This window comes from Dipteris shenzhenensis, chromosome 3, assembly GCF_047967505.1.
Source record: "Dipteris shenzhenensis isolate YYH24624 ecotype China chromosome 3, Dip_SZ_1.0, whole genome shotgun sequence".
NCBI classification, from domain to species: domain Eukaryota; kingdom Viridiplantae; phylum Streptophyta; class Polypodiopsida; order Gleicheniales; family Dipteridaceae; genus Dipteris; species Dipteris shenzhenensis.
Window position 1 is genome coordinate 54,259,850 of NC_141598.1, and position 144,179 is coordinate 54,404,028.

The 144,179-nt window shown below is 42.2% G+C and overlaps 1 protein-coding gene across 1 annotated transcript; it reads left to right on the forward strand.

The window, feature by feature from the left end:
- Window positions 1–17,409: 17,409 nt before the first annotated feature.
- On the forward strand, window positions 17,410–98,827 carry LOC147904011 (uncharacterized). Its single transcript, XM_087372371.1, has 4 exons — window positions 17,410–18,090; window positions 97,292–97,439; window positions 97,579–98,069; window positions 98,213–98,827. Exons 1-4 carry the CDS (start codon window positions 17,410–17,412, stop codon window positions 98,825–98,827), a joined length of 1,935 nt encoding a protein of 644 aa, XP_087228497.1.
- Window positions 98,828–144,179: the final 45,352 nt, after the last annotated feature.

Genomic DNA, 144,179 nt, shown 5'->3' on the forward strand with positions numbered 1-144,179 from the left:
CTAGGGGGAGATTTGCAAAATGGTTGTCAGAGCTTCAAGAGTTCTATTTCTCTTTTGTCACTGAAAATACTACTAGGTCCACTATGGTAGATTTGCTCACAGGATGGGAGGACCTAGGAGAAGAAAAGAAATGTAAGGAGAACATTAAAGATGAAAGGGATACACCACCAACAACTTTTGTTTTGTATTTTGATGGGGCTTTTAGTCCTTCACGCCAACAAGGAGCCGGGGGGATAGTCTTGATGAATTTTGAAGGTCAAGAGGTGTAGGCAAGAGGATAAGAGCTTCCAAGTATCACAACTAACAATGCAGCTAAGTATAATGCTTTGATTCTTGGTTTGGAGGGTTGTCTTCAAAGTCAAGTTAAAGAATTGAAAGCAAGACGAGATTCTCAGCTTATTTAAAGCAAATGCAAGGGCATCACACGACAAGAAGTCCTCATTTGAAGGAGCTTAATCAAAAGGCTGTGGCACTATGTAGTCAGTTTGACTTTTGCAAGTTTATTCATATAAACAAAAAAGAAAATCAAGGGTAGATGAGTTAGCTACTCAAGCCATTGTAGTATAAGACTCGGGGTGGTTTCTTTGGTAGACACTGGATGGCTAGAACTACAAGATATTCAGCAATATGTGGAAGAAGACATGTTTCCTCGAGGGTTAACTCCACAACAAAAGTAGAGATTGGTAAGGAAGGCTTGTCCCTATACTATTATTGATAACATTCTTTATAAATTGGAAAAAGATAAGGTGCTCTGTCAGGTGGTCCATCCCATGGAGACTAGGAGAATCCTAGAGATGTGCCATAAATTCTCCAGTCATTTTGCTTCAGCGAGCATAGCTAGGAGAATTCTTAATGCAGGTTACTTTTGGCCACGCCTCATAAGGATGTATATGAATGGTGTCGAAGTTGTAAAGTATGCCAAAAATTTGGAAGGCGATAGTTGATACCTGGGCCCTTGAAGCCTATTCCAGCATATGGACCATTTGAGAGGTGGGGGTTGGACTTTGTGGGACCACTCCCTTGCTCATCTCAGGGCAAGCAATTTTTATTGGTGGCCACAGATTATGCAACTCGATGGGCATGATGAGATGAGCAGCTGGTATAAACCAGTAAATGTGATTGATGATGTAGATGCACAAAATGGTAATGCTGCACAGAATTCACATCAGCAATCACAAAATATTAGTGGACCTATAGTGTCCTCTAGCAGTGGTTCATGTACTTGGCCATGGACAAGCAGATTGTCGTGATATGCTAGCATGACCATTGTGCATTTATGTCACCGACTTGTTAGCTGTAGATGCAGTTGGTACACCACCCATGAATAATAGCTAGATGATAGCTATCTTTGAATATTTTTTCCCCACCCATGTCATGTCCTATCTTCTCACTGAATCTTTGCATGCTTGATTTACACATAATTTAAATTTAAAAATGATGCATTGTGTTTATTACATCCAAATTTTTGGTACATTTGAAGAAGATACTTTAAAAAATGTTAAATAATTGACAAAAATTATAAAAGAAAAGTTTTTTAATACATATTCAATTATAATATCCCCTCTAACATATATTATTCATAAGTCAAAGTTATTAATTGAATTAAAAAATCAATCTAGCTCTAAATATAAGCAATACCTATTTAGATATCAAGCTCTACTCGTGATATGCCAGGGTGACCGTTGTGCATTTATGTCACCGACTTGTTAGCTGTAGATGTGGTTGGTACACTGCCCATGAGTAATAGCTGGATGATAGCTATCTTTATGTACTCTAGTTAGCGGCTCAGTTAGTATGCCACCTAGATTAGCTGAGTTTGGTTTGAGACCCATATATAGGGAACACCTATTCCTTTTGTACTTAGAGAGAGTTCTTTTGGCTTTCACAACTAAGAAGAGGACAATTGTTTTCAGCCTCCATCTTTGTGTGTATTTCCCCATTATGTATGTGAGAAAGCTGCAAGTGAGACTCCTTACTTCTCTCCCACTCTCTTCACATGGTATCAAAGCTCAGTTTATGGTAAGGAGCTCAAGAAAGCAAACTAAGTTCACGGTGTCTTGGTAAGAGGATCAGTGTTGCTTTCCTTTTTCGAGTTTGGGAGCAAATCTCTGTAGGTAGCACAGCCGAAAAGTGCAAGAGTCCATTGTCTCAGATTGGGACACCCTTCACGGTATGACATTATTTTTTTGATTCGAGGCCATTTTGAGGCCCGTTTTGGTGGCAGAAGTTTTTCGCAGGCACTCAAAAAAGTGCCCTGTTTTTGTTGTGCGACCACTGTTCCGCAGGTCGGTGAAAAGTTACCACAAAAATTGCATCGTATGCCTATGCACAGAGATATTAGGAGTGAGAAAATCATTCTTATTGCTTGTTGATGCAAAATCGTTCACTAGAAGTGACTGTGTGGTCAAATACCACTTTCGTTAGTTTTGCAGATTTGCCCTTGTGAGGCAGAAGTTGTGTTTGCATTGTTTTGTAATGGCGTCTGATGCTCTTTCACAAACAGTCACTGAAAAGCTTGACAAGAACAACTTCCAAGCATGAAAGTTTAGAATGATGAATTTCCTTAAGGGAAAAGGCTATTGGGAGTTCATTACTAGAGCTGAACAAGAACGAGTTATTCCTAATGTTCCCAATCAACAAGAGTTGCAGGCATTTAAAGCCTAGCATGAGAGAGCCAGAAAAGTTATGTACTGGCTGTCTATCAGTATTTCAGATTCTATGATTGTGCATATTCAAGATGCAAGCATGCCAAAGGAGGCATGGGATACTTTGACAAAAATGTATAGCACAAATATGCAAGCTAGGAAAATGTAGCTCAAGAAGGAGTTGCATAATGTGTAGAGAGAAAATATGAGCATCAATGACTACCACATGAAGGTGAAGAAGATTACAGATGCACTTGCTTCTATTGGGTCGCCAGTGGAAGATGATGATTTAGTTTCTGTGACCTTGAATGGTCTAGGAAAGGATTATGCACAATTCCATACATCTATTGCCATCCGTGAGAATTTTCCTGATTTTAAGGAGTTGATTGCTCTTCTAACTTCTGAAGAGTAGAGAAATGGTGGTGCATCTTCTTCAGGAGGAAGTTCAAAAGAAACTGTCTCCACTCAAATGCTAGAAGAGGTAGAGGTAGAGGTAGAGTAGGCTGATTTGGAGGCCATGGCAAAAATCAGAATATGCAGCAAATTCAAGAAAACTAGTCCTATGGAGGAAGATGTGGTAACTTTAGAGGTAGGGGGAGCCAAAGAGATCCTGGTGGATGGCAAAGAGGCCAAAATGCAAATAGCAATTTTGAATGCTACTACTGTGGTAAAATGGGTCATATGGTTAAAGACTACTGTAAAAAGTAGAATGACATCTTGATTGAAAAATTGCAACAAGGCAATTATGCATCCTCTAGTAAACAGGGTGATGATAGAAATGAGCATTTGTTTATGGTGCAGCACATGACCAATTCTGTGACAAGTGCAGAAGAAAGCAATGATGTGTGGTATGTTGACTCAGGTGCGTCAAATCACATGACAGGTCATGCAGAATGGATGCAGGATGCAAGGAAAATGGAAAGACCAGGATTTTGGAGACTAGTGATGATACTGCACATCCTATTGTGTAGATTGGTAAAATTCCTTTGTCTATGCAGGATGGGAAAAAGAAATACCTATCTGATGTATTTCATGTCCTGAATATCATCAAGAACCTGGTTTCTATTGGTCAAATGGTTGAGGAGGGCTTGCAAGTTAGATTTAATCCTCATGGATGCTTTGTTGAGGATATGAAAAATAAAGGTCGCTTGATAGCAAAAGGGAAGAAGAAGGGTAGGATGTTTACATTGGATGTGGACATGCCTGAATTGAGTGCAAAAATGTTTGCACATGGGACCAGGGTAGTTGCAGATATTGATATCTGGCATAAACGCATTGGTCATGGTAATCTACAATGACTTAAATTAATGCATGCCCAAAATATTATTGTAGGATTGCTTATGTTCAAGGTTGCAGAAATGCATAAGGTATGTGAAGTCTGTCAATTTGGAAAACAGGCAAGGAAACCATTTCCTAGACATGTTTAAGAGAGTAAGAGGCCATTGGAATTAATCCATTCTGATGTGTGGACTACTAAAGCTACATCTATTAGAGGCTATCATTATTGTCACTTTTATTGATGACTACAGTAGAAAAGTTTGGGTGTATTTTATAAAAAAGAAAAGTGAAGTGTTTGGGCATTTCAAAGCTTTTAAAGCTATGGTTGAGAAAGAAACATGCCTGCAAATAAAATGCCTAAAGTCAGATGGAGGGGGAGAGTACCTCTCAAATGAGTTTTCAAGGTTCTTGCAGGAGCATGGCATAAAGCAGCAATATTCATGGTCATACCCCACAGCAAAATGGACTTGCAGAAAGGAAAAACATGCATATTGGAGAGGTATCTCGTGCCATGCTCAACGAAAAAGACCTGCCAGATTATTATTGGGCTAAAGTAGTTGCTACAGTAGTCTACATAATGAATATGCCTCCCACTATAGCAATACACGGCATGACACTAGAGGAGAGGTATACTGGTAGGAAACCAGATATTTCTCATTTGAAAGTTTTTGGTTGCATTGCCTATGTTCATGTGCGAGATGAGTTGAGATCCAAGTGGAAAAGCTGAGAAGTGCATCTTTATTGGTTATTCTCTGTAGTAGAAAGGGTATAGATGCTATAACCCTTCTACTTGTAAGTTTACAGTAAGCTAAGATGTTGTTTTTTATGAGATGAGCAGCTAGTATAAACCAGTAAATGTGATTGATGATGTACATGCACAAAATGGTAATGCTACATAGAATTCACAGCAGTAATCACAAAATATTAGTGGACCAGTAGTGTCCTATAGTAGTGGTTCACATACTTCACCATGGATAGGCAGATTGAGATTAGGAGGATCTCCTCAAAGCAATGCAAATATCGGTATGCAAGTATCACCAAAAGGAAAAGAGAAAGTAGATTAGCGCATGTTTGATGTGGATGCAGGTCACTCTTATGTGGATGGTGAATCCAGTGGCTCAGAATAGAGCCTTGATGATGAGTTGGGTATTCCTTTTGTTGTTACACTTGAAGTAAGGAAGACAAGGGATGTTTTGAGAGCACCTAGTAGTGAGCCTATTTTGCATAGGTCTATCAGAGTTAAGTATCCTATGGATAGGCTGAAATATGATGGATTTACAGCCATTCAATATGCCTATATGGTCAAAGTGATACATGAACCAGAACCCACTTCTTTTGAGCAAGCCGTGGGAAAAGAAAAATGGGAGAAAGCCATGGATGAAGAAATGGATGCCTTGGAAGAAATGCTACATGAGAATTGGTGCCTTTGCCTAAAGACAAGAATGCAATTGGCTATAAGTGGGTTTATAAGGTGAAGCACAATGCAGATGGTTTTGTGAACAGATACAAGGCAAGATTAGTTGTGAAGGGGTATGCACAGACATATGGCATTGATTATGAAGAAACATTCAGTCGGATTGCAAGGATGGCAACTGTAAGAAACACCTATTTTATTAATTTTGGACTTTTTCTGTTGTCTTTAGATGAAGCCCAAAAATCCTTCCCAAATGAAAAGTTTACTTTGTGAAAATATCCTTCCCAAATCAAAATTTTACTTTCTGGAAATATTCTTCCCAAATCAAAAGTTCACTTTGTGGCACTATCATATTCACATAAAAATCTTGTTTTTTCAATCTATACTTTTGCATTAACATGCAAGAATTTGAAATAATCCTATTTTAGAAATTCTAGCTATTGTAAGAAAATAATACAACGTCTCTGCTCAATAGATAACAGGATCTCGTACGCAAGAGAGAAAACAAGATAGTATGGAGAATAAAAAATTTGATTACTGTAGAACTGATACAATAGATGGTGCTACCTCCCAACCATGCGCTCCTGTGAAAGAAGCTTCGATGGCATGCCAGAAATAGTAGAAGACAGAGGCTGGATGCTAAGGAATTAGGGTTGTTGTAGCCAGTGATGGAATGGGCTTCACGAGCTTGCTCTTATATAGCCACCAGTCATAGTCGGTTAGGCACAATTGGGTGGCCAACCCAGTTTGCCCAAAATGGTCGACTGGGGGTCGGTCCAAAAATAGGCCACCGACCATATGATAGAACTGGTGCGCAAAATAGAGCAACTGACCTACGGTCATTGGTTCAGCCCATAGCCATCCAAGATCATCTGAGGCTCCAAACGGGGCCCGCAACCCAAGAGTGGGCTGCCTTGAGAAATGCTCTGTCTACCCTCAGTGTGGTCAGTCAAGGGATGCCTTCCCACACTTGCATGTAACCTAGTTGGCGGTGTGCCAACTCTATCTGAAGTTGTCTAGCCATCAGGCCATACATGGCCCCCATATGGTGTCCAAACCAGGACCTACCGTATAACCGAGCTACTCAAATGCCTTCTCCTCATATGGGGGGCTTACAAGTAGAGTTAGCTGGTTCCCGCATAGCTACATGAGAGTGGAGCATTGATATCTAACACCCCCCTCAATGTCCACCTACAAGTGAACTTACTTTTTCGGCCCAATGCCAAGTCGATGAAGATGCCTCTTCATCAAGTCTCTTCCAAGAGCCTTTGTGAAGATGTCCACAGCATTCTCTGTAGTTGGATAGTACACCAAGTCGACCTCTCCATCCATGATCAGCTTGCATACAAAGTGATATTGAATCTCAATGTGTTTTGTGTGAGCGTGGAACACCGGGTTCTTTGCAATCACCATGCAACTCTGATTGTCACATGATAACTGTATAGGCTTGCACTACACCCATGTCCCCCAAAATCCTCCTCAACCACACTGCCTCGCAAGAAGCAAAGCATGCAGATTTGTACTCGGCCTCAGTAGAAGAAAGGGCAACTATGGGTTGCTTCTTGCTGACCCATGACACAACTCCAGATCCAAGTGAGAAACAGTACCCTGTCACTGATCTCCTGCTATCCATGTAACCTGCCCAATCTGAGTCACAGAATGCGGTCAAGATGTTGCCCTTGGTATAGGTGATGCCATAATCAAGTGTGCCTTTGATGTATTTCAGCACCTGCATCCCTGCCCTCCAATGGTTCTCCCAGGGCTTATTGGAAAACTTGCTTAGTACACCAGTTGCAAAACTGATGTCCGGCCGTGTGTTGCATAGGTAGATCAAGCTGCCTAGAAGCCTTCTGTACTTCACTTTGTCCACCAGTGGTGATGAATCCTCGTTTGAGAGCTTCACGTCAACCTCCATAGGGGTACCAACTGTCTTGCACTCAGCCATGCCAAATGCCTTTAGTATCTCTCCAGCATACGTCAGCTGTGAAATGAAGATCTATTATGGCTCCTGCTAAACTTCAATCCCCAAACAAAAATGCATCAGTCCGAGGTCTGTCATTTTAAACTCTCTTCCTAGCAAATGCTTCGTCTGCGAGATCTTCTCTTGATGGTTCCCTATTATGACAAGGTCATCCACATAAAGGACCACGATCATACACCTACCTCCTTCTCTGAAGATATACAAATTTGCATTAGATGGGCTCCTCCTGAACTCGTTTTGTAGAAAGTAGGCATCAATTCACTGGTACCATGATCGTGGGGCCTGTTTCAGCCCGTAAAGTGCCTTCTTCAATTTGCAGACTTTACCTTCTGAACCAGGGATCTCAAAACCTAGTGGTTGTTCCATGTATACCTCCTCCTTGAGATCTCCATTCAGAAAGGTGGATTTCACATCCATCTGAAACATGGGCCAACTTCCCTAGGTAGCTAAAGCCAAAACACTGTGAATTGTGGTTAGTCGAGCTGTGGGAGCAAAAGTATCTTGACAATCAAAACCATGTACATGTGCAAATCCTTTTGCCATGAGCTGAGCCTTGTACTTATCCAACGTGCCGTCGGACTTGTACTTGGTCTTGTACACCCACTTGGTTCCGATTACCTTGCGTTTTGGTGGTCGATCACAAGGTCCCAAGTGTTGTTCTTCATTATGGAGCCATACTCCGATTGCATAGCCTCCATCCACCTATCATCACACTGTGCCTGTTTAAGACACTTGGGTTTATCAGCACGGATCACTTCTGTCATTAAAGCATAGTTGACCAAGTGTTCCTGTGCCCTTCTTTGCTCCTCTAATCTCTTGGCCCGGCGGTTTTCGGATGGTTCCTCCTCAATGGTTGGAGGTTCTCTACCGTCCAAAAGCTGCTTTACCCACTTCGGGAATGGCCGTTGCCATTGTGGTTCTATAGGCTCTTCTTCATCTTCTTTGTCTTGAATCCTTCCAAGCACCATTGGGGGAGTTCGGTCTGCTGTTGGTGGCAGTACTTGATGGATATCCTGGTCCTGGTTGTCTGGGAAGGAAGCATCCTCCTCTAATTGATGCGGTTAATCTGAGAAGACCACATCACGACTTACAATTATCTTCTTGGTAATAGGGTTATAGAGATGGTAACCCTTCACCTCTTCACTGTAGCCCAAGAAAATACACTTCCGGCTCTTTGGCTCCCATTTGGTCCTGGTAGCATCATGGACATGCACAAAATAGACACATCCAAAAACTTTGAAATGTGCAGCTGAAGGTTTCTTACCAGAAAAGGCCTGCAGTGGAGTCATCCCGTTCACAGCCTTCATGTAGCTACGATTGAGAATGTAAACTATAGTGTTAAATGCTTAAGCCCAGAAAGTCTTTGGCAAACCTTTCCCTTTCATCATACTCCGGCCCATTTCACAGATGACACGCATCTTGCGTTCTGCTACTCCAATTTGCTGTGATGTATGTGGCGGGGGTTTCTGCCTCTTGATTTTGTGACTTTTGCAGTAACTTTTGAATTCAATCGATGTGAACTCTCCACCTCTGTCTGATCTCAGCTTCTTCACCTTCCTCCTCGATTCTTTGTCGACCATTACATGCCATTCCTTGAACCTACTGAAAGCCTCGTCTTTCGTCTTTAGGAAGTATATCCATATCCTTCTACTGTAGTCATCGATCAGTGTCATGAAGTAGAAGGAACCACCCAAAGCTTCTGTCTCCATCTTTCCACAGAGGTCCATGTGAACGAGCTCTAGAGGAGCCTTTGCCCTGCTGGCCTCTTTAGGAAAGGGCTGCCAATGCTGCTTTCCCATCATGCAAGCTTCACATACATTAGGTAGATCTGAAATTTCTGGTAGGTCTACAATCATTCCACTTTTATGCATCTCCTTCAAAGAACTAAGGTTTAGATGACCAAACCTCTCATGCCACAGCTTAGTGTTCTTCACATCCACTCGAGCATTGAAAGCTAAGAGTTCATAAATGTTGTTGCGTGGTGTACCTTTACCAACGACCTTCCCTTGAAGATCCGAGATCTGTGCACCATTCTCATCGAATTGAACTTTGAGGTCCTGATCCATGATCGTGGAAATGGACAACAAGTTCCTCTTGATATCTGGCACATAAAGAACATCGAACAACTATTTTACAACTCCATTTGACTTGAGAGCAATCGTACCTTTTCCTTTTGTTGGACATTTTGCATCATTGCCAACTGCTACCATGATGTCATTCCCTACCGGTTGTAGAGAGATATATCAATCCTTCCAACTGGTCATGTGGCGCGATGCACCATTGTCAATGATCCACGGTTCATCCGTAGGTACATGAACTGTCTCCGTGCAAATCTCCTCAATTGTGACGAACAACTCTATTGGTATTGCCTGTGCGTTGTTGCTGGACTCTTTCTTTACTCCGTTCTTCTCATCTGCAATCTTCTTTTGGCAGTCATTCTGCTTGTGCCCTGCCTTGTTGCAATAGAAGCACTTAATCTTCTTCTTTCTCTTTTTATCATAAAAAAAAGATGGGTTACCAGAGTCCTTACCCTTACCTTTCTTTGATTTGGTCTAGAAAGCCGAATCTTCTTCAGTCCTCGTCTTTTGACGCATCTCCTCCTCCAGAAGCATCGCACTGAAATCCTCAAAGTTGAGGGGTGGATTTGTATTTTGCATATTCAGCACCGTATTAAGACCGTCGTACTTTGCCGTATGCACCTTCGTGCTAGATTCTCGCTAGTGATGGTGATGCCAATTGCAGTCATCTGATCATGCAGATTCTTCACCCTGGTGATGAACTTCTCTGCTGCTTTAGACTCAGACAATTTTTGGTTCACGAGTTGATTCTCCAGATTCTGAATCCGCGTCTGATTCGTGGCCTTGTACTAATTTTTCAAGACCGTCCATGCCTCCTCTGCTATGGTGACATGTTGAATGAATGCCATGACGGAATCACTAACACTACAGACAATAGAACACATCGCATCTGCATTTCTTCTTGTCCACGTGAGAATCTCATCCGCAGTTGGTACTATCTATTGTCCTGCATTGGTTGGATTTGGACTCGGAACCGGCCTCACATCCACCCTAGTAGCAGTGTCCCAAAGCTCATATGCACTTAAAAGGGTCTTTATCTTGAACTTCCAGAGAGGATAGTTAGAGCCTTCCAACTTTTTGATTTTGCCAAACGGTGGGATTCGCAGTCTTATGGGCTGGGCCATCTCTCACAATCTGCTTGCAAACAGAAACACACTACCAAATTTTCTTGCTAGAGTCCAAGCTCTGATACCATGTAAGAAAATAATACAATGTCAGTACTGGCTCAAGAGATAATAGGATCTCATACACAAGAGAGGAAACAAGATAGTATGGAGAATAAAAAATTTGATTACTATAGAACTGATACAATAGATGGCGTTGCCTCCTAACCGTGTGCTCTTGTGAAAGAAGCTTCGATGGCATGCTGGAAATAGTAGAAGACGGAGGCTGGATGCCAAGGAATCAAGGTTGCTGTAGCCAGTGATGAAATGGGCTTCACGAGCTTGCTCTTATATAGCCACCAGTCATAGTCGGTTAGGCTCAATTGGGTGGTCAACCCAGTCCACCCAAAATAGTCGACCGGGGGTCGGTGCCAAAATAGGCCACTGACCATGCGATAGAGCCGGTGCGCAAAACAAAGCAATCGACCTATGGTCATCGGTTCGGCCCACAGCCATTCGAGATCATCTGAGGCTCCAAACAGGCCCCACAACCTGAGATTGGGCTACCCCGAGAAATGCTCCATCTACCCTCAGTGCGGTCAGCCAAGGGATGCCTTCCCGCACTTGCATGTAGCCTAGTTGGCGGTGTGCCAACTCTATCTGAAGCCGTCCAGCCATCAGGCCATACATGGCCCCCATCTGGTGTCCAGATGAGGACCTGTCGGATAACCGAGCTACTCAAATGCCTTCTCCTCATATGGGCGGCTTACAAGTAGAGTTAGCTGGTTTTTGCGTAGTTACACAAGAGTGGAGCATTGATATCTATCAGCTATGCCTAAGTTATTTGTTAATTTAATTGTTTTTGATATTTTTCCTTGATGTGATAAATTTATAAATCCATGAAAGGAGACTTAAATATTTCATGTAAATAACATTGTCACTCACAATATGCATAAAATTTTTAAAACTTTTAATAAATAGAAAAAAGACATGATGCCATAAGACCCAAGTTTTGTATTGAACCAAAGAATTATAATAGCAAGTATAGCTATCATTATATGTTTACATTGAGAGACGTTGCTCTTAGTTGGAGTCTTTGTATAAAATGATATAGATTGAACATATGTTTACAATTTAAATTGTTCTTCTTAAAGAGCCTCAATTCGTGCCATCTGCATAATTTGACTCCCCATTGTCTTATTGCTCAATGTGACAGTCCCTTGCCAGGTGCCATCTGCATTAACTCCCTATTGTCATGCCAAGCCTTGCCCCTTGGGTGCATTGACTCCCCATTGTCTTATTGCTCAATGTGACAGTCCCTTGCCAGGTGCCATCTACATTAACTCCCTATTGTCTTACCAAGCCTTGACCCTTGGGTGACATCCAGTGCATATTTTGACTCTCATTTGACATAGGAGGTGATGACTCAATATAGTTGCACCTACTAGTCTAATAATATATAATTATAATTGTCAATTGGCTTCGTGCCTAGTACCCAAATAAAATCCTTCAATGGACTTCAATACAAAGCTTTAATCATGGACATTCTTTATTTGCGATGTCTCCTTCTACTTCCTCCATGGCGAGCATCCTTAAAAATTTGTGTATATGCAAAATACTTTGTTGTGGTATTTTTATTTTTCCTTCTACCTCATATCCCATGCGCTTCTTTGATTTCTTTGCCCTTGAATGCCAAGACACTATGATTGTCTCCGTCGAAACTTGTGAGACCGCTTCATCATTTGGGATCCTCTCCTTCATTATACAATTAGTATACAATGTGTTGTTATCCATATTCTCCTTGCTGCCCTTTGGCTCATACCATACCGCTGTAAATGTTGTAGCTCTCCCTTGATCATCTCTTTGCACATCAACTACTTTTGCAACCCAAAACTTCACATTCTCATATTCATCATCCGATGGCTGAACCACAACAAAACAATCGATCTCTATATCTACTTGTGGCATAAACTCTCTCTTCTTTGGTCCACAATATGGACATGGGAGTAATGATACAAATTCATTTTCAAAGACTGGAGCTGGGCGCAAATCGTTATGAACATTTGGCCAAAATATATTGCATTCTTCCTTGACATCCTTTGAGCCTCGCATTCTCTCAAGGTCCTCTATTAATTTTTGTCTTGTTAATTACAGTGGTAGTGTGTTCTCTCCAAGTAGGCTTCGAATCAGGATATCTTCGGAGCATTTCCTCTTTGTATGTAATAAATGCTTTTAATCCTTCTATTTCACAGTTAGACCTCTCATTAAATTCTTGTATAGGAGCCCATGTTGGATACCTTTCCTTGCTGGCAATTGAAGTTAAGAGATTGTAAGGTTCTTCAGGTTCCCATTTTGTATCACGAGAATATTGTTGCCATTGCATTATGGGTTTTTCATCTTTAAAAAAACAACGAAAGTAGTGTGGATTGGTATGACCTGTCAATGCATCACCACCCGCCGTTTGTATGAAAGGTAGAATGAAGCTCTTCCAATCATACATTCTTTCGAGCCTCTCACATACTGTACTTTCCTTATGACCACCAACTTGCCTGCCACATCTTCTTACCAAGTCATCTATTATCTCCACATCCTTGCATTTAAGCTCTCTTGAGACTGTGCTAAAAACCTGATCGATATCCTCATGTGTATGCCCAACATACAAAAATCCACATTCGACCTCATTGAAGATTCGATTGAGCAACTAGCATGGAGAAAAATGCAAACATGAGTACATTCTTATTTTCTTGCCAGCAATTATAAGCTTGTATTCAGAAAGTCGGTGGTAGGTGACCTTTTTCTGCATGTACATTGCGAATTGCCTTCATAATAGATGTTACAACTTGATTGCTATCATGTAGATGCAAGGAATCAATCCATACATCTACAAAGAACTTAATTCCATGCACTAACACTCCACATAGATGTGTCTTTAGAAAGTGCTTTCCTTGTAATTTAGGTGGAGTGGCAACAAAACGAGGCAATGCTGTTGTATTCTGATCCATGCCATCTACAATAAGGCACATGTAGTCATCGGGATGCGAAATAGCTTGCTCCTTCCAAAATGCATATTTTTGTCTGGAATGTTGAACAAGGTCATGATGAGATTTTCGGTTTTTTTTGTATAATTCCCTTTGATTTGGACATGTTGCACTCTCAATCACTCCTTTAAATCATCATAGACATTGCACTTTGACATTTTTTGCCTCTTTGGGATTTTAACATATCCAAAGTTCTTCTTCCAAAGAGTATACAAAGTATGAGAAGAAGCCATGGCATCCCCTCTTTGCCTTTGCTTTTCTACAATAGAGTCAAATACTTCGAGCTTTGTCAAGCCCATTGGAAGGTGCATTTCAATGATCGCATCACCGTTAGGGAGTTTGGTAGATATATGGGGTTGAGGTAAAGCATTTTCATGTATGAAGTCTTGCAAAATTGTTGCTGCCCTGACAGTTGAGATTCTTGATTTGGACCTTCCTCTATTATTGTGAATGCTAAATTTGTTGTCTCCCTTTGCCTTGGTGACTAAATCCCAATATGTACCATGGGATAATCCAATAATATTGCGATATGCCTTATTGCAAATCTTTTTTCCATTTACGAGAGGTTTTACCTTTTGTCTTGAACTTAGCCTTTTATTGTCATTTTGAAGAAAGCAAGAGAGACTTGTGAGAAGGTATTCATTTCTTTCGCTTCCTCTTCTTTGCCACACGTGTCCTCTACATTCCCTGATGTCTGCAAGATCAATGAAGTGCATACATCTTCGCTTGCAACATAGATATCACAATGCATTTAACATGTTCTCCTCCTTCATTACTCTCTTCCTCTTTGGTTGCTTTTGTGGATCTACTTGGATTCACTTTCTCTTCATGCATATGTATGACTGTTTTTGTTCCTCATGCACGTTGTTATCTGTATTTATGCACTTCTTCTCCTCACATTTGTTTGTAACCAAGCATCCATGATTGGTCGTTGCATCCTTGGCCATATCACAATCAAAGTTAAATACTGAATAATCCTCTGTTGATCTCATCCTCGTTTTTAACATACTCTTAGAACCATTCAATGAATTTAATATTCTATGAGAGTATTGAGAACCTTGAAACTCTTCCACTCCTGAGAGAACATCGCTCATTGGGACATCTTGCATGGCTTTCACAAATCCACAAGGTTGATTGACACCAGGTTTGTTAATATGCATGAACTCATCCACACTTGACAAGACATCGCTATTGAAACCTTTGCCCTTCTCACTGTGCAAGAATTCATCCACCCCAGATAAGGCTTCGCTTCTAAAATCATTTTGTTTCTCAGAACCAATGAACTCATCCACTCCAGATAAGATGTCACTTCTATAATTGAGTACATTGAAATCATCCGTGTTTGAAGTGATACAGCCTGGCACATGGGCACACTTTTTAGGTCCTTTGATATTGTAGTATACCTTGTCTTTATCATTGAAAACCACGTGCCTCTTTCTCATGTTTAAAAATTGCATGCTCCATCTCATATTCTTGCCTACCTCATGTAGGGATCACATAAGGATGTTATGTTATCAATCATACCATCATCAGTGACTTCTAGAATCCTCATCTATGCAAATGATCATTGCTCCACTTATTCAAATCCAATACTTCACCTTCTGCTACAGTCTTATTTGCAAATGATCTCATTTGTAAAATGTCCCCTATAGTAAAATCCAAGGTGGTGCACTTTGTATTCTTGATAATGTCTGTTGCATAAGTCTCGTCTTTGTCCCATGCTATAAATGATTTGTTGGATGTATTGTAGGGCATAACATCTCCAAGTGTTTCCATATCTCCACATTTATGCTTTAGCTTAACATGTGCACTAAGAATCTTTGATACAGTAACTGCCACCTTATCTTCGCCAAGTCTTCGAAAGTGGCAAACTGAATTGGGATCACTTATAGGATCCCGTAGGATAGAATAGATGCATCTTGCAAGAGGCATGAGAGCACAATGAAAGAAAGATGGTAGATCTCTGTTATGATTGTGAGAGAGAGGACTCTCTCTTATAGAAAGGGGGAGAAGGTAATACCTTCCCTACATAGTGGCAATCAGCCCCTACATCAGTGGGAATCAATCCCTACATCAATGGGATTGCCTTTGTCTTACATCATCACTTAGGTCACACACTAGACACATCATAGCACTTGATGTGCCTTTACAACACACACAAACACACATGTGACTCCCCTAGATGCACACATGCACCATAGAGCAAGACCTTGATCATACTTACCCCAACAAACCCCCCCTCAAGGGGTTGCCTCTTGTAGTGTCAAGGATACATCTAGTCTCATAGTTTCTCATGCCATCTCATGGTGGTCAAGGATTAATCTATGGATAGGATCTCATGCTAGCAAGGGTTCCCAAGGATGTGAGGTTCACAAAAATGGGATAGTCATATCACATGGCCTACATCATATGGTGACTAGAGGTGATTTACATAACATATTCTTTTTGGAGTACTACTCCAGGTAGAGAACCTCAAAATTTGACCAAGTGATGATAAACAAAAAAGACAAAGTGCCTAAAAAGCATAGTCTTCATCATGTGGAGACTCATCAAATGAAAGTAGATTGGTAGTTTTTGACTTTGTAGCTTCCTTTTTGGCTTTACAATACTTTTCATGGTGATTGTTTTTGCCACAATGTTTGCATGGATTGATCTTGAAGCAATCTTTTGAGAGGTGATTAGTCTTCCCACAATGTTTGCAAGGTGAAAACTTGCCCTTCTGAATTTTTATGGCATAGGCTGTGTCATTGCCTCTCTGGTAGGCTGTGTCATTGCCTCTTCGAAGTTCCATGCACCTTTCTTCTTCTTGAAGAGCAGTAATAAGACCTTCAAGAGTAGGATTAGGAAGATTTTTCAGAGTGGTAACAACATGATCATAATCTTCAGGCATACTTTTGAGCAATATTGCCATTGCATCATCTGTAGTGATTGGTGATAGAAGTAAGTTGAGTCATGAGACTCCACATGTAATTGACATCGGCAGCCAAGGGAGTGCCATTAGCCATCTTCAATTCAAAGAAAGCAATTTTAAGTGACAATTTTGAGATGTGAGAGCTAGCACCAAAAATAATGTCAAGCTTCTGCCAAGCTTCAGAAGGAGATTCTAAATCAGAGATATGATGGATATAGACATCTCCTAAGCCAAGAGCAATGATGCCATAGGCTTTCTCCTCTCTAGCAGGATCTCTTGTTGAGCGTGTCAGAGCTGAGGATTCTCCAGCATTAGAGGCTATTGAAGAAGAAGTTGAAGCAGGTTTTGTTGGGATATCTCAAGGTGTATGCCTCAGGCACACCTTGGTTTCTATGTGTGAGTGCTAGAGGCACAGTTAGGTGCCCATAAGCACAGTTAGGTGGTGGTAAGCCACATAGGATGATTTAGAGAATCTAGGAGCAGATTGAGGAGATGATTGTGGAGCTCTGGAGTCATCAGTGATGTCAATGAGCATGTAAGAGGTGCCTACATAAGGACCTCACTCTTCTTCATTCTATATGCAAGTATTCTGAGTTTGTGTTCACTCTATGCTTTCCTTTCAGTTTACCAACATGGTATAAGAGCGATTCTATTCTCCTTGAGCTCGATGTCATTCTTCTCGTGGCTCTCTCCCTCTTCTTTCTCTTGCCAAGTCTGTAGTCTTTGGTCTTGCAACACTCTTTGACATAAGCTTACTTGGAGTCAGCGGATGGGTTTCTTCCATTTGCAACAAGAACAACCTCTAATTTCTATAGCTTGAAGGCCGCCGTAGAAGATTTGCATATAGTTGAACGTCACAGAAGATGCTAGGAGAGGTTCTATACACCGGTTGCTGATGTGAGAGACTCATGTTTTGTAGTTAGCTTTCCAGCTATACTGATTTTGATATGGAAAGGTTGCAATGCTGTTCACAGTATTCTATTCACAGCTAGGCCTTCACATCTTGAATCCACTCCGCGGACAATCGCTTGCCGGCACTCTTTTTGTGCACGTTCAATATCTTGACGTGCACGCTGAGACCAAAACAAAGGACAATGTATTTGTTCAACTACTTTGTTCCATCCAGTATCGTATTATTTGCCAAAATGCTGATGATGCTTTCTACGAGCTTCAAAATCCAAAAGAACAAATTCAGGCATATGTGTTTGATGTTGTCAGAGCCTGTGTACCGAAAATGAATTTAGATGATCTCTTTGAGCAAAAGGGTGAAGTTGCTAAAGCTGTCTCAGAAGAGCTTGAGAAGGTGATGGGTGCATACGGTTACAGCATAGAACAGACTTTGATAGTTGATATCATACCAGATGCTGCAGTCAGGTGGGCTATGAATGAAATCAATGCCGCTCAAAGGTTACGAGTGGCATCTGAGTATAAAGGAGACTCTGAGAAGATTCTCCAAGTAAAACGGGCAGAAGGTGAAGCAGAGTACAAGTATCTACTTGGTATGGGTGTCACACAGCAGCGCCAAACTATAATGGATGGTCTTCGAGAAAGTGTTCTTACTTTTTCTAGTGGTGTCTATGGTACAACTTCCGAAGACGTAATGGACATGGTGATGCTCACACAACCCATAGTTGACACCAATGTTTCTTTGCAGAGCCAAAAAGGAAGCAACTTCAAAGACAGAAAATGCCAATCTACTTTCAGTTGATGTGCCTCCACAAGATGAGGCATCCTTTGAAGATTATGCTTTTTAAATCATCTCTATGTATGCTCCAGATCTCTCTTTTTATGTTGAGTCAAGGTACTCGGCCTAGATAGTCCTCCAAAATGAATGAAATAAACTATTGTATTTTGTGTGTTTTGTAAACACCTCTGGTCATCTTATGATGTAGGCCATGTGTATGTGTTTTGCTCCATGGTACCTCCTGCAGACATTGTGGGCATGTACATGCAGGGGAGATAACCATTGGAAGGTCTTTTGTATCCCTTTTGTTTACCTTACACCCATGGGAACCCTTGCTAGCTTGAGATCCTAGCCATTGATAGATCCATGACCACCATGAGATGGCATGAGACACCTTGTGCTAGCTATATCCTTGACATAGCCTGAGACATTCCCTTGAGGGGAGGTTTGTTGGGATATCTCAAGGTGTATGCCTCAGGCACACCTTGGTTTCTATGTGTGAGTGCTAGAGGCACAGTTAGGTGCCCATAAGCATAGTTAGGTGGTGGTAAGCCACATAGGATGATTGAGAGAATCTAGGAGCAGATTGAGGAGATGATTGTGGAGCTCTGAAGTCATCAGTGATGTCAGTGAGCATGTAAGAGGTGCCTACATAAGGACCTCACTCTTCTTCATTCTATATGCAAGTATTCTGAGTTTGTGTTGACTGTATGCTTGCCTTTCAATTTACCAACAGGTTTGACAAGACCCTAGAGGTTTTCCCTCATCAATGCAAACTTAATCTTCATCTGCCATGTGTGAAAGCCTTTACCATTGAACTTATCCATATTCAAGATGGTAGCCATGAGAGGGTCTAACCCAAAATGGGTAGTGTCTACTCTCTTACAAGGCTAGAAAGAGTTGAAGAGCTTCAAAATACAAGCATTTAGAGTAGCAAAGACTTGTAACCAAATTCATAATAGAAAACATAATGGAAATGATGCTTCCACTTGCATGCTTCATAGAGGTGGCTAAATGAAAGTATTCTAGCAAAATTCAGGTGTAGCAACTTAAAGCAAAGCTGTAGCCATAGTTTTATTGAAGCTATTCGACACTTTAAAACATCAAAAATGCTAAAGTAGCATCTAATGTAGCATCAAACTCACAACCTTGTCAAAACTATCCAAAACAGAGACTAGAAATTGGAGGGTGCAATTCTCACAGGTCATAGCTCTATTCAAGTGGATTTTCATGCAGGAAGAAAGGCCTCCTACTAAAGAAGAGCTACTAGCAAGGAGGGGCGCAATCTTGCACCAGGTCGCCATAGCCAGCTTGAGAAGACAGACTGGTTTTTCATCATTTTCTCCTCCATCTCTTGTCCAAATGAGCTCAGATTTTAGCAGCAGCTTGCCCTCAGTGTCATCCAGCATGAACTCAGAGGAATTTATAGATAGGTAAGTATAGAGGCGGCATTGCATGAAATTTTGTCAGAGAGTATGAGTGTTGGCATTGCACGTATAGTCAAAATTTCTTTGATTGCTTGCAGTTGGAAGTTTGCCCATATGTGAGGAGTTTGTAGCTCAAAGGGTTTGGGCAATGGTCATTAGTAGACAGAGAATAGAGCTCTCAAAGATTTTGGGAAGAAGAAGGAAAATGGAGAAGATGAGAAACTAGTAGTTTATGCTAGAGATAGCATCTAATGCTAGGCTAGGCTAGATCTAGAACCTAAAACTGTGATACCATTTGTAGGATCCCGTAGGATAGAATAGATGCATCTTGCAATAGGTGTGAGAGCCCAATGAAAGAAAGATGGTAGATCTCTATTATGATTGTGAGAGAGAGGACTCTCTCTTATAGAAAGGGGGAGAAGTAATACCTTACCTACATAGTGGCAATCAGCCCCTACATCAGTGGGAATCAATCCCTACATCAGTGGGATTGCCTTTGTCTTACATCATCACTTAGGTCACACACTAGACACATCATAGCACTTGATGTGCCTTCACAACACACACAAATACACATGTGACTCCCCTAGATGCACACATGCACCATAGAGCAAGCCCTTGATCATACTTACCCCAACATCACTATCATGGATTGTAGCAAATGCAACTACTTCTCTTTTGCTACATAAAATCACATCCATCTGTGGAACAAAATCTATAGCCATCTCCTTTGTGAGAGTCCTTCGCAAGCAAGCTGCAGCAGCAACAATTACATAAATATTGGTCTCTTTTTAATAATCTACTCATTTATTATAATTTTTAATTAGTACTTAATTTATTAGTGGGAGAAGTTATCCGATCAAGTACTCATTAGATGGACATGCCACTTTGCATGCAACTCAATAACACCTACATTGAGGTGCTGCAAAGTATTGTGCCCATCGGCTATGCTTTGCATGGTATATCACGCATTAAACACCATTTGTGCCTCAGTGTCATACACAACCATTAAAAACATGGTCCTAGGTGTGTTATTCAAACAAGTACTTATCGGATGGGGGCTCCACTTTGCACGCAAGTCAAGTTCAACTAGGTTGAGGTGTGTGTAAAGTATTGTGACCATCAAATATGCGTTGCATGGTCGATCACGCATTATACACCGTTTTTCCCCTAGTGATATGCACATCTGTACACGCCCTTAGGTGTGTTATACAACCAAGTACTTATCATATGGGTGTGACTCTTTGCAAACAAGTTTATACCACCTAGTTTGAGGTACAAGTAAAGTGTTTTGCCCATCGGATATGCATTGCATGGTCAATTGAGCTTTAAATACCGTTTTTGCCTTAGTGTCAAGCACATTCGTTTAAAAACTTAGGTGTGTTATCTGATCAAGTACGTATTGGATGGACACGCCATTTTGTATGCAACTCAATAACACCTAGGTTGAGGTGCATGTAAAGTATTGTGCCCATCGGATATGCTTTGCATGGTATATCATGCATTAAACACCATTTGTGCCTCAATGTCATGCACAACCATAAAAAAATATGCTTTTAGGTGTCTTATCCAACCAAGTGCTTATCAAATGGTGTAGTACTTTGCATTTAAGTCAATACCACCACTTTTGAGGCTCATGAAAGTATTGCGCCCATTGGATATGCTTTGCATGGTCGAGGGAGAATTAAATACCGTTTTTGCCTTAGTGTCATGCACAACCATTAAAAAACACGGTCCTAGAAGAGTTATTCGAACAAGTGCTTATCGAATTGGGGCACCTCTTTGCACACAAATCAATACTACCTAGGTTGAGGTGTGCAAAAAGTATTATGCCCATCGGATATGATTTACATTGTCAATCATGCATTATACAACATTTTCATCCTTGTGATATGCACTACCGTCAACAAACACGCTCCTAGGTGTGTTATCCGAACAAGTACTTATGGTATGGGAGCATCACTTTGCATGAAACTCAAAACCACATAGGTTGAGGCATATGCAAACTATTTTTTCCATTAGATATGCTTTACATAGGCAATCACACATTATACACTGTTTTTGCCTTAGTGTCATGCATAATTGTAAAACACAAGGTCCTAGATGTGTTATTTGAACAAGTACTTATGGGATGGGCATGCCACTTTGCATGTAAGTCAATTCCACTTATTTTAAGGTGTGTGCAAAGTATTTTTCTAATCAAATATGCTTTGCATTGTCGATCAAGCATATAACACTGTTTTTGCCTTAGTGTCATGCACAACCATAAAAAAACACGGTCCTAGGTGTGTTATTCAAACAAGTACTTCTCAGATGGGAGCTCCACTTTGCACCCAAGTCCGTTTCAACTAGGTTGAGGTACGTGCAAAGTATTGTGACCATCAAATATGCTATGCATCATGGTCGATCATGCATTATACACTGTTTTCTCCCTAATGATATGCACATCCTTAAAAAAACACGCCCTTAGGTGTGTTATCTGACCAAGTGCTTATCAGATGGGTGTGCCTCTTTGGAAACAAGTTAATACCACCTAGTTTGAGGTGTAGGAGAAGTGTTGTGCCCATCGGATATGCTTTGAATGGTCGATCGAGCATTAAATACCATTTTTGCCTTATTATCATGCACATCCGTAAAAAAACACACTGCTAGGTATGTTATTCGATCAAGTACTTATGGGATGGCCACACCACTTTGCATGTAAGTCAATTCCACCTAGTTTAAAGTGTGTTCAAAGTATTGTGCCCATCAAATATGCTTTGCATTGTGGATCAAGCATAAAATGCCGTTTTTGCCTTAGTGTCATGCACAACCATAAAAAAACAAGATGTGTTGTTCAAACAAGTACTTCTTAGATGGGAGCTCCACTTTGCATGTAAGTCCATTTCAACTAGGTTGAGGTGCACGCAAAGTATTGTGACCATTGGATATGCTTTGCATGGTTGATCATGCATTATACAATGTTTTTCCTATAGTGATATGCACATCCGCAAAAAAACACACCCTTAGGTCTGTTATCTGACCAAGTACTTATCGAATGGGTGTGCCTCTTTGAAAACATGCCAGTACCACCTAGGTTAAGCCGTAGGAAAAGTATTGTGCCCATCGGATATGCTTTTCATGGTCAATCGAGCATTAAATACCATTTTTGCCTTAGTGTCATGCACATCGGTTAAAAAACACGCTGCTAGGTATGTTATCCGATCAAGTAATTATGGGATGGGAATGGCACTTTGCATGTAAGTCAATTCCACCTAGTTTAAGGTGTGTGCAAAGTGTTATGCCCATTGGATATGCTTTGCATTGTCGATCAAGCATAAAACACCATTTTTGCCTTAGTGTAATGCACAACCATAAAAAAACACTGTCCTAGGTGTGTTATTCAGACAAGTACTTATCGGATGGGGGCTCCACTTTTCACGAAAGTCTTTTTCAACTAGATTGAGGTGTGTGCAAAGTATTGTTACCATCACATATGCTTTGCATGGTCGATCACGCATTATACACCGTTTTTTCTGTAGTGATATGCACATCCACAAAAAAACACGCCCTTAGGTGTGTTATCTGACCAAGTACATATCGGATGGGTGTGCCTCTTTGAAAACATGTCAATAACACCTAGGTTAAGGCATCGGAAAAGTATTGTGTCCATCGGATATGCTTTGCATGGTTAATCGAGCATTAAATACCATTTTTGCCTTAGTGTCATGCACATCCGTAAAAAAACACGCTGCTAGGTATGTTATCTGATCAAGTACTTATGGGATGGGCATGCCACTTTGCATGTAAGTCAACTACAACTATTTAAGGTGTGTGAAAAGTGTTATGCCCATCGGATATGCTTTATATTGTCGATCAAGCATAAAACACCATTTTTGCTCTAGTGTAATGCACAACCATAAAAAAACACGGTCCTAGGTGTGTTATTCAATCAAGTACTTATCGGATGGGGGCTCCACTTTGCACGTAAGTCTGTTTCAACTAGGTTGAGGTACATGAAAAGTATTGTGACCATTGGATATGCTTCGCATGGTCGATCACGCATTATACACCATTTTTCCTATAGTGATATGCACATCCGTAAAAAAACACGCCCTTAAGAGTGTTATCTGACCAAGTACTTATCAGATGGGTGTGCCTGTTTTAAAACATGTCAATACCACCTGGTTTGAGGCATAGGAAAAGTATTGTGCCCATCAGATATCCTTTGCATTGTCGATCGAGCATTGAATACCATTTTTGCGCTAGTGTCATGCACATACGTAAAAAAACACACTGCTAGGTATGTTATCCGATCAAGTACTTATGGGATGGGTACGCCACTTTGCATGTAAGTTAATTCCACCTAGTTGAAGGTGTGTGCAAAGTATTGTACCCATCGGATATGCTTTACATTGTCGATCAAGCATAAAACACTGTTTTTGCCTTAGTGTCATGCGCAACCATAAAAAAACACGGTCCTAGGTGTGTTATTCAAACAAGTACTTCTCAGATGGGGGCTCCACTTTACATGCAAGTCCATTTCAACTAGGTTAAGTTGCGTGCAAAGTATTGTGACCATCGGATATGCTTTGCATGGTCGATCACGCATTATCCACCGTTTTCCCGTACTGATATGCACATCCGTAAAAAAATACACCCTTAGTTATGTTATCTGACCAAGTACTTATCAGATGGGTGTGCCTCTTTGAAAACATTTCAATACCACCTAGGTTGAGGCATAGGAAAAGTATTTTGCCCATCACATATGCTTTGCATGGCCGATCGAGCATTAAATGCCATTTTTGCCTTAGTGTCATGCACATATGTAAAAAAACACTTTGCTAGGTATGTTATGCGATCAAATACATATGGGATGGAAATGCCACTTTGCATGTAAGTCAATTCCACCTAGTTTAAGGTTATGCAAAGTGTTATGCCCATCAGATATGCTTTGCATTGTCAATCAAGCATAAAACGCCGTTTTTGCCTTAGTGTAATGCACAACCATAAAAAACACGGTCCTAGGTGTGTTATTCAAACAAGTACTTATCGGATGGGGGCTCCACTTTGCATGCAAGTCTGTTTCAATTAGATTGAGGTGCATGCAAATTATTGTTACCATCGGATATGCTTTGCATGGTCGATCACGCATTATACACCGTTTTTCCTATAGTGATATGCACATTCGTAAAAAAACACGCCCTTAGGTGTGTTATCTGACCAAGTACTTATTGGATGGGTGTGCCATTTTGAAAACATGTGAATACCATGTAGGTTAAGGTGTAGGAAAAGTATTGTGCCCATCGGATATGCTTTGCATGGTCGATCGAGCATTAAATACCATTTTTGCCTTAGTGTCATGCACATTCGTAAAGAAACACGATGCTAGGTATGTTATCCAATCAAGTACTTATGAGATGGGCATGCCACTTTGAATGTAAGTCAATTACACCTAGTTTAAGGTGTGTGCAAAGTGTTATGCCCATCGTATATGATTTACATTGCCGATCATGCATAAAACACCATTTTTGCTCTAGTGTAATGCACAACCATAAAAAAACACGGTCCTAGGTGTGTTATTCAAACAAGTACTTATCGGATGGAGGCTCCACCTTGCATGCAAGTCTCTTTAGACTCGGTTGAGATGTGTGCAAAGTATTGTGACCATTGGATATGCTTTGCATGGTTGATCACACATTATACACCATTTTTCATGTAGTGATATGCACATCTACAAAAAAATATGCCCGTATGTGTGTTATCTGACTAGGTACTTATCGGATGGGTGTGCTTGTTTGGAAACATGTTAATACCACCTAGTTGAGGCATAGGAAAAGTATTGTGCCCATCAGATATGCTTTGCATGGTCAATCGAGCATTAAATACCATTTTCGCCTTAGTGTCATGCACATCCGTAAAAAAACACGCTGCTAGATATGTTATCTGATCAAGTACTTATGGGATGGGCACCACTTTGCATTTAAGTCAATTCCACTTAGTTTAAGGTGTGTGCAAAGTATTGTACCCATCGGATATGCTTTGCATTGTCGATCAAGCATAAAACACCGTTTTTGCCTTAGTGTCATGCACAACCATAAAAAAACACGGCCCTAGGTGTGTTATTCAAAGAAGTACTTCTCAGATGGGGGATCCACTTTGCATGCAAGTATGTTTCAACTAGGTTGAGAAGTGTGCAAAGTATTGTGACCATCGGATATGCTTTGCATGGTCGATCACGCATTATCCACCATTTTTCCCGTAGTGATATTCACATCTGCAAAAAAATATGCCCTTAGGTATGTTATCCGACCAAGCACTTATTGGATGGGTGTCCCTCTTTGAACACATTTCAATACAACCTAGGTTGAGGCATAGGAAAAATATTATGCCCATCGGATATGCTTTGCATGGTCGATCGAGCATTAAATACCATTTTTGCCTTAGTGTCATGCACATCTGTAAAAAAACACGTTGCTAGGTATGTTATTCGATCAAGTACTTATGGGATGGGAATGCCACTTTGCATGTAAATCAATTCAACCTACTTTAAGGTGTGTGCAAAGTGTTTTGCCCATCAGATACGCTTTGCATTATCGATCAAGCATAAATCACCGTTTTTGCCTTAGTGTAATGCACAACCATAAAAAAACACAGTCCTAGGTGTGTTATTCAAACAAGTACTTATCGGAAGGGGTCTCCACTTTGCACCCAAGTCTATTTCAACTATATTGAGGTGCGTGCAAAGTATTGTGACCATTGGATATGCTTTGCATGGTCGATCATGCATTATACACCGTTTTTCCTGTAGTGATATGCACATCTGTAAGAAAACATGCCCTTAGGTGTGTTATCTGACCAAGTACTTATCGGATGGGTGTGCCTCTTTGAAAACATGTGAATACTACCTAGTTAAGGCATAGGAAAAGTATTGTGCCCATCAGATATGCTTTGCATGGTCGATCGAGCATTAAATACCATTTTTGCCTTAGTATCATGCACATCCATAAAAAAACATGCTGCTAGGTATGTTATCCGATCAAGTACTTATGGGATGGGGATGCCACTTTGCATGTAAGTTAATTCCACCTAGTTTAAGGTGTGTGCAAAGTGTTATGCCCATCGGATATGCATTGCATTGTCCATCAAGCATAAAACATTTTTTCTCTAGTGTACTGCACAACCATAAAAAAACACGGTCCTAGGTGCGTTATTCAAACAAGTACTTACTGGATGGGGGATCCACTTTGCATGCAAGTCTCTTTCAATAGGTTGAGGTGAGTGCAAAGTATTGTGACCATTGGATATGCTTTGCATGGTCGATCACACATTATACACCGTTTTTCCCCTAGTGATATGCACATCTGTAAAAAAACACGCCCTTAGGTGTGTTATTGACCAAGTACTTATCGGATGGGTGTGCCTATTTGAAAACATGTCAATACCACCTAGATTGAGGTGTAGGAAAAGTATTGTGCCCATCAAATATGCTTTGCATGGTCGATTGAGCATTAAATACCATTTTTGCCTTAGTGTCATACACATCCGGAAAAAAACACGCTGCCAGGTATGTTATCCGATCAAGTACTTATGGGATGGGCATGCCACTTTGCATGTAAGTCAATTTCACCTAGTCTAAAGTGTATGCAAAGTATTGTACCCATCGGTGCCTTGCATCATCGATCAAGCATAAAACACCGTTTTTGCCTTAGTGTCATGCACAACCATAAAAAAACATGGACCTAGGTGTATTATTCAAACAAGTACTTCTCAAATGGGCGCTCCACATTGCATGCAAGTCTGTTTCAACTAGGTTGAGGTGCGTGCAAAGTATTGTGACCATCAGATATGCTTTGCATGGTCGACCACGCATTATACACCATTTTCCCCTTAGTGATATGCACATCCGTAAAAAAGCACGCCCTTAGGTGTGTCATCTGACCAAGTACTTATCAGATGGGTGTGCCTCTTTGAGAAAATGTCAATACCACCTAGGTTGAGCCATAGGAAAATTATTGTGACCATCAAATATCCTTTGCATTGTCGATCGAGCATTAAATACCATTTTTGCTCTAGTGTCATGCACATCCGTAAAAAGACATGCTACTAGGTATGTTATCCGATCAAGTACTTATGGGATGGGTGCGCCACTTTGCATGTAGGTTAATTCCACCTAGTTTAAAGTTTTTGCAAGGTATTGTGCCCATCAGATATGCTTTGCATTGTCTATCAAGCATAAAACACCGTTTTTGCCTTAGTGTCATGCACAACTATAAAAAAACACGATCCTAGGTGTGTTATTCAAGCAAGTACTTATAGGACGGGCACTCCACTTTGCAGAAAAGTTTGCATCAACTAGGTTGAGGTGAGTGCAAAGTATTGTGACCATCGGATATGCTTTGCATCCATAAAAAAACATGCTGCTAGGTATGTTATTCGATCAAGTACTTATGGGATGGGCGCTCCACTTTGCATGTAAGTCAATTTCACATAGTTCAAGGTGTGTGCAAAGTATTATACCCATCGGATATGCTTTGCATTGTCGATCAAGCATAAAACACCGTTTTTGCCTTAGTGTCATGCACATTTATAAAAAAACACGATGCTAGGTATGTTCTTCGATCAAGTACTTATAGGATGGGCAATCCACTTTGCACACAAGTCTATTTTAACTAGGTTGAGGTGTGTGCAAAGTATTGTGACCATCGGATATACTTTACATGGTCGATCATGCATTATCCACCGTTTTTGTCGGTGATATGCACATCTGCAAAAAAGCACACCCTTAGGTATGTTATCTGACCAAGTACTTATTGGATGGGTGTGCCTCTTTGGAACATTTCAATACCACCTAGGTTGAGGCGTAGGAAAAGTATTGTGCCCATCAGATATCTTTTGCATGGTCGATCGAGCATTAAATACCATTTTTGCTCTAGTGTCATGCACATCCATAAAAAAACACGCTGCTAGGTATGTTATTCGATCAATTTCTTATGGGATGGGTGCTCCAATTTGCATGTAAGTCAATTTCACCTAGTTTAAGGTGTGTGCAAAGTATTATGCCCATCGGATATCCTTTGCATTGTGGATCAAGCATAAAACACCATTTTTGCCTTAGTGTAATGCACAACCATAAAAAAACATGGGCCTAGGTGTGTTATTCAAACAAGTAGTTATTGGATGGGGGCTCTACTTTGCACCCAAGTCAAGTTAAACTAGGTTGAGGTGCATGAAAAGTATTGTGACCATTGGATATGCTTTGCATGGTTGATCATGCATTATACACCATTCTCCCCCTAGTGATATGCACATCTGTAAAAAGACACGCCCTTAGGTGTGTTATCCAACCAAGTACTTATCTGATGGGTGTGGTTTTTTTCAAACAAGCCAATACCACCTAGGTTGAGGTGAAGTAAAGTATTGTGCTGATCGGATATGCATTGCATGGTCGATTGAGCATTAAATACCATTTTTGCCTTAGTGTCAAGCGCATTTGTAAAAAAACACTGTCCTAGATGTGTTATCAGATCAAGTACTCATCTAACCGACACGCCACTTTTCATGCAACTCAATAACACATAGGTTGAAGTGGGTGCAAAGTATTGTGCACATAGGATGTACTTTGCATGGTATATCACGTATTAAACTCCGTTTGTGCGCTTTGCAATGAAATACCACAATTTTTGAGGCTCATACAAAGTATTGCGCCCATCGGATATGCTTCGCATTGTCAATCAAGCATTAAACATTGTTTTGGCCTTCGTGTCATGCACAACCATCAAAAAACGCGGTCCTAGATGTGACCATTGGATATGCATTGTATTGTCGATCAAGCATAAAACAACGTTTTTGCCTTAGTGTCATGGACAACCATTAAAAAACATGGTCCTAGGTGTGATATTCAAAAAAGTACTTGTTGGATGGGGGAGCCACTTTGCAAGAAAGTCAATTTCAACTAGGTTGATGTGCGTGCGAAGTATTGTGTCTATCGGTTATGCTTTGCGTGGGGGATCACACATTATACACCGTTTCCCCCCTAGTGTTATGCACATCCATCAAAGAACACGCTCTTAGGTGTATTATCATACCAAGTACTTATTGAATGGGCATTCCACTTTGCATGGAACACCATACCACCGATTTTGAGGCATGTGCAAAGTATTGTGCCCATCGGACATGCTTTGCATGGTAGATTGAGTATTAAATACCATTTTTGCCTTGATGTCATGCAGAACCATTGAAAAACACGATCCTAGGTGTGTTTTTCAAACAAGTACTTATCAGACGGGGATGCCACTTTGCACACAAGTCAATACTGCCTAGGTTGAGGAACGTGCAAAGTCTTGTGTCCATTGGATATGCTTTGCATAGTAGATCGCACATTATACACCATTTTGTCCCTAGTGTTATGCACAATCATCATAAAATACATTTGCAGGTGTGTTATCCGAACAAGTACTTATGGGATGGGTACACCACTTTGTATGCAAGTCAATATGACCTAGGTTGAGGCATGTACAAAGTTTTGTGCCCATCGGAGAAATGTAGATGTGATAATATTAGCGAATTCTCGGTATGTGTATATGTGTGTGTGTGTGGCAAACAATTTTGATACAACAAAGTAAACACCTAGTGCACAAATCATGCACTTCATACCTTGAGTATTGTGTTAAAATGAAAGCCGAAATAAGCTTGTTGATGAGGATAAATATGCCCTTGTAAATACACCCTTGAATAAAAGCACAGTTGTTGTATGACCATGATAGGATCGCTTTGACACCTATGATTTTGCCCACATGTAAGTTTGCAAATAGTATAAAAAATCGTATAATAATATATTAATAGTTTGCAAATGTGTATAGCAAGTGAGTAATGGGAAGTGGAAGTGGGAGTGAGGAGGGAGGAGTGGAATGGGAGAGGGGAGGTAATAGGGGTGTATGATGATAAGTATAAAAAATAGTATAATAATATATTAATAGTTTGCAAATGGCAAGTGAGTAATGGGAAGTGGAAGTGAGAGTGGGGAGGGAGGAATGGAATGGGAGAGGGGGAGGTAATAGGGGAGTAGGATAATAAGGGGATGAAATGAGTGAGGGGAGTTAATAGGGGATGAAAAAGAGGAGGGTGAGATGGGGAAATATGGGATTTTGGGAAATGGAAGGGTGGGATGGGGAAATGGGAGGAGTATGGGACGTGGTGGAAATGTGGGATGGGAGTGGTGGCAATGGGGGAGGAAGAAGAAATGGATGGGAGGAGGGCCAATGGAAGATTGGGATGAGGGATGGGGGTCCAATGGGAGAGGGGGAGTAATGGGAGCTAATGGGAGAGGGGAGGAATGGAAAGCCAATAGGAGAGAGGGGAGGAATGGAAAGCCAATAGGAGAGAGGGGAGGAATGGAAAGCCAATAGGAGAGGAGGAGGAAAACCTAGTTTTTCTTATATATAGTCTTCCTTCTTCATTCATTCTCCCCTCATTTCATTCATTGAAGCAAGAAAGCAAGGACGAGCAAGAAAGCAAGGAAGGAAGAGCAAGAAAGAGCAAAGTTACAAACTTTTTCCAGGTACTTCTAAAATTTTTTAATTAATTCTTTATCTAAGTTTTGTAGATTTGTTTTTTTTAAATTTGAAGAGACAAAAAGAAGAAAAGAGAGAGAGGAACTAGAGAGAGAGAGAAAGTTTAGAGAGAAGGAGAGGAGCCTTGGGGGCCGCAGCCTCCAGGAGGAAGAGGGAAGTGGAGGGGGGAGAGAGAGGGAGGAAAGGAGGGAGGGAGGAGAGAGAGAGGGGTTATGAGAGAGAGAGGTGAGAGGAACTAGAGAGAGAGAGAAAGTTTAGAGAGAAGGAGAGGAGCCTTGGGGGCCACGGCCTCTAGGAGGAAGGGGGAAGTGGAGGGGGGAGAGAGAGGGAGGAAAGGAGGGAGGGAGGAGAGAGAGAGGGGGTATGACAGAGAGAGGTTCAAGAGGAGGTGGGGGGTTGGAGGGGTGGAGGGAGCAGAGAGAAGGAGGAAAGGAGGGAGGGAGGAGGCGGTGGGAGGGGGAGGTGGTAGGGGGAGGCAGCGGGAGGGGGGAGCAGAGAGAGGGGGTGGTGGGAGGGGGAGACGGTAGCAGAGGGGGGATGGAGGGGGGAGAGAGAGGGAAGAAAGGAGGGAGGGAGGAGGCGGTGTGAGGGGGAGGCGGCGGGAGGGGGGAGCAAAGAGAGGGGGCAACAGTAGGGGGAGGCGGTAGGAGGGGAAGCGGCGGTAGAGGGGGGATGGAGGCGGCAGCAGAGGGGGAGGTGGGGGGATGGAGGGGGCGATGCAGGGGTGGAGGGGGGAGAGAGAGGGAAGAAAGGAGGGAGGGAGGAGGCGGCGGGAGGGGGAGGCAGTAGGCAGAGGCAACAGGAGGGGGAGGCTGCGGCAGAGGGGGGATGTAGGGGGGAGAGAGAGGGAGGAAAGGAGGGAGGGAGGAGGCGACGGGAGAAGGAGGTAGTAGGGGGAGGTGGCGAGAGGGGGGAGCAGAGAGAGGGGGCGGCGATAGGGGGAGGCAGCGGGAGGGGGAGGCAGTGGCAGAGGGGGGAGTAGAGAAGGAGGTGAGGGGGCGGCAGTGAGGGGGCAGCAGTAGGGGGAGGCGGTGGGAGGGGGAGGCAGTGTAGAGAGGGAGGGGAGAGAGAGAGAGAGAGAGAGAGAGAGAGAGAGAGAGAGAGAGAGGTCCTGGCGGCCGCAGCCCCCAGGGTGAGAGGAGTGAGGAAAGGGAGAGGAGAGAGAGAGAATGAGGGGAGGGAGAGGAGGGAGAGAGAAAGAAGGGGAAGGCGGTGTAGAGAGGGAGGGGAGAGAGAGAGAAAGGAGTGAGGGGAGGGAGGGGAGGGAGAGAGAGAGATAGAGCAAGAGAGAGAGAGCAAGAGGTCCTGGCGGCCGTGGCCCCCAGGGTGAGAGGAGTGAGGAAAGGGAGAGGAGAGAGAGAGAATGAGGGGAGGGAGAGGAGGGAGAGAGAAAGAAGGGGGAGGTGGCGTAGAGAGGGAGGGGAGAGAGAGAGGGAGGAGTGAGGGGAGGGAGGGGGGAGAGAGAGAGAGAGAGAGAGAGAGAGAGAGAGAGAGAGAGAGAGAGAGAGAGAGAGAGGTCCTGGTGGTCGCAGCCCCCAAGGTGAGAGGAGTGAGGAAAGGGAGAGGAGAGAGAGAGAATGAGGGGAGCGAGAGGAGGGAGAGAGAAAGAGAAGTGAGGAGAGGGAAAGAGAAGTGAGGAGAGGGAGAGTAGAGAGAGAAAGTGAGGGTTGAGAGGGGAGTGAGGAGACAAAGGAGAGAGAAAGAGGAGCTCTGGCGACCGCGGCCCCAAGGGTGAGAGGAATGAGTGGAGGGAGGAGAGGCTAGAGAGAGGAAGTGAGTGGAGAGAGGGGAGTGAGGGAAAGGGGAGGGGAGGAGAGAGAGATAGGAGAGGAGAGAGAGACAGAGGAGTGAGGGGAGGGAGAGGAGAGAGAGAAATTGAGGGAAGAGAGAGGATAGAGAGGAGAGAGAAGGAGGAGCCTTGGCGACCGCGGCCTCCACAGGTGAGAGAAGTGAGAGGAATGAGGGGAGGAGAGAGAGAGAAAGTGAGGGGAGGGTAGGTGAGAGAAGTGAGAGGAATGAGGGGAGGAGAGAGAGAGAGAAAGTGAGGGGAGGGTAGGAGAAGGGGAGGAGAGGAGAGATAGATAGAAGGTGAGAGAAGTGAGAGGAATGAGGGGAGGAGAGAGAGAGAGAGAAAGTGAGGGGAGGAGAGGAAAGAGAGATAGAAGCCCTGGCGGCCACGGCCCCTAGGGAGGAGAGAGGAGATATGAGAAGACTTTAGGGAGAGGGGAAGGTAAGCGACTAGAGAGAGAGGAGAGATGAGAAGACTTGAGGGAGAGAGGAAGGTATGCGACTAGAGGAAGGTATGCGACTAGAGAGAGAGATATGCAACTAGAGAGGGAGCTCCATTAGAGAGAGACAGAGCCCACTACATAGAGAAGAGGAGAGAAGTAGAGGGAGAGAGGTCAAATTCTTACAACTAAGAGTAGAATGACCCATGAGCAAGAGTGATAAACAAGAGCCTACCACGAGCAAGAGCGACAAATAAGAAGCAACGTACGAGAAGAATGAAGAGGGATGTACGAGAAGAATGTCGAACACAAATCATACCAGTAAGAATGTTGAACACAAATTTGAATTCAAATTTATCTAGAAGAATGAATTCAAATTTCCCTCTCTTTTTTTAAAATTCAAATTTATTCGTGAGTGGGAGGAGTGGGCTAGTTTTTCTTATATATACTCTTCTTTCCATTCCTTCATTCTCATTCTCTCCTCATTTCATTGAAGCAACCAAGAGCAGAAGAGCAAGGATAAGCGGAGCCTTACTTTTTCACTTTTTCTAGGTACTTGCAATTATTTTTCTTTACTCGCAATTCTACAATTCTTCTTGTAATTCTTTTTCTTTACTTACAATTCTTTTTCAATTAGTTTCTTGTTAGAGTTTTTGAGTTCTATTTCAATTAATTTCTTATTGAAATTTGTGTTCTAAATTTGAAAAGAGAGATAGAGAGAAAGAGAGAGCTAGAGAGAGAGAGGAGATAGAGAGAGAGTGTGAGAGAGAGAGTAGGAGATTAAGAGAGAAAAGAAAGGAGGGAGAGAAAGTAGGAGAGAGAGAGAGAGAGAGAGAGACAGAGAGAGAGAGAGAGAGAGAGAGAGAGAGAGAGAGCTCAAAGAGTAAAAGAGAGAGAATGAAAACTCATGGCGATCGTGGCAGTGAGAGGAGGGGGTTTTTTTAGTAGGCATTATAATTCTTTTTAAATTAGTTTCTTATTTGAGTTTTTGAGTTCTATTTCAATTAGTTTCTTATTGAAATTTGAGTTTGGAGATTAGGAGAGAAAAGAAAGGAGGGAGAGAAAGTAGGAGAGAGAGTGTGTGTGAGAGAGAGAGAGAGAGAGAGAGAGCAAGAGAGAGAAAGAGAAGGAAGAGAGGGAGTGAGGGAGAGAGATTAAGAGAGAGAAGAGGGGTGGAGGGAGAGAGAGAGAGAATGAAAACTCAAAGAGTAAAAGAGAGAGAATGAAAACTCCTAGCGACCGTGGCAGTGAGAGGAGGGGGTTTTTTTAAGTAGGCATTACAATTCTTTTTAAATTAGTTTCTTATTTCAGTTTTTGAGTTCTATTTCAATTAGTTTCTTATTGAGATTTGAGTTTGTAAATTTGAAAAGAGAGAAAGAGAGAGAGAGAGAGAGAGAGAGAGAGAGAGAGAAGAGGTGAGGGGAGGTAGAGAAGGAGAGAGAGGGAGGGAGATTAGGAGAGAGAGAGAGAGAGAGAGAGAGAGAGAGAGAGAGAGAGAGAGAGAGAGAGAGAGAGAGAAAGAAAGAAAGAAAGAAAGAAAGAGAAGGAGGGAGAGAGAGCGATTAAGAGAGAGATGAGGGGAGGAAGAGAAAGAGTGAAAGAGAGTAGGGAGAGAGAGAGATTAAGAGATAGAAGAGGGAGAGAAAGAGAGAGAATGAAAAGTCTTGCCACCAGAGGAGAGAGTAGAGAGTAGGGAGGGAGCTAGACAATAGAGAGTAGAGAGTAGGGAGGGAGCTCCTAGAGAGTAGAGAGTAGGGAGGGAGCTCCTGAGGAGGGGGGAGAGAGAGAGAGAGATAGAGAATGAGAAATGAGAGAGAGAGAGAGAGAGAGAGAGAGAGAGAGAGAGAGAGAGAGAGAGAGAGAGAGAGAGAATGAGAAATGAGAGAGAATAGGAGGGAGAGAAAGAGAGAGGAGAGAGGGAAAGAGAGAAATTAAGAGAGAGAAGCGGGGCTCTTGGTGGCCGTGGCTGCCAAAGGGAGAGAGTAGAGAGTAGGGAGGTGGAGAGAGAGATAGAGAGATAGAGAATGAGAAATGAGAGAGAGAATGAGAAATGAGAGAGAAGAGTAGGGAGGGAGAGAAAGAGAGAGAGGAGAGAGGGAGAGAGAGAGAGAGATTGAGAGAGAGAAGAGGGGCTCCTTAAATGAGAGGGAAGAGTAGGGAGGGAAAGAAAGAGAGAGAGGAGAGAGGAAGAGAGAGATTAAGAGAGAGAAGAGAGTCTCCTAGCGGCCGTGGCTACCAGAGGGAGGGAGAGAGTAGGGAGGGAGAGGGAGAGAGAGAGAGAGAGAAAAATGAGAGAGAAGAGAGGAGGGAGATTGAGGGAGAGAGAGAGGGAGAGAGAGAGAAAGAGAGAGAGAGAGAGAGAGAGAGAGAGAGAGAGAGAGAAATGAGAGAGAAGAGAGGAGGGAGACTGAGGGAGAGAGAGAGGGAGAGAGAGAGAGAAAGAGAGAGATGGAGAGAGAGAGAATGAAACTTCTGGCAGCCGTGGCCGCCAAGGGGGGGAGAGAGAGAGAGAGAGAGAGAGAGAGAGAGAGAGAGAGAGAGAGAGAGAGAGAGAATGAGAAATGAGAGACAAGGAGAGAGAGAGAATGAAACTTCTGGCGGCCGTGGCCACCAAGGGAGGGAGGGAGGGAGAGAGAGAGAGAGAGAATGAGAAATGAGAGAGAAGAGGGGAGGGAGAGAAAGAGAGATTAAGAGTGAGAAGAGGGAAAGAGGAGAGAGAGAAAGGGAGAGAGGAAGGGAGGGAGAGAGATGAAGAGAGAGAATGATAAATCCTAGCGGCCATGGGAGGGAGAGAAAGAGAGACTTGAGATAAACTAAGAGAGAGAATGAGTGGAATGAGGAAAGACAGGGAAAGACATAAGAGTTGAGAGAGAGAGAGAGAGAGATTAAGAGAGAAAATGAGGTGTCTTGACTATGGCTACAGAGAGAATTAGGAGTCGAGAGAGAGAGAGAGAGAGAGAAAGTTTAGAGGAAAAAGAGAAAGTTTTATATATTTACATGTTTTATATTATACTTTTAAAAATTTATAAAAGAGTGAATTTATGGTTTGTTTTGAAGGTGAGATAATATTTGTATATATATTCATCTTTCAAATTGAAAAATGTTAACTTTTCTTTAGATACTTGCTCTTCATTTCTCTCACATGCAGGTTTAGCCTCTACATCAAAACCCCTTCTTTTGCATATTTAAGCCTCTTAAACCCCAGCACATTAAAATGAACACAGAAAAAGAAATTATTTATTGCTTTTCTTTGCTTCAATGGTTGGTTTAGCATAGATTAGATTGCCTTAGAGGAGAGACAATTCTCCAAGTTGCCAATCGAAGCCATGCTCAAATTTTTCTAACTAGTTCCTAATCATTGTCAGTCCCTTCACTCACATGTGGTTTCACACTCATAATATGCTATTAAATAAGACTTTTACCATTTACCAAGAAGTTTATCAGTGGGCAGATTGCATGAGCAGATAGCAGATATCAGTGGACAGATTACATGTCATGGGGCATATTGGAGCTTGATGACTATAGTGGTCATTTTATTTCATTGTAAATCTTTATTGGTTATTTTTATTACATTTGTACAAATATTTAAGCTCATTTATTGTCATAAAAAACCTTGTAAAGCCTTCTAGGCTATTTTTCACATTTATTTCCATACGAAGCACCTTGTAATAAACTCGACCATTCACTATTCAGTGGGTTGCATAAGTAGATATCAGTGGAACAGCTTTTAGTGGGTAGATTGCATTAGTTGGGTATCAGTGCATCGATATCAATGGATGGAAAGATTACATGTCATCACGAAGATTGAAGCTTTATCACTAGAGGGCATTTTATTTCATTGTAAAGCTTTATTGGCTAATTTTCTTACATTTGTACAAATATTTAAGCCTTGTAGAGCCTTCTAGGCTATTTCCCACATTTATTGCTATAAAATACTTTGTAAAGCCCTCTCCACTATTGGTGACATTTATTGCCATATGAAGCCTTGTAAAGCCTTTTGGGCTATTTTCAACATTTATTGTATCAAGCCTTGTATATTGTACTTTACTTGTATGTATCTGAATTCTTCATTATCTTTTCTTGTAGGATTATGGAGCAATCAACTAATGTGAGGGCTAGTCTAAATGACTATGAGATTAGAGCATGGGTCTCTGATGTCACTTTGAATTTGAAAGGAAAGGAATATAGCCCCAATGGCTTTGGTAGGTGGACTAGATATGACATGGGCAGAAGAGCTTGGTTTCTTCATCAAAAGGAAACGAGACTCTTTCTACTTATGTCAAAAAGGGAGTTCAATGATGTTGACGATCCATGGGATGCTACATTCTCTAAGAAAGATATGACTTCAAGCCTTGTAGTAGGCATAATGATAGAGCCAAAAGAGACTTTTATGGATATTTTCACAAAGAGTTTACATCCTGAAATTGGTAGTCTTCATTTTGTTGTGTCAAGGAGAGACTCAAAGACCTTTGTGATGCCTCCTCAACCATCAAAGTTTCCAGAGCTACAAAGTGCATTGGAGGCTCTTGCATATACTTGGGAGCGATTTCCTAGTGTGGTGGAGAAAAGGATGCATACAAAGATTATGTTTGAGTACTTTTAGGATGCACAATATGCACCTCAGATTCAAGGATCTTCACATGAAGGAGATCAAGCACAGACTTCGATGCAGGGGCAAGAAGAACATGCACAGTGCCACAAATGTGTAGAACATGAGTGCAAACTTCTAGAGCAAGAAATGGTGGATGTCACTAAGGATGATGAAACACAAGCCTTGAGTGCATGGGAAGTAAAAAAAATTGAAGAAGATGAAGGTCGATCCACTACAGTTATGCTAGAAGTTCTTACTAGCAAACCACGGCGTGAAATGCAAAAGGCTAGTACTGCAAGAGCCACAGTTCCAAGCATTAGAAAAAGGCATCGTCCCACTGTAAAGAAAGATCATGTGGATGGAAGACAGTTAAAAGAAGAGAAAGATGAAGAAGACTCAGAACCCGAAGCTGAAGATGATCAAGATGAACTCACATCAATCAAAAATCTCAATCTGCATCTTAATGAAGTAGTAACAGATGATGATGTGGGATATCTCTGGGGTCAAAGGATGTGGTTTGTGAATTCTAGAGATATGGAAGCTGCAACTATCTTTACTAATAGCCGAAACCTTGATATATCCTATGCACTACAAATATACGAGGCTTTGAGAGATGGAAAGAAACCTGTGGCAAGCAACGTGGTCATGCGTCCAATAATGTTTTGTCCAATCAAAAATAGCTTTTTGGATCAAATTACATTTATAGTACACATTTTGAGGAAACCTTCACTCAATTCTTTAAAGACACTCTTAAAATAATTCCACGTGAATAAGGCCAAGAGGCACAAGGTGAGAATATGTTGAAGGAAGCAAAGAAGGAATTCCTCCTTAATTGCAGGATTCCAGCCCATTGATGGTCAACATTGGGCTTATGCTTGTCATCAGATCGCCAAAGAAGCAAAGGAGGTCAAAAGACTCACTTCAGAACAATTTGCAAAGATATCTTCATTCCATTATTATCCTGCAACCATCTGTATATTCAAGAATGAGATCAAGTATTGATTGAGTCTGAAAGACTTAATCATTATGTCCATGGAAAGCGTAAGATATCCTCAACATCAGAGGTCTTACAAAAGGCAAGGGTTGTATGGACAACATTTGGTTCTTCAAATCCTGATTTGAAGAGAAAGGTCACAAAAGCAGATGCCAACGCACTCACAAACTTCTATACTTCTTTGAGTGTAGTTGTGCCTAGGGGAACTCAAGAGCGAGAAGAAAATATGACAAGCCTCAAGGTGGTGAGAGACAGATATGCCGACCACACTTCCATCATTTTTCATTGTGTTGAAGTGTTCAATGAGATTCTTGAAGCATGCATTGCATGAGCGTGGAGAGTTGACTTATGAAGCTCCTTTGTTTGTCTCCAAAAAGTCAAAGGTAATGGATAAGAAGGAGTTGATGGCAAGGATGTGGAGGCCTATAAAGTACTTACCTGACAAGTATGCATCCATGGTAGCACAGAAACTTTTAAAGAAAGAATGGTTTTTTGGAAAGAAAGACAAAGACCACTGCTTGGAAGAATGCATCAATGTACAAGTGAGGTGTGATGCAGTGCATAGTGCCATTAAGTATTTGCTATTAGAGAAACAAATCCCACTTAGTCATTGTAACATTGACTATAATGTGGTTAAGCATATAGCTTCTTTGTCAACACCCACTATGGGCAAACAGTGGATTAAAAAGGATGAAGATGGGTCAGAAATAGTAACCTCTTACATGAGAAAAGAAATCCCACAACAGGTGGTTGCATATGTGGAAAGATTAATCAGTGAGATAAGGATGCTGACAGATATGCACCAAAGCTTTTAATTCAATGTAGAGGTTACGTCAGAGTCTGGAAAGCTTGTGAACTTTAGGGGAGAATGAGTCAGCATGGGACAAGCCACAACTATTCTTCATCAATGAAGTTTCTAGCGATGATATCCATAACTTCATTGATAGAATAGTATATACCACCATTAGCAAAGTGACAATTTGCAACATTGTCACTTTTGTTGATAAACAAGACAAAGCCATGCAGGTTACTCTAGAGTGAGCATATTCATCAAATTTGAAGATCTATAGTGGTGTTTATGCAACAAAGAGAGGCAAGAGAGAATGTGGCATAGCAATTCAATCTCTTGAATCATTCTTCTTGTGTATGTGGAGTCCCCCAACCCTGATCACTCCTTACAAAAGAACATAAGAGGGAATTCAAATAATTTGAGATTGATGCTAGAAGAGCAAGATATTCCCAAGTCCATACATTATCAAAAAAACAACTATGGAAGTTCGGCAAAAAGTGGGTCTCTTGCTTACCATGGTGGAGAATTTGCTACTAGCAGGTTGGGAGGTCACCTTGTGTAAGATGGGATATTTATTTGAGGATCTCCTCAAAAAAGGAAACTCCACAAATATTATTGAAAACAAGCATTTCATGGCCTATTTTTAGCTTCAAGTAGATCTAACCACAGGCTATGAAAAAGAGGTAGAGCATAAGGAGATTGATGAGATGGATGATGACCTTGAAGATCATAATGTCCCAGTTGATGATGATGAAAATATGGACTTACATGACCCATTCAGAGAGAGGTTGGTGTATCAAGAGAAAGATGATGATGCCTTCTTTGATAATTATGGCTCGTAGGGTTATGTAAAGAGGCCACTACAACAATACTTAGCGGTATGAACTCTCTATTTCTCAACTAAATACCATTTTTAAAATAAGATTTAAATTTAAAGATAATGAATCTAATCTCTCATATTTGTTTACAGGCAATAGAGGGAGAAGAAATGGATGAAGTCAATATGGAGGCACTCCCTTCTACTTCAGCAATGCAACCACCTCTAAATTTGGTTGAAGAATCCAATGAGCACAAGAGCTTTAAAGACACCATGGAAAAGCAGAATGAATGCAAACATAGAATACAAGCTATGATAGAGACCAATTTTGCAAATTTAGCTGCATTGGATAAAATGGAAAGCTCATTTGAAGTTAGGGTCATTTTGAAACGAGAACCTCAGTATTTGAGCTTTGGTAGAGAGGAGGTTTCAATCCTCTCCAATCCTTTAAAAGAGGTTAATGACAATGTTACCCTGGCCATTCTCAGGTAACGTTTGTTTATTTGTTGCTACTTCAATGAGCTAACATTTGTTTATTTGTTTACAGTGTAGTTATATCTCAGTTTCCTAGTCTACCATTGGGAAACAAATCTGAAAATATCACTACATTGCAGCATGTATAAAACCTTATCTTTATACTTGTATGCTTGTTCAAGCCTTTAATTGGGATGTGTAAATCTCATAACTTTTTTATATTTTCCTCTAAGAGGAGGAGATTGAGTCTAATGAAAGCATGCTATCTTTATGCTTCTATGATTATTTAAACCTTTATTTTTATTTGGGATGTGTAAATCTCATAACTTTTTAAATTTTTCCTCCAAGAGGAGGAGAGACTCACTCTAATGAAAGCATGTATGAAACCTTATCTGTATACTACATTGCAGCATGTATGAAATCTTATCTTTATATTTCTATGCTTGTTTAAGCCTTTATTTGGGATGTGTACATCTCATAACTTTTTTATATTTTTATAGCAGAAGGAGGATGTAGAAAACATAGCAAGTGAAGAAGAATATGATCTAGACTACTCTCTCAATAAGATGATTCATGAAAATATGACTCTATTACAACAGATTGGAAGTTCATTCACTGCTATGTTGTTAATTCGGCAACACATCCTCAGGTTTGATGGAGCCTTTTCCTTGGCTTTGTACTTGCGTATTTTGATTAAACCAAGAAGCTAATACTTTTTTTAAAATATAGTAATGTTATAGCAGATTTTCCTCAAAATATACAAAGAGTTTCATATATCCTCGATCCTCTTATTTCTAAAGTGCTTAGCAACAAAAAAGAAACCATAGAGGATGTTTGCAAGTGGTTGAAGCATATTCCTATGAATGAGGCACGAGTTATCTTTACAGCATATTATGAGAAGTAAGCAACAAACCCTACTTGTTTTTTCTATTGCATTGCTAGAATTGTCTCAAACACAGTAATTATTCTTAATTGATAATACAGCCCACATTGGAGTTTGGTGGTCGTGGACATCTTTGCTAAGAAGTGCTTCTTTGCCAACTCAATGACATCCGTCCATGGCACTGTGTTAGAGTAAGTATAGACTACACTTGTTGTCACTTCTTGACATGTAGATTGATATGGAATGCACATATTCACTGTTGTTATATGTTTTGATGTGCACATCGGCTCGAAAGTTGGTAGGTGCTATCGACACAGTAATGCGGCAACATGACTTGGTATAACAAATAGAGTATATAACATGTCAGGTATCACATCAAGAGGATAGCCACATCTACAATTGTGGATGAAGGGTGGGCTACAATTGCTTTTTGGTACTTGGTCAAATTTTTGAGATACAAAATGACACCACATTGTCAACATATACAGACTTGCATCTCTATGCATTTATAACATGTACCATTGGAGCAATCATTAAGGGCAACATTATGGACCCTCCCATAAGTCAAATAGATAATGGCTCAGAGGAGTGCAAAATGAATGCCGTCAAAGAGTCAAAGGGGATAGAAGACCTCAACTCTACAAACATGGCTTCATTGGAAGAATTGGGAAGCTCTTTTAATGTTAGTGTTATGATTCAACATAGACCTCAGTATCTTGAATTTGGTGGAGAGGAGATTTCAATCCTCTCTAGAGCTTCAAATGAGGTCAATAACAACGTTATGATGGCCATTCTCAAGTTTGATACAAACTTTTTCTCTGCTTGATAATTCAATATTTTGATTAAATCTAATAAGCTAATATTCATTTATTTGTTGGTGCTGTTAGATATCAATGCTCCACTCTCGTGTAACTACATGGGAACCAGCTAACTCTACTTGTAAGCCCCCCATATGAGGAGAAGGCATTTGAGAAGCTCGGTTATTTGGTAGGTCTTAGTTTGGAAACCAGATGGGGGCCATGTGTGGCCTAATGGTTGGATGGCTTCAGATAGAGTTGGCACACCACCAACTAGGCTACATGCAAGTGTGGGAAGGCATCGGATTGGGTTATTTGCCAAGTGTATACTGCTCATGTTGTCACAATAAATGACAACTAGCCCATCTGTAGACTGATGCATATCATAAAGTAGCTTACGCAACCAAGCTACCTCACATGCATCTATTGTTGCACCCCTGTACTCAGCCTCTACGCATGACAAGGCAATTGTAGGCTGTTTCTTGCTGCTCCAAGTGACTGCAGCACTCCCAAAAGAGAACACATATCCACTGGTAGATCGTCTATCAGAAATACTACTAGCCCAATCAGCATCAGTGTATCCATGCTGTTGAGGTAAAGGGCAATGTGCCCACCCACTTGTATAGTGCCCATGTATACTCATATGTATATGAAAGAGGAATAAGCTGGAGTAGCTTTTGCTCCACCACTTTTGGTGTCTCCTTAACCCTTTGTGTGTGCTCTTCTCTCCCACAATTGGTATCAGAGCCAACGAGAAGTTTGTGAGGCATGGGTGCTACTTGGAAATGGACTCTTGGATATTCAGTCATGGAGAAGCTCTCAGAAGCTTGGCTTTTGTTGTTGAAGAAGGCGGCGCTGCAAGCCGTGAAGGAGACTGATGTCCATTGTGTGCTTGTTGGAGGCATTGGTTGTCATGGGTCTGAAGGAGAGGCTTGCGAGGGCTGTAGAAGGTTACTAGTATGGCATAGTAGAGAGCCGCTCGGGTCATTGGAGATCATGAGCCCTTCCTACAAGCAGTTGTAGACGCTGTGGTGCAACGGTGAAGAGGATGGCAACGGCATATGGCTTGCCTTGCTTGTTGTGGCATCACTGCTAAATGAGCGATTGCTTGGAGTAGCAATTTCTGAGTACCCAACTGTGAAGGATTGAGCTGCAAAGTCACCCGTATAATGGAGTCCAAGCAATCTTGCTGCACGGCAATGCTTCCTGAGTGCGAAACATGCTCCTCATGTAGGGAGTCGTTATACAAATTTTGAGGACTCGAAGGCGATACGGAAAACAAGCAAAGCAGGAGAGCTCATAGGAGAGCCTTCTGTGTAGAGCTGGCGATGGTAGTGATGCAATCCTCTCCTTGGAGAAGCAATCTAGCTGGATTTTTAGAGCTATGCTTGGCTTTGTGTTATGCTACAGCCATGCATATGAAGGTCGTATTGAGCTAAAGGGCTACAACAGGTGTTGTAGCGACTCAGAGCTGAGCCAAGATGTGGCCTTAGCTGAAGATGGTGGTTGGACTTGGAGCTAGTGAAGGATGTCACTAGAGAGGCTTTGATCGTAGATGAGCCACTACGAGCTCTTAGATGGAGTAGATAGGAGTCTCTTTCTCTCCGTACCTCTTTTTCTCACTATATGCTCTGGCTATTTCAAAAGGAAGAGATGTGAGCAAAGGAACAAGAGCATCCCAGCACTAGCAGCAACTCCATCCCGTGAGCAAAGGAAGAGCAACCCAGTGATAGCAACAACATCCACTTTGGAGAAGAAGAGTGAGTTCTTTGTTTTTTAGTCTGGAAATCTGACAATATTTCAGACAGTAAAAGTGAGCAGAATGCCATTTTCGACAGCAAGTATTTGCAAATCCATAAGGATTTAGGCTCGGTGCCCAACAGAGGCATCAGAGAACTTTGGAAGGGCTACGTTTTCTGTGTTGATAGCTCGGTCATCCAAGTTTACAGTACAGAGTTATTTACTATCCAAAAGAGGGATAGTTCGATGATCAGTGTGTAGACAGCCATTTTGCAGATTGTATATCTTTTCACCTATGCAAAATCTACTACTGCATTCAACTAGACAGTTGTAGATCCTTCAAAACACTACAACTTTGCTGTTGGATGCAAGTTGATCCAACTTTTGGATCAAAAGATATCGCTGTTTAAAAATAGTGACAGCACAAGTATAGTGCCATTTTTTCTTTTTGCAGATGTCACAAGGGTACAACGGATGCATGATATTGTCGCTTACTTGGATGCCTATGCTCCAAAGTTGGATGCACAAATGATATAGTGGTACATGCCATTTGGATGCCATTTTGGTTGTCAATTGACACACTTTGGATGCATCATTCCTCACATGTTGTGAGAGGTCTCAAGGTTGAGCAGAAAATACAGCCTTGGTAACATTTGTGAGGTGTCTTGATGCTGAGTTCAGTGACATTGATAGTCACTTTGCATCGATTTTTTGGGTTGATTTACATCTTTTGGAAAACTTTGGTCCTTTAGTTTTATACTGACTTTTCATAGGGGAGACTTTGACAGATTTATGACAGGCATTTGGTACGCTTGTATGCATGAAAGTGGATACATGTTTGAGCTGGTTTGTGCTCATTGACTTGCAGGATACTTGATGTATGCCCATAGTATTTCTCATGATGTCACTTGGTAGCAGTCATTCTGATTGAATTGTCATTTGGTTCACCATCTAGTTTTGGTGTTCTATGCATGTCAGTCGTGATTGGGATTTACTTGACTATGGATTTCAATGCATTATGGATTTGCATTGATGGATGCCGCACTGATGCTTATAGATAGTTGAGCTAGGCTCCTATTGCCATTGGTTGAGCAGGCATTGCTCATTTGGTTTAGTGCATTTCTTACTTGGATTGCCAGGCATTGGTAGGTTACTGGGCTGCATATATTCTTGTTTATGCCTCTTTATGGCTGAGTCCTTTTGAGCATTGGATCAGCCAGTTTATTTGAAGACCTGATTGGTCTGGACAACACTATATTTTTGGTTGTTTGGGTTGCCTATTGCACTATACTGCTCTTTGGTTGTGAGCTATTGTGCCACAGATATGGCATCTACAACTGGTAGTGCCCTCTTTGATATTGAGAGGTTGGATGGATCAAACTTTTAGTATTGGAAAGATCAGATTTATGATGTGTTAGTGCAGAAGAGGCAGCATAAGCCCATTCAATGCAAAGGTGTCAAGCCTAATAGCATTAAACAGAGTGATTGGGATGACATGGATGAGCAAGCATGCTCTATCATTCAGTCATCACTCTCGAAGTCAGTCTACTTGCAGGTATAGGATGGTGTATAGGGTGTAGACTGCCATGCATATGAGTTCTATACTCATATATGCCGGATGTATGAAGTGATAGAAAGTGAGGGAAGACGTAAAGTGAAAGAAAAATACAAGTTAATGAGAAGGACTAGGATGTAAGAAATAAGAGAGTGTTTGTGGAAGGACTAGGATGGAAGAATACAAGTGCACTAAGGCACGATGTGTTCGCTATGATAAGGATAAGGGTTGGAATAAAGTGAGTGAAGCATTGGGAATGCTCCACTTTAAGTGAGTGGAGACTGTCCAACTAAATAAAATCTTGCAAAGCATTGGGAATGCTATACTTTAAGTGAGTGGAGCATTGGGAACTGATACTTTGGAGTGAAATATATTACAAATATTACATCATCACATATTCATATCAAAATTCTCATCACACAAGGTTATATTTCCAAATAATCACATCATCACACATTCATATCATAAATTTGTGTGCATGAAATAAATATATAAATATCATGACTAAATTCCACTTAAGTAATAAGTCACAAATTGGTGTATAATCAACAAAAACAACATCATGATTCATACATTGCAACAAATAAATGTCAACCATAATATTCATGGAATAAACAACATCATGAGAATATGCTCCTCATGTATATATACAAAAACAACATCGTACATGCATCACAACTCTTCTGATGCTTCTAGTGGAGACTGTGGCAACTCTTCTGATGCTATATATAAATATCATGACTAAATGCCACTTAAGTAATAAGTCACAAATTGGTGTATAATCAACAAAAAAAACATCATGATTCATACATTGCAACAAATAAATGTCAACCATAATATTCATGGAATAAACAACATCATGAGAATATGCTCCTCATGTATATATACAAAAACAACATCGTACATGCATCACAACTCTTCTGATGCTTCTAATGGAGACTGTGGCAACTCTTCTGATGCTTCCAATGGATGTTGTGGTGCTCTAGATGTACACTCAGTCTCTACTTCTTCTGTAGTATGTAGTGCTTTAGGAGTAGACTCAGTATCCTCTTCCATAAATGCAAGTAGAGGTTGTGGCAACTCTTCTGATGCTTCCAGTGGAGGCTGTGGTGCGGTAGGTGTACACTGAGTCTCTACTTCTTCTGTAGTGTGTAGTGCTTTCATAGTAGACTCAGTCTCCTCTGCCTTAAATGCAAGCTCTGATATTGCTTCAGTTGCACGTTGTATTCTAATGGCAGCAATTAGGTCTTGAATGATTTCAACCCTAAACAATTGTATATCCTCCTCTGAATATTTGAGCTCCAAAGAGTCTTCCGATGAGACCTGTGGCTTAAGTGAGAAAATTTCTTTGAAAATCAACATGTTGTTATAGGCAACTCTCCACCCACACAACTATGCCCATCTTCTTGCTCTACTACTAAATGCTTTTGGAAGTCTAGCGAGTCTTTGTACTGTCTTATTTCTCTGATAGTAGATACCAACTTCTCAACCAACCTGCTCATCATGACATATTAAAAAAACTTAGTGTGTCTATTACATAAGGTACATAATATACAAGTAACAACAGATTGATAGAATACTTACATTTGCACTGAGCCATGAAAGCCTACAATCGAGTTAACAAACCAATAATAGTTGTCTTCGAGGTCCCAAACCACCAGACTCCAATGTTCCCTACATGAATAATTAAGAACCATTATTATTTAACACAATGTTGCCAGTATAAGATGAAAATAAAGGTTGCCATGATACTTACATCTCATGATATGCCATAAATAGGACTCGCAAGCCATGTAAATGTAAAGGCTATAACCATTTACAAACATCGGCTATCATCTTTCTGCTATCACTAAGTATAGGAGAAAGGAGGAAATCCAACATATACACACGGTTTTGTACAGATCTACAAAATCGTGAGATAACTATACTACAGCTATAAGAAAATAATACGTCTGTGCTAAATAGATAACAGGATCTTGTACGCAAGAGAGAAAACAAGATAGTATGGAGAATCAAAAATTTGATTACTATAGGACTGATACAATAGATGGCACTGCCTCCCAACTATGCGCTCCTATGAAAGAAGCTTCGATGGCATGCTGGAAACAGTAGAAGACGGAGGCTAGATGCTAAGGAATCAAGGTTGCTATAGCTAGTGATGAAATGGGCTTCACGAGCTTGCTCTTATATAGCCACCAATCGTAGTTGGTTAGGCTCAATTGGGTCACCGACCCAATCCGCCCAAAACGGTCGTCGGTCCCGAAATAGGCCATCGACTATACAATAGAACCGGTGCGCAAAATAGAGCAATTGACCCACCGTCATCGTTCAGCCCAGAGCCATCCAAAATCATGTGAGGCTCCAAATGGGCCCCATAACCTCAAAGTGGGCTGCCTCGGGAAATGCTCTGTCTACCCTCAGTGCGGTCAATCAAGGGATGCCTTCCTACACTTTCATGTAGCCTAGTTGGTGGTGTGCCAACTCTATCTGAAGCCATCCAGCCATCATGCCACACATGGCCCCCATCTAGTGTCCAAACCAGGACCTACTAGATAACCGAGCTACTCAAATGCCTTCTCCTCATATGGGGGGCTTACAAGTAGACTTAGCTGGTTCCTGTGTAGTTACATGAGAGTGGAGCATTGATATCTAACACCCCCCCTCAATGTCCACTCGCAAGTGAACTTACTTTTTCGGCCCAATGCCAAGTCGATGAAGATGCCTCTCCAGCAAGTCTCTTCCAAGTGCCTTCGTGAAGATATCTGCAGCATTCTCCGTAGTCGGATAGTACACCAAGTTGACCTCTCCATCCATGATGAGCTCGCATACAAAGTGATATTGAATCTCAATGTGTTTTGTGAGAGCATGGAGCACCGGGTTCTTTGCAATCCCCATGCAACTCTGATTGTCACATGATAACCGCGTAGGCTTGTTCTGCATTACACCCATGTCCCCAAAATCCTCCTCAACCACACTACCTTGCAAGAAGCAAAGCATGCAGATTTGTACTCGGCCTCGGTAGAAGAAAGAGCAACTATGGGTTTCTTCTTGTTGACCCATGACGCAACTCCAGATCCAAGTGAGAAACAGTACCCTATCACTGATCTCCTACTGTCTACATCTCCTACCCAATCCGAGTCACAGAATCCGGTCAAGATGTTGCCCTTGGTATAGGTGATGCCATAATCAAGTGTGCCTTTGATGTATTTCAGCACCCACATCCCTGCCCTCCAATGGTTCTCCCAAGGCTTATTGGAAAACCTGCTTAGTACACCAGTCGCAAAACTGATGTCCGGCCGTGTGTTGCATAGGTAAATCAATCTGCCCACAAGCCCTCTGTACTTTGCTTCGTCCACCAGTAGTGATGAATACTCATTTGAGAGCTTCGTGTCAACCTCCATAGGGGTACCAATTGTCTTGCACTCCCCAAACACAAATGCATCAGTCCGAGGTCTATCATTTCAAACTCTCTTTCTACCAAATGCTTCGTTTGCGAGATCTTCTCTTCATGGTTCCCTGTTATGACAAGGTCATCCACATAAAGGACCATGATCATACACCTACCTCCTCCTATGAAGATATACAAATTTGCATCAGATGGCTCCTCTTGAACCCGTTTTGTAGAAAGTAGGCATCAATTTGCTGGTACCATGCTCATGGGGCCTGTTTCAGCCCGTAAAGTGCCTTTTTCAGTTTGCAAACTTTACCTTCTGAACTGGGGATCTCAAAACCTGGTGGTTGTTCCATGTATACCTCCTCCTTGAGATCTCCATTCAGAAAGGCAGATTTCACATCCATCTGAAACACTGGCCAACTTCCCTCGGTAGCTAAAGCCAAAACATTGCGAATTGTGGTTAGTCGAGCTGTGGGAGCAAAAATATCTTGATAATCAAAACCATGTGCCTATGCAAATCCTTTTGCCATGAGCCGAGCCTTGTACTTATCCAACGTGCCATCGGAATTGTACTTGGTCTTCTACACCCACTTGGTTCCGATTACCTTGCATTTTGGTGGTCGATCCACAAGGTCCCAAGTGTTGTTCTTCATTATGGAGCCATACTCCAACTACATAGCCTCCATCCACCTATCATTGCCATGTGCCTCTTCAAGACACTTGGGTTCATCAGCACGGATCACTTCTATCATCAAAGCATAGTTAACCAAGTGTTCCTGCGCCGTTCCTTGCTCCTCTGATCTCTTTCATCGGCAGTGTTCGGATGGTTCCTCCTCAATGGCTTGAGGTTCTCTGCCATCCAAAAGCTGCTTTACCTACTTCAGGAATGGTCATTGCCGTTGTGGTTCTGCATGCTCTTCTTCATCTTCTTTGTCTTGAATCCTCCCAAGCACCATTGCGGGAGTTCGCTCTGCTATTGGTGGCAGTACTGGATGGATATCCTAGTCCTGGTTGTCTGGAAAGGAAGCATCCTCCTCCAATTGATGTGGCTGTTCTGAGAAGACCACATCACGACTTACAATTACCTTCTTGGTAATAGGGTTATAGAGACGGTAACCCTTCGCCTCTTCACTGTAGCCTAAGAAAATACACTTTCAACTCTTTAGTTCCCATTTGGATCTGGTAACATCAGGGACATGCACAAAACAGTCACATCTAAAAACTCTGAAATGTGTAGCTGAAGGTTTCTTACCAAAAAAGGCTTATAGTGGAGTCATCCTGCTCACAGCTTTCGTGTAGCTACGATTCAGGATGTAAACTACAGTGTTACACTATCAGCCCAAAAAGACTTTGGCAATCTTTCCCTTTCATCATACTCTGGCCCATTTCGTAATGATGCACATCTTGTGTTCTGCTACTCCATTTTGCTGTGATGTATGTGGCGGGGGTTTCTGCCTCTTGATTCCATGACTTTTGCAGTAACTTTCGAATTCAGTTGATGTGAACTCTCCACCTCTGTTTGATCTCAACTCCTTCACCTTCCTCCCCGTTTCTTTCTTGACCATTACATGCCATTCCTTGAACCTATTAAAAGCCTCGTCTTTAGTCTTCAGGAAGTATATCCATATCCTTCTACTGTAGTCGTTAATCAGCATCATGAAGTAGTAGGAACCACCCAAATCTTCCGTCTCCATCTTTCTACAGAGGTCTATGTGAACAAGCTCTAGAGGAGCCTTTGCCCTGCTGGCCTCTTTAGGAAAGGGATGCCAATGTTGCTTGCCCATCATGCAAGCTTCACATACATCGGGCAGATCTGAAATTTCTGGTAGGTCTGCAATCATTCCACTTTTATGCATCTCCTTCAAAGAACTAAGGTTTAGATGACCAAACCTCTCATGCCACAGCTTAGTGTTCTTCACATCCACTTGAGCATTGAAATCTGAGAGTTCGTAAATGTTGTTGCACTGTGTATCTTTACCAATGACCTTCCCTTGAAGATCCACAATCTGTGCACCATTCTTATCGAATTGAACTTTGAGGTCCCGATCCATGATCGCGGAAACGGACAACAAGTTCCTCTTGATATCTGGCACATAAAGAACATTAGACAACCGTTTTACAACTCCATCTGACTTGAGAGCAATCGTACCTTTTCCTTTTGCTGGACATTTTGCATCATTGCCGATTGCTACCAGGATGTCATTCCCTACTGGCTATAGAGAGGTATACCAATCCTTCCGACTGGTCATGTGGCACAATGCACCACTGTCAATGATCCACGGTTCATCCGCAGGTACATGAACTACCTCCGTGCAAATCTCCTCAATTGTGACGAACAGCTCTACTGGTACTGCCTGTGCACTGTTGCTAAACTCTTTCTTTAATCCGTTCTTCTCATCTACAATCTTCTTTCAGAACTCATTCTGCTTGTGCCCTGCCTTGTTGCAATTGAAGCACTTGATCTTCTTCTTTCTCTTTTTATCATCAGAAGAAGATGGGTTACCAGAGTCCTTACCCTTACCTTTCTTTGATCCGATCCAGAAAGCCGAATCTTTTGTAGTCCTCATCTTTTGATGCATCTTGTGGGGGAAGAAGGGAGCACTCAGGAAGGGATAAGGAGACACCAAAAGTGGTGGAGCAAAAGCTACTCCAGCTTATTCCTCTATCATATATATATGAGTATACATGGGCACTATACAAGTGGGTGGGCACACTGCCCTTTACCCCAACAACCTCCCACTTAAAGGCAGTGTGCCTTTAAGGGAGTATAGTACACATACAATACAATCAGCCATAGGCTGAAAAACAAGATGACCACACTGTCATCCTATGCCCATCGGCACTTTACAATGTGCAAAGTGCATAGAGGATAAGCTGCTAGCAGACATCAGGTTTGCAAGATAGAAAATGACAAGCTGTAGATGCCTGTCAACTAAGATCTCATGCCAAATCTCACTGGGAGAGTGAACTCTCACCACCACGTGCTCTTGTGCTAAGTCCATAGCACCCAAACTGTCACTGTGTAGAGAAAATGTCTCTGTACCACCTGTGACCATAAGCACATAACCTACAATAGACCTCTGCTGGTCTACCCAACCTGCATCACCTGCATGCTGCTCCTGGAAGCATAAGGACCTGATGTCCACAACCGCTTCCCTACTGCCAAAATCTACCATAATCATGCTACCAACTCCCACTGCAACGGAAGCAAGAACTGGAAGTGTAGCACCAATGGCAAACATGTGAGAACCAAGTCTCAACACAGTCATGGATGCATGAAGTACTATGGCTGCCATATCAACCATAACTTGCTGCTCAACTAATCTGTGATCGTCAAACCTGCTGTGTTTCAAGTATGAAGCCAATACAGGCAATGGAGTACTCAGTAACTTCCCCCTCTCCATACTAAAACAACCAAATATCTGATAAACATCATCAAGACCATGCATCTCCCACTGCAAAGCATCCCTGTCCATAAGGAACCATATGGCAAGTAACCTCAGAAGGATAGCAACCTCCTGAATACTGAGACCATAACCTGTCTCACTGCGCATCACATCTTGAGCTCTCATAACGGTATCAAACCTATGAAGCCAAGCTCGAGGGGATTGCTTCTGGCCATGGAGGCACTTACGAAGTAAACATATCAATGATTCCTGCCCATGCGCAATATGACCTGAGTTAATAACTGCAGAAACCACATCTGTCCTGGCATAACTAGCCAATGGATCATACCGGGCATCATTAGCCAAGTATCCTCCTCACCATGCATAGCCTCATCCTCATCTGCAAGAGGCACTCCGCATCCTGGGAGTAAACTGTAACTGTCCATAGAAGATGCATCAACAATCTCCATAGGAGTATAAACCTGTGGAATACTAGAGACATCTGACCGTCTCTGATCAAAATCAGAAAGTAATCGTGGCTGTCCCAACTTTATAACCTGCTCACTGTGGGAAAAACCTCCCACTCCAAGGGATATGGGCTGCCCCTGTAAAGAATTCGGAGGTATCAGTGCACTTACACCCTCTTGGAACACCACTCTCCTGCTATCCATAGTCCTGGGCTGTCTAAACATAGCATCCTCTCTGAAATAGACATTATGGCTGCGTATCAACTCTCTAGTTGAAGAATCCCATAACCTGTAGTCCTCACTGGACTCACTGTATCCAAGGAAGATACATCTCCTCGATCGGGAACCATGAGCATAAGCCTCGCAGCCAAACACACGTAAATGCTCATAACATGGTGCCTTGCCTGTCAAGAAGTCAAATGGCACTCTACCATTCAGAGATCTCCTGGGTGACCTGTTAAGCAAGTATGCAACTGTCTTACATGCCTCAGCCCAATAGCATTCGGTAAGACTTGCATACCGTAGCATGCTACCAATCTTGTCCAATAGAATCCGATTTATGCCTTCTGCCAAGGCATCATGAGCAGAAAGATGAGGAGTGGTCAACACCCTCCTGATACCAAGTGTATCACATAGATGCTGAAATCTAGGAGAGGTAAACTCTGCATCACCATCAGTCATCAAGCTCAATAGCTTCTTTCCTTTTGACTGATTTTCAGCATTACCCAAGAAGCGCTGAAATGTATCATATACATCATGCTTCTGCCGTATCGGATATACCCATATGTACTTTGTAGCAGCATCAATAAATGTCACAAAGTAAGAGGCGCCACCCAGTGAAACGGTAGGCATAGGCCCACAAACTGCACTATGAACCAACTGCAATGGCTCAAGATACCTCTCACTAACTGTCTTCCTCACAAAGGAGGATCCTGACTGCTGACCATCATCACAATCATGACATAAAATTTGAGAGACATCCATAAGAGGAATGTATCTCAATGTTGTAAGGGCTTCCATACCTGCAGTAGACATATGTCCAAGTCTGGCATACCATAAACTAGCTGATGGCTGCTTACTAATCATAAGCATCTTATCTTGGACACCTGATACATGCAATGCATAAGAGAATCCAACCCGTGATCCCCTAGCCATAACTAGATTGCCTCTAGCAATCTTCCATGCATGATCACCCAAAGAGACATGATAACCTGCCTCAACCAACTGTCCAGTATTGATCTTGCTCGTAGCAAGTCCTGGTATATGTCTAACCCTCTGTAGAACAAGAATAGAGCCACTAGGCATAACAAGGTGGATATCCCCATAACCATAGACATCCATAGAATGATCAATGCCCATCAAACCACTCTCCACAATGCATTCCTGATATGCACTGAACCATGACCTATGAGGGGTCATATGACATGAAGCACATGGATCTAACATCCAATCACCGAGAATGGGTACATCAGTGGCCAAGAAGGAGGTGTCAGACATAGACAAAAGAATGCCTTCATCACTGCTACTGTCAGTGGAAACCCTGGCATCCACGCCTTGAAGCTCAACATGCTTCTTCTCCTTCTTCCTGTCATTCTTAACCTTGCTCTTCTTCTTGTATTTTCTCAGCCATTTCCAGCAATATTTTTTCATGTGGCCATACTTTCCACAATAGAAACATCTAATACAAGTCCGAGAGCTAGTCTTGCTCTTGGAATTCCCCCTTGAACATGACTTGTTTCTACCAATTGATCGACCTTTGGAGTGCATATCAAGGCTGTATTTCAGCCCATCAGGACATTTCAGCCCATCATGCTGTAACATAACACTATCATGGTCATACATCCGGCATATACGAGTATAAAATTCATATGCATGGTAGTCTACACCCTGTACACCATCCTGTACCTGCAAGTAGACTGACTTCGAGAGTGATGACTGAATGATAGAGCATGCTTGCTCATCCATGTCATCCCAATCACTCTGTTTAATGCTATTAGGCTTGACACCTTTGCATTGAATGGGCTTATGCTGCCTCTTCTGCACTAACACATCATAAATCTGCTCTTTCCAATACTGAAAGTTTGATCCATCCAACCTCTCAATATCAAACAGGGCACTACCAGCTGAAGATGCCATATCTGTGGCACAATAGCTCACAACCAAAAAAGAGCAGTATAGTGCAATAGGCAACCCAAATGACCAAAAAATATAGTGTTGTTCAGACCAATCAGGTCTTCAAATAAATTGGCTGATCCAATGCTCAAAAGCACTCAGCCATAAAGAGGCATAAACAAGTATGTATGCAGCCCAGTAACCTGCCAATGCCTAGCAATCCAAGTAAGAAATGCACTGAACCAAATGAGCAATGCCTGCTCAACCAATGGCAATAGGAGCCCAGCTCAACTATCCATAAACATCAGTGCAGCATCCACCAATGCAAATCCATAATGCATCGAAATGGCATTTACTGCGTCACCAATGCATCACCTCAAGCGCGCAATTGTTTGGCAACAAAATCAAGCATTCACCACTTGCCAAATGTGCCAAAGTGACTTGCCAAAATGCCAATAATGCCCTTGGACTGAAGTGAGATTCCAATCACTTTTTGTAATTTACTGTGAGTTCCCAATTCACTGTTGTGCAAGAGAAATTCCTACAACAATACCTCACAGCCACTTTGGGCAAAATAACACGCTGTCCCTGTTTTTGAACAGCGATATCTTTTCACTTAAAGATCTGATGCCAAAGCTGTAAACAGCAAAGTTGTAGCTGGTAGAAAGATCTACAACTTCTCAGTTGACCTCAAGAGCCAAATCCTTCTGGATTCTCAGATATTCTCACCTGAAAAACAGCTTCCTGCACATTGGTCACAAATAGACAGCAGACTGCAACTTTTTGTGGTTTTGCAGAGGCTGTAACTCATGCAGCTTATACCGGATCAACTTGCTTCCAAAAGTAAAGTTGTAGTATTTTCTGTGAACTACAACTTTTCAGTTCGGCACAAAGTGCAATTCCGCACCAGGAAAGAGATATTCAGTCCTGAAAATGACTGTTTTGTCATAAAAAACAGCAACAGCAGCTTCCTTGAATGTTTGCTGCCCTTTACAACACTCATCTGCTCCGGCAAAAAACAGCCCCAAAAAATGGTCAAAATACATCCAGCAGATCACCCAGTATGTCAACTGCAACACCAACAAAATGGCAAGTACAATGCCCAACCAAATCAGCCCCAAGAATGCTCATAGATCAGCAATTAAATAGCCCAAAGGCACTGGCAAAACAGCCCCGAAATGTGCTCCAAATGATGCTAATCTGACAGGATCTCAATACATCATCGTACCACTGTATGTATCCAACATAGGCAAATAACCATGCATCCAACAAACTATCAATGCATCTCAACCAGGCATGTACCACTGTCAAAGCATGTGTCACTGCCACTGCCAAAGTGATGTATCTGCAAAAAAAGATATGCAACCCACTGACTAAATGTAACGGAATGTTCACAAGGACTAAGATGCACCAAAGTATGTCCGTACAAGGACCCAAATGCACGGGAAAACACGAGCTAACAAAGCTCAACTGCAACCAAAAGAAGCTGCATAGTGCACAAGCACATATCCCACACAATGTCCACAAGGCGTACTTCTGCAAAATGTCCCGCAAAGAGACCAAAATCAGCCAATGCTCAGCTCCAAGACCTCAAATGCAACACCGGCTATCCCCCAAGCATTCAACTGCATTAAACATGCAATCCAGAGGCTCCCCAACAGCTCTCAGATGAGCTAGAGACAATGGCAAAGAACTATGCCAAGACTGGAACATCTCCAAAGACTGAGGCAGCTCCAGCTTCATCAATGTGAAGCCTCCACAGGAATACATGCTCCAAGCGCCCTCTCGGCCCAGCCACGTTCAAGATGGTGACTCAATAGAGCAAATAGCTCTACAATGGCTCCTCGGCATCGTCAACTCTTCTCTCCATGCAGCTTGCATCGTCCAACGCCATCTCATTTTTGGCACCCTGAAAGCAACCATGACTCACAATCGCCACGAATGGGCTCACAAGCCAAGCGAAGTCCCATGATCCAAACAGAACAAGCAATAAGAGTGCCTCTCTAAGTCACAACACAATAGTCAGGCTCCCAGCCACCGAGACACTTCAGCGCCTCAAACTTCAAACAAGCGCCCATGCGACTCAGTCGATCTCAAAGGAGTTTGCAGTAGCAAACATGCCTAGAGTAGCAACCAAGGCTTCAGCTTCTCCAACAAGCTGCAAGAAAGCGGCCGCCATGACGGCCGGCCTCTATGCAACAGTAGCTCCATTTATGGAACTACAACGAGCACCTAACGCAAGACTCCCGGCTCAACCCACAGTGCACCTTCAACGCCTTCATAGCATCTTCAATGTCAATGCTTCTCTACCATGACGAACGAGCTCCACGAGCTCCACCATCGCCATAGCCACCACTCCCAACAAATAGCTCCTTCCATGCCCGTGCTCTACGGCCATCAGCCTCCCGACAGCTCCATTGCTAAGCTCAGAGAGCTCCTCGTAGATCGAACGCAATGGGCTCTGATACCAGTTGTGGGAGAAGAAGGGAGCACTCAGGAAGGGATAAGGAGACACCAAAAGTGGTGGAGCAAAAGCTACTCCAGCTTATTCCTCTATCATATATATATGAGTATACATGGGCACTATACAAGTGGGTGGGCACACTGCCCTTTACCCCAACACATCTCCTCCTCCAGAAGCATCGCGCTGAAATCCTCAAAGTTGAGGGGCAGATTTCTATTCTACGTATTCAGTGCCGTAACAAGACCATCGTACTTTGGTGGGAGAATCTGTATGCACCTTGATGCTAGATTCTTGCTGGTGATGGTGATGCCAATCACAGTCATCTGATCGCGTAGATTCTTCATCCTGGTGATGAACTTCTCTGCCACTTCAGACTCACACAACTTCTCGTTCGTGAGTTGAGTCTCCAGATTTTGAATCTATGTCTATTCGTGGTCTCGTACTGATTTTTCAAGACCATCCATGCCTCCTCCGCTATGGTGACATGTTGAATTTATGCCATGATGGAATCACTAACACTGTAGACAACAGAACACAATGCATCTGCATTTCTTCTTATCCACACGAGAATCTCATCTGCAGTTGGTACTATTTGTTGTCCTACATTGGGTAGATCCGGTCTCGCAACCGGCCTGACATCCACCCCAGTAGCAGTGTCCCAAAGCTCGTATGCGCTTAGGATGGTCTTCATCTTGAACTTCCAGAGTGGATAGTTAGAGCCGTCCAACTTTTTGCTTTCGTCGAACGGTGGGATTCGTAGTCTTGCGGGCTGGGCCATCTCTCACAATCTGCTCGCAAATAGAAAACACACTACCAAATCTTCTTGCTAGAGTCCAGGCTCTAATACCATGTAAGAAAATAATACAACATCTGTGCTCAACAAATAACAGGATCTCGTACGCAAGAGAGAAAACAAGATAGTATGGAGAATAAAAAATTTGATTACTGTAGAACTGATACAATAGATGGCGCTGCCTCCCAACCGTGTGCTCCTATGAAAGAAGCTTCGATGGCATGCTGGAAATAATAGAAGATGGAGGCTGGATGCTAAGGAATCAGGGTTGCTATAGCCAGTGATGAAATGGGCTTCATGGGCTTGCTCTTATATAGCCACCACGGTTAGGCTCAATTGGGTGACCGACCTAGGCCACCCAAAACTGTCGACTGGGGGTAGGGCACTGACCATATGATAGAACCGGTGTGCAAAATAGAGCAACTAACCCATGGTCCCCATTCGGCCTAGAGCCATCCGGGATCATCTGAGGCTCTAAACAGGCCCTGCAACCCGAGAGTGTGCTGCCCCAGGAAATGCTCCACTTACCCTCAGTGCAGTCAGTATCATGCTAGAACAAAGCACATTGAGGTGCATTATCACTATGTGCAGGAGAAGGTTCTAGTAGGTTTTATTGATCTAGTTTATGTCAGCACAGAGGATCATGTAGCTGACATATTCACGAAGGCATTCGGCATAGAGAAGCTGCGCAAATTCAGAGACCTGCTTAGTGTGTAGGAATTGGGATTGAGCTTGAGGGGGAGTGTAAAGATATCAAGCTCCACTCATGATATGCTAGGGTGACCATTGTGCATTTATGTCACTGACTTGTTAGCTCCAGATGCGGTTGGTACACCACCCATGAATAATAGCTGGATGATAGCTATCTTTATGTAATCTAGTTAGTGGCTCAGTTAGTATGCCACCTAGGTTAGCTGAGTTTGGTTTGAGACCCACATATAGGGTTCACCTATTCCTTTTGTACTTAGAGTTTTTTCGGCTTTCACAACTAAGAAGAGGAAAACTGTTTTCAACGTCCACCTTTGTGTGTATTCCCCCATTATGTATGTGAGAAAGCTGCAAGTCATGTATTACTTGGGGGTTCAAGTTGCCAACTCCCATTCTATGTAAATAATAAATACAAGTGATCACATGCAATTATGTTTGATTGTTTTCAAATGTGATGTAATGTCCAAGAAGTAAATAACACTTCCAAATAGCTACATACATATTTCATATATTCAACATAATACATATTAATTTGTCTCATTCATGCATGAGGTGGTGTATTTTGGCACCATTGGGATTTATTAAGTAAATAAAGACTCATATCTAATTGAACCTACATAATCTTTAAAAGTAGTACATTTTCAAAGACCATATACCCATTGATTGAAAATCCCAAACACAACACCTACATCTATACCTCATCCACAAGATCCCAAAGACAACCTACTACCTAATAAAGGAATTCATTCTAAAGGAATCCATGCCCCATCAATTGTTTTCAAGACTTACATCTACACCTCATCCACAAGATCCCACAAACAACCTAGCTACTCTCATCCATGCACAACCTATTGTTCTTCATCGTCATTGATTCATGTACTGGCTAACTAAATACAACAATTAACCTAAAGTAATACATTCTAAAAGAATAAATATGATAATTTACAGAACAAAATATAGATATCCAATGTGGTATAAAAAATTTCTTGGTATATTCAATCAAATCATTTTTAGCCACCAATGTATATGAATGCTTCCATTCAATGAAAGATAGTATTACACATGTGCCTTTCCAATAACTTCTTGATCTTTAACTTTTTGATCTATAAAAGAAAATAATAATCATTGTAAGGCATGCCCCATTGTGGTCATGAATTCACTTCTCATAGGTATTGTAGTAGCGGTGCTTGGCACGTCCCTAAATGGTCAATTTTGATGCATCCTAACAATTGCAATAAGTAAATCATTAGTATTTCTTTAAAATCATTAACTTAGTAATAGAAATAAGAATATCTACAAAATAACTTCAAATCAAACAAATCCTAGGAATCAAATCAAATCTTTATTGTGTCCACTACATCATGATCCATAGGAATCCATTTGCTTCTCTCTCTCTCTCTCTCTCTCTCTCTCTCTATGTCTCTCATATACACATACACACAGAGCATGGGAATCCATCTCTCCCTCTCCCTCTCTCTCTCTCTCTCTCTTACACACACACACACACATGCGTGCGTGCACGCACACATGCACACACACACACAATGCATGGGAATCCATCTCTCTGTGGGGTTAAAGGTCACTGTGCCTTAACCCCAGTTATGTACAATACTCAAACACATATATAAATGAATGAAAAAGAAGATTAGGGTGGTTCTGCACCCACCAAAACTTGTGTGGCTCTCTGTCTCTCTCTCTCTCTCTCTCTCCTTCTTCCGTTCTTGCTTCCGTTGAGAGCACTCTCAACTGGTATCAGAGCCCGAGTGATCTAGCTGAGCGTGCGTGAATGCTGGAAGCTCAGCAGCTCTGTGGGAGGAAGGAGAAGCTTTGTGGGAAGCTTTGTGGGTGACTTTACTTGCATCCGAGTGTGCAGAGACCTTGGAGGAACCTTTGGAAAAGTCACTTTGGCTTTGCGAAGTGGTTTTGAGAGCCTGTTAAGAGCTTTCAAAGAAAAAGTCGTTTTTTGAGCTTTTCCCTGTTCCATTCGATGACAGAGACTCCGTATTGACTTGTAGAGGCAACTATTGCTTGCTTTTGGTGTCCACATTACTTCAGGAGCTTGGAAACACCTTTATTCTTGAATCCGGGATCATTTCATTGGATTTCTAACTCACTGTGTCAGTTTCTGCGTTTTTTGCCCGGGTGTTGGAACTCAAGTTTGGAGCAACCATTTGCAGATCTATCAGTTCCGGTGGACTCAGGAGGTCCTAAAACTTCTATGTTGCTCATCATTTGCACTCCGGTGGAGTTTACAGATAGCTCTGTTTCCAAAAACGTTTTTCAGTCCGTGTGTTGGACCCAGTGATTGAGACCACGGTTTCCAAAACCGTCTGTCCCATTGCGTTCCGGACGCCCAAAAACCCCTACCTGTTAGTTCTTGCGCGATTCGGTGGAGGATTTTCAGAGTTATAGATCTCTGTGTATTCGATTTCGTCTCTCTGTTATGCATTTTTCATTCTAAGGTTTTGAAACCTTAGATTTATGCCACATGGCAGTGGATAAGTGTTGACTCCCATTTCTCACTCATCGGTTGGGATTTTGGAGTTCTGGCAGAAGAGAGATACTTGCAGATTTTCTTGCTGATTCCGATTATGCAATGGCGCCCATGTTTTGAAGCATCTCAGGTTCTATTTTCAGTAGCGCTCATTACCGTGGGACTATGATTTCTTGAGCATACCTTATGCAGATCACTCTGGTTGCAGTTTGAGCAGTGTGCGCTCATTCGTGATATGCATTGGGTTGCAGTGGATGATTTATAGGCCATTTGGATGCATTGCGGTCCTTGTTGGATGCGCTGATAGGCCCAAATTGCCTTGCGGGATGCTATTTTTATGGACGCTTTGCACATGGATGCTATTTTATGCTGAGGGACAGCTTTGACACATTGCAGGTGATGCACTGATAGTGCTATGCTCTCTTGGATGAGATATTATTGACGCATATGCCAGTGGACGGTGTTTATGCTTGAGTCATTTGGCACTTATTGGCATTTTCTTTTGGGCTAGATTTGCTCATATGGATGCATAGTATATGCACATGAGTCAGATGCATCTTTTGATGCTTTGAGCTTTGAGCTTTGGTGATATTTCACTCTATTGTGGCATACACATTTGGGTGCACCTAGTATTTGGTGTGATTCTCTCTTGCAGGCACTAGCATTTGGGATTTTGCTTTATTTGCATCATGGCATCCTCTTCCATGCCTGAAAAGGAGTTTTTCAGCATTAAAAAGTTTGATGGGACAAACTTTTCTTTGTGGAAAGAACAAATAAGGGATGTGCTTATTCAAAAGAAGCAGATTAAACCCTTGACAGGGATTGAAGCTAAGCCTGCAAATATGTCTGAGGATGATTGGAATGAGTTGGATGCATTAGCAAAGTCTACTATTAGACTTCATCTTGCAGAGTCAGTTTATTTCACAGTAGTAAATGAGCAGACTACGGAAGATTTGTGGAAGAAACTGTGTGCCACTTATGAGAAGGAAACTGCCTCTAATAAAGTTTACCTCATGAAGAGGTTGTTTGAGCTGCAGATGAAGGAAGGGGTCTCCATTGCTTCTCACTTGAATGAATTCAATATTATTTTCAGCCAGCTTCAGGCTCAGAAGATGAATTTTGATGCGGAGACTAAGGCAATATTTCTCTTATGTTCATTGCCATCCTCATGGGATACCTTCCGTACAGCTGTCAGTAACTCTGCACCTGGTGGAGTACTGAAATTTGATGATGTTGTGGGTAGCTTGTTGGCTGAGGAGATTAGACGGAAGTCTATGGATGGCAACAAGCAGGATGCAGCCTTAAATGTGCAAAGGGGCAGATCACAGTTCAGGGGGAAGTCCCAAGAAAGAGGGAAGTCTCATAGCAAATCCAGGGCACAGAACATTGAGTGTTACCATTGTGGCAAGAAGGGCCATATGAAAAAGGATTGCTACAAGCTGAAAAGAGAGCAAAAGGATAAGAAAAAGAATGCAAATTGGGGTGCAAATCAAAAGGAAGAGAGTCCAAGGGAGGACAAAGGAAAAGTGAAGATCGAGGAGATCAATGCAGTCACACGTGATAGTGACAATGATGTTCTCTTCATGTCTAGTTTATCTGCAGAGTTGCTTACCACTTCAGATGATGCATATTCCCAGGATTGGATTTTGGATTTTGGTGCTTCATTCCTTGTTACTCCCCATAGGGAATGGTTCTCCACTTATGATAGTGGAAAGACAGGTTGTGTGCATCTTGGAAATGACTATGCATGTGACATAGTGGGAGCAGGTGACATAAAGTTTTCTTTTGCAAATAGGTCTGCATTTGTTTTGAAACATGTGAAACATGTGTCTAAGCTGACCAAGAGTCTTATTTCAGTGGGTCAGCTAGATGATGCTGGTTTTCACACCACTTTTGGCTTTCAGAGTTGGAAAATTCAGAAGGGCTCTATGCTTTTGGCCAGGGGTGCCAAGTGTGGGACTTTGTATCCCTTACATGTATCAGGGGTATTTGATCATGTTGTTGCAATAACCGAGCAGCCAAGCACTTCTTTGTGGCATTGTAGGTTGGGGCACATGAGCCAGAATGGAATGAAACTCTTATGCCGTTTGGGTTATGTACCGCATTTGAGTTTCTCTGATTTTGAATTTTGTGAGCATTGTCTCTATGGGAAGCAGACTAAATCAGCCCATAAAAGAAGGGGAAAGAAAGAGTTTGAAATGCTTGATTTGGTGCATTCAGATGTATGTGGTCCCATGCCTACACGGTCATTAGGCGGGGCCGAATACTATGTGACATTCATTGATGATGCAACTAGGAAAGTGTGGGCTTATGCTATAGCTCGGAAGAGTGATGTATTCCAGGTATTTCAGAAATGGCTGGCCTTGGTTGAGAATCAGTCAGGTAGAACGCTTAAATGCCTACGGACTGACAATGGTGGAGAGTATCTCTCTCATGACTTTCAGCATTTCTGTGATACACGTGGGATTAAGAGGGAGCTCACATCCCCTCGTACTCCAGAGCAAAATCCAGTTGCAGAAAAGATGAACCATACCATTCAAGAAAGGTTGTAATGCATGCTTTCCAATGCAAGTCTTTCTAGTGGTTTTTGGGCTGAGGCAATGAAGACTGCAGTGCATGTAATCAATAGATCACCTAGTAAGAGTTTGGATGGTGGTATTCCTGAAAAGGCGTGGAGTGGCAAGAAGCCCTCTTACTCTCATTTGCGTATATTTGGGTGTGAGGCATATGCACATGTGCCAAAAGAGCTTCGAAAGAAGCTAGATCCTAAGTCTAGGAAATGCATCTTTCTAGGTTATGGTGAAAGTGGAGAGATGGGCTATCGTCTCTGGGATCCAGAAGCAAAGAAGATCATACGCAGCCATGATGTGGTCTTCAATGAGAAGAAGATGCATAAGGCACCCATGAGGGATGTGGAAATGAGGAGAATCACTTTCCAGGATGTGAATCCACCTGCATATGTTGATAGACAGCAAGCTGTCCATGCACCAAATGTGCAAGAAATGGTACAACCAAGTACTCCCACAGGTATACAATCAAGGGTAGATGATGGATCATCTATTGGTGGAAATGATGAGCCAAATGTGGCTGATATGCAAGTGGGACAGCAAGCTGAAATGCCATTGAGAAGATCATCTAGAGTGTCTAGACCGCCTGATAGGTTTGTTCCAGGGGTAGACTATGTGATGCTTACTGATTGCGGGGAGCCTTCTTGCTACAAAGAGGCTATGATGCGTGAGGATCAATGCAAGTGGGAGTATGCTATGCAATCAGAGATGAGTTCACTTATGAAGAATAAGACTTGGGACTTGGTTTCTTTGCCACATGGAAAGAAAGCATTGCCATGTAAATGGGTCTACAAAATGAAGGTCACAGGTGATGATGTGCCTAGGTACAAGGCCCATTTGGTTGCTAAAGGGTTCAAGCAAGAGAAGGGTGTGGACTTTGATGAGATATTCTCTCCGGTTGTGAAGATGACCACACTTAGATGCATGCTTGGACTAGTGGCAGTAGAGGATATGGAGCTTATGCAAATGGATCTCAAGACAGCTTTCTTGCATGGGGATTTGCATGAGGAAATTTACATGGTGCAGCCGGAAGGCTTTGAAGAAAAGGGCAAAGAGCATTTAGTTTGCAAACTGAAGAAGAGTCTCTATGGTCTTAAGCAAGCACCTAGAGAATGGTATCAGAAGTTTGATGCTTTCATTCGGTCCCAGGGTTTTAGAAGGAGTGAAATTGATCATTGCCTCTACACTAAAAGGGCTAAGGATAGTAGCCTGATAATCCTGGCACTATATGTGGATGATATGCTATTGGCTAGCAAGAATACTTATGAGCTAGATGCATTAAAGGCGAAGTTGCATGAGGCCTTTGATATGAAGGATTTGGGACTTGCAGGTCATATTCTTGGTATGCGCATCACGCGTGATCGGAGTAGGAAACTCCTTTGGCTTTCACAAAAAGAGTATGTTACAAAAGTATTACAGCGTTTCAATATGGAGGGGGGGAAGGCAGTGAGTACTCCATTGCCTCCATATGTGAAACTGAGTCATACAGATAGTCCCAAATCAGATGAGGAAAGGGCCATGATGGCCAAGGTTCCTTATGCATCAGCAGTTGGGAGTCTTATGTATGCTATGATAGCTACTAGACCAGACATTGCATTTGCAGTGGGAGTTGTTAGCCGCTATATGGCTAATCCAGGAAAGAGGCATTGGGAGGCAGTTAAGTGCATCATGAGGTACATGAAGGGTACCAAGGAGATGTGCATTTGCTTTGGTAAAGGAGACATGCGTGTACTTGGGTACACAGATTCAGACTATGCAGGGCATGTGGATAGTAGGAGATCCACTTCTGGTTATGTGTTCACCTTTGCAGGTGGTGTACACAGAAGTGCGTGGCTTTGTCTACCACAGAGGCTGAGTATGTTGCAGCCACAGAGGGTTGCAAGGAGGCTATATGGCTTGATTGGCTAGTGGGAGATTTGGGGATTCATACAGGTGTACCGACATTGCATAGTGATTCCATGAGTGCTATTCAGCTAGCACGGAATCCGGTCTTTCATGCAAAGACCAAACACATTGAGGTCAGGTACCATTTCATCAGGGAGGTACTTGAGGACAAGCGCATAGAGCTTGTCAAGGTTCATACAGATGATAACCCTGCAGATATGCTGACGAAGAGTCTACCTAGTCAGCGGTTTGAGTATTGTCGTGTATTGATGCGCATTGGATAGTATGCTCACTGGTTGTTCTCCCTTAAAGGCACATTGTCCTTTAAGTGGGAGGTTGTGGGGTTAAAGGTCACTGTGCCTTAACCCCAGTTATGTACAATACTCAAACACATATATAAATGAATGAAAAAGAAGATTAGGGTGGTTCTGCACCCACCAAAACTTGTGTGGCTCTCTCTCTCTCTCTCTCTCTCTCTCCTTCTTCCGGTCTTGCTTCTGTTGAGAGCACTCTCACTCTCTCTCTCTCTCTCACACACACACACACACACACACACGCACACATAGAGCATGGGAATCCATCTCTCCCTCTCCCTCTCTCTCTCTTACACACACACACACACACACACACACACACACACACACACTCACACACACACACAATGCATGGGAATCCATGTCTCTCTCTCTCTCTCTCATCTCTTTCTCATCTCTCTCTCTCTCTCTCTCTCTCTCTCTCTCTCTCTCTCTCTCCACAACATAGTCCTCTTACCCTCGCTCCCATACAAGCCCCTTTTGAGCAATCCCAAAATGAAGTACTCCTTCAAAATGTGTCTTACATCTGGTCTAGGGGAAGAGGAGCGCTTCATAAATATGGAAAGAATGTGAGAAAGAAAAGAGGAAGAGATTGAGAGGACATGGCTAAGAGAAAGAAGAGGTTGTGAGGATGTTGAGAGGAGGCTAAGCATATTGAGAGGGTGAGCATGAGTGGAGTTTGAAAGGAGGAAGCTGAGAGGAGGCTGAGAGGAGGAAGAGGTTGAGAGGAGGAGGTTGAGGGGAGGTTGAGAGGAGGAGGAGGAGGGGGCTGAGAGGAGGTTGAGAGGAGGAGGAGGAGGCTGAGAGGAGAAAGAGGTTAGGAGGAAGGTTGGGAGTCAATGGGGATAGTTTGGGGGGCCTCTTGGGAGGTGTTTGGGGGGTTGGGGGCACTTTTGGAAATTTTTGATTTTTTTGAGGGAAAAAAACTCGCAATTTTGTCGGCCCAAAGAGTGAGGGAGGAGGGTAGGGGGACCATGAAAAAGTCAAAGCTAGAAGTAAATGCCCCAAGAGGTAGTGGGGGAAAGAGGAGGCAAGTGGGAGCCTAGTGGGGACCAAGGAAAGTCTCTCCACCAATGAGAGGCCAATATGGAATCCTCCATTCTTTTAATGCCCAAGCCTTCCCATTGGTTGGTTTACTAATCACATATCTTAAGGGACTAATCCAAGAGGCCCTTTTTGAGTCCAAAATTCCCCTAATGATTCCATGTAATGGGCGATAAGGTTGAAACCGTGGTGCCCCATGGTTGACGAAGGTTGGTGGCACCTAGACAGTTGGGGGTTCATAAGGTGCTCCTCCTTGGAAGCTCCTCACATCCCTTCGGCTGGGGTCTTGCCTTTGGCATTCCCTCATCCATGGATCTATTAGATATCAATGCTCCACTCTCATGTAACTACGTGGGAACCAGCTAACTCTACTTGTAAGCCCCCCATATGAGGAGAAGGCATTTGAGTAGCTCGGTTATTCGATAGGTCCTGGTTTGGACACCAGATGGGGGCCATGTGTGGTCTGTTGGATGGACGGCTTCAGATAGAGTTGGCACACCACCAACTAGGCTACATGCAAGTGCGGGAAGGCATCCCATGATGGACCACACTGAGGGTAGATGGAGCATTGGGGCAGCCCACTCTCAGGTTGCGGGGCCCGTTTGGAGCCTCAGATGTTCTCGGATGGCTCTGGGCCTAATAGACACCGTAGGTTAGTTGCTCTATTTTGCACATCAGTTCTATTGTGTGGTCGGTGGCCTATTTCGAGACCGACCCCCAATCGACCATTTTGGGCAGACTAGGTCGGTCACCCAATTGGCTCTAACCGACTACTTGTGGTGGCTATATAAGAGCAAGCCCGTGAAGCCCATTTCATCATTTGGCTACAACAACCCTGATTCCTTAGCATCCAACCTCCAAGCTCTACTGTTTCTCGCATGCCATGGAAGCTTCTTTCACAGGAGCGCACGGCTGGGAGGCAATGCCATCTATTGTATCAGTTTTACAGTAATCAAATTTTTTATTCTCCATACTATCTATTTTCTCTCTTACGTACGAGATCTTGTTATCTGTTGAGCACAGATGTTGTATTGTTTTCTTACATGGTATCAGAGCTTGGACTCTAGCAAGAAGATTTGGTAGTGTGTTTCTGTTTGCGAGCAGATTATGAGAGATGGCCCAGCCCGCAAGACTACGAATCCCACCGTTCGGTGAAAGCGAAAAGTTGGACGGCACTAACTATCCACTCTGGAAGTTCAAGATGAAGACCATCCTAAGCGCATACGACCTTTGGGATACTGCTACTGGGGTGGACCTGAAACCAGTTCCGAGATCGAATCCGACTAATGCAGCACAACAGATAGTACCAATTGCGGATGAGATTCTCGCGTGGATAAGAAGAAATGCAGATGCACTGTGTTCTATTGTCTGTATTGTAAGTGACTCTGTCATGGCATTAATTCAACATGTCACCATAGTGGAGGAGGCATGGACGGTCTTGAAAAATCAGTACGAGACCACGAATTAGACGCGGATTCAGAATTTGGAGACTCAATTCACAAACGATAAACTGTTTGATTCTGAAACAGCACAGAAGTTCATCACCAGGGTGAAGAATCTGCACGATCAAATGACTGTGATTGGCATCACCATCACCAGCGAGAATCTAGCACGGAGGTGCATACTGATTCTCCCACCAAAATACGATGGTCTTGTTACGATGCTGAATACGCAGAATAGAAATCCACCCCTCGACTTTGAGGATTTAAGTACAATGCTCTTGGAGGAGGAGATGCGTCAAAAGACGAGGACTGGAGAAGATTCGTCTTTCTACACTGGATCAAAGAAAGGTAAGGGTAAGGACTCTGGTAACCCATCTTCTTCTGATGATAAAAAGAGAAAGAAGAAGATCAAGTGCTTCTATTGCAACAAGGCAGGGCACAAGTAGAATGAGTGCCAAAAGAAGATTGCAAATGAGAAGAATGGAGTAAAGAAAGAGTCCAAAAATAGCGTGCAGGCAGTACCAGTAGAGCTGTTCGTAGCTATTGAGGAGATTTGCACGGAGGCAGTTCATGTACCTGTAGATGAACCGTGGATTATTGACAGTGGTGCATCATGCCACATGACCAGTCAGAAGGATTGGTATACCTGTCTACAGCCAGTAGGGAATGACATCCTGGTAGTAGTCAGCAATGATGCAAAATGTCCAGCAAAAGGAAAATGTACGATTGCTCTCAAGTCAGATGGAGTTGTAAAGCAGTTGTCTGATGTTCTTTATGTCCCAGATATCAAGAGGAACTTATTGTCCGTTTCTGCAATCACGGATTGGGACCTCAAAGTTCGCTTCAATAAGAATGGCGCATAGATTTTAGATCTTTAAGGAAAAGCCTTTGGTAAAGGTACACGATGCAACAACATCTATGAACTCTCAGCTTTCAGTGCTCGAGCAGATTTGAAGAACACTAAGCTATGGCATGAGAGGTTTGGTCATCTAAACCTTAGTTCTTTAAAGGAGATGTATAAAAGTGGAATGATTGCAGACATACCAGAAATTGCAAATCTGCTCGATGTATGTGAAGCTTGCATGATGGGCAAGCAGCATTGGCATCCCTTTCCTAAAGAGGCCAGCAGGGCAAAGGCTCCTCTAGAGCTCGTTCACACGAACCTCTACAGAAATATGGAGAGGGAAGCTTTGGGTGGTTTCTACTACTTCATGATGCTGATCGATGACTACAATAGAAGGATATGGATATACTTCCTAAAGACTAAAGACGAGGCTTTTAGTAAGTTCAAGGAATGGTATGTAATGGTCGAGAAAGGATTGGGGAGGAAGGTGAAGAAGTTGAGATCAGACAGAGGTGGAGAGTTCACATCAACTGAATTTGAGAGTTACTGCAAAAGTCACGGGATCAAGAGGCAGAAACCCTTGCCACATACATCACAGCAAAATGGAGTAGCAGAGTGCAAGATGCACGTCATTTGCAAAATGGGCAGGAGTATGATGAAAGGGAAATATTTGCCAAAGTCTTTCTGGGCTGAGGCATGTAAGACTATAGTTTACATTTTGAATCATAGCTACACAAAGGCCATGAATGGGATGACTCCACTGCAGGCCTTTTCTGGTAAGAAACCTTCAGCTGCACATTTCAGAGTTTTTGGATATGACTGTTTTGTGCATGTCCCTGATGCAAATAGGACCAAATGGGAACCAAAGAGCCAGAAGTGTATTTTCTTGGGCTAGAGTGAAGAGGCAAAGGGTTACCATCTCTCAAACCCTGTTACCAAGAAGATAATTTTAAGTCGCGATGTGGTCTTCTCAGAATAGCCACATCAATTGGAGGAGGATGCTTCCTTCCCAAACAACCAGGACCAGGATATCCATCTAGTACAACCACCAATAGCAGACTAAACTCCCCCAATGGTGCTTGGGAGGATTCAAGATAAAGAAGAGGAGGAAGAGCTTGCAGAACCACAATGGCAACGGCCATTCCCAAAGTGGGTAAAGCAACTTTTGGATGGCAGAGAACCTCTAGCCATTGAGGAGGAACCATCTGAACACCGCCAGTCCAAGAGATTAGAGGAGCAAAGAAGGGCACAGGAACACTTGGTCAACTATGCTTTGATGACAGAGGTGATCCGTGCTCAAGAACCCAAGTGTCTTGAACAGGCACAGGGTGATGACAGGTGGATGGAGGCTATGCAGTCGGAGTATGGCTCCATAATGAAGAACAACACTTGGGACCTTGTGGATCGACCGCCAAAATGCAAGGTAATCGGAACTAAGTGGGTGTACAAGACCAAGTACAACTCCGATGGCACGTTGGATAAGTACAAGGCTCAGCTCGTGGCAAAAGGATTCACACAGGTACATGGTTTTGATTATCAAGATACTTTTGCTCCCACAGCTCGACTAACCACAATTCGCAGTGTTTTGGCTTTAGCTGCCTAGGGAAAAGTTGGCCCGTGTTTCAGATGGATGTAAAATCTGCCTTTCTGAATGGAGATCTCAAGGAGAAGGTATACGTGGAACAATCACAAGGTTCTGAGATCCCTGGTTGTGATCCTTGGTTTAGGAGGTAAAGTCTATAAACTAAAGAAGGCACTTTACGGGCTGAAACAGGCCCCACGAGCGTCGTACCAACGAATTGATGGCTACTTTCAAAAAAAGGGTTTCAGGAGGAGCCCATCTGAGGCAAATCTATATATCTTTAGAGAAGGAGGCAGGTGTATGATCGTGGTCCTTTATGTAAACGACCTTGTCATGACAGGGAACCATGAAGAGAAGATCTCGCAGACAAAGCATTTGCTAGTAAGACAGTTTGAAATGACAGACCTCGGACTTATGCATTTCTGTTTGGGGATTGAAGTTTGGCAAGAGCCGAAACAGATCTTCATTTCATAGCTGAAGTAAACTAGAGAGATACTGAAGGCATTTGGCATGGCTGAGTGCAAGACAGTTGGTACCCCTATGGAGATTGACGTGAAGCTCTCAAATGAGGATTCATCACCACTGGTGGATGAAGCGAAGTACAGAAGGCTTGTGGGCAGCTTTATTTACTTGTGCAACATGCAGCCGGACATCAGTTTTGTGACTGGTGTACTAAGGAGGTTTTCCAATAATCCCCGGGAGAACCATTGGAGGGTAGGGATGCGGGTGCTGAAATACATCAAAGGCACACTTGATTATGGAATCACCTATACCAAGGGCACCATCTTGACCGGATTCGGAGATCAGTGACAGGTTATTGTTTCTCACTTGGATCTGAAGCTGTCATGGGTCAGCAAGAAGCAACCCACAATTGCTCTTTCTTCTACCGAGGCCGAGTACAAATCAGCATGATTTGCTTCTTGCGAGGCAGTGTGGTTGAGTAGGATTTTAGGGGACATGGTTGTAGTGCAAAACAAGCCTATACAGTTATCATGTGACAATTAGAGTTGCATGGCAATTGCAAAGAACCCTGTGTTCCATCCTCACACAAAACACATTGAGATTCAATATCACTTTGTATGCAAGCTCATCATGGATGGAGAGGTCGACTTGGTGTACTATCTGACTACAGAGAATGCTGCAGACATCTTCACAAAGGCTCTTGGAAGAGACTTGCTGGAGAGGCATCTTCATCAACTTGGCATTGGAATGAAAAAGTAAGTTCACTTGCGAGGGGGGGTGTTAGATATCAATGCTCCACTCTCATGTAACTACGTGGAAACCAGCTAGCTCTACTTGTAAGCCCCCCATATGAGGAGAAGGCATTTGAGTAGCTCAGTTATCCAATAGGTCCTGGTTTGGACACTAGATGGGGGCCATGTGTGGCCTGATGGCTGGACAGCTTCAGATAGAGTTGGCACACCACCAACTAGGCTACATGTAAGTCCGGGAAGGCATCCCATGACTGACTGCACTGAGGGTAGACGGAGCATTTCCCGAGGCAGCCCACTCTCAGGTTACAAGGCCTGTTTGGAGCCTCAGATGATCTCGGATCGATAACCATAGGTTAGTTGCTCTATTTTGCACACTGGTTCTATCATGTGGTCAGTGGCCTATTTCGAGACCGGCCCCCAATCGACTGTTTTGGGCGGACTGGGTCGGTCACCCAATTGGCTCTAACCAACTACTTGTGGTGGCTATATAAGAGCAAGCCCATGAAGCCCATTGCATCATCTGGCTATAGCAACCCTGATTCCTTAGCAATGAGCCTCCGTCCTCTACCGTTTCTAGCACATCAAAGCTTCTTTCACAGGAGCACATGCCTGGGAGGCAGCGCCATCTATTGTATCAGATTTACAATAATCAAATTTTTGATTCTCCATACTATCTATTTTCTCTCTTGTGTACAAGATCCTGTTATCTGTTGAGCACAGATGTTGTATTGTTTTCTTACAGGATCTTCATCATTCATGTGTTCCCATTGGGAAGGTCTCACATAGGCAGAGGGTCTTGGGTATGCGAAGGTGGTCTCCATCTCGGTGTGTGGTTCGGGGGATGGATGTTGCTGGCGTTCCCTTCCTACAAACATGCTAGGGTGAATGGGTTTTCCATGTCTGCTAACTCTGTTCGGCCTAAACATCTGAACATGTTGGAGAATGTACCTCTCAGTCTAGATGCAACCGAAGGTGCATGGGAATTGGGAGGGGCCACAGTAGTGAATGGGGCTTTGGAAGCCCGTGGACCCGAGGGGTCTTGCATTATTTTGTCCAAGCTCTCCGTCTCGTTAGAGCTAGATAGATCTTCATGTGGGGAGCCTAATAATGAGTGGAGGCTAGGTATCAAACTTTTGGATTCCCAGCTAGGGCAAAGTGTGGGCTGAGTGTAGCTTGAAGCACTATCCTCCAGCATGAGATCCTTGAGCAAAATTCTCCTAAACCTCAAGTGCATGTGGGAGGCCTCTAACTAGGCACACTCATGATGAACTCAAGTTCTATAATTTCTTAATTCTTGGGCTACCCCAAAGGTATCCCGATAGTCATGGGGATAGCTCTATGGAGACGGTCGTAGGGATAGGGTATCACAATGGATGACGGGATATTCGTATAGTGACGAGATATGGAGTGAGCAAAACATGCCGAGTGGCAAAGTAGGTGTATCATGGTGATTGGTGGGATAAATCTTGCCACAGTTTTGGTGGGATAAGATGTGAGTGGTATCCCTACAGGTGTAGGGATAAGGTTAAGACAACGAGTGGTGGGATAAGGAGTCTATAGGATACTGACCAATGCATCGGTTGATGGTAAAGTTATAGCGATGGGCGTGAGGATCGAAACAGTGATCGGGGAAATAACAATAGCTATGGGCGGCAGGATAATAACAATAATGACAATCAGTGGAATGAAAATAGTGATGGGCGACATGATAGACATAGCACAATGATCATCAAAATATGGGATATGACCATGACGATCGATGGAATACAGATATGACCACGACGATCGGCGAAATAATGAGATAGAAATGATTGGCAAAATAGCTCTAAAGCCACAGGTGTCAAGTTGGCGGGATAGTAACTCTGACACATTTAATCAAGGTAGTAGGTCAGGCCATGGTTAGAGGTTAGGTAGGTAGGATACAGCTATCGCATCGGGTCAATGACCGACGGGATATTGCTATCGCATCGGTCAGCAGGATAAATAGTCGACGGGATAGATCTATGGCATCGACTCGGTGGGATAGTGAAACACAGTATCGCCGACTGGTTTTTGTGGATTTTGGGAGATTTTGAGTTTTTGTTTTGGTTTTGTTATGCTAGGGGGGTGCTACACTACCTAGTTCACCTACACAATGAAAAAAACTTGAAGAAAAAACACTTTTTGCAAGCCAAAATGCAAAATTTCATGAAGGGTGAGTTCTAGAACACAAAAAACTTTGAAATTTAGTGAGAATCATCATTTTTGTTTGTTTTTTAATGTGTTTGGACCTCATAGTCCTTAGCAATTTCACAAACTAAGCTTTTATCAAATCCAAACACTCAAAAGCATAAAAAACAAGCTTTAAATGCTCCAAAATGACTTTCCAACAAGAAATGATAGCTTTCCTACTTTTTCATCCACAACTCTCACTTCTTCACCCTTTCTTCTCCTACAACTCCAATAACAAAGCTCCAAGTTAAGCTTGAAGCCTTGTGCAATGGGTAAATAATGAAGGAAGACAAGTGCAATGCAAAAGCATACCTTTTCTCCTCGATAATAGTGTCGAAAATGTGTGTGTCTCGGCAGTGACTCACGTGTCGTGGGGATGTTGAAGAGATGCCGATGGAGCCTCCACTGCAAGCTACTCCTTATGAGAGCAATGTAAGGCATGAGCCATCCACAAGTGTCACTCAAGCGGCCTCCAGATTGTTGCAATGTTTCCACCTCGGGGGATTCACCTTATGAAATTTTAGTGTACCACATGCATTCAAATGGAGAGGTAGTTTAATTTAACTTTTTGGAAAATTTTAACAGATTTACAATAACAGGAGGGGTTTTTTAATTCAAGTTTAGAAAAAAAACACTTAGTTCATAAGCAAAGAGGGGTGTTTTTATTGGGGGGGATTTCATTTGAGGGATTTTTTAAATACCCCTTGAATGCATGTGATACATAGGGTTTCTAAGTAGTGCACCCTACAAGGTTTCCATGAGAGAAAGAAGGAAGGGGGAGAGGGGAGAAGAGAGGGGAGAGGGAGAAGGGAAGGGAAGAGGAGAGTGAAGGGGGATGGAGTGGCAAACACAAGGGCACTATAATGGAAACAAGGGAACTCCCAAAACACTCTCTTGGAAGAGAAGAGGGAGCTTGTATTCAAACTTGTGCAAACAAAAATGAAGACCTAAGTCAACAATTTGGCCTTTTATACATGTCACCTTTTGAAGGTAGGGCCAACCCTTTTCCTTTTAGCACTCTCCTTCTCTTTACAACCAAAGGCTCTTGGGCCTGTAGGGTGCCAAGGCATATTGCTATTCTTTCCATCTCATCCTACTAGTGGAAATAGCACTTGTGTTAACCATATTAGAGTGCTTGGGACAAGCCTGACATTAGGAGGTGTTCCTAACCGGTTTCCAAATAGCACTTGTGTTATCCTTGCACCTCCAAGGATTAAGAGATTTGGGGATCAAAATCCCTAAGCACCCTCATACCTTAAGTCATTTGGGGTTTGAAGCCCATGAACGGCTCAAAACCTGGAGTGACAAGCGTTAACTTCCACAACACACTTAACATCAGCTTGTAGCTAGAATGTACAATCATGGCGGTTGGAACATACCAACTGTGCACGTTTCCTTCAATCATTGGTCTCAAGATATTTGGGGATCAAACTCCCTAAGTTTGAGCTGTACTCCTTTTCTATTTCCGTTGATGTAGACCTGAAATGTGTACATTGCCTGCAATCTTTGGCCTTGAGATGTTTGGGGATCAAACTCCCTTAGCTTGTCTTGTACTCCTTCCATGTGTGTTGAGATATCAAGCTCCACTCATGATATGCCAGGGTGAACATTGTGCATTTATGTCACCGACTTGTTAGCCGCAGATGCAGTTGGTACACCGCCCATGAATAATAGCAAGATGATAGCTATCTTTATGTACTCTAGTTAGTGGCTCAGTTAGTATGCCACCTAGGTTAGCTGAGTTTGGTTTGAGACCCACTTATAGAGTTCACCTATTCCTTTTGTACTTAGAGAGAGTTCTTTTGGCTTTCACAACTAAGAAGAGGAAAACTATTTTCAGCCTCCACCTTTGTGTGTATTCCCCCATTGTGTATGTGAGAAAGCTATAAGTGAGACTCCTTACTTCTCTCCCACTCTCTTCACATGGTATCAGTGCTCGATTCATGGTAAGGAGCTCAAGAAAGCAAACCAAGTTCATGGTGTCTTGGTAAGAGGATCAGTGTTGCTTTCCTTTTTTCGAGTTTGGGAGCAAATCTCTGCAGGTAGCATAGTCGGAAAGTGCAAGAGTGCACTGTCTCAGATTGGGATGCCCTTCGCGATGTGGTGAGAGGGCAATATATGCTGCGGGTCAAGGCTAAGCCCTGGGTGACATTATTTTTTTGATTCGAGGCCATTTCGGGGCCCATTTTGGTGGCAGAAGTTTTCCGCAGGCACTCAAAAAAATGCCCTGTTTTTGTTGTGCGACCACTATTCTGCAGGTCGGTGAAAAGTTGCCATAGAAATTGCATCGTATGCCTGTGCACAGAGATATTGGGAGTGAAAGGATCATTCTTATTGCCTGTTGATGCAAAATCATCACTAGGAAGTGACTGTGTGGTCAAATACCACTTTCGTCAGTTTTGCAGATTTGCCCTTGTGAGGCGAAAGTTGTGTTTTTTGTAGTGACAAAATATTTTTGCAGTGTTCTGTAATGGTGTCTGATGCTCTTTCACAGATAGTCACTGAAAAGCTTGACAAGAACAACTTCCAAGCATGGAAGTTTAGAATGACGAATTTCCTTAAGGGAAAAGGCTATTGGGAGTTCATTACTGGAGGTGAATAAGAACCAGTTATTCCTAATGTTCCCAATCAACAAAAGTTGCAGGCATTTAAAGGCAAGCATGAGAGAGCCATAAAAGTTATGTACTAGCTGTCTATCAGTATTTCAGATTCTATGATTGTGCATATTCAGATGCAAGCACATCGAAGGAGGCGTGGGATTGTTTGACAAAAATGTATAGCACAAATATGCAAGCCAGGAAAATGCAGCTCAAGCAAGAGTTGCATAATGTGTAGAGAGAAAATATGAGCATCAATGACTACCACATGAAGGTGAAGAAGATTGCAAATGTAATTACTTCTATTGGGTCACCAGTGGAAGATGATGATTTAGTTTTTGTGACCTTGAATGGTCTAGGAAAGGATTATGCACAATTCCCTACATCCATTGCCATCCGTGAAAATTTTTCTGATTTTGAGGAGTTGATTGCTCTTCTAATTTCTAAAGAGCAGATAAATGGTGGTGCATCTTCTTCAGGAGGAACTTCAAAAGAAATTGTCTTCTACTCAAATGCTGGAAGAAGTAGAGGCAGACATAGAGCAGGCTGATTTGGAGGCCATGGCAAAAATCAGAATATGCATCAAATTCAAGAAAACCAGTCCTATGCAGGAGGACGTGGTAACCTTAGAGGCAGGGGGAACCAAAGAGGTCGTGGTGGATGGCAGAGAGGCCAAAATGCAAACAACAATGTTGAATGCTACTACTATGGTAAAATGGGTCATATGGTTAAAGACTGCTATAAAAAGCAGAATGACATCATGACTGGAAAATTGCAGCAAGGCAATTATGCATCCTCTAGTAGATAGGGTGATGACAGAAATGAGCATCTGTTTATGGTGCAGTGCATGACCAATTCTATGACAAGTGTAGAAGAAAGCAATGATGTGTGGTATGTTGACTCAGGTGCGTCAAACCACATGACAGGTCTTGCAAAATGGATGCAGGATGCAAGGAAAATGAAAAGAGTAGCATTTGTGGAGACTGGTGATGATAATGCACATCCTATTGTGCAGATTGGTAAAATTCCTTTGTCTATGTAGGATGGAAAAAAGAAATACTTGTCTGATGTATTTCATGTTCCGAATATCACCAAGAACCTAGTTTCTATTGGTCAAACGGTTGAGCAGGGCTTGCAGGTCATATTTAATCGTCATGGATGCTTTGTTGAGGATATGAAAAATAAAGGTTGCTTGATAGCAAAAGGGAAGAAGAAGGGCAGGATGTTTATGTTGGATGCGGACATGCCTGAATTGAGTGCAGTAATGTTTGCACATGGGACCGGTGTAGTTGCAGATATTGATAGCTGGCATAAATGCATTGGTCATGTTAATGTACAATGACTTAAATTAATGCAGGCCCAAAATATTGTTGCAGGATTGCCTAAGTTCAAGGTTGCAAAAATGCATAAGGTATGTGAAGCCTATCAATTTGGAAAATAGGCAAGGAAACCATTTCCTTGACATGTTCAAGAGAGTAAGAGGCCATTGGAATTAATCCACTCTGATGTGCGGACTACTAAAAGTGGGTGCTCAACAACCTCCTTATTTATCTTATGAACTTCTTCCCATCATGGATGATTTTTTCAAGTTAGTTTCGTTAAGCTAGAGTTTTATATTGGCATCGAAAGCTTGTAAGCCTGCATAAAAATAAATGTTTGAAACATTTGCCAAGATTTGAAACTTTTATGCAAAAAAATTTAAAGTGTCACCAAGATTTACATTTCTTTCTGCGAAATTCAAAAGAAAATATGTAAAAAAGTACTGCATCCTACCAATATTGTGAAACTAACAATTTGAGCTTGGAAACTTTCACCAAGATTTTATATTAATATATAAGCATAGCTTCGATAAAAACATCCCTGCTTCTCATTATCATCCTGTATAACTTCCCCAACACTGTTCACTCGGTAGGATAGGTCCGCGGGCAAAACAAAGTTCAAAGGATACATGGTGGATGGAGTAGCAAAGCTAGAGCAAGGGGTGGAGTGAGCTCTTAAGGAGTAAGGAGTAAGGGAGCGAGTGGTCCCGGGGGTTCTGGGGCTTGTTAGAGGAGAGGGCAAGTGACCGGACTGGTACTACACCTCATGAACAAGGGGAGACTTGGAGCGGTGGGACTATGCAGATTCATCTGCATCACCCATGCCACCACATTAGCCTCAAACCTTACTACTCTTTCTAGATCTATGATGGTGATGTCCAGGTGATAATCCCTCAAAAGGGACAAGAGGGAACATCTGTCGACGAGTAGGTAAAGCCATTGATGTCCTTGCTCTACCCCCAAGGGGTGCAAGAGAGGGAATAGTGGAGGTCCTCTGGGATAGAAGAGAGAAGAATCTTGCTACCTTTACATCACTCATGGCTACGACCAACTCATCAGGATGCCCGACGAAGCCATGGGCTACTAGCAAAGGAGTTCCCCATGGGGTAGTCCCTTGAGAAGTTGGCCTATGGGGAGTCCATGTTAGATATGCTCAATGCCCCACCCTCCTGGTAACCACTAGTGGTCCAAGGTGCTCAAGTTGTAAGGCCCCCATATGAGGAGAAGCCATGTGTGAGCCTGGGACACTGGACGTGGATCCTAACTTGCATGTCAGATGAGGTCTATCAATGAGATCGTTGATGGTAGAAAGGTGATTGTGTGGAAGCCCCTTATTCTTGTTGGGGCCTGGGGGCCAGCTAGCCCCCAACTGGGGGTCCTAGGGGGGCTAGCGTCCCCCTTGATAGGGGTTCAGGGGTGAGAGCCCCCGAGGCGATGATATAGGAAATATTCCCTAAATATTCCATGGATGACTAGTCAGTTCCACGAACTAGGTTGACTGGTCGGCTCCACCGACTAGGTCGACTGGTCAGGGCTCCACCGACTATGTTGATCCGACTACTACCCTCATAGATATAAAGAGGTGACCTCCCCAGTCCATTGCATTAGATTAGTTCAAATCAGATGAGATCTTCCAACTACTAGCTCTTCACCTAGTATCTATCTAGATCGCCATCTAAGCTCCATTGTGGGAGCACACGGATGGACGGAGCCATCATCTGTACCACATCAATATTGATGGAAAAGTTTGTTCCTCTCGAGTTTTCTGTGTACTCGCTATTCTTTGTTCAGTTTTTGTTCCACTGCGCCATGTAATTTAACATGGTATCAAAGCCCAGGTGGCTCTAAGGATAAAAGAATAGAAGAGAGGTGAGGGCTTCAACAACATATGCAGTGATGGCAATAGGAAGCGGCTCAACAAGAAGGAGCTTGAGTTCAGTAGCTACTACTGCACCAACAATCCAGGCGTTGAGGATTCACCCACTAGCCTTCACTGAAGGCAAGCTAGATGGTACAAACTACACTCTGTGGAAGTTTAAAATTACTACTATTCTGGATTCATATGAGCTTCTGGAGATAGTACTGGGGACAAGGAACCCCGACCCAGCAAATTAGGGGAGTATGATACCTCCTAATGCCGACCTTCTATGAGCTTGGAAATGCAGGAATGCAGATGCTCTATGTGCCTCGGTTACAAGTACTACTGATAGTGTTTTGATCTTGATTGAGCAAACACATCTAAGGCAACTGTGGCCTGGAACATATTGAAGAGTTAGTATGAGATGCAGAATCAGACAAGGATCCAAAACCTAGAGAATCAGCTCGCAGTTGAGAAGTTTAACGAAGGAGAGACAGAGGAGGCATTCATAACCTGAATCAAAAATCTACGTGACTAGATGGTTGGTGCTGGGATACAAAAGGCTAGCAAAGAGCTAGCTCGGCGGTGTCTCCAGATATGTCCACCAAGGTTTGATGGACTAGTAATAGTGCTTAACACTTAGGTGAGACCCCAACCATTGTCATTTGAGGAGTTTTGTGCTTTACTTATGGAGGAATTGAGGCTTAAAGCTCGAGATGGAGGCAGCAATGAGGATGCTGCATTCTCTGCCACTGTGAAAGGAAAAGGTGGTTCCTCCACCAAAGGTGAGTCCTCTACTAGTGGTGGCAAAAAGAAGAAGGGTGGCAAGAAGAAGTTTGAGGGAGAATGCTTCTACTGCAAGAAGAAGGGCCATATGATTATAGATTGCCGGGTCAAGAAAGTAGATGAAAAAGAATGGTACCCTGAAGAAGACAGATAAGGGGAAAGAGACTGCTAACACAGCGGAAGTAGAGTTGGATCTATTTCTGGCCATTGAGAAAGAGTGTTCCTCAGTTCAAGAAGCTTCAACCACTGATTCATGGGTGTTGGATAGTGGTGCCTCCCATCACATGACCTACAAGAAGGGTCTATATTGTTCCATGCAGCCTCTATAGGAACCCATCACCATGACGGTTGGTAATAACACAAAATGCCCTGTTGAGGGTATAGGTATAGTTTCATTTGTTTCTATAAATGGAGATGTTAAGAAACTATCTAATGTGTTGTATGTTCCACAAATCAAAAGAAATTTGCTATCAGTTGCTTCCATAACTGACCTTGACCATGAGGTGAGGTTTAACAAGATAGAAGCAAAAATTTTGGATAGTGCAGGAAATCTTGTTGGCATAGAAGTAAGGAGGAACAACCTATATGAGCTAAGTGCTCTTACAGCCACCGTTGGAGTGGGTACAAGTAGACTTTGGCATGAAAGATTCGGCCACATCGAATTTGCAGTGCTGAAGGAGATGCAGAAGCAAGGTATGGTTGCTCACTTACCTGCAGTCACAGAAATCAAAGAACCATGTGAAGCTTGCATGATGGGCAAGCAACAGAGAAAGGCATTCCCACAAGCAAGCAAGAATAGAACAAATGCTCCTCTAGAGTTGGTGCATGTTGACTTGTGCAGTAAGATGCCTACATAGGCCTTGGGGGGCCTTCCTATTTTTTTATTGATTGTTGACGACTATAGTAGGAGGATATGGGTGTACTTTCTTCATAAAAAGGCTCAAGCTTTTGGTAAATTTAAAGAATGGCTATAGGTTGTTGAAAATGAAACAGGGAGAAAAGTGAAGAAAATCAGATCGGATGGTGGTGGTGAGTTTGTTTCTATAGAGTTTGGTGATTTTTGCAAGAGCAAAGGGATCAAGTGACAAACGACGACACCACATATGCCTCAGCAAAATTCAGTTGTTGAATGCCAAATGCATCTCCACCATGGAGATGGGGAGGTGTATGTTGAAAGGTGCTGGACTGCCAAACCACTTTTGGGCTGAGGCTATCAATATTGTGGTTTACATCCTTAATCACAGCTATACAAATGCACTCAAAGGTAAAACACCACATGAGGCTTACAGCGGTAAGAAGCCATCTGTCTCCCACTTCATAACGTTTGGGTGTGAATGCTATGTGCATGTACCAAACAAAGAGAGAAACAAGCTACAACCAAAAAGCACCAAATGTATCTTCTTACGCTATTGTGATGAGAAGAGAGCCTATAAGTTGTATGACCAAGAGGCAAAGAAGATCATAGCGAGCCACGATGTGGTGTTCAAGGAGCAGCCACATGCAGTGGAGGCAGAGAAGAGCTCTTCCACTTCATCATTAAGCAAAGAGATAATTCACTATGGACCTGTCCTAGGAGCCATAAAGGAGGAGGAAATATCAGATGATGAAGGTACAAGTCACCAACCTATTGTTACACCACCAAAAAATCCATTGCCGCGATGGGTAAGGCAGCTCTACGACCATGATAATCAGATGCCTATGTTTGTTGAGCAGCATGCAGATGGACCAAGGCAGTCTCAGAGAATCAAGGAGCAAAGGAGGGCTTCTACTCACATAGTCAATATGGCCTTGATGGCTAAGATTATTACAGAAGTAAAGGAGCCTGTGAGTTTGGAGGAAGTACTTGCAGACCGAGATTGGAAAAACGCTATGCAAGTAGAATATGATAGCATCATGAAGAATGAAACTTGGGAGCTAGTAGATCGACCACCTAATAGAAAGATTATTGGCACCAAGTGGGTTTGGAAGGTAAAGTACAAGGCCGATGGGACTTTGGAAAAGTACATAGCCAGATTGGTTGCACCAGGATTTTTGCAGATTGAAGGGTTTTATATTCAGGAATCTTTTGCTTCGACTGCCAGAATGACCACTATTTGCATAGTACTATCGGTGGCTGCTCATAAAAAGTGGCCAGTTTATCAAATGGATGTTAAATCAGCATTCTCGAATGGTGACCTCAAGGAGGAGGTGTACATGGCTCAACCATCTGGGTTTGAGGCCCCCCATTCTAAGAACAAGGTATGTAAGCTGAAGAAGGCTCTGTACAGGTTGAAACAGGCCCCAAGATCGTGGTACCAATGGATAGACAAATTCTTTCATAAATTAAACTTCAAAAGATGTACCTCATATGCTAACTTGTATGCGTACAGGAAAGGTGGAAAATCTGCTATTATTTTTCTATATGTGGATGATCTCCTTATTATAGGTGACTATGAAGACATGATCCAACAGACAAGAAAGGTGTTGAGCATTGAGTTTGAGATGATAAACTTAGGCTTGATGCACTACTGTTTGGCATCACCTATGGTATGGGCACTTCCTTGGCTGGTCATTGTGACTCAGATTGGCTGGAGATGTTGATTCCAGGAAATCAGTTTCTGGATATTGTTTCTTTTTAGGTTCAGGTATCTTCTCTTGGATCAGTAAGAAACAACCAACAGTGGCATTGTCTTCTACTGAGGCTGAGTACAAGGTAGCATGTTTTGCTGCATGTGAAGTAGTGTGGCTAAGGAGGATCTTATGGCATATGGGAGTGCAAGAGGATGAGGCAACTGTGCTGAGGTGCGACAATCAAAGTTGCATGGCCATTGCTAAAAATCCAGTGTTTCATGCGTGCACAAAAGATATAAAGATTAGTATCACTATGTGCATGATTTGATCGAGGACGAGATAGTGGAACTGGTCAACTTACCAATAGAGAAAAATGGAGCAGATATCTTCACTAAGGCACTCAAGAAGGATCACCTTCACGGTCATCTTCAGAGACTCGGCATTGTGCCGAGAAGGTAGTTCACCTACGGGTGGACATTGAGGGGGAGTGTTAGATATGCTCAATGCCCCACCCTCCTGGTAACCACCAGTGGTCCAAGGTGCTCAAGTTGTAAGGACCGCATATGAGGAGAAGCCATGTGTGAGTGCACGACACTGGATGGATCCTGACTTGCATGTCAGATGAGGTCTATCAATGACATCGTTGATGGTAGAAAGGTGATTGTGTGGGAGCCCCTTATTCTTGTTGGGGCCTAGGGGCAACTGGCCCCCAGTGGGGGGTCCAAGGGGGGCCAACTGGCCCCCCGAGGTGACTAGGTTGATCGGTCAGCTCCACCAACTAGGTCGACTAGTTGACTCCACCGACTATTTTGATCCAACTACCGCCCTTAGCTATAAAGAGGCAACCTCCCCAATCCATTGCATTAGATCAATTTAGATTAGATCAGATCTTCCAGCTAGTAGCTCTTCACCTAGAATCTATCTAGATCACCATCTAAGCTCCCACTATGGGAGCACACGGGTGGACAAAGGCATCATCTGTACTACATCAATATTGAGGGAAAAGTTTGTTTCTCTCCAGTTTGCTGTGTACTCTTTATTCTTTATGCAATTTCTGTTCCACTCACTATGTAATTTAACAGTCCACCCAGGGGTAGTCCCCTAAGGAGTCAGCTGATTGGAATCGAAGTCCTTTGTGTGAGGACACAACAGAAGCTAAGAGGGTAAGAGGAAGCTTGAGAGACACAAGTTCTGGTGGGTGCAGAACACCCTAATCTTCTATTTCATCCATATATATATGTGTTTGAGTGTTGTACATAACCGAGGCTAAGGTATAGTGGCCTTTAACCCCCACAACCTCCCACTTAAAGGCCAATGTTCCTTTAAGGGAGAGCAACCAATGAGCATACTATCCAATGCCCATCAATACAGGACAATACTCAAATTACTGACTAGGTAGACTCTTTGTCAGTATATCTGTAGCACTATCATCTGTATGAACCTTAACAAGCTCTTTGCACTTGTCCTCAAGAACCTCCCTGATAAAATGGTACCTAACCTCAATGTGTTTGGTCTTTGCATGAAAGACCGGATTCCGTGCTAGCTGAATATCACTCATGGAATCGCTATGCAATGTTGGTGCACCTGTATGAATCCCGAAATCTCTCACTAGATTTTCAAGCTATATAGCCTCCTTGCAACCCTCTGTGGCTGTAACATACTCAGCCTCTATGGTAGACAAAGCAATGCACTTCTGTGCACAAGATATCCATGACACTGCACCACCTGCAAAGGTGAACACATAACTAGAAGTGGATCTCCTGCTATCCACATGCCATGCATACTCAGAATCTGCGTACCCAAATGCACACATCTCTCCTCTGCAAAGCAAATACACACCTCTTTGGTACCCTTCATGTACCTTATGATGCACTTAACTACCTCCCAATGCCTCTTTCATGGATTAGCCATATACCGGCTAACAGCTCCCACTGCAAATGCAATGTCTGGTCTAGTAGCTATCATAGCATACATAAAACTCCCAACTGCTAATGCATAAGGAACCTTGACCATCATGGCCCTCTCCTCATCTGATTTGGGACTATCTGCCTGACTCAGTTACACATATGAAGGCAATGGAGTACTTACTGCCTTCCCCCCCTCCATATTGAAATGTTGCAACACTTTTGTAACATATTCCTTCTATGAAAGCCAAAAGAGTTCCCTACTCCGATCACACATGATGCGCATACTAAGAATATGACCTTTAGATCCCAAATCCTTCATGTCCAAGGCCTCATGCAACTTGGCCTTCAATGCATCAAGCTCATAAGTTTCTTGCTAGCCAATAACATATCATCCACATAAAGTGCCAAGAGTATCAGGCTATTATCCAGAGCCCTTTTAGTGCAGAGGCAGTGATCAATCTCACTTGTTCTGAAACCTTAGGACCAAATAAAAGCATCAAACTTGTGATACCATTCTCTAGGCGCTTGCTTAATTCCATAGAGACTCTTTTTTCAGCTTGCAAACCAAATTCTCTTTGCCCTTTTCTTCAAAGCCTTTCAGCTATATCATGTAAATTTCCTCATGCAAATCCCCATGCAAGAAAGCTGTCTTGACATCCATCTGCATAAGCTCCATATCCTCTATTTCCACAAGTCCACATGTACACATCTAAGTGTGGTCATCTTCAAAACCGGAGAGAATATCTCATCAAAGTCCACACCCTTCTCTTGCTTGAACCCTTTAGCAACCAAACTAGCCTTGTACTTAGGCACATCATCACCTGTGACCTTCATCTTGTAGACCCATTTACATGGCAATTCTTTCTTTCCATTTGGCAAAGAAACCAAGTCCCAAGTCTTATTCTTTATGACTGAAACCCACAATGACAAAACAATGGCAAATATAATGCCAATAAGAGCCAAATGCCTCCAGCATAAACACCATCCATGGGCATAAGCATCAATAATGTCTCATCCAAAAGATCATAGCACAACCTGTGCATCCACTGCAATATGTCAAAGCTATCCCTCAGCATAAAATAGCATCTGTGTGGTGCTAAGCGTTCATCAATAAAGCATCCAACAAGGCAATCTGGGCCTATCAGTGCATCCAACAAGGATCACAATGCATCCAAATGTCTTATAAGGCATCCATTGTAACCCAATGCAAACCATAAATGAGCACACACGGCTCAAACTACAACCAGAGTGATTTGCATAAGGTATATCCAAGAAATCATAGCCTTACGGCAATGACCACTAGTGAAAGTAGAACCTAGGATGTCTCAAAACATTGGTGTCAGTGCATAATCAAACTCAGCAAGACAATTTGCAAATAGCTCTCTTCTGCCACAACTCCAAAATCTCATCCAAGGATGGAGTAAGAGCCAGTCAACCCTTGCATTTACTTGCAAAAATGAACCTTAGGAAACTTAACCTTAGCCAAAATGCCACATGGCAATCAATGAGAAGGTCTTGAAAACTTTGACAAATTTCCTTCAAAGAGACGACGAAAAAACACAGAGAATCAAAACTCCCTCGATTCTTCATGGAATGGCAAGTAGCTTTGTAGACATATGTTTCAGGCAGTTTCGAATCCAACGGGATAGACAGCTCTGCAAATGGAGGCTCGGATGTTGAGATCCCACTCACATAGGAAATGGCAAAATGAAGACGTCGGAGTAGACAGAGATTCACCATAGCTTCAAAAGTTCACGAAATCGGAAGCAGCTTCTCAATTAGAAGTTTTGGACCACTCTAGATCCACAAGGATTGTCAGAACTGCAAATGGTGGCTTGGATATGGAGATCCAACACATGAAATCCTTGCAGGAAATGAATTTCGTCACTTTTTGCAAGAGCTGTAACTTTTCACTGAAAACTTGGATGACAGAGCTGTTAGATGTGAAGATGTAGCTCTCAATCTGATCTACAACTTCCTTGAAGACTTCAAGTCTAAATTCTATCTCTAACTCTGGATATTTGCACCACTACATATGTGTGTCTGAGAAGATTTGTTTATATCTTGTGCCTTCAACTTTGCAACCTAGCAAAACAAATGCCCAAGAGGATTTTGCCCCTTTCCAACTGCTATAGCAGCTCCAAAATCTGTAGCTCCTCCTATTGAATAAGGACCTTTGGGATGCATCACTCTCTCTCTGGGCTAGAGGTTGCACTGAGCTACACACACTACCTCCAGGCTCTACTTCCAAGCTCTGATGAGGCTCTGATACCAGTTGTGAGCACACAACGGAAGCTGAGAGGGTGAGAGGAGCTTGAGAGACAACAGTTTTGGTGGGTGCAGAACACCCTAATCTTCTATTTCATCCATATAATATGTGTTTAAGCATTGTACATAACCAAGGTTAAGGTATAGTGGCCTTTAACCCCCACACTCTAGAGAGTAGAGCCCATGATGTCTCCTCCTATGAGGAGTCCGCTCTCCAGATGTGTGACATGATGACATGCCTAATTTAATGAGATTGGACAAACACAAACACAAGGAAGAAAACAGACACAAACACAAGATCGGGTAAGAAGCAGAAAAAATAATATATACTTACACTTTACTTTAAAGACAATTTACTACTTAAAACTCAAGTTCAATTTACTAAAACTATAATAAATTCATATTGATAAACAAAATTCGTATTGATAACAACATTGGTCTCCATAAAAAGACATTATCATATATCTCCATAAAAGGCATTATCATATGACAACAAAAAAGAGTATTAATAAACAAAATTTGTCTCCAAAAGAGAGTCTGACATTCTAGCATATGCTAAAGAAAGAATAGGTCTATTGCTATCCATTACTATCACTCATATTGTCCTCCTCATGGCTAGAATGATCACTCGAGACCTCATCTTGCACATCTTCTTCTATATACTGATACTCTTCTTGGCTTATGTACCCATAGTCTAAGAAGATGTGAGCACAATCTATAATATCCTTCACGGTCTCCTCCTTACTAATTTCTAGCTCAAAGTGGTCCCTCCAAAGCTTGCAAATGTCCCTCATGTTGGTTCTTGTGACCCTTAAGAAATGCTCCTCCCTTGATGATCTTTCTCGACCCCACCCACACGTGTGCACTTACACATTAAACTTAACCCATTCTTCATCATGCTTAATTTTCTCTACTACATGGGATAGCAAGGTATCCAAATGCTGAATGGTGGCAACATGAGGAAGAGGGTTTGGGTTTAGGGAAGACTCACAGGGATTTGGGCGGTCCATTTATAATCTGTTGGGAAACAAAAAAAGCCCAAATATGGGCATATAAAACACAGTACAAATCAAATCAAGGCAATCATTTAAGAACTGTTAAAAAATTCAAGGTACAAACAAGCTACAATCAATCACATTCAGTTCAATTCAGAAAATTAAGGGTACCAACAAGCTACAATCACATCCTTCCCGAATCCTTTATTCCCCTGTCCTTTATTTTGCAATCTTTGCCATAATCACTCTATTGAATTTCCCTAATCCTTTATTCCCCTATCCTTTATTCCACAATCTTTGCCACAATTACATCCCCACTCACTTTATTCCAATCATTCCATAATCTGTTGGTCCTCTGCTACTCTGCTACTCCTCCCGTTGTTCCTCTATCTCTGGTCGTTCCCTTCTCCCCTCCTACTTTGCTTCTCCTCTCTTGTTGTTCCCTTCTCCTCTCCTACTCTACTACTCCTCTTGTTGTTTCTATATCTCTCGTCATTCCCTTGTCCTCTCCTACTCTACTACTCCCCTCATTCTCTTATAGTCTTTACTCTCTTACTCTCAATGGCTCCTAGCAAAGAAGCTATGATATCATACTTGGAGAAGATGTACCATCAATATTATGATATAAAGGATGGTTAGGTAGATGTGCCAATGCTCCCTGGGGTGCATCTGTGTCCCTCCACATATAGCACAGACATGGATTTAGACAACCAGGACAAGACAAATCAAGAAATCCTGGAGGATTCTATTGAGTGTATGCAACTGTACATCCAAGATGAAGGCCACATGTTGAAGGAAGCTCCTTGGAGTAAGGACCAAAAGAGAAAAGAAGTGAAGGACAACAAGAAGAAGAAGGATGACAAAGGAGAAGGTAGCACTTCATCAAAAACCAAATGATGAGAAGACCAGTCTATGCCAAAGTATGTGAGAGTACTCTGATTTGGATACTTGATTTAAAGTTTCTAGTATATGAGAGATATCCCTCTCTTGGATATTTGTTATGACTCTCTTGGATATTTATTACCCCTCTCTTGGATATTTGTTATGACTGTAAGAAGTAATTATGCTATACGTTTCTAAAAGCCAAGTTTATTGCCCTCAGTTGCCAATCCTTTATCTGGGTTGAACACATTTGTGAAAATAAGAGAGGAAAAGAGAGGAGGTGTTAACATCCACAGAGTATAGTTGCCGAATGCAGGGTAATCAGTGATCAGAGGTCATTAGGCTTCATGATCTACTTCAACGAACAAGCTCAGGTAGTTTGATCCCAAAATACCCCAAGGCCACCAATGATTGCACGCAACGTGTGTGAAGAGAGTGGGAGAGAAGTAAGGAGTCTCACTTGTAGCTTTCTCACATACACAATGGGGGAATACACACAAAAGTGGAGGCTAAAAATAGTTTTCCTCTTCTTAGTTGTGAAAGCCAAAAGAACTCTCTCTAAGTACCAAAGGAATAGGTGAACCCTATATGTGGGTCTCAAACCAACTTTCAGTTAACCTAGGTGGCATACTAACTGAGCCACTAACTAGAGTACATAAAGATAGCTATCATCCAACTATTATTCATGGGTGGTGTACCAACCTCATCTGCAGCTAACAAGTAGGTGACATAAATGCACAACGGTCACCTTGGCATATCACGAGTGGAGCTCAATATCTCAACACTCCCCCTCGAGCTCAATCCCAATCTTTGCACAACACCAAGTAGGTCTCTGAACTTGCGCAGCTTCTCTGTGCCCAATGCCTTCATGAATATGCAGCTACTGGGTCCTCTGTGCTGACACAAACTAGATTAATAAAACCTACTAGAACCGTCTCCCACACATAGTGATAATGCACCTCAATGTGCTTTGTTCTAGCATGATAGACTGGGTTATTTGCCAAGTGTATACTTCTCATATTGTCACAATAAATGACAACTGGCCATCTATACTGATGCATATCATAAAGTAGCTTATGCAACCAAGCTACCTCACATGCAGCCATTGTTGCACCCCTGTACTCAGCCTCTGTGCTCAACAAGGCAACTGTAGGCTATTTCTTGCTGCTCCAAGTGACTGCAACACTCCCAAAAGAAAACACATATCCACTGGTAGATCGTCTATCAGAAATACTACCAGCCCAATGAGGATCAGTGTATCCATGCAACTGTATCTGAATCCCAGTCTCATAAAATAGCCCATACTCCAATGTGGAATTCCCATACCTCAGTTTGCATCTAGCCACATCCAAATGCGGTTTCCTTTGAGTCTGCATAAACTGACTTACCAACCCAATAGCATAACACAAATCTAGCCTGGTAATAGTCATATAAATCAAACTTCCTACTATGCGTTTGTACATAGTAGGGTCTTCCAGAAGCTCAACTGCATCTACACTCAACTTCACATTCTGCTCGAAAGGAACTGAAATAGGCTTACAACCTATTATCCCATATTTGGACAGCATGTCCAATCCGTGACTACCTCTGCAAGAGCCATATCCCACTTGTGGATCTAATCACCTCAATGCCCAAGAAGTAACGTAGCTCTCCCAAATCCTTCATCTCAAACTTCTGCTTCAATAGCATTTTCACATGAAGGATATCTTCATAATGCATGTGTGCTTGAAATCATCAACATAAATGACAAGCAGCATAATGCCTTTCTGTGTTTTTCTCACATAAAGTGAGAAATCTGCCTTGCAAAGCCAATAGTGACAAGATATTGTCCTATCTTGTTAGACCATGCTCTAAGTGCTTGCTTCAAGCCATACAAGGCTTTCTTCAACTAGCAAACAAACTCAGGATGAACAGCATGCACATAACCTAGTGGCTACTCCATATAGACCTCTTCTTGCAAATCACCATGCAAGAAGGCATTCTTTACATCCATTTGATGTAAGGACCATCCCTTTGATGCAGCCATAGCAATGACTGCTCTTACGGTTTCCATCCTTGCAACCAGACTGAATGTTTCTTCATAATCAATGCCATATGTCTGTGCATACCCCTTGATAGCTAATCTTGCCTTGTATCTGTTCATAGAACCATCTGCATTGTGTTTCACCTTATAAACCCAGTTGCAACCAATTGCATTCTTGTCTTTAGGCAAAGGCACCAATTCCCATGTAGCATTTTCTTCCAAGGCACCCATTTCTTCATCCATGGCTTTCTCCCATTTTTCTTTTCCCATGGCTTGCTCAAAAGAAGTGGGTTCTGGTTCATGTATCACTTTGACCATATAGGCATAGTGAATGGCTGTAAATCCATCATATTTTAGCCTATCCATAGGATACTTAAATCTAGTGGACCTATGCAAAATAGGCTCACTACTAGGTGCTCTCAAAACATCCCTTGTCTTCCTTACTCCAGGTGTAACAATAGAAAGAATACCCAACTCATCATCAAGGCTCTGTTCTGAGCCATTGGATTCACCATCCACATAAGAGTGACCTGTATTCACATCAAACATGGGCTGATCTGCTTTCTCTTTTCCATTTGTGATACTTGCATACCACTATCTACATTGCTTTGAGGAGATCCTCCTGATCTCAATCTGCCTGTCCACGGTGAAGTATGTGAACCATCGCTAGAGGACACTATAGGTCCACTAATATTTTGTGATTGCTGCTGTGAATTCTGTGCAACATTACCATTTTTTGCATCTACATCATCAATCACATTTACTGGTTTATACCAGCTACTCATCTCATAAAAAACAACATCTCGGCTTACTGTAACCTTATGAGTAGAAGGGTTATAGCATCTATACCCTTTCTGCTGCAGAGAATAACCAATAAAGATGCACTTGTCAGCTTTTGGATCCAACTTGGATCTCAACTCATCTGGCACATGAACATAGGCAATGCAACCAAAAACTTTCTAATGAGAAATATATGGTTTCCTACAAGTATATCTCTCCTCTGGCATCATGCCATGTATTGCTATAGTGGGAGTCCTGCTCATTATCTAGACTGCTGTAGCAACTGCTTCAGCCCAATAATAACCTGGCAGGTCTTTTTCATTGAGCATATCATGAGATACCTCTCCAATATACCTGTTTTTCCTTTCTGCAAGTCCATTTCGCTGTGGGCTATAACTGCATGAATATTGCTGCTTTATGCCATGCTCCTGCAGGAACCTTGCAAACTCATTTGAGAGGTACTCTCCCCCTCCATCTGACCTTAGGCATTTTATTTGCAGGCCTGTTTCTTTCTCAACCATAGCTTTAAAAGCTTTGAAATGCCCAAACACTTCACTTTTCTTTTTCATAAAATACACCCAAACTTTTCTACTGTAGTCATCAATAAAAGTGACAAAATAATGGCAGCCTCCAGGAAACAATAGGACAATAGAGCCAAGGAGGCCATCATAGATGCCCTCAAGAGATAGTTTCCCAACCCTAGAGGGTATGAGTTTGATCGAAATGCCATGCTTAAGTGCATGGGGCAGCTCCTAAAGTCTTGTAGATGCACTTAAGGCTGGCTATTAAGGAGGGTAAGCAAAAGCTAGGGTGGGCAGACCCAAAAGATTAGAAGATAGCAAAGAAGGAGTACAAGGAGAATCGGGATGCGTTCGAGGCTCAGCAGAGGGTGGCAAGGATATGCTTAGAAACTGTAGGTCCTTCGCACCTTGGGAGAGGTGGTGGAATAGGCAACAAGGCATGGGTGGTAAGTATATATTATCTTCTATTGAATATCTAATATATTGACTCATTCAAATGTTTTATCATTCATATCTAACTCCTTGAATTTGGATCCATAGGACTCTGTGATTGCGAGACTTCCAACCAACGAGGGATAAAGAAGGGCATTCAAGATTGGAGCCCACGCTTGGTTTAAAATAAGGAGGGTGGGGCATACAGCATCAATTGGTGCAAGGTGGCGGCGCATGATTTAAGTATACCTTCATCATCATCGTTATCATTTGACTACACCGTTGTCTTACGATCAACACACTTAGGTTTTCTAACTTGTTTCATTCTTAGGGAGGCATGTTCAACCCATCCGGAGGTCTAGACGAAGGTCCAGATGAAGGTCCAGACTGGTGGATCCGAAGAAGAAGCGGTTAGGCTCCCAGAAGAGGAGGACGAGGGATCAGGTTCACACAGAGAGACTGAGGTCAAGGAGGGCGAGGAGGAGCAATAGTAGATATGACATTTAGTTTTTTAGTATTTTGGCACTTTTACCCTTTTGTAGCGCATTACTTTGGTGAATTTGCCATTTTGAAATTTGGCACTTTAGCCATTTTGTAGCGCATTACTTCGGCAGATTTGCCATTCTCAACTTCGACACTACTTTTGCCACTTCGGAGATCATTTTTCTAAAATTGTACAATGTACACCTCTCATTTGCAATATTTAATCATGATTTTGATGGGGAAAAAAATATGTGGGGTAAGATGGGACTAAAACAAGCCCCATCCTGCCCCATAATTTTTTTTTTCACTTTTGGCTAAAATGTCGGTATATACCGATGCGTGTACCAACACTGCAATGTCAGTATATACCTATGGCTACACCGATCCCCACACTGACACGAGTGACCATATGTTATTGATGGTGATACTGCTGATGGTCTCTTTGCACCGTACACAATGATGGACTTTCTAACACTTTTCAATTATTTTTATAAAAAAGATATTTGCGTGCATTAGTATCGGTGTCAAAAATGTTAGATATCAATGCTCCACTCTCGTGTAACTATGCGGGAACCAGCTAACTCTACTTGTAAGCCCCCCCATATGAGGAGAAGGCATTTGAGTAGCTCGGTTATCCAGTAGGTCCTGGTTTGGACACCAGATGGGGGCCATGTGTGGCCTGATGGCTGGAGGGCTTCAGATAGAGTTGGCACACTAACAACTAGGCTACATGCAAGTGCAGGAAGGCATCCCATGACTGACCACACTGAGGGTAGACGGAGCATTTCCCGGGGCATCCCACTCTCGAGCTGCGGGGCCCAGTTTGGAGCCCCGGATGGGCCGAACGGTAACTGTAGGTTAGTTGATTCTCCATACTATCTGCTTTTCTCTCTTGCATACGAGATCCTGTCATCTGTTGAGCACAGACGTTGTATTGTTTTCTTACAGAAAAGTGGCCCATGTCTTGTAGTGCATTCTTTAGTTCCTAAAAATTATAAAGGCCTACTTGAGAATAATCCTCAAGCTAGACACTAGTAGTCAATCTATAATATTCTAAAGTCCTCGAACTATACTTGGAGAAATGTTTTGAACTAGTTTGCCAAACCGAGCAATTATTGTAGCTCACCTCGGTTCAGCATGTACTACTATTTTAGAATTTGTGCACTTAGTTCTATAGACTTCTATGCTCGATTCACTGAAATTCCCATACAACCTTTAACATCTCTATCCCTAGTAGGATCATTAAAACTTCGATAGTTTTTTCTCTCACCGAGGTTGAACATAACCGTGTGCCCAAATTGATGTAGGCCCATGCTTTAATCAATAGGAAGACGACTTCTCTTGCATTCCTAAGCATGCTTTAATCAATAGGAAGACGACTTCTCTTGCATTCCTAAGGTTGCTTTGCCAAGTTCCTAATTGCTTGGGTGTAGAATCATATGCCAACAATAAAATAATAATTTTTGAGGTTCAACGTTGTGTGGGCAAACCATATGAGGACGTGTGAATAGCATTTAATTGAAATACAAGTAATACACAAAATCTTGGAAGAGATAACTCAAAATATAACAAGCACACTTGTATTATTCAAATGCATGTATGCTGTATTAAAACGACTCCTAGGGGGTGCAGTTTTAAGAAATCACATATGTATTAAAACGGCCTCTTTCTTGCATGGTTTTTTTGCATAGTGATACCATGTAATAGTGTTTTAGGTTATGATTTAAAAAGGTTTTCAAATTTTTACTTTTGAAATGAATATTCCATTCACTTCTCATTTGTGTGCAATGCTACCCACTTTCTACTTTATATGCAATAGTTTTATATGTGTGAGTAAAAGTTGAATTAAAACCCACTTATAGAGCTCCGTATAAATGCCATGAATGAGCATTTGTGCCGTGTACTAATCCATATTTTAGTACTTAGCTTTAAACTTTGCATGTGATCCCTAAGTATTTTAAAGTAAAAGCATCCATTAAAGGAGGCTCATTAATCTTTGAGGTAAAAAGCTATGGCCCTTGATAGCATTGAAAACATTATCCTTAGTTATGGCCCTATAGAAGGAGGGTGCATGTGAAACATTATATGGATAACAAAGGATTAATTTTCTAAACATGAAATAAATGTTATTGTTGTTGGTTGCAGCTAAAAACCAGTTTAGATTTAGTAAAGATGACACGATCTTGCAACATAAGTTGCATATGTTGAACCTCGCTAGTCACTCTATACAAAACCATAGTAATACATGCAAGCAAGTACTCATTTTAATACCCTATAGTAAAAATTTTACATTTTTTTGTATAATTGCTTTCCCATTTTCTATAGGTATACATCTTATGATTTTGGACTTAAAAGTCCCCTCCATACATGTAAATACCATAATTATATTATATGAGTATTTAATAAACCCCCTCTTATCTGTAAATGGTCTATAGGTCCTCCAATTAAAAGATCTCTTTCAAGTTAATGAGCCTACTATCTTATATGGTGTACCAAATGATCGCCCTTCATAAGTCCTTCATAAGTAATTCATAGTGTTGATAGCCATCATATGGAGATAATTTCTTAGTGATTTTACTACTTGAAAGATTAGAAGATTTTGGTAGCTTGAAAGCTTTCTATTCTTAGTTCAAGTGTCTTGAATTTTGGCCTACAATGAAGTTGCGCGTTCAAATCAGGGTTGCATGTTGACATAGAAAAGTTAGATAGGGGAGTTAAGAAAGACTTCTAAAGAATCCCCTTTATTCAGCCTTGTAACAAACATAAAGGAATGTGACTGACGGTGGTGTGGACAAGGATGATAAATAATGGAGGTCGTGGAGCTTGATGTTATGGTTGTTTCGTAGTTAACATGAGTGTAGATGAGGAGACGGCAAGCACACATCATGTTAAGAGGGCATGAGGAGGGTAGCTAAGTGCGGGCTCCCACGGTACGTGAAAGGCGAGGCCGTCATTAAAGAGGACTTAGAATGTTTAGTTAATGCATGCAGTACGTAACAGCAAGGAGGGCTGTTGGATCTACTCTGCCTGAGCGACGAAAAGCGAGGGCTCGGGATCGTTATAGATCCCGAGCTGACGAAAAGAACTTGTTTGTCGAGTGGATGTCTAACCCGCAGAGAAGAGATTTGTCCGATGGATGTTTATCGCACTCACACTGGACTATCCGATGTTCTCAAATCCAGATCTCAATGAGGTACGAAATGCTGGTGGGATTGCGCTGGACTCATCACTGAGTGTAATCGTAGTCCCATGCTGAATCATTTGAGTATTTATGTAGGGACTGCATTGCCAAGACGAAGCCATGCATTCTCCATGGAACGCCTCGAAGTTCCAGTACCCTCCATCAGTCTCCACCATGGCTTCGAGGAGCCCTCTCCCATCCTCCACAGAGTCCACACCACCCCTGCACCCTTCCTACCTCCGGCCCACGTTAGCCCCGTTACTCCTGTCCGTGACTGGCAACTTCATCACAACCCCTTTCATGACGGTCGCCTTCCTCGTCATCCTCCAAGCACAAGCTCCCGCTCCACCCCGCTTGCCGATCTGCCGACTTCTCCTCTCCCATTTGTAGTTTCTGCTCGCAAACTCGCTGCCTTGTACTGGGAGCAACACAGATTTCCTCCCATCGATGGATTTCATGATCGTGCGCTCGACCTGCAAGAAGAAGGTGTCCTGTCTGATTCTACAAAAGATCAGCAGCCTTGGATTGCGCTGAGTGCCTCTGAGACCTCCAGATGTCGTTCGATTATAGCTCACAAGTATTTCAAGGTATGCCGTAAGCATTCCAAACACATTGTAACGTGCTTGAACACATTGAATGCATCGTAAACATCGATTGTACATTCGTTCGCTAGATGAGATTGCCTATAGCGCAGCAATTTCCAGCCAGTCATTTTGAATTTTGATCTCAGTATTTGGACGCGGCTACACCTGAGACATCTCGGAGGCGTACTGAAGACAAAGAAAAAGAAGCAAATACGATGTTTGTTCAACACAGTGTCACAGATATATGTAGCAGTGTAACGTTTTTAGAGGAAATTCAAGCAACAGGTATGTGTGCGCTTACAACAATACAAATGGTGTTAGAAGAAGCTTGCGCTCGCTTGCAAGAGCTTGAGATCTCCCAAAGGGTGGCTCTTCGTGAGATCGGAGAATTGCAGCTGAGATGGTCGGGAGAGGTGGACATGACAGCCTTGAGTATTAAACGAGCATTGCGGCACTTAACAGAGGAGCTGGAAGGAGAGAGAGACGCGTATAGAAGTCTAGAACTTCGGAATATGAAGCTTGCCAAAGATCTATCAGAGGCAAACATAGCCTTGGCAATCGCCTGTGAATTGCTGGAGAGGGAACGGGGAGCGAGGGAGTTCATGGAGGATCTTTGCGACGAGCTAGCAACGGAAATAGGAAAGGAAAAGGTTAAAATTGAGGAGCTCAAGCTACGGATGGAAGAAGAGCGCAGTATGCTACACAACATGAACGTGAAGCCAACGAATGGCCAATACGGTGAGCTTAGCTTAAAGATGTAGTAGTGTACTAAGATTATAGTTGGTCAATGTGATCACTTAACAATTTCCATAATACGTGTAGGTGAACCGGTGGCACTCTATCACTTTGTACACGATTAATCAAAAGTTTCCATAGCCTATATGCAATTATGTATAGTAGTGGATCTCCTCTCTCGCATAGTCTCAAGATGAGCACTTTCAGTAAGCAATTATGGTTAGTTAATATGATCAATTCCCACTATCCATAATATGTGTAGGTAAACTGGTGGTGCTCGATCACTTTGTAGAGTATGATTGATCAAAAGTTTGTCCATAGCTTATAAGCAATAGTGGGTTGATTGTGTCTTAGTCACAAGATGAGCCAATGCGTTATTGCATCCTAGTAAACGTTGTGAGCATTTTGAAATGCAATAACTTTTGAATAAGCAAATTAAGTATTGAAACTTGTATCATGAATAAGGTTGGAGAGGAGAAGACATCATATTCAAGCTTCTCATTGAAATAGTAGCTTGCTACATATAGTATTGATGGTTCAAGCTACTAAGCTCCTAGAAGTAATGAAGTGCCCTTGATTTTCAATAAGATAAAGCATATAAAACGTTGCCATACATTTGCTTCTTTTTTAAATAAATGATGCTTCTTTTTTTTATAAATGAGCAATATTGAGGGAAAGTGAACTAAGATCAACTCATTAAGTAGTGTAGTTTCACATGCTTCTAATGAATATGGTTCAGGGACTGGACTTTATTTCCATTTGGTATCCATGCAGTGGTTGATCCTACTATGACTTTATTCTTCCTCTGTAACTCTCTTCTACTAAGGAGTGTATAACTTGCATGTGTATCTTTTAATGTCATGTTACCTATAGAATTTATATTTAAAGTCATCTAACTTGTACACCCCTCCATTATTACATCAGAGGACATTGGTTTATGGTCCATTTTTGCTTCCACACAAGGGATTTGAAAGAAGAAAGTACATTGGGTACTTTGTTAAGTACATCCATGTCTTCTTGGATTAGTCATCCATAAAGGTGATAAAATATAAGACAATAGACTCTAGATAGGGTCAATGTTTGCTTGGGTGTATCCATTTTGGGTGAGATAAAGGGCATTTTTGTACATAGGTATCTTGCCTTGACCCATAGCCTAGGCATTGCCCAATGAAAAATGAAATTTGACAAAACTTATCTTCTAGTTGCAGTATACATTTCAACCTTGAACATGAGACCAAACAATATATGGAATAACTTGATTTGGAATGTGATTGTTAAAGCATTACAAGTGTTATTTTGCATGTGAAGCATGCATCCTAAAGAGTATAGGATATAATAATTTATTCAAAAACGTTAAAATTTTATTATGCACATATGTACAATCAAGGAATCATTCAAAAGTATACTACGTGAGCTTCTTCTTAACCAAAGGAAACACATTAGATGTTAGTTCTCCGGTTAGGCTAACATGGAGCCACATCTAAGTGTGCTCACCAAGTGGTCACCTTGGATGGAAGTGGTGGCATCTCAATCAAGCACCAGTTTTATAATGGAGTTGCAAGAGATTGTGGTGTCACCACCAATTGGCAGATTTGAGTTGACACACTGAGCGTATATCCATTTAGACGCGGTTAATTAGATTGGCATGCTATTAGTATCCAAAGCACTTGCTCGGCTATCTTGTGTGAAGTTAGCCATGACTCCACAATCATACGTGACTCTCTTTAAATCGATGCATTCCACGTGAAAATGTCGTCTATATGACCATAATGCATTATACTTTTTGTACTGTAAAAGAGCATCATTAAAACAATGAAGTTGTATCTATTTTATAGCGTATATTGCCATAAATAATTACTTAATTACGTCAAGAGGTAAGAAACTTACATGTGTCAGATGATAACTCTTGCTTGTGCTCATTTATTCTCTCCATTGGGTTCGGCTTTACGTAGAGCCAGTTATAGCCAATCAAGTGACATGTGAGTGGGGAGAAGAGCCAGATCTCGTGGATATGGTTGCGATCGCCTGTACATTACTCTGAATCTTGTTCTTGCATTTATTCTTTCTGCTTTGGCCACTTCATATCTCTCAATCCACTTCTGCATCTTAGGGCTATTGAGGATACAAAGCTTATTGAGTTTCTTCATTTGCTCTTAGCTCATCTTTCTTTCATTCCCTTTTCCTTTGGGAACCTCGCTAATAATGCAATTATCATCCTTGTTATGCCAAGCTTGCGGCATATCGGGATCCGTGGATGCAAGAAACTCTGTGATATATACTAATGACTCTTGCACAAGCCATCCCTCTGCCATGCTTGCTTTTGGTCTTGGTCTTTGTCTTACAAATCCCTTCAAAGTTTTCATAAACCGCTTGAGAAAAAACATCCATCAACTATGAACGGTACCTGTAATAGCCACCTCATCAACTATGTGCACAAGCAAGTGGACTTGAGTTGTCATAATGCTCGAGGAAAAGTGCTTCTCAAGCAAGCATACGGCTTCGATGGATTCCACCCTAGCCTTCTCGATGCTCAATATGGAAATCTCTGTTTGAGATATCCACCTATTTTACATGTCCATGTAAGATATTTTCATAATCAGTCTACAGATTAATTAGCTTAAATTGAAGAAAATGCAATTAATGCGATTTGATAGCAAGCATACCTCACAATACCACTGATCTTGAATATAGCATTTCTAACATCTTCTTGTAAGTACCCTTTTATTGTAATTGGGAGGATGAACTATTAAAGCAACAAAGAAGTCATGTCAACAATATGCTAACGCATCACGATTATCGGTACACTAATTCTATAGCTTAGAATACCTGTAAGACCTTGTGCCAATCATGGGACTTGAGCCCACTAAGCTTATTGTCCTTTAAAAATGCTCCTTTCAAGGAATACATGTACCCTGTCGGTGTTTGAAAAGAGGCAATGTCTGCCTTGATTGTTGCCTCCTCCCTCGTAGAGAGAATCCACGTTGCTTTCGGGAGAATAACTTTTCCTGAAGCATGTACTTGGGGCCACAAATGAGACATCCTATTCATAGCACGCAAGTCTTTTTGCACTCCTCTCGAGTCTTTGGAACAACCAAGTGTTGAGAGTTCACGCTCAACATCATGTGATCATGTGTGCATAGCACCATCACGTGATCTATGTGCATAGCACTAACCTTATAGAGTGCTATAAAGGAAAGGGTTAGATCCCCTAACCCTAACCCTAAAAGGGTTTGTATATGTTCTATTTTTTCAACTAAATCTAGTGTACAGTTAGTCATTTGTGGTGTGCTCTCTAGCTGTGCCCTCTCTCCTCATCTCCACTCTTCTCCCCGTAGAGTGATAGAGAGAATTTTCGTCATACAATTCCGTCCATGTGAGAGAGAGAGACTTCCATGGATAGAGAGGTCTTCAAAGGTTTCGTGAGAAAGATAGGGAGTGTCTTCTTTCTGTGAGAGAAAGAGATTGAAATCTATTCATTCTGAGAGAAATCTATTGAGAGAGTATTCGTTAAGAGAGTTCTTGCTTTGAAAGGTCCGACTGGGAGTTCATTTACATAGTAGCTAAGAGAGTTTCTTTCTCTCATGGTTCACAAAAAGAGAGTTTCTTTCAACAACTTGCGCGCCTCTCCAATAGCATGCTTTAGCACACAGACCGACCGGCTACATAGTCTCAGCAAACGGCCTAAGCTTCATCAACCTCCCATCGTGACTCCTTCAGCAAACTCTGTAATGAAGCGCCACCAATTATGAGCTCCAAAGCTCCAGCAACAAACTATCCTCAACGATTGGCTATTGAGCCTCGACTCCAAGCCTTCAGCAGCTCCTCGCACTCAGGCCCTAAAGCGGTTCATCTCTGCCTCCCTATGCTTCTATAGTTTCTCCATCCCGTGATGACTACGTCGACTTTTAGTGCCTCCAAATGACGCCTCCAACATTAGCATCCTCTAGCTTCTCAACGAGCTACAAAGGCACACCAACAGGCAACGCACAGTACGCTCCATCAACGAGTAGTCCAATGGCTCCAGCCCATCGACGGCTTCCTCCACGGATCTCCCACCATTGACAGACCTTCCAAGCGGCTCTCCCACTCACACACAAGCAAGCTCAATTAACGAGCTGCACCTCCAATGACCAGTCGCTCTCCAACGCCTTCTCCAACGAAGCGCTCGCTTCTACTCCAACGAGGCGGCTGCAGCGAGCACCTTCTTCTCCATCTCCGACGACCGGAGAGCGGCCTCCTTGACTAGCCCGCTCAACAGCAAGCGGCTGCCCATGGGTGCTCAACAACAAGCCTCGGCCAAACAAGCTCCCCGGCTCCTATCTCGCCTCTAGCATTGAACAATGGCCTCCACGGCCCTCCGGACTCAAAGTTCACACTAGCAGTAGCTCCTCTATAGCCCACTCGAGCATCGGCTTCACAACCACCTCCGAAGGCACCTCGACGACCAGCGCCCAGCCGCCTCCATCGACGGAGAAGACGACGAAATCCGAAAGATTCCGTCCGAATCTTGGTAGATTCCGGCTTCCCACAGTGTGACACGTGGCCCATGCGCCACATCATCTTATCTGCCACGTGTCAATCCTATCTGCCACATCATCATCGACTACCACTTCATCACCGATTGCCACGTCATCATTGATTGCCACATCACCACCGACTGCCACATCACCTACCACATCATCAGTGACATATCATCAGCCACATCATCAGTGACACATCATCAGCCACGTCACCTACCACGTCATCAGTGACATGTCATCAACCACGTCACCTGTGCCATGTCATCAAGGACATGTCATCAGTGCCATGTCAGCATTACCACGTCACCTTGCTGACATCATCTGTGCCAACTCAGCACTGCCACCTCAGCAGTCCAGTCAACACTGACCCCTGCAGGCACAGTCCCTTGCCAGGCACACTGTGCACACACTGCATGTGCACACTCCTGCCACCTCAGCACAGAGCTTCACTGGCACACCTCTTGCTAAGCACAGTGCCACATCATCACTACATGTGACTCACAGTGACACATCATCATTGAGCACCATTTGCACTCCTTTTGCCCCTCTACCTAGATCAAGTCGTATCTCTTGATCGAGGAAGAATTCGAGGGTGCTCCAAAAAGGAAAGTCGCTCATTTTTTCGTGCTCTACGCGCTCGTTATATCATGTGCACATTTCGGCGCAAGTTACACTCACATTTGTGCCTCGCCGACAAAACCACTTCCTTCACGCACATTTGCCTCTACATCGACGCATCTGACCCAGCACTTAAAAAGAACAAAAGAAAAGGAATTATTTGCTGCTCTTTCATCGATCGACGGTTGGTTTAGATCTAGATCAGAGTAGAATAGATCGCCATAGAGGGGACGCTTTGAATTCCCCAAGTTGCCAATCTAAGCCATGCCCGAAATTCCCGACTAGTACCTACTCGAAGTCAGTCCATACGCTCACATCCGATTTCACATCATTACATTACCTGAAACCTTACGTTCATCAGTTTAGTGAGCAGACTTCAGAGTTCAGAGGCATTGCAGATTGATTCAGTGGGTAGATAGCACTTGATTTCACACACACATGCCACCATTGTAAAGCCTATTTGGCTATCTCACGGCATCGTGCACATCATTTTTAGCCTTGTAAAGCCTCTTGGCTATTCCCGGCATCATTGCCACAAGCCTTATAACACAGATCAGATCTTATATACTGCAGTTCTATCTTCACCGATGGTACAGAGATTTCACTTGGCATCTTCAGTGTATTTGTAGTTGATTCATACAGAGTTTTCCAGGACACTTTTTGAGTACAATGTTTGCACCATGTCGACTAGCAACCTCAATTTGGAGGCATCTGCTAAGTTAGACAACTCAAATTACGGTATATGGAAATACCGAATGGAGACCATTCTTGTGCTTCAGGACAAATGGGAGTATGTCGATGGATCTATACCTAGACCATTGGCCGATCCAGCCACCAGTAGCTCTACTCCATCTGTTGTCACAGCACCAGCAAGGGGATCTACATCGGGATCTACATCTACACAAACAGTTTCCGCACCAGTAGCAGATCCTGCCATTGCCCGAGCTCAAGCATAATATGGGATAAGAAAGACAAGTATGCCTATCACGTGATCAAGCAGAATGTGCAAGATGTCATGCTAGGACTGCTCAATACAGTTAAGACATCAAAAGAAGCATGGGATATGTTCGCAGCTCTCTATGAGTCCAAGAACACATCCAGGATTCTCACCCTAAGAAACCAGATCAACCAGAGTTTCCGCAACAGTAGTGAAACTGGTCATGCTTATGTACTCCGCATCAAAGACTACAACAATCAACTTGCAGCAGCAGGAGAGACTATGAATCCCGCAAAAATGGTTCATGTAATCCTGAATGGACTAGGAGAAGGATATGAGAATCTAGTCTAGAGTATTGCCATCCAATGGCAAATTCTAACACTGGAAGAACTTCAGTTAGTTCTACTTGGTGAAGAACTCAGGACTTAGGCCATTCAAGCATGTAAAGGTCATTCTAATAATCAGGCATTCACAGATTCAGATAGAAGCAGAGGCAAAGGCAAAAACAGAGGTAGATCATATCAGAAAAGTGGTCATCATCAACAAAATCAAAGTCAGAATCAGCATCAGCACCGGCATCATCCTCAGCAACATCAAAATCAGCAAAGAGGAAATCATTCCAACCGAGGAAGATTTCAAGGATGAGGGAATGCATCCACCAATGTGTCAAACATTCAATGCAACTACTGTCAAAAGTTTGGACACTATGAAAGAGATTGCCGCAAGAAGCAGTACGACCAAGGTGGTCAATCCAGTAGTAATCGAGGGAATTCCCGAGGAAGAGGAAATCATCGTGGTGGACATTCTAGTCACAGTCATTTTGCAAATGAACATGGCAATATGTTTCTTGCAAGTGAGGAATTGCATCAGACTAATACAATGCACCTAGACACTGATTTCAATCCCAAAGAGGATTTCAGCTATCAAGTCGACCAAGTGGAACAGGATCCTTCGTACATCGACAGCGGTGCATCATCTCATATGACAAATCATCAGGAATGGTTCATAGAAATGAAGCCATTAGAAGGTCAAAAGAATGTCATCTACACAGTAGACAATACACCGAATCCGGTTCAAGGGACAGGTGTTATCCCTATGAACAATTTCACTGGTACAAAAGGATTAGTCAAAGATGTGCTCTATGTTCCGAAGCTCAGCAAGAACCTTTTGTCAGTAGGTCAAATGACGGAACACAACTACAAAGTCATCTTCGACGGTGATGAATGCACTATCAGAGACAAATCCAAAAGAGGTTAGCTAGTAGCAAAAGGTGTCAAGGAAGGACGCTTATACAGGATGCTAGCTACAGTACCAAATAAGCATGCCATGTCAGCTCAAATGCAACAAATGCCACTATCTGCAAAATGGCACAAGAGATATGGTCATGTCAACTTCAAGTACTTGTTAGATGTCAGGAATCAAAATATGGCAATTGGGATTCCGAAGCTATAGTTTCTTGGAAAGGTTTGTGAAGCATGCTGCTTCGGCAAACAAAAGCGAACCAACTTTGTCAGAAGTACCTCTCGTGCACGAGGTATTCTTGATTTGATTCATACAGATGTATGGGGTTATGCCCAGACCCGCAGCATCAATGGTTCACTTTATTACTTGGCCTTCATCGACGACTACAGCAGATATTGTTGGGTCTACTTTCTGAAAGAGAAATCTGAAGTGTTTGCCAGATTTCAAGAATTCAAAGCTATGGTAGAAAACCAGCCAGGCAGAAAGATCAAGGTCATCAGATCAAACAGAGGAGGTGAATACATGTCTTCAGCATTCATGAACTTTTGCAAAAATCACGGCATTCGAAGACAATTCACATGTGCAGATACTCCTCAGCAAAATGCAAGAGCTGAAAGGAAGAATGGAACTTTAGCAGACAGTGCTAGAGCAATGCTTAGTGAAAAGCATCTTCCGAATCAATATTGGGCAGAAGCAATAGCTACAGCTAACTATTTGCTTAATCAGCTTCCTACCGAACCGATACAAGGTATGACTCCTTATGAAGCATTCACTGGACACAAGCCACGCATTGGGCATCTCCGCATATTTGGTTGCATAGCATATGCCCACATACATGATGATCATTGCAAGAAATTGGATGCGAAGTCACACAAATGCATCATGGTTGGCTACAGTGAAGAAAGCAAAGCATACAAATTGTATGATCCCATCAACCGCAAAGTCATTATCTCCAGAGATGTAATCTTCGATGAGGAATTAGAATGGAAAACCTCACCTACACAGGAGATAGAAGCATCAACTTCACAGTCATCTACATAACAGGTTGATGAAGAAGAGCAAGAATTGCCAGCAACACCCCAAGTAGCGCCACAGCAGCTCAGACGGTCTACTAGGGAAAGCAGACCACCAGCCAGATTGACATATGCTCAGAAAGGCAAAGCAATTCAGGTGGAAACCACCAACTATGCTCTTATGACTACCATCATGGCTACAGAAGAGCCAGTGTACTTCGAAGACGCAGTAGACAAGCCCGAATGGAAAACTGCTATGAATGGAGAAATGGATGCTTTGTATAAAAATAACACTTGGGAATTATGCGACCTTCCACCAGGAAAGAAGGCCATAGCCAACAAATGGGTATACAAAATGAAGTACAATCCAGATGGCAGTATTCAGAGATACAAAGCCAGATTAGTTGCAAAAGGATTTGCACAACAATATGGCCAAGATTATGATGAGACTTATGCTCCAGTAGCAAAGGTGGATTCCATACGGTTCTTGATATCACTAGCGACACTCAGTAAATGGAATGTGTATCAGCTCGATGTCAAGAATGCATTTCTCAACGGTTATCTAGACGAGGAAGTCTACATGCAACAACCAGCCGGTTATGTTGAACCAAGAAAGGAGAACAAGGTTTGCCATCTCAAGAAAAGTCTCTATGGCTTAAAGAAAGCACCCAGAAGTTGGTACAGCAGAATTGACAAGTATTTTGCTGATTTGGGATACACAAAGTCCAATGCAGATCATACTCTCTACTACAAAGTTCGAGGGGAAGACTAATATTACTATTGCACTTTTGTACGTAGATGATCTGATTGTGACAGGAAGCAAGGATAGCTTCATCAGAAAATTAAAACAAGACTTATCTGCAGAGTTCGACATGAAAGATCTTGGACTTATGCACTATTGTCTTGGAATTGAGTTCTGGAGAGATTCAGATAGCACATTCATGAGTCAGCTCAAGTATGTTGATAGTCTCTTGAAGAAGTTTCATATGGCAGATTGCAAGATTGCAGCCACTCCCATGGAACAGAGTTTGAAACTTACTAAAGATTCAGAAAAGCCTATAGTCAATGACAGATACTATAGGCAACTCATTGGATCTCTTATATATCTGACAATCAGTACACGGCCAGATATTTGTTATGCAGTAAGCTCACTAGCACAGTTTATGGCAAATCCAAAACAGTCTCACTGGAATGCAGCCAAATGTGTCTTGAGATACATCAGAGGTACAAGACAGGTTGGGATAGAATACAGAGGAAGTCATCCACGGTTGCATGGATACTGTGACAATGACTATGCTGGAGATCATGAGACCAGGAGATCGACACAGGGATATGAATTTTTCCTTGGTCAAGGTGCTATATCATGGTTGTCAAACAAACAACCAACTGTTTCTTTGTCTTCGACTGAAGCAGAATATAGAGCACTCACTACAAGTGCATGTGAGGCTATATGGCTCAGAAGACTATTGTCAGAAACAGATTACTTTGATGAGTCAAAGCCAACAACAATATAATGTGATAATCAATCGGCTCAAGCATTGGCCAAAAATCCAGTATATCACTACAGGACAAAGCACATTGATGTCAGAGAGCACTTCATCAGAGAAAGAGTGTTACTTGGTGACATCACACTGCAGCATTGTGATAGCAAAGAAAATGTTGCAGACATCTTTACCAAACTACTCGGTAAAGAGCTATTTGAGAAACACCGACTAGCTCTTGGTTTGATGCAGAGGAAGGACATTCCCATTAAAGGGGTGTGATGGAATGTAATGCTCAGTCCTTCTTCGATTCCCCAGAATCATCATCTTGAGGGAAGGCCTACTTCATGATGTTGATCTTGAGGGAAGGTGTTGAGAGTTCACGCTCAACATCATGTGATCATGTGTGCATAGCACCATCACGTGATCATATGTGCATAGCACTAACCTTATAGAGTGCTATAAAGGAAAGGGTTAGATCCCCTAACCCTAACCCTAAAAGGGTTTGTATATATTCTATTTTTTCAACTAAATCTAGTGTACAGTTAGTCATTTGTGGTGTGCTCTGTAGCTGTGCCCTCTCTCCTCATCTCCACTCTTCTCCTCTCCCCTCTTCATATTTTGTCACCAAGTGTGCCCAAATAGTAGCCCTCACATTCTTGAAGATATGCATGGGATCCACGAGATGATTGACTTGTAGCTGACCCCAATAAGGAAGCTCGTGAAAGATCGATAGCCTCTTCATACCAGGAGGATGTTCCGCTCCATTCATCCTCCAAGCTTGAATCCAGTCACTTGCCTTTAAATATGATGGTGTTGGATCAAGTTGACCTCTCCACGTGTGAGATGGTCTAGCAGAAGGTATCAAGCATGAACTTTCATAAACATTTTTCCTCATATGTTTGGAGTATCATGCAAGCAATTTCGAACCCGGTCCACAAACAGAATAAGCATGGTACCCACTTGTAACAAGTCCTGCACGGGTGCATGAATATGTTAGTATAAGACATGCTTGTGAAAGAGAGTCATAAAAGCATAATCCTATATTATACTTGTAGAGACACAATCATGTACTTGCGCACTCTCCATATCCTAGGTAATCATGCATGGTCCACATCAAGATACCCCTGACCAAAATATCATTGGTATGTCTAGGAGCTTTGGAAATATCAAAGACCCGCACTCCTCTCCATAATATCTATAACTCCTCTATCAAAGGTGCCATATGGGTACACGTCCATATTTTTTGCCTTGTACTTTCTTGGCACAAGTAGTGCAAGCATGAGGTGTCTCTTTTTTATTGTTAGCCATGGTGGGATATTGTAATTCACCACGACTATGGGCCATGTCGACCAAGATGTCAAGCATAATCCGAAAGGAATCATGCCATCCATGGCAAGCCCAAGATGTAAGTTGCGTGGCTCCCTCGCAAAGTCCAGCCACTAATTGTCTATGTGCTTCCAAGCTACACAATCTGTGGGAATCCTCAATGTGTCACCAGTGGACCGATGAGATGCATGCAATGTCATCAACTCTGCTATGGATTTGCATCAGAACATGTGCTATATTCTTGCAATGATGGAAAAGTGTCTCACGAACTTTACTGGTAACTGCTCACCCTGCAAGTCATCTCTATATCGTTGTTCCCCACACTTCAGACAACTAGCCAAATCTCCATGCTCACGACGAAAGAGAATACAATCATTACGGCAAGCATGGATGGTATCATAATCCATACCCACCATTGTTAGCATCTTTTTTGCTTCATCTCTTGATGCGAGCATGGTATATGGTATAGGCAACATCTTCTGGAGCAACCTATCACAATTCAAACATACATAGGCTTCGAATAATGATGATTTGGTACAAACACTTATTTCATTAATTTTGGACTTGTCAATGTACAAATTCATTTTTACATATACTTTTGGACTAGATTTTAGATAAAACTTAAGAAAAACCCAATCTTCAAAGCACATGTAAAAACATAAAAACAAGCATTTTTTTATATATTTTTTAAGGACATGAAACTAAAATTATAAAATTTAACGTAGCCTAGATAAGTTACATGAAAAAATAAGATTCGGTTGTTGTAAACTCTCTTAATATTTAATGGTGTTAATAAACACCTTCAAAAGTTAAGCTTGAGATAAGTTACACAAAAAAGAGTGGTCCATTAATTGTAAACTCTCTTTATATTTATAATAGTGTTTAGGAAACACTTTCAAAAGTTACAAGTGGAAGTAGCAAACTCTCACAATATTTATAATTTAGGTGTTGAAAAACACCAAAAGTTACAATAAGACTCTCATTGGAAGGCAAATTACACCAAAAGTTACAATAAGACTCTCACTGGAAGGCAAATTTATTTTCAAGACTATAGCCATTCAATTTGATGAATTTTCTATTTTCAAGTCCTTAGCCTAAATTCAACCCATTCAAGAGCTGAGCTCATCTCATCCTCATCGATGTAGTTAAAATTATAGAAGAGAAGTAAGGATTGATGAATTTTCTCCTACATAACACTTTGTTTATTCCGAATGGCTTGCGCTTCCTCGGGGGAAAATCTTCCATAATGAGCCACACGCGAAGATATCTCACTTTGAAAGTCTATCAACTCTCTCCTATATGACTGCAATTTATCTATTTCAGTAGTAGCCATACTTATTTTTATTTCCTCTTCCTTCTCTAAGCCCTTCTGACAAGCAAAGTCATCCTTCTCGTACTAGGTTAATGGAGCTGGATTTTGCTTTCTCTCCTCTCTCTTTCCTTGGTTCTCGGCAATCCATTCTTTGAGGCTGCTAATGGCTTGCTCAACAGAATCGATTACCTTAAAAAGATCCATAATGGCTGCAAGATGAAAGGAGTATGCTTGAGAAGAGGAGGTAAGGCTGCGGGCAAGATGGAAGGAGCAAGCTTGAGGAGAGGAGTAAGGTAAGAAGAGTAAAGTGGAAGAAGTGTGGAGAGGAGTAAGGTAAGAAGAGTAAAGTGGAAGAAGTTTTTGCTGCAGGTGAGATATAGAAGACGAACGAGGTGAGGAAGGTAACGAGAGTGAGGAAAGATATAGAAGATGAACGAGGTGAGGAAGGTAATGAGAGTGAGGAAGGTAACTAGAGGAGGTAAGGCAAGATGAAAGGAGTATGCTTGAGAAGAGGAGGCAAGGCTGTGGGCAAGATGGAAGGAGCAAGCTTGAGGAGAGGAAGGAGCAAGCTTGAGGAGAGGAGTAAGGTAAGAAGAGCAAAGTGGAAGAAGTGTCTGCTACAGGTGAGATATAGAAGATGAACGACTACTAGGGAATTTATAGAACTACAGATGCAAGACCGTAATGTGACATGACTAGATGCAAGACCGTAATGCGAGACATTATAAAATAAAATGATGGGATGCAAGACCATAATGGGAGACATTTGAGACATGTAAGATAGTGATAGTACATTGAAATCTATAAAATAAAATGATGGAACCCAAGAATGATATAATTAATAGAATCTCATCATGAGATATTCTTTTAATATAATATAAGTTAGTAATTATTAGAATCTCATCATGAGATATTCTTTTAATATAATATAAGTTAGACTTGCTGTACATAATAAATGATAGATTTTGAGTACATTGAAATCTATAAAATAAAGTGATGGAACATAAGAATGATATAATTATTAGATTCTCATCATAAGATATTTATTGTACATAATAAATTAGACTTTCAAAAAAGTAAAACCTAATGTATTGTAATGAATAAATATCATAAAATATCCTAATGTATTGCAACATTTAACATAAGTTTTAAAAACACTATCATTAATCAATACAAACAAGATAAAAATCTTCAAGGACTCATGTTTCTTTCTACATGTTTTACAACTGAATAGAGTCTGATGAGTCCTCTTGAGGCTGTGATTCTCTAAGAGTACATTGAGTCTCTACTTGTGTGGATGGTGTACATTGAGATTCTACTTCTGGTGCAATCGGGATAGACTTAATCTCTTCCTCCTTTACAAGATGTGATGTTGTAGATGCACATTGAGTCTCCACTTCTTGTGTAGGAAGAATGCATTGAGTCTCTAATTCAAGTGTAGACTGTAATGCTTCTACTTGAGGCTGTGATACAGGAGACTGAATTGTCTCTTCTTTTTCTTTGGCTCCCTCAGGTTCTTCATTGAGTCCATCATGTTGTTTCCCAATGATAGCAGTTAGATAGTGAACAGTCTTAGCCACAAAATCTTGTAGCTCGAGCTTGGTATATGCTTCTATTGAGACATGTTCAAAAATTTCATTGAGATACAACATGAAGTTGTAGGCAATTCTCCACCCACTACTATACATGTCTTTCTACTCCACTGCGAGGCGTGTCTGGAAATTTGGTTGGTCTTGATGCTCCTAACTTGTTTGCAGAAACTAACTTGTTTGCAGACCTGTCCATCATGACATATGACAAAGTGAATTTGTGTAGTAAATAGTAAGATGCATGATCATAATGATATGATAAAAGAACACTTACCTGAACACCCCATGAAAGCCTATAAATGAGTTGACAAACCAACAATGGTTGTCATCAAGGTCCCATACTATCAGGCTCCAATGTGAACTACATCACCAATAAAGAGCGATAAGATTTATCACAATATTAAGTATTAATTGACACAATATTATAAATAAGAGAGTAAAAGAAAGATTGAGACCATACTTACTTCTCATAGTATGGCATAAAGACAAGTAGTATGCCATCCAAGTCTAAAGGTTGTAGAATTGAACAAACATCATCTACTGTCTTCTTGGTATCACTAAGTACAGCTAAAAGAAGAGAATCGAGCATACAGACGCGATTCTGTACTGATCTAGGAAAGTGAGATATAACCGTACTACTGCAGCAATAAATAAACAAATGTTAGAAGCAGATTGAATCAAATGATTGAAGTATCAAGCCAAGAGATGTTCATATCAAACTTGAGGATGGCCATCATGACTTTGTCATTAGCCTCTTTCAAAGGGTCGGAGAGGATTGTCTTCCTCGCTACCAAAAGTCAAAACACGAGGTTGCTTGATAATGATGACCCTAACCTCAGAAGAGCTCCCCATTTCGTCCAATACAACGGTTACATTAGGACAACTTATGGGCGTAGCAACCAATGTTTCCTCTGGATGCTCCACCACGTTATCAATAAATGCCTTAATGATAGATGACATAAATGTGTTGAGAGTTCACGCTCAACATCATGTGATCATGTGTGCATAGCACCATCATGTGATCATATGTGCATAGCACTAACCTTATAGAGTGCTATAAAGGAAAGGGTTAGATCCCCTAACCCTAACCCTAAAAGGGTTTGTATATATTCTATTTTTTCAACTAATTCTAGTGTACAGTTAGTCATTTGTGGTGTGCTCTCTAGTTGTGCCCTCTCTCCCCATCTCCACTCTTCTCCTCTCCCCTCTTCATATTTTGTCATGGTATCAGAGCTTCCTTGTCTTCCGCTGAGACATTGAGTTTCTTGAGAGTGTGAGAGAGATTGAGTGTTCCTTTCACTTCCGTAGAGTGATAGAGAGAATTTCCGTCATACAATTCTATCCATGTGAGAGAGAGAGACTTCCATGGATAGAGAGGTCTTCAAAGGTTTCGTGAGAAAGATAGGGAGTGTCTTCTTTCTGTGAGAGAAAGAGATTGAAATCTATTCATTCTGAGAGAAATCTATTGAGAGAGTATTCGTTAAGGGAGTTTCTTTCTCTCATGGTTCACAAAAAGAGAGTTTCCTTCAACAACTTGCGGCCTCTCCAATAGCATGCTTTAGCGCACAGACCGACCGGCTACATAGTCTCAGCAAACGGCCTAAGCTTCATCAACCTCCCATCGTGACTCCTTCAGCAAACTCTCCAACGAAGTGCCACTCCATCAACGACACCTCAATAGAGCCCCAACTATCCTCAATGATTGGCTATTGAGCCTCGACTCCAAGCCTTCTACAGCGGATGCATAGCGGCCAAGGCTCCCTTCAACAACCGCTACGGGCCATTGACGCGATGCCAGCTTCCCAAAGGTCTACAGCGGCTCCTTAAACAAGCTGCAACAACCACCGGAAGCTCCATCAGCAACTCAAAGCACTCCTACAAGGTGTTAGCTCACAAGCCGCCGCCAAAGCCACCGCCAAGCTGAGCGCCATCGACTAGCAGCTCGCCTTGCATCCACCAACTCGCCATCGATCGACGGCCTCTCCAAACTGGCTCCCTCCAACGCATCGCCGCCTCGAACAAGCCTCAAAGGCGCCACCACACGGGTTGCAGCTCTCTTCTGCAAAGCATTCATTAACGGGCCGCCTCCATTGACGGGCCTCCTTCAACGAAAGCCCACGCTATCCCTCTCCACAGACGCTAGCCTCTCCATAGTTGGGATACAAGCCAACGGCAGTAGTCCTCAACAAGCTGCCTTATCCAAGTCCAACGACAGCAACAGATCTATCGGCCCTGCAGTAGCTTCAACGCAGCGCATGGCCGACCTCCAATAGCCGGATTCTTATCTCGTCCAGCAACGCAGAGCCAACGCCATCTACTGCGAACTCCCCTCGGCGGACTGCAACAACTAGTGCTCTCCAAGAAACTCGATCAGCATGCCTCTCCATCTCCCTCGAACGATTGGCCGACTCCCACGGGCAGCGACGGACCTCCAACGAACCTCCAAGCTTCTGCAAGTAGACGAGAGAGACGACAATGAAGGACGAAATCCGAGATTCCGTCGGCATCTCCAAGATTTCGATAGACCACGAGGCGACACGTGCCAAGGTCTTATCCTCAGGGTGCCACATCACCTTATCTGGTTAAGGTAACCCACGTACCGTAACCAGGTTACCAAGCAAATAGCGTTGGTCTGTGTATTGACACGTGGCAGATAGGCCCTGACCAAGGTTAGGTCAATTGACCTTGTGTTTATTCATTGGTTATATTTCCACATGGCACTCTTATCCACAGTGCCACATCACTTGACACATCATCAGTGCCACATCATCAAGCCACATCATCAAGCCATGTCATCAGGCCATGTCACCTGCCACATCACCTGACACATCATCAGTGACACATCAGCATTGCCACATCACCCTGCTAACATCATCTGTGCCAACTCAGCACTGCCACCTCAGCAGTCCAGTCAACACTGACCCCTGCAGGCACAGTCCCTTGCCAGGCACACTGTGCACACACAGCATGTGCACACTCCTGCCACCTCAGCACAGAGCTTCACTGGCACACCTCTTGCTAAGCATAGTGCCACATCATCACTGCATGTGACTCACAATGACACATCATCATTGAGCACCATTTGCACTCCTTTTGCCCCTCCACCTAGATCAAGTCGTATCTCTTGATCGAGGAAGAATTCGAGGGTGCTCCAAAAAGGAAAGTCGCTCATTTTTTCGTGCTCTACGCGCTCGTTATATCATGTGCACATTTCGGCGCAAGTTACACTCACATTTGTGCCTCGTCGACAAAACCACTTCCTTCACGCACATTTGCCTCTACATCGACGCATCTGACCCAGCACTTAAAAAGAACAAAAGAAAAGGAATTATTTGCTGCTCTTTCATCGATCGACGGTTGGTTTAGATCTAGATCAGAGTAGAATAGATCGCCATAGAGGGGACGCTTTGAATTCAAGCCTTATAACACAGATCAGATCTTATATACTGCAGTTCTATCTTCACCGACGGTACAGAGATTTCACTTGGCATCTTCAGTGTATTTGCAATTGATTCATACAGAGTTTTTCAGGACACTTTTGAGTACATTGTTTGCCCCATGGTGACTAGCAACCTCAATCTGGAGGCATCTGCTAAGTTAGACAACTCCAATCACGGTACATGGAAATACCGAATGGAGACCATTCTTGTGCTTCAGGACAAATGGGAGTATGTCGATGGATCTATACCTAGACCATTGGCCAATCCAGCCACCAGTAGCTCTACTCCATCTGTTGTCACAGTACCAGCAACGGGATCTACATCGGGATCTACATCTACACAAACAGTTTCCGCACCAGTAGCAGATCCTGCCATTGCCCGAGCTCAAGCAAAATGGGATAAGAAAGACAAGTATGCCTATCACGTGATCAAGCAGAATGTGCAAGATGTCATGCTAGGACAGCTCAACATAGTTAAGACATCAAAAGAAGCATGGGATATGTTCGCAGCTCTCTACGAGTCCAAGAACACATCCAGGATTCTCACCCTGAGAAACCAGATCAACTAGAGTTTCCGCAATAGCAATGAAACCGGTCATGCTTATGTACTCCGCATCAAAGACTACAACAATCAACTCGCAGTAGCAGGAGAGACTATGAATCCCGCAGAAATGGTTCAAGTAATCCTGAATGGTGGACTAGGAGAAGGATATGAGAATCTAGTCCAGAGTATTGCCATCCAACGGCAAATTCCAACACTGGAAGAACTTCAGTCAGTTCTACTTGGTGAAGAACTCAGGACTCAGGCCATTCAAGCACGTAAAGGTCATTCTAATGATCAGGCATTCACAGCTTCAGATAGAAGCAGAGGCAAAGGCAGAAACAAAGGTAGATCATATCAGAAAAGTCGTCATCATCAACAAAGTCAGAATCAGCATCAGCATCAGCATCATCCTCAGCAACATCAAAATCAGCAAAGAGGAAATCATTCCAACCGAGGAAGATTCCAAGGACGAGGGAATGCATCCACCAATGTGTCAAACATCCAGTGCAACTACTGTCACAAGTTTGGACACTATGAAAGAGATTGCCGCAAGAAGCAGTATGACCAAGGCGGTCAATCCAGCAATAATTCCCGAGGAAGAGGAAATCATCGTGGTGGACATTCTAGTCACAGTCATTTTGCAAATGAACATGGCAATATGTTTCTTGCAAGTGAGGAATTGCATCCGACTGATACAATGCACCTAGACACTGATTTCAATCCCAAAGAGAATTTCAGCTATCAAGTCGACCAAGTGGAACAGCATCCTTGGTACATCGACAGCGGTGCATCATCTCATATGACAAATCACCAGGAATGGTTCACAGAAATGAAGCCATTAGAAGGTCAAAAGATTGTCATCTACATAGCAGACAATACACCGAATCCAAGGGACAGGTGTTATCCCTATGAACAATTTCACTGGTACAAAAGGATTAGTCAAAGATGTGCTCTATGTTCCAAAGCTCAGCAAGAACCTTTTGTCAGTAGGTCAAATGACGGAACACAACTACAAAGTCATCTTCGACGGTGATGAATGCACTATCAGAGACAAATCCAAAAGAGGTCAGCTAGTAGCAAAAGGTGTCAAGGAAGGACGCTTATACAGGATGCTAGCTATAGTACCAGATAAGCATGCCATGTCAGCTCAAATGCAATAGATGCCACTATCTGCAAAATGGCACAAGAGATATGGTCATGTCAACTTCAAGTACTTGCTAGATCTCCAGAATCAAAATATGGCAATTGGGATTCCGAAGCTACAGTTTCTTGGAAAGGTTTGTGAAGCATGCTGCTTCGGCAAACAAAAGCGAACCAACTTTGTCAGAAGTACCTCTCATGCATGAGGTATTCTTGATTTGATTCATACAGATGTATGGGGTTATGCCCAGACCCGCAGCATCAATGGTTCACTTTATTACTTGACCTTCATCGACGACTACAGCAGATATTGTTGGGTCTACTTTCTAAAAGAAAAATCTGAAGTGTTTGCCAGATTTCAAGAATTCAAAGCCATGGTAGAAAACCAAACAGGCAGAAAGATCAAGGTCATGAGATCAGACAGAGGAGGTGAAAACATGTCTTCAGCATTCATGAACTTTTGCAAAAATCACGGCATTCGAAGACAATTCACATGTGCAGATACTCCTCAGCAAAATGCAAGAGCTAAAAGGAAGAATGGGACTTTAGCAAATAGTGCTAGAGCAATGCTTAGTGAAAAGCATCTTCCGAATCAGTATTGGGCAGAAGCAATAGCTACAGCTAACTACTTGCTTAATCGGCTTCCTACCGAACCGATACAAGGTATGACTCCCTATGAAGCATTCACTGGACACAAGCCACGCATTGGGCATCTCCGCATATTTGGTTGCATAGCATATGCCCACATACATGATGATCATCGCAGGAAATTGGATGCGAAGTCATGCAAAAGCATCATGGTTGGCTACAGTGAAGAAAGCAAAGCATACAAATTGTATGATCCCATCAACCGCAAAGTCATTATCTCCAGAGATGTAATCTTCGATGAGGAATTAGAATGGAAAACCTCACCTACACAGGAGATAGAAGCATCGACTTCACAGTCATCTACATAACAGGTTGATGAAGAAGAGCAAGAATTGCCACCAACACCCCAAGCAGTGCCACAGCAGCTCAGACGGTCTACTAGGGAAAGCAGACCACCAGCCAGATTGACATATGCTCAGAAAGGCAAAGCAATTCAGGTGGAAACCACCAACTATGCTCTTATGACTACCATCATGGCTACAGAAGAGCCAGTGTACTTCGAAGACGCGCAGTAGATAAGACAGAATGGCAAACTGCTATGAATGAAGAAATGGATGCTTTGTATAAAAATAACACTTGGGAATTATGCGACCTTCCACCAGGAAAGAAGGCCATAGCCAACAAATGGGTATACAAAGTGAAGTACAATTCATATTGCAGTATTCAGAGATACAAAGCCAGATTAGTTGCAAAAGGATTTGCACAACAATATGGCCAAGATTATGATGAGACTTATGCTCCAGTAGCAAAGATGGATTCCATACGGTTCTTGATATCACTAGCGACACTCAATAAATGGAATGTGTATCAGCTCGATGTCAAGAATGCATTTCTCAATGGTTATCTAGACGAGGAAGTCTACATGCAACAACCAGTCAGTTATTTCAACCAGGAAAGGAGAACAAGGTTTGCCATCTCAAGAAAAGTCTCTATGGCTTAAAGCAAGCACCCAGAAGTTGGTACAGCAGAATTGACAAGTATTTTGCTGATCTGGGATACATAAAGTCCAATGCAGATCATACTCTCTACTACAAAGTTCAAGGGGAAGATATTACGATTGCACTTTTGTACGTAGATGATCTGATTGTGACAGGAAGCAAGGATAGCTTCATCAGAAAATTAAAACAAGACTTATCTACAGAGTTCGACATGAAAGATCTTGGACTTATGCACTATTGTCTTGGAATTGAGTTCTGGAGAGATTCAGATAGCACATTCATGAGTCAGCTCAAATATGTTGATAGTCTCCTGAAGAAGTTTCATATGGCAGATTGCAAGATTGCAGCCACTCCCATGGAACAGAGTTTGAAACTTACTAAAGATTCAGAAAAGCCTATAGTCAATGACAGATACTACAGGCAACTCATTGGATCTCTTATATATCTGACAATCACACAGCCAGATATTTGTTATGCAGTAAGCTCACTAGCACAGTTTATGGCAAATCCAAAACAGTCTCACTGGAATGCAGCCAAAAGAGTCTTGAGATACATCAGAGGTACAAGACAATTTGGGATAGAATACAGAGGAAGTCATCCACGGTTGCATGGATACTGTGATAATGACTATGCTGGAGATCATGAGACCAGGAGATCGACACAGGGATATGCATTTCCCCTTGGTCAAGGTGCTATATCATGGTTGTCAAACAAACAGCCAACTGTTTCTTTGAAGCAGAATATAGGGCACTCACTACAGGTGCATGTGAGGCTATATGGCTCAGAAGACTATTGTCAAAAACAGATTACTTTGATGAGTCAAAGCCAACAACAATATACTGTGATAATCAATCGGCTCAAGCATTGGCCAAAAATCCAGTATATCACTCCAGGACAAAGCACATTGATGTCAGAGAGCACTTCATCAGAGAAAGAGTGTTACTTGGTGACATCACACTGCAGCATTGTGATAGCAAAGAAAATGTTGCAGACATCTTTACCAAACCACTCGATAAAGAGCTATTCGAGAAACACCGACTAGCTCTTGGTTTGATGCAGAGGAAGGACATTCCCATTAAAGGGGTGTGATGGAATGTAATGCTCAGTCCTTCTTCGATTCCCCAGAATCATCATCTTGAGGGAAGGCCTACTTCATGATGTTGATCTTGAGGGAAGGTGTTGAGAGTTCATGCTCAACATCATGTGATCATGTGTGCATAGCACCATCATGTGATCATATGTGCATAGCACTAACCTTATAGAGTGCTATAAAGGAAAGGGTTAGATCCCCTAACCCTAACCCTAAAAGGGTTTGTATATATTCTATTTTTTCAACTAATTCTAGTGTACAGTTAGTCATTTGTGGTGTGCTCTCTAGCTGTGCCCTCTCTCCCCATCTCCACTCTTCTCCTCTCCCCTCTTCATATTTTGTCAAAATGCATATAGATGCAAGTCTGTATATATCGACAATGAGGTTTCACCGCCTCTCAAATTAAAAATTTGAGCAAGGAGCAAAAAGCAATTATATCCGACTCTCCACCCACAACTGTGGTCATCATTCTGCTTCGCTGTAGGGCATGTTACATACTCTATTTGATCTTCCAAGTCACCCTCCATTTGCATAAGTGCATCTATAGCACCTACCAACTTTCGAGTAGATCTACACATCAAAATAGAAAACATAAATGAATGTGCGCATTGCATAGGATGCATCTCATTGACATAATTATGACACAAGTAGGTTATACTTACTCTGACACACTGCCATGGATAGATGCTATTGAATTGACAAAGAAGCATTGCTTGGCTAAGATGTCCACAATTACCAAGCTCCAATGCAAGCTGCATTATCAGTTAAGAATAATTATTATTTGATATAATCGTCCACAATGTAAGAGATAAGCTAGGTAGGGATTGATACTCACTCCTCGTGATATGCAGTAAAGATAACTCGCGCCGCAGTCAAATCAATAGGTTGCAACCACTTAAAAACATCATCTATGGTCTTTTGCTTATTGCTAAGTACACTAGAAACAAGAGGATCGACCATATATGCACATCTTTGTATATATAGGGGAAGCTGTTGTAAAACCATACTGCAATAAAAAGAAAAGAATATTAGTTCATTTGATCCAATGGAAATACAAAAGCATAAAGTCAGTAAAAAGTTTGTGTCAAACCTGAGGATGGCTATTATGACCTTGTCATTAACCTCTTCCTTGAAGTTTATGAGGATTGAAATGTCCTCTTCATCGAATATAAAAGTAAGAGGTTGTTCTCGAACTTGAAACCTAACTTGAAATGACTTCTCCATTTGCTGCAATGTATGATTATTTTCTAGAGTCATCCGATGGATAGCCAGAGCAGCTTTTCTTTCTTGAGATGAGCTTTCTATATTCTCTACTCCAGCTATGTCCTCCTCATCCTCCTCCTCTCCCTTCTCCTATAAAAGGATAAAATAATTATGAGATTCAAAATTTTAAATTAATTATAAATTTAAAAAGACCTTTAAATGAATAAAGAAAATTAAACATAAGTTTTCATACCTCTACATATCTTCGTGGTCTTTTTATGTAACCTTCAGAGGCAAGGTCAGTGTCATATCCATCTTCTTCTGCTTCCTTGCTATTGCTGGTGTCCTCACTATTATATCCAGAGCTTTGATCATTTTCATCATCTTTCTTGCTCTCATCATACATGATCATCTCTATGTCATCCTCTTCATGTGAGACGGGGACCTTTATTATCAAACTTTATTGTGAGAGAAGCCACGGTATCAAGGTATTCCAAGCAAGCAAGGCTCTCAATAATTTTTACATTGTGTCCTTTTCTGATAAGAGCTTCAAACAGATGTCCCATTTGACACAATGTGACTTCCCATCCGGATGGTAGCAAAAATTCCATCATACTAATTAAAAGATCAGCACTTTTTGCTGGCCTTTCATAGTGATTTGCATTGCGATGGAGGGGACTTGGAGCTTCATGCTCTTCCAGCAGTAGTTGCAATCTCTTTGCATTCCCTCTTATATTGTTTTGTAAGGAGTGATCATTGTAAGGGCTCTTCATGCACAAGAAAAAGGTTTCTAGACTCTGTATCTTGAGACCGCATTCTCTCTTGTCCCTTTTTCTTGAGTATATACCATTGTAAATCTTAAGCTCATTGCCATATTGTTTTTCTAGGGTAGCAGACATTTGTTCCTTGTCATCTTTATCAGCAAATATGACTATATTACATTGTCCCACTCTACCAATGGTGGTATGTAATATTCTGTTAAGGAGTTGACGAATGTCATCCGGTGATATTTCATAGACAAAGAAAAGCTGAGGTCTCTCCCAAGTAGTGTCGTCGAACAAAAAATCATTCAATGAAACTCCCTTGCACTCAACACTCTTTCCAGACTCTGAAATGATTTCATGTATGAAAAAAAAGCCCTTGTTCAAAGTTTTTTCTTTTCTGAGAGTGTGCTTATTGATGACTTTTTGTGCATATGCATACACATTTTCCGGAATGTCACTTCTCATAGAGGGAGTAATTTCAGATCCATCATCTTCTACCTTCACCTATTTATGTGCCCAAGCCTTCTGTTTAGCTGACAGTAAAGCTGATGCCCTCTGCCTCACAATGTTATGATCAATTTTACATTGGCTAATTGGAATATTTTTTTCTCCCAATAAATATTCAATTGCACTCTTTACTGCATCACGCTTGACCTGTTGGATGATGCAATCTTCCATGCAATGATCTTTATCCTTTTTGCCAAAAAACCATTCTTTGGACATTAATTTCTCTGCAGCAAGACTTGCGTATTTGTCTAGTAGGTTTCTTAAAGGCCTCCACATCCGAGCTGTCATCTCTTTTTTCTCAATCTTCTTTGCCTTCTCTTTAATCAATGATGGAGCCTCATATGTGACATCTCCTTTCTCACATGCAAGACACACGTCTTTGATCTGATGAAAAAATTCATCACTACGGAAAAGTATGCTTGTGTAGTCTTGATACCTATCCCTTACTGTCTTAAAGCTTGTAATCACCTCTGCTCTTTCTTGCTTTTCCCTTGGTACAATGGCACTCAAGCATGTGTATAACTCAACAAGATTATCCGCTTCCACTTTAGTTGCAGTTCTTTTGAGAGTGGTCAAAGGAGAATTAAAAGTTTTCCATATGGTCCTAGCTTTGAGCAACATCTCTGAAGTGGAGGTGATTTTTCGTAGAGCATAAATGTCATGATTAAGACTTTCCGACTCAATCAAATATTTTTTCTCGTTCTTGAAGATACAAATGCATGCAGAATAGTAGTGAAATTGAGGCACACTCGCGAAGGTTTGATAAGTAATTTCTCCTTTCTTGTATGCATCTCTAGAGTGCTCATTACAAGCATAGGCATAGTGCTGACCATCTATTGCCTCAAATGTACAATGAGTTAAGAAATTTCTCTTGGCATCCCTTATATGTCATTCTGGATCATTCACTGAACTCTGTCCTTCTTGAAGTGAGGGAACTTGTTTTCCGAGGAACTTAGTGAATTGCATCTCAAAATCTATAGGCTGAGAGAAATTGATGGATTGACTATAATCTCCCATGACTGGCCAAAATGTTCTTGGATGGAGTACCAAATTAGAAACAACTGGTTTTTTTCCATCAATCAAAGCCTGAAAAATCTTTTCAGCATAGGCTGTATCTAAGGTCCTGCTATTGGTGAAGACACTTGCTTTGACCACTGTTGAAGTATGTATAACTTGAGTCTTCTGGCCCCATATATATCCTGGATCCTCATCTGTCACAGCCTCATTCAAGCGAAGATTTAGGTTCTTCATTGATAACATTTCTGCTTCTAGATCTAACTCCATTTCAAGACCCTCTGCATCCTCTTCATGTTCTTCCTCTTCTCTTCTTTGCCCTTTCTTTGTATATGAATGACCTCTTTTTCCAGTTATAGGACTTGGAATTGTAGCTCGTGAAGTACTTGCCTTTTGCATTTGACGTCGAGGTTTATTTTTTAGGGGCTCAATGTGAACTGCTTTAGATCGCCCTACTTCTTCTTCTATTGCCTCAACTTCAGGTATACTTAAGGGCTTCACTTGTTCTGTTATTCCATCAACTTCATGAGTGACACCATCTAAGTGAGTAATACCATGAACAAGAGATGTGTGTGCATGTCCTGTCTTATCTGATGCATGTCGTGTCTCACTCAATTCAATTTCTGTCTGAGATGCATGTGCATGTCCGGTCTCCACCAATTCAATTCCTGTCTCAGATGTAGATCCCTTGTAAGCATCCACGTGTACAAGACCCTCATCCATTGCTACAATGTGTTCTGTCTCATCCACTCCACTTCCTCTCTCATTTGTATTACCATGAACCAGGTCTACATGGCGTGTCTCATCACTTCCTTTCTCATGTGTGGATTCTTGCACCTTAGGTCCCTCCAATGAAGTTGAACCTTGTTCGATGACACCCTGAAAGTATTCAAGGATAATATTTGACTACATTTTTCTTGCTTCCTCAATGGGAAATTCCTCCCACACATGTTGAAGGATCTCCAATAAAGGAACCAATTCAAGAAATCTAGGTGCTTTTGGCGGTGGCATCACAAAGTGCATTGCATCTTTCTTAGAAAGAAGAAACGATCTGTTGCTCATTCTTGACTTTGTGTAAATCATCATTGTACTGCTGTCTTTTTCAATTTTTATTCCTACTAAGGTGCCCCCTTGAATCAAATTGCTCTTTGAGAAAGATACATTTGATGCCCACTCATCTTTCTCCAACTCTCTCTTTGTCATCACTAGAATGAGATTTCCTTTACTTAAGACCAAGAACCATGCTTTCTTTGTTGTGTCAACAACTGTCCAGTTTGTGAAGTCCTTTGGGGCATAAATTCTTCCATTGTATTTCAGTGTCATACCATTGACAAATGCTGTAGCCTCAAGATCCATCCTGTATTCAAGCACAACACAAATTTTAAGTACTTTGACAAACTACAATTACTTTGAAAAATCAAAAGTACAATGAGTCCCATTAATACACCTCAAGTTTTTATTCTTCCCAATCATATAAGTATCAATTTCATTCTTTGGGAATAGCCTAAAAGGCTTTACAAGGCTTAGAACATAAATGCTTTGGGAATAGCCTAAAAGGCTTTACAAGGCTTAAAGCATAAATGTGAAAAAAAATAAGGATTTACAATGATCTCTGAATACAAATTTGAAGTCTGTCATATATAAGTGCAAAATGCTCTGTCAACTCCCGCAACTGATATAAGTATAAAATGCTCTGTCAACTTCCACAACTGTAATCTGTCATGTCCACTGATACAACTTTCAATCATCTTGAAAGTTTAAAAACCTTAATCGTTGCTTAAATGGTAGGGTTGTTGTGACTGTGAAACCGAATGTGAACGAATGGACTGACTCCGATTAGGAACTAGTCGGGAAATTTTGAGCATGGCTTTGATTGGTTTTTTTGGAGTTCTCTCCTCTAAGGACAAACTAATCTATGCTAATCTAGACTACACCAACCGTCGAAGCGAAGAAAAGCAAGAAATAATTTCTTTTCCGTTGTTCTTTTTAATATCCTTAGGTTGCGAATTAAAAGCAAAAAATAATCTATTTTCCATTATTCTTTTTAATACACTAAGGTTGTGAGTTTAAAAAAGATAAAATTTATATTTTATCTTTTTTAAACTCACACCCCTTTCTCTCTCTCTCCCCCCCTTCTCTCCCCCCCCCTTCTCTCTCTCTCCCCCCCCTTCTCTCTCGCTGCCGCCCCCATCCTCCCACCCCACCTCCCCCATTCTCACTCCCACGCCCACGCCCATTCTTTCACCTTCCCCATTCCCACTCCCTCTCCCACTCCCATCCTCCCACCCCTTTCTCTCTCTCTCACCCCCCTTCTCTCCCCCCCCCCTTCTCTCTCGCTGCCGCGGCAGCGGCCCCTCCCCTTCTCTCTCTCTCCCTCCCCCTTCTCTCTCTCTCCCTCCCCCTTCTCATTTTAAAAAAGATAAAATTTATATTTTCAAAAACTAATTTACTTACAACTCTTAAGAATTGAACATTCACATTAATAAGAAGTTAAAATCTTAATAAATTTGAATTTAAATAATAAAAACTATAAAATAGTTTAACTTAAAGTTTATGAAAAAATAACGTAAAATAAAGAAAATAAGACTTAAAATTAAAAATTTAATATTTACCTAGAAGAATATATTAATTCTCCCTAAAAAGAAATAAATTAAAGTAATAAAAACGAATGTAAGTTAAACTACTTTTAAAATTTTAATTTAAAATGTAATAAAATTAAAATTATAATTTTTATATTCCAAAACAAAATGCATTATAGTCTAAATTAAACTAGTAAATTGAAAATGAAAGTGAAACTCATTTTAAATTCAAAAACAAAGAAAAATTTAAAATTCAAGTTTCTACAAGTTTTGCTTTTAGCATACATTTGTCTTTTCACATCCACGCGTTTGTCTTTTGAAACACAAGGTTGTCTTTTATCACAATTTTCAAGTTTTCACACGTTTATCTTTTCAAACACAAGGATTCATAGTTTAAAAAAAGGCGGGAAATTTGAAATTCTAGTTTCCACACGTTTCTCTTTTCAAACACCAAGGTTTATAGTTTTGTTTGTTTAAGTTTCGACTAAATCACACACCAATCTCCTCTAATATGCCTCATTGATCGTAGCTCCCAAATTCTTCCATCAAAACATCTCTCCTTTATCTCTTCTTGATCGTCGCCCACTCATTTTTTCTCCTCATTGGTAAGATTTTCTATCTCGATCGTACTTTCTCTTGTGCCCTTCCTCTCTAAATTTTCATCAAACACCAAAGTTTATAGTTTTGTTTGTTTAAGTTTCGACTAAATCACACACCAATCTCCTCTCATATGCCTCATTGATCGTAGCTCCCAAATTCTTCCATCAAAACATCTCTCCTTTATCTTTTCTCGATCGTCGCCCACTCATTTCTCCTCTTCATTGGTAAGATTTTCTATCTTGATCGTACTTTCTCTTGTGTTCCTCTCTAAATTTTCATTTATCGTCCATCTCTCTCACTCTTCTCTCTCTCTCTCTTTCCTCTCCGCTCTAGTCTACGTTTCGTCTCATCTTAGTCTACTCTCTCCCCTCCTCTTCATTTCCCCTCTCTCTCTCTCTCTCCCACTCTCTCCTCACCTTTTCCCTCTCTCTCACTTGCGCTCCCCACTCTCTCTCTCTCACTTGCCGCGGCCTCCCCCCTCTCTCTCTCTCCCCTCCCCTCTCTCTCTCTCCCCCCCTCCCTCTCTTTCGCTGCCTCGGTAGCAGCCCCCCCCTCTCTCTCTCTCCCCCCTCTCTCTCGTTGTGCCTCCCCCCCCTTCTCTCTCTCTCCCCCCCTTCTCTCTCGCTGCCGCGACAGCGGCCCCCCCTCTCTCTCTCTCTCCCTCCCCCTCTCTCTTGCTGCTGTGCCCCCCCTTCTCTCTCCCCCCCTCCTCTCTCGCTGCCGCGGCAGCGGCCCCCCCTCCCCTTCTCTCTCTACCGCCCCCCTCCTCTCCCACCCCCTTCTCTCTCTCTCCCCCCCTTCTCTCTCGCTGCTGCGGCAGCGGCCCCCCCCTCACTCTCTCTCCCTCCCCCTCTCTCTCGCTGCCGCGCCCCCTCCTCTCTCTCTCCCCCCTCCCCCCCTTCTCTCTCTCTCCCCCCCTTCTCTCTCTCTCCCCCCCCTTCTCTCTCGCTGCCGCGACAGCGGCCCCCCCTTCTCTCTCTCTCCCTCCCCCTCTCTCTCGCTGCCGTGCCCCCCCTCTCTCTCTCCCCCCCTCCTCTCTCGCTGCCGTGGCAGCGGCCCCCCCTCTCTCTCTCCTCTCCCCTCCCCTCCCTCCCTCTCCCCCCCCTCCCTCTCCCCCCCTCTCTCTGCTGCTGTGGCAGCGGCCTCCCCCCCTGTCTCTCTCTCCTCCCCCCTTTCTCTCCCCCCCTCCTCTCTCGCTGCCGCGGCAGCAGCCCCCCCCTCCTCTCTCTCTCTCCCTCCCCCTCTCTCTCGCTGCTGCATCCCCCCTTCTCTCTCTCCCCCCCTCTCTCGCTGTCGTGGTATCGGCCCCCCCCTCTCTCTCTCCCCTCCCCTCCCCTCCCTCTCCCCCCTCTCTCTCTCTCCCCCCCTCTCTCTCGTTGCCCCCCCTTCTCTCTCTCCCCCCCCTCCCCTCTCGCTGTCGTGGCAACGGCCCCCCCTCTCTCTCTCTCCCTCCCCTCTCCCCCCCTCTCTCTCTCCCTCCCCTCTCTCTCGCTGCCGTGCCCCCCCTTCTCTCTCTTCCCCCCCTCCTCTCTTGCTGCCGTGGTAGCGCCCCCCCTCTCTCTCTCCCCTCCCCTCCCCTCCCTCTCCCCCCTCTCTCTCTCTCCCCCCCTCTCTCTCGCTACCCCCCCTTCTCTCTCTCCCCCCCCTCCTCTCTTGCTGCCGTGGCAGCGCCCCCCCTCTCTCTCTCTCCCTCCCCTCTCTCTCACTGCCCCCCCTTCTCTCTCTCCCCCCCTCCTCTCTCGCTGTCGCGGCAGCGGCTCCCCCTCTCTCTCTCTCCCTCCCCTCTCTCTCGTGCCCCCCCTCCTCTCTCGCTGCCGCGGCAGCCCCCCCTCCTCTCTCTCCCCCCCCTTTCCTCTCTCGCTACCGCAGCAGCCCCCCCTCCTCTCTCTCCCCCCTCCCCCCCCTCCCTCTGCCCCCCTCTCTCCGCTGCAATGGCAGCGGCCTCCCCCCCCTCTCTCTCTCTCCTCCCCCCTCTCTCTCTCTCCCCCCCCTCTCTCGCGTTGCCGCGCCTCCCCCTTCTCTCTCTCCCCCCCCTCTCCTCTCTCGCTGCCGCGGTAGTGGCCCCCCCTTCTCTCTCTCTCCCCTCCCTCCTCTCTCGCTGCTGCCGCAGCTGCCCCCCCCTCTCTCTCTCTCCCTCCCCCTCTCTCTCGCTGCCGCGGCCCCTCCCCTTCTCTCTCCGCCCCCTCCTCTCTCGCTGCCGCGGCAGCGGCCCCCCTCGCTCTCTCTCCTCCCCTCCCCTCCCTCTTTCCCCCCTCTCTCCGCTGCCATGGCAGCGGCCTCCCTCCCCTTTCTCTTGCTGCCCCCCCTTCTCTCTCTCCCCCCTCCTCGTCTCTCGCTGTGCTGTGGCCCCCCCTCTCTCTCTCTCCCTCCCCCTCTCTCTCGTTGCCGCGCCCCCCCTTCTCTCTCTCCCCCTCCCTCCTCTCTCGCTGCCGCCTCTCTCTCTCCCCTCCCCTCCCCTCCCTGCCCCCCCTCCCCTCCCTCTCCCCCCTCTCTCCATTGTTGCAGCAGCGGCCTCCCCCCCCCTCTCTCTGTCCCCCCCCTCGCGGCTTCCCCCCTCTCTCCCCTCTCTTCCCCCCCCTCCCCCTTCTCTCCCCCCTCCCTTTCTCTCCCCTCTCTTCCCCCCCCCTCTCTCCTCTCTCTCCCTCTCTCTTTCTCTCTCTCTCTTTTGCTGCCGAGGCAGCAAGACTCTCTCTCTTATAATCTCTCTCTAAAAATCTTTCCTTTACTTTTCTCTCTCTAAGTTCTCTCTCTATAATAAAATTTCAAAGAATACAAATTTTAAAAAAAGTACCTAGAAAAAAGTTGAAATCTATGCTTGTGCTTGCTTTTGCTCTTCCTCCTCTTTTTGCTTCTCCTCTTGCTCTTCCTTGTTGAAATGAGAGAAACAATGAGAGAAGGAGAGTATATATAAGAAAAACTAGGGTTTTAAGTGCTTCTCTCTCATTGGTTCTTCTATAACATTATCTCCTCTCCCATTGGCCTCTCTATTAGATTATCTTCTCTCTCTCTCCCACCCACTCCCATCCTCCCACCCCATTCCCACTCCCACCCCCATCCTCCCACCCCATTCCCACTCCCACTCCCACCCCCATCCTCCCACCCCACCTCCCCCATTCTCACTCCCACGCCCACGCCCATTCTTTCACCTTCCCCATTCCCACTCCCTCTCCCACTCCCATCCTCCCACCCCACCCCTCCTCCCACCCTCACCCCACCCCCACCTCCCCCATTCCCACTCCCACTCCCACTCCCATTCTCCCACCCACTCCCATCCTCCCACCTCCACCTCTCACTCCCACTCCCATCCTCCCACCCCCACCCCTCCCCCCCCATTCCCACTCCCATTCCCACTCCCACTCCCATTCTCCCACCCTTATCCTCCCACCTCACCCCTCCCACTCCCATCGTCCCACTCCCTCTCCCACTCCCACTCCCATTTTCCCACCCCCCCACCTCCCCCATTCCCACTCCCACTCCCATTTTCCCACCCCCCCACCTCCCCCATTCCCACTCCCTCCCCCATCCTCCCACCCCACCCCTCCCACTTCCACCCCCATCTCCCCCATTCCCACTCCCATCCTCCTACCTCACCCCTCCCACTTCCACCCCCACCTCCTCCATTCCCACTCCCTCTCCCACTCCCATCCTCCCACTCCCACTCCCCACCCCTCCCACTCCCACTCCCATCCTCCCACCCTCACCCCAGCCCCACCTCCCCCATTCCCACTCCCTCTCCCACTCCCACTCCCATTCTCCCACCCCCACCCCCACCCCCATCCCCACCCCCACCTCCCCCATTCCCACTCCCTCTCCCACTCCCACTCCCATCCTCCCACCCCCACCCCCACCCCCACCGCCCCCATTCCCACTCCCTCTCCCACTCTCCCTTTCTCCCACTACCACCCTCCCACACTCCCTTTCTCCACTTTCCCACTCTCCCTTTCTCCACTACCACCCTCCCAACTATCAATTCCACTATTACTTATGAATTCTAATTAAAACTATTACTTAAATAAATGATATTACTTGAAAACACTCATAGGATTTAAGGTTTAGGATTTCGTGGTTTGGGTTTAGGATTTGGGGTTTGGTGAGTTAGGGTTTAGGGTTTAAGGTTTAGGGTTTGTGAGTTAGGAATTAGGGTTTGTGAGTTAGGGTTAGGGTTTAGGGTTTAGGGTTTAAGATTTGGGAGTTAGGGTTTAGGGTTCAAGGTTTGAGGGTTAGGGTTTGGGGGTTAGGGTTTAGAGTTTGGTGGTTTCGAGTTTAGGGTTTGGGGGTTAGGGTTTAGGATTTAGGGTTTAGGGTTTAGGGTTTGGGGGTTAGGGTTTAGGGTTTAGGGTTTGGGGGTTGGGGTTTAGGGTTTGGGAGTTAGAGTTTAAGGTTTAGGGTTTAGGGTTTAGGGTTAGGGTTTAGGGTTTAGGGTTTGGGAGTTAGGGTTTAGGGTTTGGGGGTGGTTTAGAGTTTAGGGTTTAGGGGTTAGGGTTAAGGGTTTAGGGTTTAGGGTTTAGGGTTTAGGAGTTAGGGTTTAGAGTTTAGGGTTTGGAGGTTAGGGTTAAGGGTTTAGGGTTTAGGGTTTAGAGTTAGGGTTTAGGGTTTGGGAGTTAGGGTTTAGGGTTTGGGGGTTAGGGTTTAGGGTTTAGGGTTTAGGGGTTAGGGTTAAGGGTTTAGGGTTTAGAGTTTAGGGTTTAGGGTTTAGGGTTTGGCAGTTAGGGTTTAGGGTTTGGGAGTTAGGGTTTAGGGTTTAGGGTTTGGGGTTTAGGGTTTGGGAGTTAGGGTTTAGGGTTTGGGGGTTAGGGTTTAGGGTTTAGGGTTTAGGGGTTAGGGTTTAGGGTTTAGGGCTTGGGAGTTAGGGTTTAGGGTTTAGGGTTTAGGGTTTAGGGTTGTTATTGGTTAGGGTTGAGGGTTTAGGGTTTAGGGTTGTTTTGGTTTAGGGTTTAGGGTTTAGGGTTGTTATTGGTTAGTGTCTAATTAAATTTCCAAACAAGTTCTAGATTTTTAAATCATTAATAAAGTAGATTATTGAGAAGAGACTAATGTTCTTTATAATGGTTGTTACAGCTTGTTTGCAAAGGAAACTCACAAAGGAGTTGGCTACAAAATTTATTCCAGGGATGGAGGTGATTTTATGTTGCAAAAGAGAAGTAGTTGCATTTGCTACAATCCATGAAAGTGATCCAAATTCTATTTGTCACTTTAGAAGACTTGGCGAAGATAAGGTGGCGGTTATCGTATCAAGGATTCTTAGTGCACATGTTGAGCTAAAGCATAAGTGTGGGGATATGGAAATCCTTGGAGATGTTATGCCCTATAATACTTCCAACAAAGCATTTATTGCATGGGACAGAGATGAGACTTATCCAACACATGTCATCAGGAATACAAAGTGCATATCTTTGGATTTTAGAGTGGGAGATATTTTACAAATGTTATCATTTACAAATAAGAATGTAGCAGAAGGTCAAGTCTTGGGATTTGAACAAGTTGAACACTGGACATTTGCGCAGATGAGAATTCAAAAAGTTACTGATGATGATATGGATGATAACTCAATGTCATTGGATGGTCCCTACTATGAGGTAGGTAAGGATTTGAGATGGAGCATGCAATTTTTAAAGATTGGAAAGACTCGGCATGTGGTTTTTAATGATAAACATAATGTATACTACAACATCAAAGAATTGAAAGAATATGCCAATGTACCAAGCTCTATTCCTTCAGAGATGGATGATTCCAATGCACTCAACTATAGCACTGACGTCTTATTAGAAGTCGATGAGTTCATTGGTACCGAGAAAGAAAAATATTTCACAAGTGATGCCTTATCCGGGGTGGATGAGTTCATGCACATTGAGAACTTGGGCAAAGATGTCAAAAGTGTTATATTTTCAGGCATGGATGGCTTCATGGATACTGATAAAGTTCTTGGAGTCAAAGCAGGTAACTATGGAATTATGGAAATCATGCACGATAGTATAATGAGTGATGTTCTCTCTGGAGTAGAGGAGTTTCAAGACTATGGAGTTATGAAATCCATAGAAAGTGCATCAATGAGTGATGTTCTCTCAGGAATAGATGAGTTTGAAGATCATTCTAGACACTCTATCACCACTGACTATGGAGTTATGAAATCCATAGAAAGTGCATCAATGAGTGATGTTCTCTCAGGAATAGATGAGTTTGAAGATCATTCGGGACACTCTAATGCCATTGTGACAAGTGGTTCTACGATTGTATCAAAAGTAGGGATGAGATCAACAAAGGACTATTCGGTGTTTGACTTTGATTGTGAACTTGTAAATGTTACAAATGGTTTGACGAATGTATCAAAAGCAAGGATGACATCAACAAAGGAATATTCACTATTTGACTGTCAGAGTGATAAGATCAAGGATGCAACATCTCATGAAAACAACGTGACAAATAAATCTTATAAGGAGAACTACACAAATCCAAATAAGAATGTACAGAAGGTCCCAAAACGGACATACAGATGCATGAAAAGACAACGAGTGCAGGCAGATCCAGAAAAGCAACCAAAGAGAATAAGAGTAATGAATGAAGATGTTATGCTAAAATCAATGCGATCTACATGCTGTAAGCATACATGTATGCGATCCATTAACTTACATGACATCAAGGGTTGTAGAGAACATGTCTGGCAAAGGAAAGGAAGCAGAAGAAATGAATACCTACTCACAAGATTGTCTTGCTTTCTTGTAAATGATAAGAGAAGGCGAAGTTCAGGACATCAAATAAGGCCTCTTATAAATGGAAAAAGTATATGCAATAATGCATATCACATTATTACAGGATTATCACATGGCACATATTGGAATTTGGCTAATAAAGCAAAGTATGGAGTTAAATTTAACATTCATGGAAACATAGGAAGGCCCAAAACAAGAGCCTCAACGGTTGCGGCAACAGCAATTTTGAAAGATTACATTTATGAAAATGCTTTACCGCAACCCCACCTATCAAAAATGCATCTTCCGATAGGTTTGACAAAAAAAGAAGTATTTAACTCTATTGGAGAAACACAGAAGCAAAGAGGGCATGCACCGGCATCTTTTCATACTTTGTATACTCTTTGGAAAAAAAGCTTTGGACATGTTAAAATCCCAAAGAGGCAAAAAATGTCAAAGTGCAATGACTTTGATGATTTAAAGCGAGCACTTGAGAGTGCAACATCTCCAGAATAAAAAGAAGCTTACAAAAGAAAGAGAGAATTTCATCATGGACTTGTTCGACATTCTAGAATAAAATATGCATTTTGGAAGGAGCAAGCTATTTCTCACCCAAATGAGTACATGTGCATTATTGTAGATGGTATGGATCAAAATACAACAACATTACCTCGATTCGTTAACACTCCACCTAAGCTACAAGGCAAATACTTTTTAAAGACACATCTATGTGGAGTGTTAGTGCATGGATTTAAGTTTTTTGCAGACATATGGATTGATTCCTTGCATCTACACGATAGCAATCAAGTTGTAACATCCGTTATGAAGGCAATTCACAATGTACATGTAGAAAAAGGTTGCCTACCAGCAACTTTGAGAGTACAAGCAGACAATTGCGGACAAGAGAATAAGAATGTACTCTTCTTTGCATTTTGCTCAATGCTAATTGCTCATAGAATCTTCAATGAGATTGAAGTTGGGTTTTTGTTGGTTGGGCACACACATGAGGATATCGATAAGGTATTTAGCACAGTTTCAAGAGAACTAAAACACAAGGACATGGAGACAATGGATGACTTGATAAGAAAATGTGGGAGGCAAGTTGGTGGCCGTAAGGAAGGAACAATATGCTCAATGGTTGAGAGGATGTATGATTGGAAGAGCTTTATTCTACCTTTCATACAAAAAGGTGGTGATGCCCTGATTGGTCATAGCGCTCCACACTATTTTCGATTTTTCTTAAAGGATGAAAAACCAGTGATGCAATGGCAACACTATTCTCTTGATACAAAATGGGAACCTGAAGAACCTTACTCTCTCTTAACTTCAATCTCGAGCAAAGAAATGCATCCAACATGGGCTCCTGTAAAAGAATTCAGCGAGAAATCCAAAGGTGAAATAGAAGGCTTAAAAGCTTTTATTGCATACAAAGAGGAAATGCTCCGAAGATTTCCTGATTGGAAGCCCTCTTGGAAGGAACACACTACTGTTGTAATTAGCAAGACCTACCAATTGATAAAGGACCTTGCAAAAATGCGAGAAGATGATATTAAGGCAGAACGGCCTTTATTTTGGCCAAATGTTGGTAATGACTTGCGTCCAGCATGTGGTCTCTTTGAAAATGAGTTTGAATCGTTGCTCCCACGTCCATATTGTGGATCCAAGAAGAGAGAGTTTATGCCACAAATAGACATAGATGTCCATTGTTTTGTTGCAGTTCGACCATCGGATGATGAACATGAGAACGTGAAGTTTTGGGCTGCGAAAGGAGTCGACGTGAGCATGGATGACCGGGGGAGAGCTACAACATTTACAGCAGTATGGTATGAGCCAAGGGGCAGGAAGGAGAACCAAGATAACAGTACATTGTATAGTAGTTGTTTGAAAAAGGAATGGGTCCCAAACCATGAAGCAATTTCAAGACTTTCCACAGAGACAATCATAGTATCCTGGAAATCAAGGTCAAAGAAAACAAAGAAGCACATGGGGTATGATGTAGAAGACAAAATAAAATTACCGCAACCAATTATTACGGACATTACAGAGTTCACAAAGATGCTCGCCCGGGAGGAAGTAGAAGGAGATAGCGCAAATGAAGAATGCCCATGATAACACCATTCAAATATTGAGAAAGAGTGAAGGTGGTGGTGGTTGTCAGATGAGAGTGAATGAAGATGGCACCCAAGCGACAAGTGACGACAGAAAGGACATTCTGAACAAGCAAATGTTTGGATCACTCATTTCTGTGATCATGATAGAAAAGGACATTAAAACAAGCAAATGTTTGGATTGCCCATTTGTACTAAACTCATTGTAAAGGAAAAATTAAATTATTGAAAAGGCCACAGGAGATCCTTTGTACAAAGACTCATCCAGAGCAATATTTGTTGTAAAACTTATGACATGATAATGTAAAATTGCAAGCATAGCTATTGCTATTTTTTGGAGTACAAAAGAGGCTTCCATCATGTCTCATGTGTTTATAAACCTTTTAATTTCTTGAATATTCAAGAGTGTTATAGTTTTCTGCATTGAAAGTAAAAAGAGTCTTACAGGTCTCTTATGTATACATTTTTAAAATGTTGTGAATCCTCAATAGCATGGTTTTTCATGGATTTAAACTAATAACTCGGATTTTTTATTTTAAGAATATGATTCTTATAAACAAGAAATACAAATTTAGGATTTAATAGTAGTTTTTACATTATTTGTACAACATTGTAGAGAGATATTTTGAAATGTCTTATGTGAAAATGATAGTGCCAGAAAGTAAACTTTTGATTCTCGAATGACAGTTTCATAAAGTAAACTTTTCAGTTGGGAAGGATTTTAAGGAATAGTCCAAAAGTAGACAGATGAGTCCAAAATTAATGAAATAAGTGTTTACACTAATCCATACATGATGATTCTCAAAACAAACAATCTCCAAATAATGAGTCAAATTAATGCAAGAGCTAACCTCATTAAGGCCGAGACACTTGTATCCGACCACCCATACTTTACTTGCAGATTCAAGATTGAGAGACAAGCACGTAGTTTAGACATCCTAGCACCCTTGTACAATTGTGTTGATTGCAACTCTCACATTTTGACCTCAGACTCTGACATCACATGTACATGGAATGTAGTGCCCCTAAAAATAGAATCCATCATGTCGACCATACCCTCGTCATCATCCGGGAGACTATAGTCTTGCTCAAAGTGTGAAGGTATATGCATACCCTCGTCAGCCTCCTCATCCTGTTTTAAGATTTTGTGTAAATATAAGATCTTGTCTCAAGGTTTCGTACCATAATGGTATCAAATATTAACACATGCAACACCAACAGTAGGTACTGGTTTGGGCTCCTCCCCATACATCCGCAAGTGGCGCATGATAATATGATGTTGATGTCGTACTTCTCACTTGCAATGAGTGCAATGACAATATAACCTCTCTGTAAGCCACTTTGTGCTCTCGGGCATTGGCGTATTCCACTCGTCCCTTCCATCTGCACTTATAAAATCATGACATAAGTTGCAAGAAAATATATTAACAGTTATAAAATATCATCTATGAGCTTCTTTTTTAACTTTAAACATAAAGTGTCCTGAAGCATCGCTATATAGTGACGTTTTGATGTGTTCCATCGTTATAGCGACGATTTGCTCTGTTCTGTCGCTATATAGCGACGCTTTTAAATAAAAGCGTCGCTATATAGCGACTGACCAGAGCAAATCGCTATATAGCGACGCTGTGGTTTAAAACCCGAACCTCGCGATGCGGCGCTTTCTTTAGCAATCTCTATTGTAAGCTGCAATCTCTCCTCCCACCTATATCTGATGACCTCCCACTCTATTCTCCACTCCTCACCACTACTCATCCCTCTCCTAACACTTGTGCTCCCTCTCCACCCTTCTCCCTCTTTGCTTTCTTGAAAAGAAGTTTTTTAAGAAGGTGAGTCTCTTTGAACAATGTAGGTTCATTTTTTGTGAGATTTCATTTTATGAGTGTTGAAGCATGTTTCTCCTTGTATTGCTAAGGCTATGTGCTAGTTTTTATGCTTGATTTCAAAGGATTGAAGACAAAAAACGAGATTTTGTGAAAAAAAGAAGACTCACCTCTTCTAGTCTTTTTTGTATTTCTCTTCCTTCTCTTTCTCCTTGTCTCCTCAATCCAACCTCTTTGAGAAGTTGCTTCTTTAAACTCCTCCTTCCTCTAACTAGTTATTTGAAAAATGGTATGTTTCCTCTCTTTTGTAGGGCCAGTCCACAAAACATCGAGCAGGATGTACTATTCCAGATAAGAAAGTGCTTCCTCTTTTTTCCTTTTGTTATTTTTGTTATTTGCATTGGCCTGCAGCTAGCGCCTTAAGCGCTAGTTGCAGTGATGGGTGTAGGAACCCTCTCTTCCCCTCTCTTTCCCTCTCTTCCCTCTTCTTTCCCTCTTATCTCCTCTTCCGTCTCTTCTTTTTCCCTCTTCTTTTTCCCCTCTTTCAATCTCTTTTCCCCTCTTCTTTTTCCCCCTCTTTCAATCTCTTTTTCCCCCCTTTCGTTCTCTTCTTTTTTTCATCTTTCAATCTCTTTCCCCTCTTCTTTTTTTCCCCTCTTTCAATCTTCTTTTTTGCCCCTCTTTCAATCTCTTTTTCCCTCCTTTCCTTCTCCTTCTCCTTCAATCTTTCAATCTCTTTCCCTCTCTTCTACTCTCTTTTCCTTTCCCTCTTCTTCCCTCTTTCCCCCCCTCTTTCCCCTCTTCCAATCTCTTTTTCTTTCTCTCTTCTTCCTCTTTTCCTCCCTCTTTTCCCTCCTCTTTTCCCCCCTCTTTCCCCTCTTTCATTCTCATGCTCTTATGCTCATGCATAAGCATAAGTATAAGCATGAGCATATGTCTCTTTCTCTTATGCTCGTGCATAAGCATAAGCATGAGCATACGTCTCCTTCTCTTATGCTTATGCTTATGCAAGAGCATATGTCTCCTCTTATGCATAAGCATAAGAGAAGGAGACATATGCTCATGCTTATGCTTATGCATGAGCACTCCACGAGCATGTAAGAGAAGGAGACATATGCTCATGCATAAGCATACGAATGGGCATATATCTCCTTCTCTTATGCTTATGCTTATGCATAAGATGAGACATATGCTCTTGCATAAGCATAAGTATAAGCATAAGAGAAGGAGACATATGCTCATGCATAAGCATAAGCATGAGCATATGTCTCCTTCTCTTATTCTTATGCTCATGCTTATGCATAAGAGGAGACATATGCATATGCATAAGAATAAGAGAAGGAGACATATGCTCATGCTTATGCTTATACATGAGCATAAGAGAAGGAGACATATGCTCGTGCATAAGCATGAGCATATGTCTCCTTCTCCTTCTCCTTCTCCTTCTCCTCTTTTCCTTTTTCCCCTCTTTGAATCTCTTTTTCTCTTTTCCTCCCTCTTTTCTCCCCTCTTTCCCCTCTTTCATGCTCATGCATAAGCATAAGCATATGTCTCTTATGCTCATGCATAAGCATAAGCACAAAATGGGGGTTTTGTTATTTTTTATTTCTTTCCCAAATTAAAAGAAAACAAATCAGGGCTTTTCAAAAAAAAAAGTTGGACATGCATATTTCCTTGTTTTCTTATTGAAACCCTAAACCCTAAAACCTAAACCCTAATATAATTGTATAAAATTAGAAATTTAGCAAAATACACAAGTATTATTTAAAAAATCCTATATTTTTAAAATTTAATTGATTAAAAAAGTCAAAGTGTGAAAATTTGTTTTAGGAAACCCCAATTTTGAGCTATCAAATTGGGGAAAAAATCCAAATCCGAAATATTTTTTTTTGGAAAAAAAAGAAAAAAAATATCAAAATTTGAATGCAAATGATATTCCAAGGGTATGATACTTTGCCTATGCAAAGTATCATGCCCATCCAAGACACAAGAAGCATGCTTTATGTTTTTAATACTCATGCATTGCAAGTGAGTAAATGAGGAAATATGCATGTCTAACTGTGCAAATGATACTTTGCACAAGCCTTGTTCTTTAGTGTGCAAATGAAATTCTAAGTGTATGATACTTTGCCTAGGTCTTATTATTACTAAAGTTAGGCATGTTACTTATGCAAAGTATCATGTCCATCAAAGATACATGCATAGGTTAGAAGTACACCCGTGCATGATTCAAGGGAAGAAAGATGAGTAACAGAATTTGTGTAGGCCCTAGTTAACGATCCGCTCCACAGCTGTGTCTCAAAGTTGGGATCATAGAGTGCCTCTAGTTTCTAGGAATAAAATATAAGTTTCAATTTAAAATCTCAAGCTTTGAGAAATTTTAAGAAGATCTCTCTCTCTCTCTCTCTCTCTCTCTCTCTGTCTCTCTCTCTCTTTCTCTCTCTCACATACACACACACACACACACATATAATATAGTATAATAATATATATTATATAATCTCCCCTCCCCCCCCTCCCTCCCTCCCTCCCTCTCTCTCTCTCTCTCTCTCTCTCTCTCTCTCTCTCTTGTGAGACGGTGGATCAGAATGCATTAGTAGAGTGTTATTACGTGTCAGACCACTATAAGGCCGAGTTGCATCCATGTCAGAGTGCATGTTAGACCATTGTAATAACTATATTTTGATTTGAAATGGATGTTTTAAATCTTAATTTAAAACTTATATTGATATATTTATTTGTTTATTTATTCATTCATTTTTTTTAATGTAAAATATATTATGATATATATTTTATATATCCATATAATTAAAATATATTTGATTTCAAATGGATGTTTTAAATCTTAATATATGCTAATATATTGCAATCTTAATATATTAGAAAATTAATATCCTAATTTAATACTAAATAAATATATTTAAATCTTAATTTATATGAAAAATTTTAAAAATTTATATTATATATTTCTCGATTTATATTATATATTTTAGATTTTAATATATCTTAATATATTACAATATTGCCATACTTTAACTAAATGTAATTAATATTATAATTAAAACCTAATTTAAATACTGATTAAATAAATATATTATTGTAGTCTTTAGAGTTTAGAGTTAGGGTTTAGATGTTAACCACTTCAATTATTTTGGAACTATTTAAATTATATTTTGCATTTTCTTTATTGAATTAAATGATCTTTGTCTCCAATGCAGGATTTTAGTCTTGAAGAGGGTTTAGATGTGGTATTGCATAGGAAAAATGAAGTGGTTGCCTTTTGGGCAAATACTATGTCTTGATCCCATGAGCTTGTGCCACTTTCAACGTTGTGGTGAGAGAAGGTGCGTGATAATAATCACTAAGGTGATTCGCCCCGAAGTGCATTTAAAGTATCTGCAAGGACACTTAAAACACTCGCTGTTTATTAGAATGTGAAATTGTTGACATACAAGCACAATGAATGCTTTGGGGTCATCCAAAAGTCTCTTTTACATAATCATATTACATTTCAAGCCTTTCTTGAGGGAGAAAAGTTTGCTATTTGTCTTGGTTAGGAGAAGTACTAAGAGTTGGCACATTTATGGGCTATATTCACAATATACTTTGCATGATCAAGATTATTAAATTGACAAGTGAAGGAATTATTCAAAGTGCAATGGATTATGGTGAATCACAGTTACAGGTGCAGAATACTATCACTTGGGCGGTAGCATTCATGAAATCCCATGTACTTAAAAAAGTATCTTTCCAATGTGATGGATGACACAAGTCTTATGTACTACCAAAATAATAGAAGACAAAGGGCACCCAATCTGAAAGTAATGCACTAACAAAGAGCAATGATGCTAGTCATGAAGTGCTTATTGGAATAGAGGATATTGATGTTGTTTGTTGGACAAACGATGCAGTAACAGGGGTCAATGATAAATTAGTGATATTGGTCATGAAGTGCTTATTGGAATAGAGGATATTGATGTTGTTTATGGGACAATAGATATAGTAACAATGTTTAATGATAAATTTAGTCATACCGATCATGAAGCACTTACAGAAATAGTGGATATCCATGCCATTTATGAGATAAGCGATACAATAAATGGGATTGATGATAATAATGATATTGGCCATGAAGTTATTACTAAGGTGGAAGACATAAATGCAGTTTGTGGGACTCAAATTAATTCAGACATTGGTTTAGACATTGTTCATGATGCTTGCACGGAAATGGAGCTGATTTAATGACATACTTTTGGAGCCAAACTATTGGTTGCAATGAACTCAATGTCTAAAAGATTGCCATTTCCAAGGGATTATAGATCATCAAATAGTTCTCAAGGCCATTCAACATTTGACTTTACAAATGAAGATGCAAGAGAAATGCAACCTGAAATGGACAACAATGTCATGTCAAATAGAAAAATAAAGTTACTAGGCTAAAAAAGAAAGTATGTGAGTGAGGCGACGAATCATGGCACCAATTCCAGAACCCAAGAGGCATGTAATGCTATCCAAACAGAATATACAAGAAGCTATAATGAAAGGCTTTTATAAGAAACTATGCCTTAGAAGAGTTAGAAAAGAAGATTGTGAGGCTATACGTGGGGGTATTTGGAGCAAGGCAAGCCAAATAGACATAATCATCTTCTTTAAGAGTTTTTTTGCTTCCTTATGACACCCTCAAGGCAGCTAAAAGGTAATGCTATGCATGGTACCTACTAAGGCATATGGGCAAACATCAAAGATAAGGTGATTCATAGAGTTCATGGAAATGTATATCGGCAAAGGTGAAAGATAAGGTGATTGATAGAATTCATGGGAATGTATGCAAGTTAGAAGGACAAAGAAGCACCTTGAATTCAGCTACAACTTTAAAGCAGATCTTTGAAGACAATGCATTGCCACAACCTCATCTTCCACAAACAATGCTAGATGGAAGTATCATATGCCAACACCATCTTCCTCTAGGAATGACAAAGAAGGTTGTGCTAGAGTCCGTTAACAAAATATTACAAGACAGAGAAGAGAGAGAAATTTCAAGTGCTAATTTTTACAAAATTTGGCATGGTTAAATTTTGCAATGTGTGACGCCATCAAAGCAAAGAATGTCAAAATGCAAGACATGTGATGAATTGAAAAATGCCATTGAGCATAGTAAATTTAAGAAACATTGAGGAAAATATATAAGATGGAGAGAAATCCATTTATGTGATGTGCAAGATGCTATAATGGTGTATGCCTCTTGGAGGGAGGAAGCTACTTTAGATATCAAGAAGTCGATGTGCATCACCATTGATCACATGGATTGGAATACAACAACTTTGCCTACATTCAGGCACACCCCACCTCCATTGGAGGGTGAACATGGACTATAAACTCACTTGTGTGGAGTATTAGTACATGGATTCCGAATCTTTTGTGATCTATGGATCGATAGCTTGCATGAACATGATAGTAACCAAGTGGCAACATCCATAATGAAAGTAATCTAAAAGGTCAAGTATGCACGTGGATGTTTACCTCACATCTTGTGTATATAGGCTGATAAATGATAGAGAGAAAAGAAGAATGGATACATTTTTTCTTTGTGCTCTATGTTGGTTGGTTTGAAAATATTTTAACAAGTGGAAGACAATTTTCTTCTTGTCAACCATACACACGAAGGCATTGATCAAATATTTAGTGTTATCTCTAGAGAATCGAAGCCAAGGGATGTTTTGACAATGGTTGACATGAAACTTCAAATTGGAAAAAAAATGGAGGTTCTTGAAAGGAAGAGTAAGAAGTGGCTATCTTGAAGAGGATGGTAGATTGGAGAGCATTCATAGAGTCACATTTGAAACGAGGAGATGATGCATTATGTGGGCACACAAATCCACACTACTTTTGGTTTGGCATGCATGACAACACTCTAGTGATGAAATGGAAGTATTAACACATATAATTTATGGAGTGCACCATAAACTTTACTAGAACAAATATCCCCTTGAAGAAGCCTACATTAGTTCTCACAAAAAACAAAGCACTTGACATGGATGAAATGAAAGGCTTGCAAGGATTCATGGAAAATGAATCCTTGCAAGCGAAATGAATGATGCAAAAATATCCAGAGTAGTCTCAAAAAACTATGGAGATAATCATGGAAAATGAATCTCTTGTCAAATATCTAAAAGAGCAAGAAAATTTACCAAGCATAGAATACTTAGACCTATTTTGGCTGCAACAAATTGAGTCAAGAAAAGATTTTGTATTTA

What these genes read in the sequence shown, in the direction of transcription:
- LOC147904011 (XM_087372371.1), top strand. Translation starts at nt 17,410, where the DNA reads ATGCTGTTCACAGTATTCTATTCACAGCTAGGCCTTCACATCTTGAAT. An exon ending in AACCCATAGTTGACACCAAT is followed by an intron (nt 18,091 to 97,291) that starts GTTTCTTTGCAG and finishes TAATGCATGCAG; the next exon opens with TACGTAACAGCAAGGAGGGC. An exon ending in TAGCTCACAAGTATTTCAAG is followed by an intron (nt 98,070 to 98,212) that starts GTATGCCGTAAG and finishes TTTTGATCTCAG; the next exon opens with TATTTGGACGCGGCTACACC.